This window comes from Microcaecilia unicolor, chromosome 3 (assembly GCF_901765095.1).
Source record: "Microcaecilia unicolor chromosome 3, aMicUni1.1, whole genome shotgun sequence".
Lineage (NCBI taxonomy): Eukaryota > Metazoa > Chordata > Amphibia > Gymnophiona > Siphonopidae > Microcaecilia > Microcaecilia unicolor.
In genome coordinates, this window is record NC_044033.1 from 198260400 (window position 1) to 198403423 (window position 143024).

The following is a 143024-nucleotide window of genomic DNA, read 5'->3' on the forward strand; positions in this document are numbered from 1 at the left end:
ACTTTTAAAATGTAAATGCCATCAGTAAACACAGCACTATACAGCCTCATAAAGGCCTGTCTCTGAACATACAGAGCATAGTAACAGTGAGAATATTAACAGGAAACAGCTTTCAACTTTGCGAGCACAGACCATAACCTCAAGAAAACAAAACTGTTATGTCTTTTGCACTGGAGATCATGGGTCATGCAGCCTGCCTCTGCTGTGCACCAATCTCTTTCTAAAGTATGAAAAATAAGTCACGTACAAACACATTAACACCCCTCAACCTGCTGTGAGATATTATGGAGTAGCTAATATTAAAGGGGGTGACACAACTGAAATTTCACCCTCTTGAATCTCTCTTCCCCACATCATTCACCCCCCATAGACTTCAATGGCATCACCCTCTTCATCCCATCATTGACCCCCATAGACTTTGATGATCCTCTTAAATATATTTTCCCTGCATCATTCACCCCCATAGACTTCAATGGCATCACCCTCTTAAATATCCCTTTCCTACACCATTCACCCCATAGACTTCAATTCTAATTCCATAATCTCTTCACCATGAAAAACTGAATGTGGTGTCCCACAGGGCTCACCACTTTCACCCATTTTATTCAACCTTATGATGATCCCACTAGCCAAGTCGCTAACCAAACATGATCTCAATCCTTTCATATATGATGACGATATTATAATCTTTGTCCCCTTAAAAAATAACCTATCTAAAATCACAAACAGCATGAATACCGTGGAATCCTGGGCATCAGCCTTCAAACTGAAACTAAACAGGGAAAAAAACAGGGCTTTTTTTGAGGGGGTACTGAGTACCGGCACCTTTTCCATTGTATGCTAAAATTGACCCATGGTCCCCAAATTATAATGAAAGAGCTCAAGCTCTACACAACAATTCTGCCTTGTCATAGATTCTGTGACTGGTTGCAGGGGGCCTGGCTATTGTGGGGTGGGTCCTTCAGTGATCACCCCACCCCTGAAGGGTGGCCTGGCATTTGAGTACCAGCACCTTTTTTGATAGAAAAGAACGCACTGGAAAAAAAAAACACCACCTCATACTTTCATCCCAGCACAACACAAAAAATTCACAACCATTAATGTCTTAGGTTCATCTCTCCCAATCTCAGACAACCTGAAAATCCTATAAATCATCAGACCAGTCAGCTCCTTGTGACTCTGGGCAAGTCACTTAACCCTTCATTGCCCCATGTAAGCCGCATTGAGTCTGCCATGAGTGGGAAAGCGTGGGGTATAAATAAAAAAAAAAACAAGCCAAGGCCATTACAAAGAAAAAGTTCCACTCACTGTGGAAACTCAAACGTATAAAACAATACTTCCCAGGAGAAATATTCCGTAACGTGATTCAAACCATGGTTATGGCCCAGGTGGACTATTGCAACGAACTCTACATAGGATGCAAAGACCAAATCTTAAAGAAACTACAAACAGCACAAAACACAGCTGCCAGACTCATCTTCAGAAAAACATGAGTCGAAAGCACCAAACCCCTTCTACAAAAATTGCACTGGCTACCAATCAAAGCACGCATATCGTTCAAGATCTGCTCTGTGGTCCATAGAATAATCTTCAGCCTTTCACCAGGATACATGACCAATTTAATAGACCTACCAATCCGGAATACAAATACCACCACAAGATCTTACCTAACCCTCCACTTCCCTAAATGTAAAGGCCTTAAATACAAATCATCATACGCTTCAAGCTTCTCCCATGTTAGCACCAAGCTCTGGAACACTCTACCAAAAGACCTAAAACTCAAGGATAATTACGTAACCTTCCGAAAACATACTTTTCAGAAAGTACCTTCTAAATAAACCAACTTAACCACCCAAATTACCGAATAACAATACAAGAATATGATAATTGGTCAGAAACTGAATCAAGGCGGCGGCGCCAACCCACCTCAACCAACACTAACTCTAGATACAATGTACTTGCTCTATAAAAACTATACTGTAGTTCAATATAATCTGCTACAATTCTACTTAAGTCTCTCTCTGTGCCTTAAAAACTCTAATAAAAATGTAATGTTTATGATACTGTATTGTAAATCGGATTCTTACAACAAATTACTTTCTTGTGCATTATTCTTTGTTATGTATCCTGTACTGTTTATTGTAAGCAACATTGAACTCAAACTTGTTTGGGAAAATGTGGGATATAAATGTCATAAATAAATAAATTAAATAATTCATTCTGTACTATCTGTAACCAATACACTGCATAATCATCATGTAAGCCACATTGAACCTACCAATAGGTGGGAAAATGTGAGAAACAAATGCATAAATAAATAAATAGATAAAATAAAATGATCTGGTAATGCAAACAATGTGCTTAGAAACAGGTCTCATTGATACATTCTAGGACTTGCATTAAACCGCATTAAGACATATTCCAAAATGACATCAAAAGGGTCAGTGAAACCCGAACCTGCTTTCCAGTCACTGCTCTAACCTCCAGACCACTCCGCCATGCCGCTTGGTGTACCCAATTCATTATTCATTAGGCTAGACATAGGAGCCGATGTGGGTGCTTGAGCACCCCCAATATTGAGAAAATTCCTTGTTTGTGTCCAAGGAAGGGTTATTTTCACTGGGCTTAGCACTCCCAATAATTTTGAAAAGTTGGCTCCTATGAGGCTAGATGTAAGTTAGAAGCTTAGCACTGGTTTTCTTTTTCCCTGCCTTAAATCCACCCCTATGGCCAACTGTTTTTTAGGCTTCTAAATGTTGGTACCATTGAAAAGTCAGTGACCTAATAAGCCTTCAGTCCTAGCTGTAGCTAGTGCTACAGCTGATCTGTAACAGGCAGGGCCAGGCTTAAGAGGCCCCCATTGATTAAGTAGGATGTACACACTAGGTTTTATAGACAATGAATAAAAATAAAACAACCAACAATAGTCAATAATAAAAATAAACACAATCATTTTGTTATATTGTAATATTCATTATTGATGCTTTTTTTTATTTTTTTTTTGCTTGTGCAGCATGAGACACTGCCTGGTCCTGGAGGGACCCCAGCCAGTCAGATTTTCAAGATACCCACAATGAATATTCATGAGAGAGATTTGCATGCACTGGTTCCACTGCATGCACATCTTTCTCATGAATATTCATTGTAGGTATCCTGAAAACCTGACCGGCAGGGTGCCTCCAGGACCAAGTTTGGGAACTGCTGTAGCTTATCTAGCTTTGAGGAGGGGGACAGATGTCACCCATCCCTCCACTCCTTAACCTACAAGCAAACATTAAGAGGCAGTGAGTGTTTATAGATGTGGCCTCATGCAAACTCACACCCAGCTGCTCAGTGGAACAGATGCAACGGATGTGTGTGGGCTGGGGGGGGGAGGTGGGACAAGATATATGCTTTCAAAACAAACACACAGGTTCAGTATTTAACCATTCCCTACATCCTCTTAATTAGAGCTTCCCAAACTGTGGGACAGTAAAACCCACATCTGGGGTCCTGACCTGGGTGGGCTCTCCATAGGTGCATCATTATTGTGCACCTGGGGGGGGGGGGGTGGTCACACAATTTTATTTGGCTACTATCACTAGGTCACAGCCCCAGAAAGAATGACAAGCACTGTCACACACATGCAAATATAAAAGCTTAACTTCAGAGTAGGGGGTCTGATGGTGCAAATGTTGAAAAATGGGTTCATCCCCTCAAAAAAAAAAAAAATGTCCAACACCCATCTTCAGGCCTCTAGGAGGTCAGCAACACCTTTGGGAGAGGATCACTTGCTCCCTGTGACAGCAAGAGCTGCTGTTTGGGGTATTTTCAGAAGAGTGAGGCTTATTTGAATGCAGGGATCGTGGTCTGTTTTGTTTTCATTGTTCAGCATTTGTTTTCATGTGTGTGTTGGACATTCGTCTTGCTCTTAAGCCTATGTTAACGGTACAGCAGACACAAGGGTGGGATTTTCACAAGACTATTTGCACATAAATTGCAGAACAGGACAGATGTCCACACCCTAAGAGGATTCATGTCCTCCAGCTCCACTCTGCCACCTCGACCACGTGCACAGGGCATCTGAAAAGAAATGGGCAAAAGGGGGGCGGAGAGGAGGGTCAAAGCGAGGCTTTCGGCAACCCCCTAGCTCTCTGGTTAGGCAGGGGAGACTGCTCCATCCCACCCTTGAAACTAAGACAACATCTTGCTGTCTTCTAGCCCGGATCTGCCCCCCAAAGCACCAGATCCGACTCCAATGACAATACTATATGGGACTGGTCAGCCATCTTTCAAGGCCACGTTACATCATAATAGAGTCACTGAACGCAGATAAAAACGCCTGTAGTCCATCTAGGCGGGCAGAGTTGTAGCCGAAATAAAAATAGCCCCTTTTTTTCCACTCCCCATCACGTGCCCCGGGCAGTACACAGAAGCAGGGATCCAATGCATGCCAGAGGGGATGGGGTGGGGGGGCAGCAAGGGAAATCTGCCCCAGGAAAGGGGTGTGGGGCAGGGACTCCAGGTCCTTCCACCCCAGCACAGAGATGGGGGGGGGGGGAGGGGGATTTTTGTTTCCAGTTCCAGGAGATGCAGCAGGAAAGCAGCCAGCGTCCTACCGTAGTCCCCCTGCGGGATCTTCTCCCCGTCCCCCTCCATGACTCTCTCGGCTGCGGCTTCCCCCTAATGCAGCTCCATCGGGACACGGAACGCTCTGTCACTCTGCCGCCGGCCAGCGCTGCGGTGCAACTCAACCGGCGCCCCGGGAGGGAGGAGCCTGGGTGGGGCTCTGCGGTCTGCCTGCGGAGGAGGGGCGTGGCTTAGGACCGCGGTGGGGTTAGGCTGCGCCCCTCCCAGACTGTTTTCCTCTACTTGGCAGGAATGCGAGACGCTACTTGCAGGAATTCCTGAGGGCTGGGGGAGGGGAATGTAGATCCCTAAAAGAGGAGGGGACAGAAGGCGATCCAAAAATATGGGGAGGAGCGGAGGAAAGAGTTGCAATAGTGAAGGAGAGGGGGGGGGGGAATGAAATAGTAAGGAGGAGAGAGATCAAATAATTGGTGGGGGGAGGGAGGAAAGAGTTGCAGTAGTGAAGGGGAAGGGAGATACTATTTGTTCTAGGTAGAATTTTCTTTTTGTTTGTACTTTTTGTGTTTCCTTCCATAAAGCTATTGGAGATTCATTTTTTGTTTTTATCCATGCACATTCTTATCTTCTAAATTACTATTACTACTACTACTTAACATTTCTAAAGCGCTACTAGGGTTACACATCTGTACAATTTAACATAGAAGGACAATCCCTGCTCAAAGAGCTTACAATCTAAAGGACACGTGAACAGTCAGACCGATAGGGGCAGACAAATTGGGTTTTCAGTTCCTCGTTGTAGGAGGGGAGGGGGCAAATGAGAGAAGAGAGGAAGAGATTACTTTTATCTTGCTGCAACTTAAGTCTGGAATAGACTTCCTGAGCCCTAGTCACTTGTTCCATTCCCACCTTAAGGAAAATGGGACTTGACATACTGCCTTTCTGAGGTTTTTTGCAACTACATTCAAAGTTGTTTACATACATTCAGGTACTTATTTTGTACCAGGGGCAATGGAGGGTTAAGTGACTTGCCCAGAGTCACAAGGAGCTGCAGTGGGAATCAAACTCAGTTCCCCAGGATCACAGTCCACTGCACTAAACACTAGGCTACTCCTCCCTTATCCCTTATTTGAACTGTTTGTCCTGATTACCTTGTAAGCTCTGTGGAGCAGGGACTGTCTCTTCATGTTCACGTGTACAGCGCTGCCTATAGAAATGATAAGTAGTAATAGTAGTAGCATTAGAGCTGCCATTTTACCAATTTCAGGAGAAAGATTTGACATATGAACAACATAAGACTAGCCATATTGGATCAGAATGTTCCATCTAGCCCAGTATCCTGTTTCCAGCAGTGGCCAATCCAGGTCACAAGTACCTGACAGAAACCCAAATTGTGGCAATATTCCATGCTACCAATCTCAGGGCAATCAGTGGCTTTTTCATATCTGTCTCAATAGTAGACTATGGACTTTTCCTCCAGGAACTTGTCCAAACCTTTATTAAATCTACATACGCTAACCGCTGTTACCACATCCTCCTGCAGCAAGATCCAGAGCTTAACTATTAGTTGAGTGAAAAAATATTTCCTCCTATTTGTTTTAAAAGTATTTCCATGTAATTTAATTAAGTGACCCCCCTAGTCTTTGTACTTTTGGAATGAGTAATTAAATCCCAGAGTATTGTGGGATTTGTAGTGCCTGATCCTGTCCATTGAAATCAGTGTTGCAAGTCCGATAACGTACCAGGATGGACTGGTCAGGAATCCAGGACTGCCCCAAAATCTGCAGCCTGGAACTAGGTTACATCTCTGCGTTTCTGTTTGTATTTCTCTGGTGGTGCATTAGATGCAGAGTCTGGCGTTTTCACTTCAGTTTTGGCTGTCTGTTTCTTACTTCTCATTTGTGGTCACTTCTAAAGGGAAGGACTGTATATCAGGCAGAGGGAGGAGGTGGTGGGAGCCATTGAGGTACCAAGGGGACAAGCAGCAGGAGAGCTACAAGCAGGACTAAAAGTCCATAGGATTGGAGAAATAGGATTTCCAGGTTTCCTAAAGATATGAAACTGCATAAGAAGTATTTTTAAGAATCCAGCATCAGAGCCGCCAAGTTCCCTGTTCCAGGAAGGAGATCTTGGGCTGGCTCTAGATTTCTGACAACCCCACGTGTTAGGGAACCTACAGGACTGATTTCAAGAAGTACCATCAGGAACTACAAGTACTACAATGCTTTGGGCCATGAGTTCAAAACCAGGACTGGTCAAAAAGTCTCCCTTCAGGAAGTTCTGCAACATGTATTTGTAAGCTTCCAAAATGTAGCCCACTCAGCTGGCAACATTTGTGAACTTCATCGTCTACAAGATTTGTTTCCTTTTGCCATTTTTGCCTGAGAACATGTGTTTCTGTTCCAGTACAGGTATGAGATTTTGGGGTGGCAGTGATGCCATGAGAAAGGGCTTCACAGGTTCAAAACAGGAGCACCAGTAATCTACAAATAATTCTTCCCCTCATCAGAAATATCTGTGCATAATTTACTTCATCTTTTCATGCAGACTGAAAGACTCTGGAATTGTGTAATTAAACTCTGAACTTTGTTACCAGAGAATGTGGTAAAGGCGGTTAGCTTAGCGGACTTTTAAAAAGGTTTGGACGGCTTCCTAAAGGAAAATTCCATAGACCATTATTAAAATGGACTTGGGAAAAAGCCACTGCTTATTTCTGGGATAAGCAGCATAAAATGTTTTGTACTTTTTTGGGATCTTACCAGGTATTTGTGACCTGGATTGGCCACTGTTGGAAACAGGATGCTGGACTTGATGTACTTTTGGTCTGTCCCAGTATGGCAATACTTATGTACTTGGGATTCTGAATGGAATCTTGCTACTCTTTGAGGTTCCACATGGAATGTTGCTACACTTTGAAATTCTGCATGGAATCTTGTTATTCTTTAGAATTCTAGAATCTTTGTTACTCTTCAGGATTCCAGAATATTGATATTCTTTGGGGTTCTACATGGAATGTTGCTACTCTTTGGGTTTCTGCCAGGTATTTCTGACCTGGATTGGCCACTGTTGGAAATAGGATGCTGGGCTTGATGGACCTTTGGTCTGTCCCAGTATGGCAACACTTATGTACTTATGTAGGCTGCAATCACTAGTGTGCAGAGCTACCAAGATATCCAGTTCCAGGCTGGAGACTTTTTAGGCCAGTTCTAAATTCGAACTTACATCCCAAAGCAGTATGAGATTTCTGGTACCTGATTCTGCCTGTTGAAATCAGGACCGCAAGTGCCATAATGCCTCAGGATGGGAAGGTCAGAAATCCAGGACTGTACTAGAATCTCCATCCTGAAACTGGGGTTAACTTGGCATCTCTGAGTGTGCCAAACAGGGGCATAGCCAGAACTCACGGTGGGAGGGGGCCAGATACCGAGGTGGGAAGCACATTTTAGGCTGCTGCCCCCCTCCCCACTGCCTCATCGCTCCCCCAACCGCCCTTCCGCACCCCACAGCAGCAAATACCTTGGCTGTAGGGGGTGCCCAACCCCCCCACCAGCTGAAGCCTTGACCAGCGCCGGTCTCCAGTGCCACCGCATTCCCTGCCCTGCTTTCTCTTCCTCCTGATGTCCTGCATGTTCCTTTAAGTGAAACTGCTCAGTTTCACTTAAAGGAGCGTGCAGGACATCAGGAGGAAGAGAGATCAGGGAAGGAAATGTGGTGGCACCCCAGACTGGCACTGGACAAGGCTTCAGCTGGCGGGGGTTGGGACCCCCCCCCCCCCCGCCAGCAAAACCAGGGGCCTGGACAAAATTTGGGGGGGCCCAGGCCCCCGTGGCCCCATATAGGTATGCCACTGGTGCCAAAGTAAGCTCAAAGTAAAACTTGGAATGGATCAAACTGTTATGCAGTAGGAGTCCCAAAATAATCCTTATGGCACTGTATGGGATTACACTGATTGGAGACCTGAGGTGCGGCATCATTAATACCAGTGCATTTTTTCTAGGGAAAAAGGCGCCGGTACTCAAATGCCAGGTCCCCCTTCAGGGGTGGGGTGATCATTGAGGGACCCACCCCACAATAGCCAGGTCCCCTGCAACCAGTCACAGAATCTATGACAAGACAGAATTGATGTGTAGGGCCTGAGCTCTTTCATTCAAACTTGCAGTCCATGGGTCAATTTTAGTAGACAATGGAAAAGGTGCCGGTACTCAGTACCCCCCAAGTACCCCCTTAAAAAAAGCCCTGACTAATACAGAAGAGGACTCTTTCCATGGCAGTTGCTTTTCACTTTAAACACAACTAGGAAAAGGCAGTATAAATGCATAGAACATTAACAAATGGATTTTTGTTTTGTTCTGCCCAAATTTAGCCCAGTATGAAGCCAGAGATGCAGCAAGGTCCATTTTATTCCTATGGGCTCTGCTGAAGATAACTCAACTAATCTTTAGTAAAAGTCCCCCATAGTACTTAGAGGCCAGCACCCCTGCAAGTGAAAATACATTTTTGTTAAGGGTAGATGGTGATAAATTCAGCAGATAGAAGAGATATTAAGAGAAGGAAGTACAGGTAATAAAGTAATTACAAGATTAAATCAAACCAGACAATCAGATTCCAGGGTTTGTTTTATTTATTTATTTATTTCTTTATGTATTTATTTATTTTATTTCACTTGTATCCCACATTTTCCCACCTATTTGCAGGCTCAATGTGGCTTACAATGACCTATTGTGGCATCACCATACAGGGTGAAGTGTACAAGTAACACTATTGAATATTCAAGCATCCTTGAATGCCTAGACCCAATACCCGGGGAATACCCAGCTGATCGATCATGGACCAACTTTGACTTAATTTCAGTAGATGAACTCACACACTGGCTCAAAAAATATGCCAAATCTCAGTGCAAACTTGACATTTGCCCTACCAGCCTACTAAGAGCTGCACCCAAAAAATTTTTAAAAAGACCTCACGAACCAAGTAAACTATAGACTCCTACATGGTCTCTTCCCCACAGAAAATGGAAACATATTACTCACGCCATTGCCAAAAGATGCCAAGAAAAGCTCAATGGACTTAACTAACTACCGACCAGTCGCCTCTATCCCACTCACTACAAAGTTGATGGAAGGCATAGTGACGAAGCAACTCATGGATTACCTGACCAAACACTCAATACTACATGAATCACAGTCAGGATTCCGATCAAATCATAGCACTGAAACCGTACTAGTGTCTGCAATGAACTCCTTCAAAAAAACAATTGCAACCGGCAAGAACATACTCATATTACAATTCGACATGTCTAGTGCCTTCGACATGGTGGATCATGAAATACTATTACACATACTAGAAAACTTCAGAATTGGAGGCCCAGTTCTCAAATGGTTTAAAGGATTCCTCACTACTAGATCTTACCAAGTTATAACGAATACTGCCAGATCACCGCCTTGGACACCGAAATGTGGAGTCCCTCAAGGATCCCCCTTTTCACCTACAATCTTCAACCTAATGATGATACCACTAGCCAAACTCCTTGCCAATCAAAACCTTAACCCCTACATATATGCCGACGATGTCACAATCTACATCCCGTTTAAGAAGGACTTAAACGAAATAACCAACGAGATCAACCAGAGCTTCCAGATCATGCACTCATGTTCCAATCGATGTGGAAACTCAAAAGAATTAAACCTTTTTTCCCAAGAAACATCTTTCGCACCCTAGTACAGTCACTAGTTATAAGCCACCTGGACTACTGCAACGCTCTGTACGCAGGCTGTAAAGAACAGACCATTAAAAAACTACATACAACCCAAAACACGGCAGCTAGACTCATCTTTGGAAAACCTAAATATGAAAGTGCGAAGCCCCTAAGAGAGAAACTACGTTGGCTTCCGCTCAAGGAACGAATTGAGTTCAAAATCTGCACAACCGTGCACAAAATCATTCACGCAGATGCCCCACTTTATATGCTATACCTAGTGGACCTACCACCCAGAAACGCCAAAAGATCGGCCCGCAAATTCCTAAATCTGAATTTCCCCAGTTGCAAAGGAGTGAAATACAAACAGGCCTATGCTACGACCTTCGCATACAAAAGCACACAGTTTTGGAATGCGTTACCCAAGACCCTGAAAACAATGAACAATTTAACCAGCTTCCGCAAAGCTCTGAAAACACACCTCTTTAACAAAGCTTACAAAAGTCACCCTCAATGATACAAATCATCCCCCAAACCACCCAAGCACACCTAAAACACTTCTCACACAACCTACCCAACATCCACCCATCTAAATCCTCTTCTACCTCAGCTTATAATCAACTGTATTTAAATCATGTCTTGACTCTATCATAACCTTACTCTGTAAGCCACATTGAGCCTGCAAAAAGGTGGGATAATGTGGGGTACAAATGCGATAAATATGATGTTACAAAGAAGTCAAGGAAGACAAAAGAATTTGATCAAGTAATTGTAGAGAGATACATTCTGCCTGAAGTTGAAAGGTGCTGTGTTGAGCATGTATTTATTTTTAACTCTGGATGAAAGTGTGCAAAGATGCATGATAGAACTCAAGTTAATCAGCAGGGTCTGTTTTTTTCCAAGGAGCTTGATCTTGGGAGGAAGCCACTGGGGGGGGGGGGGGGGGGGGGGGGGGGCTGGCAACCCAGCACTTTTTCCTGACCCTCCCCTTCCTCTTTCCCAGAAGCTCTGCTTGCCACGCATGCTGCCTGCCAGCTGCCCCCTTTCTCTGTCTCCACTAGCACAACCAATAATTAGATCATAGCTCTGGCTCAGTGATGCACACCCACACCCACCATTCTTCTTGTGTGCAATGTTGCCACCTCCAGGACCTCCTTGCCATAGCACCCTCAATTTCGGAATGTGGAAAAACTTTTTAGGGTGCCATGGTGGCAAAGGAAGGGGCTCCTGAACCACCGGCCTTTGTAAGCTGCCCCTCTTCTGTTTCACTGGGAGTGATGAGCTTGGGGCTCCCGACTGTTAAAAATCTGTCTCTATTTCACAGTACCAGTGACTCAGGCAACCCATAATATGGACAGAGACTGAGCTCCCAGGAGCTTCTAAAATAGAATATGGATAAGCTGGAACTCCTGCTACAAAATAAAGGCAGGGACAGAGCCTCTGGGAGTGTCTCTCAGGGCAATTTCTCCATTAGGTTTGTGCATAGTATTTTCACTGAACTTATAAAGTAACACCTAAAAATATGGAGGAAAAGACTTTGGCCATGTGCCTCATGAATCTTCTAGGCTACTCGTAGCTACCTTCATTAGTCTAAAAAAAACTCTCCACCTTCCATATACTGTTATACATTTTTATTTTTATATTTTTAACCTTTTTCTAGAAATTTTTTACCTTAGCGATCAAACTTGTTTCGGCAGTGCTCTGCGGAGTTTCACCGTTTCACATTTCTGCTCCTTCAAGAGCTGCCATTTATCTCAAGATTGCTAAGTTTCCTCACTCTTATTTGATGTCACTGCCACTCATTCCTGTGACATCAAATAAGAGTGCAGGAACTTAATATTGAGATAAATGGTGGCTCCTAATGAAGCAGAAATGTGAAAGAGGAAACTCCGTAGAGCACTGCCAATGCAAGCTAAGTCACCTCACTGTAGTTTGATCACTAAGGGTTCCTATTTAGGAGGCTGTAATGGCTCCTGTGCTAACCTGACAGTAACCAGATAGTGTGCGGGGCTGCCCGATTACCGCCAGGTAAACCCCTGGCACTAAAATAATGAACACATTTTTTACACGCCTGTATAATAAAGGCAGGGTATAAGACCCCAGCAGCTCCTGCTATATAATAAGGACAGAGAATAATAAGCCCTAAGAGTTTTTGTATAATAAGGACAAGGAATAAGCATGCTTAAGGATAGATATAGGCTGAGCCCCTGGGAATATTTCCTTGTGGTTTGTGTAACCCACTTTTAATCTCAAGTCACGAGAAATGATGTGAAAAAATGTCACCATTAATTTTCCTCAATAATGGGGGTGTGGGGAGGGAGAAAAAATTTCTAATAAAATACTTCCTTGTTGAACCTTGATATGTTAATCACATGAGATAAGGGGTATGAAAGAGGACATTATTGTCATTCCTGCAGATTGTATTCCAAGACTGTCATATGTCACTCCATGGTCAGCTCTTCACTGTAGGTACTGTTGTCCCTTGCAACCCTATACAAATATCCACCCCAACGCTATATGTGCAGACCACTCAAAAAGGGTATTTTCCTTAGTGTCTACCTATATCACCAAGCCCACTATAATATTTTTTTCCTCCAATAACTTGTCCAAATTAGGTTTGAAATAATTTCATGTTGTGTCTATAACTGCAACCATAATTCCACCTGAGTAAAATGTCTCTGCTCTTGGAGATGCTGAAATTGATCACCCCTTAATTTTGGAGGATGTTCCCGTCTTTTAGCTGGGTCAGTAGATTGATCAGGGGTAATGTAATGTCTCCGAATGAGTTAATTTTGCACATACCATGACAGAAATGAACCTTATTTCTATGCCAGGGTATACTGGTGTGATTCCTGTTTCATAATGCAATTCAGTCTCCTCAAGTGGCTTTTTCAAGAGTTTGCAAGGTTTGAGGGGGCTTTTTCATTTCACTGTGGCCACCTGTTACAGGAGCTGTCCAGACCTTGGTGCTGAAAAGCAGTTATAGCCACTCAAATAAATCCCAGACAAGTTGTTGTGTTCCCTTTATTAGCTCAGTGGTCTTTAAACATTTGAAAATCTGTTATGAAGGCAGGTACCCAAAAGTGAAACCCATCCTCCAAGTGTGGTCTGATAAAGTGAAGCTACTGTCCATCTGTGGACAGTAGGATGTCAGTCACATGCTGGTGATGTCATCTGATGGCGCAGTGAATGGGTTAGCTCTCATAAAGTTCAGAAAAATGTTTTTAGGCCTTTCTGAGCATGTTCAGGCCACCCCTTGGTACATCTCTGCCTGCTTTCTTACCCCAGACGGAAAGGTTTGTGTGGCTCACTTATCCTGCTGTCCACAGAGAACCCCTATAACAGGTAAATAACCTCACTTTCTCCATGGACAACAAATAGGATGAGTCGGCCACACACTGGTGACTCCCCAGCTGAGGGCTGTGAATGGGTGTTATGTAGAAGAATGTGTGTGGTCTCCCTTTACAGTCTTATGCCCAGATGCTCAAAACTCTGGTTCTGTTCCAAATAACGTCGTAAAAATACTGCTGGAACAGTGCAGAAAAACAACTCCCTAATGTTCCACGCTAATGAGATGCAAATATAGGCATGCTTATTGAGTTGAGCATTAGGAGTTTGGGGGAGGATTGTGCTTGGCGCATTCACAGTGGAGTACTGAGGTAAGCTCAGCTCCTGTGCGCATGCGCCTGGCAAAACCCAAATGTGAAGCACACATTGGCGTCTGTTTTCTGTGGCCTAAATATAAGCTTGTTTAATATTTTTAGCTTGGACACTTATATTTAAATGCAGGAAACAGACTCCAATGTATGCTTTCACTTTTTGGGTCTGCTGCGGCTTACACATATTCAGTTTCCATTGACCAGCTCTTAAGGGCTTCCTAAAGCAATCAAAACTGGCAGATTTTGCACAAAGAATCATGAAATGTCCTCTCTTGCAACACCCTAATGCCTGCTCCTACTTGGCGCTATTTTTTACAGCGGTAAGACAGTTTTGTTTCTGGCGCTCTTTTCTGAGCATTGGGGAGGAATCCAAAATGACATCATTAACATAAGCTTGACTACGTTAGCATGCTACTTGCGTTGTTCATCTGCATGCTCATTTGTTCCCACGCTCCGAGCCTCTGAACCTTCTGCACAGGTAAATGCAGGCACTAGTCTGACGCTAATGGTGTCTAGTGCCTATGTATACTTTTGAGCATCGGGGCCTGTGTGTGGAGTTGCTCTGGCAGGATAAGGCTGCCGGGTTCCAGATTAAATAGAAGTGGGTCATGCAGCCGACAGCTTGGTCCTGGCCATGTGGACAAGGTGGAGATCCAAAGGTCAAAATCTCCTACAAGAACATTGCAGAACCTGTGTGTGAGGGTCTGACTCAACAGACTCACAGATGAAGCTTTTCTGCACATTCATTTATATACCACCTTATCACCAAGTTCAAGGCGGGTTCTAACAATAAACAGAGGCTGTATAATTCAACAAAAAAAAAAAAACAATGAAAAATCCATGACTTCTATAGGTAACGCTGAAATAACCAGGTCTGCAACTCGGAAGCATTGGACTTTCAAAAATCCATCCATGAAAGCCCTTCAGAATCTCTTTCAGGTGACTAGGAAGAGGGGCAGTTGGCTATGACCCTGAAATTATGAGGTGCCTGGCTTCCTGAGCTTTATGGTCGAGAAGTGTGTAACCACTGAGAAGGGGTGGTAACAAATCGACAGGCCATTTCTGTCTGTCCATCCTATCTTGTTGCTGAAGAAGCAAGATGCATTCCAGAAGCCCTTTAGGGATAGTGTGAGCTGGAATGGCTATGACAGAAACATTCTTCAATCAAGGTACAGAGTACATAGCCCCTGGCCTTGATGGGATGGCAATGTGTCTGAATGTTGTTACTGTGAGATGTCTGAAGGATCAAGAGTGAGTGATTGGTCGCACATGAGTGGGCAAAGGTGGCCAGTGGAAATGAGCTTAGAGAGTTTCTTCAGCGATCTACTCTGATGGAAGTGTGCCTAGAGAAGGGGCTAACTAGTAAAAACAAAAATTTGGATTGATAAGGAGTAAGAGAAAACAGTCAAGGGCTGGAGGTCGATCCAAGATGGCGATTTTGTGACTGACGCCAACAGACGCGTTTTGAGACGGGCTCCAGCGGATTCTGAAAGAGCGTTCTTACCTGCCGGATAGATGGGTAAGAGGCGAGGAAAAGTCAGTGAGATTCCCTCTCTCCCTGGCGGGAAACCTCCGCTCCAGCAGCTGACGCTCGAGCAGTTCGGAATCGCATCTGGCTCGGCGATGTTTTCTACTCCTGTTGCTGGAGTCAGTTCATTGGAGCTGACCGACAGTGCCGACGGGGCTTCTCTGAGCCTTGTTTTTCGTGCAGCGCCCCCCCCCCCCAACCAGGAAGTGAGAGTCTTCAAGGGAGTCCTGGTGCTTCGGCTCCTGGAGGTGTTGGGAGTGTACAGGGAGGGAACCCGCCTGCAGCCGGTTCAACAGCTGAACGCTTGAATATACCAGAGAAAAGTACAGCTCCTGTTGTGGTCTCCTCAGCTGTGAGTATCCTGGAACAAGCGATTAAAGCACCCATCCCGGTTTTTGAGGGGAATTTTGGAAAACCTGCTGTAGTGACTTTAGAGTCACTTTGGGATCTGAACTCCACTACCCTCTCAACTTTGCAATCAGTGATTTAAAAAAATTCTGAAACTATGAAGGTTTTGGCTGAGACTGCACTAAAACAATTGCAAATTAATGATGTCCATGCTGCTGAAGTAAAAAATCTTTCTGTTAAGCTTGAGAAAGTGGAACTGGTGGAACAATCGCTGATTAAAGAAAGAAACTTTGCTTCTAGACGCATGGAATATTTGGAAAATCAGTCCAAGAGACTTAACCTGCGTATTATAAATTTTCCAAAATCACCTTTAATCTCTCCTGTATAAATGGTTAAGAAATATTTGGTGGAGATTTGGGGGATGCCCGACACATCATTGCCACCTATTACAAGAGCATATTAGCTTCAATTCACTGGTAAAATACCAGAAAATTTGAACCCTCAAGATTCAATGAACTTGACGGCATTCCTGGAATCATCATTAGAAGTGGTTACACAGAGAACCACTTTGTTGGTAACATTTGCCTTGGAGCTAGATAGAGATGCAGTACTCAGGTTGTCTTTGAGACACTTTAATTCTTTATTTTTGGGTTCAAAAGTTAGGGTTTTCCCAGACTTGCCTAGGGAAACCCAAAAAAGACGTAAATCATTTCTTGTATTGGAGCAAATTTTTTGTTGAAATTCCCTTGTGTTTGTAGGATATTATTGCAAGCAAAACTATCAGTTTTTTGAACCCAAACAATTGGAGGACTTTCTAAAAAGTAGAGAGGGTATAAATGTGAAAGTTTAGACCTGAATGTAACACTGTATAGCAACTTGGAGTAAACCGCCAGAGCTTGGTGCAGTCTTTGGTTTATTAGGTATGAGGACAAATCTAGCTATGAATGATTTTGTGGTCGATATTTTTTAATTTATTTTCATATATTTTCTTTTTTCCCATTTAATTCATGATGAAGATTTGCATATATTGTGTATTATTATTCAAGATTGAATATTATGTATTATAAAATTCTATAAATAAAAAAAAAAAGAGAGAAAACAGTCTAAAGGCATAAGGTTTCCAGGTTGAAGGTTTCCTTGATGAAATGATAATTCATCGTTGGTGAGATACTCCATTTCAGTGGATGGAAGGGTGAAGGAAGAGAAGCTGGGCGTACAAGCAAAAAAAAAAAAAAACTCCGCAGAAAAGACACAGTCAAACAAAAAACAGTGAAGCGGATGAAGGGTGCAGCCAGACTTTCCATCCAATGACAATCAGATATTAGAAAAGATGCTAAGTCTCACAGGTTCACTTTCAGATGGTACATCTGGGCTGCAAGGTGGAACAGTTGGCAAGGCATATCAAAGAGACTATGTTCCTTCTGCAAGGATAGGCACTGAGAGGCTGCCAGTTGGAGGGGACTACTAGAGGGCATGATGGAAGGAGGGGATTTTTTTTTGGCACAGAGGGTTAGATATGAAGTGAGTCCCTATTGTACTTGTATGTTCACACAGAGCTCAAGATGTTTCCACTGGGACTAGGCGAAAAAGTGGCCCTTCAGAAGCACAGTTGCATGTGTTGATACAAGTATTTAAATCTATGCATAAAACAAGTATTTTAATGGTTTACTATTTCTTTTTATTGTTTTATATATATGTATACGTTTTCACAGACATCGCCACACCTCTGATACAGGCACACGAAATAAACAGAAAGCCATTCTGCTTTATTATTCATATTTTTATGGTGTACTAATGAGTTTTATATAAAATTCTTTAAAAGATTTTTAAATGATCAAGCAACTCAAGATGTAAATATTGAAATAAAATACACTTATCTGTAGCAGATATCCTCCAATGTTAGACAAAAACCTTCAAAAATCAATTCCTCCTACATGGTCCATGTTTCACCCTACAAAAAGAGCTTCCTCAGAGGGAAGATGTAAACATTCTGAAGAAAACAGTTGCAATGTGTTACTCATATCACTACAAAACAATAACAATAAACAGTAATTCAAAAAAGATGTATAACATTTTTATAGCAAAGTAAAACACAGAAATATGTACATAAAACAATGATGCATTGTTTCAAACTGTTCCATAACTACAGGAGTTTTTCCATGGTGCAATGATTAGCCTGGTTTTTCTCCTTTGATAATATTTGTATCTAGCCTGTTGGAAAGATATCTGACTATTTTTCCCGAATAGTTTATTTATAACTTTCTAGTTAGGAGCTTAATTTTGTATATGTGATTTTTTTTTTTTCACTTATTCGCTCCCTCCTCCTACAGGGATCAGATCTGAGCCTCTAATGTGTAAGTCTTCCTGTCTATAAGGGATGCCAGGAAACAACTGAAGTCCATGGACTGGCAGTGGAGGTGTTACCACTGGAACAAGTCTGCCCAAATTCCAATCCCACTGCTGCCACCTGTATAACCGGGTGATTTATTTTAACTTTGCATTTCGTGAAGGCACTTTGGGCCCGCGGTGGTAAGTCTTCGGTCTTGCACACTACCTCCCCCCACCCTCTGCATTATGTGTGGGCGGGGCGAAGAGCCCCGCCCTGCAGCTCACCTGGGCGCTGCCTACCTGGAGCTGTGACGTCAGGTGGGGACAGGTCAGGAAGGAGGAAGCGCAGCACAAGGTGGACGAAACCTGCAAACTTCAGCAAAGCAGCGAGCGATCGGCAGTGTCCCCCGCCTCGGGATACAGGGGTGGGGGGACCATGTCAGCCTCGGCCGTTTTTATTTTAGACCTGAAGGGCAAGGTGAGAGGCAGGGGATGGGGATTTTCGGCCCTGTTGTCCCGATCGATCACTTCCTTCCGGGAGGGGTCAGAGGTGTGGATCTGCCTGAGATCCCTGTACTTTTGTATAAGTTGCGATCTGAGCCTCCCCTTTAATGCAGAGTAATAGGACTTGTCCTTTGGTGTCTAGATTTCTTTGCACTATCTGCAGCATTAAAAACAAAACCTTTTACCCAGCAGCAGTTGCAGGGAGATTGTGATATGGGGTATTGGATGCCTAATCCAGTGCTTCTCCACCCTCTCCTGGAGACACACCTAGCAGAAGGATTGTCACGATCACCACAAGGAGTATGCATGAGACAGATTTTAATATGAGTCTCTGCTTTATGCAAATCCATTTGGTGCATAGGCCTGGCAGCCCGACCTGCTAGGTTGCCTCCAGGAGAGGGTGGAGAAGCTCTGGACTAGGAGGGGTGCAGGCTGAAGTCGGGTTCCTCCAAGGTCCAGTTGTTGGGATGCACTTGGCCAGTCTTGTTGTTCAGGATATATTTGCATAGACATGGGTGAAGTTCCTGGAAACCCAGTTGGTTGTAGGGTCTCCCCACAGGGTTGGGAAGGCCTGGTATGTGCCATCAGGACCCCGCTGCAACTCATTGTATTTTTGCTCTTTGACTCAGGTTAACCCTGCCAGTGTGACAGCTCTGGTTTTGCTCCCATTGCATCTGCGAGAAGCTTGTACTTCTCACTTTTCCTAGAGAAACAGGAACTATGTACTCTGGCAGCATTGGGCAATGGTACAGGAGTGACGGGGACAGTTAGCACATTCTGCTAGTTGTTGCATGGGCCAAGCAGCTCTCATGGCAGAGCTTATCTGTTTCTCATTAATTGCTGTCAGGTTGGGCACCTCCTCTCCTCCCCCCCCCCCCCTTGTCATCTATCTAGTCAGAGAACCTGTAATGCAAGCTTTCCCCTCCCCCATCTCGCAGACCCTGATCTCCAGGAACTACAAGGGTGACGTGAGCATGACAGAGATTGAGCATTTTATGCCGCAGCTGATGCAGAAGGAGGAGGAGGGGATACTGACACCTCTGCTTTCACACGGCAAGATCCACTTCCTCTGGATCAAACACAGCAACCTCTACCGTATCCTTTCAGATCCTAATTTGCAGGTCTAGACCTTTTACAGACTAAAATAATTTAAAAGTAGGAAAAGGAATTACAATAAAAACAGGAATGACTAATCATATGTGTTCCAGATAAATCAGACTCGACCAGAATAGTCCAAGTAGAAAAAGGACCAAGAGAAAAAGGGAGAGTGTGGAAGTAGGTTAGAGGAACAACAATGAGAATGAGTATCACACTGCTTGCCATAGTAGACAGGTTTTTAATAGGTTTTTATAGCAGTTTTGAAATGTTTACAAGAAAGTTCAGCACAGATGCTAAGAGGGAGTGAATTCCAAACAAAGGGAGCAGCGAATTCAAGCTGAGCAACCGTGGGGCTCGGAAGAACCAGTCTGTGGTCATTTATAGAATGAAGAGGATGGATGGGGGAATATGGAATAGTTACATTTGCTAGATAATGTAGGAGTCCGAGTCTATGGGCCTTAAATGTAATTGTGAGTAGTTTAGATAGGAATCATTGCTCAACAGGGAGCCAATGGAATTTTTGAAACAATGGAGAGACATGATCGAACTTACGTGCATGGCAGATAAGTTTAATGGTTGTGTTTTGGCAGAGACAGATGGACAGGATGGAAATGGGGACACACTGCTTTATCCATTAGTTATATTCTGCCCTACTCCAGTGTAGGTTTGGGGTGGATTACAGAAAGATAAGTCCAGAGACAGTTAATTCTGGAATATAAAGGATACAATCAGTTTAAAGTAACATTAATCTGGAAACAAGATATTTTTGAAACAAAATAGTCTGAATCGATTCACGAAAACCAGCATAATTATGCATTGGAACCAGTGGCGTAGCCACAGGTGGGCTTGGGTGGGCCAGGGCCCACCCATTTATGGCTCAGGCCCACCCAACAGTAGCACATGTTCAGTGGTAACTGGTGGGAATCCCAAGCTCTGCCAGCTGAAGATTTCCCCCTAATGGTAACAAAAACGCTACTCTCCACGACACCGACACCTGCACATACTCAGTTTTTAGTGCATTCCTGCTGCCATGGTGGAAAGAAGCATTTTCCCACCAGCTGAGATAATTTTTTTTTTTTGTGGGGGGGGGGGGGGGGGGGGGGGAAGAACACTTGGTGCCCACCCAATTCTTGCCTAGGCCCACCCAAAATCTGTTGTCTGGCTACGCCCCTGATTGGAACTACAGACAGTAAGTTGCATAGCTTAGCTGCATAATAGGAGAATAACAAAGAAAAAGCTCTCAAATTTACTTTTTCCATTCTAAATTCGGAACTCATAACCAATTAAAATGAATGCTTCCATCCTTTAAAGGTATCAAATGTAAGAGAGCAATATACGTAGGGAGGAACCAGTCCTCGAATGACTTTAAATATGAAGCAATATAGTTTGAGCTCAATCTTGGCCTCCACAGGTAACCAATGGAATGGTATGTACCAAGAAGCAGATGAATCAGAGAGCGGTGTTTTGAACAGTGTGTAATTTCCTCAATAAAAGCTTAGAACAGCCCAAATAGGTGATATTACACTAGTCCAGTTTTGACAATATTAGTGCCTGCACTATCAACTTAAATCAATCCTGACTCAAATATTGACAGATTCTTCTGAGAGTGCACGTTAGCAAAAACCAACTCTTTACAAGATGATTTACTAGAATTCCATAGTTCACTTTTGATCTAACGTAATACCCAGAATCTTCAATGAGGATTCTAATTTATAAGGTATACTATTTACCACAAATGTATGTTCCTAGATTCAATCATCTGTAGCCCCAATTAAAAGAAATGTTAGTTTATCACTATTCAGTTTCAAACAGGTGATAGCCATACAAGATGCAATCAAGGATACAGTTCTCAATACTTGACCTAATCTCTAATAGAGTTGGAATTAGCACAGTAATGTCATCGGCATATTTAAGGGTTTGAAATCATGCATGTTTTAATTTAGCACCCAGTGAAGACAGAACATTAAATGAGACAGAGGAAAGAGGAGACCCTTGAGGGACACCAGCCATCGCAGACTATTTATCATTCATCTTAACCATTGCCTACTATATCAATGCCATTTGATATACTTAGCATTCTCCGAGGACAAGCAGGCTGCTTGTTCTCACTGATGGGTGACGTCCACGGCAGCCCCTCCAATCGGAAACTTCACTAGCAAAGTCCTTTGCTAGCCCTCGCGCGCCCGCGCGCACCGCGCATGCGCGGCCGTCTTCCCGCCCGAAACCGGCTCGAGCCGGCCAGTCTTCTTTTGTCCGCACTCGGTACGGTCGTGTTTTCGCCGTGTCGAGCCCCGGAAAGTCGACCTCGCGCGTCCAATTTGTTTGAACGTGGTTTTTTTTCCTTCGGGAAAGCTTTGTCCTAGTCGGGAAGTGCTCCGGAAACCCCCCGCCGGGTTTCGTGTAAATCCTCCCCGTACTTCCAGCTTTTTTGCCCCGGTAAGTTTTCTTTCGTCGTCGGGGTAGGCCTTTTTTCGGCCTCGGTCGAGATTTTTTCTCCCTCTAAATTTGGTGCTTCAAATTTCGCCATTTCGGCTTTTGATTTCGCCGGCGTGATTTTTCCGCCCATGACATCGAAGCCTTCCAGCGGCTTCAAGAAGTGCACCCAGTGCGCCCGGGTTATCTCGCTCACTGATCGACACTCGTCGTGTCTTCAGTGTCTGGGGGCCGAGCACCGCCCTCAGAACTGCAGTCTGTGTTCCCTGCTTCAAAGGCGGACTCAGGTAGCGAGACTAGCCCAGTGGAACGTGTTGTTCTCGGGCTCTTCGTCGGCATCGGCACCGGGATCTTCGAGTGCATCGACGTCGTCAGCGTCCAGACCATCTTCCTCGGCCGCCCCTGCATCGAGTGCATCGAGGCATCGGGCCTCTGCATCGGCGCCGAGACATCGGATAGCTGCATCGACGTCGGTGGTACCAGGACCTCGTCTGCTGATGTCGTCGGACGGTGGTGCATCGGGTGGAGTGCAGGTGAGGGCTGTCCATTCCCCTGCTGGTGGCGGTGAGCCCTCGGGTGGGTCTCCGCCTACCCTGAGGGCTCCTGCGGTACAGCCCCCCCGAGATCGACCTTCTTCAGTCTCGGCCCCGAGGAAGCGACGGGTGGATTCGACGTCCTCCTCGTCGGTGCCGGGGAGCTCCGGTGACATGCTTCGGAAGAAATCGAAGAAGCATCGACACCGGTCTCCTCCCCGTGTCGGCACCGAGAGCTCTGGGTCGCCGAGGGATTCGGCACCCAGCAGGCATCGGCACCGAGAGGACCGCTCACCCTCTGTTCAGGAGGTGTCGATGCGCTCCGCTCTGGACAGCCCGGAACAGCCTCCACGCCCGGAACAGGTACTGACGTCGACGCCTGCATCGACCTCTCAGCCTTTCTCTGCAGCCGCTCTAAACGAGAGCCTCCGGGCCGTTCTCCCAGAGATTCTGGGAGAGCTGTTGCGCCCTACCCCTCCGGTACCGGCGGTGCTTGCGCCACCGGTACCGTCGAGCGTGGCGCCGGCTGGCCCATCGCCCAGGTTGAGGTCCCCGACGTCGGTACCGCGTGCGGTACCGACCGCGGCCACCTCCCAGGAAGGCTCCCCGACTACGTCGGCGGAGGGAGCTTCGCCGATGCGGGCGAGGGGAGTCTACCTCTCGACGCCCCCATCGTGGACGGGGTTCCACGGAGTCGAGCAGGGCGAGGTTGCAGACACAGGTCCGTGAACTTGTGTCTGACACCGAGGGTGAGGCCTCGTGGGAGGAAGAGGAAGATCCCAGATATTTCTCTGACGAGGAGTCTGGGGGTCTTCCGTCTGATCCCACTCCCTCTCCTGAGAGACAGCTTTCTCCTCCCGAGAGTCTGTCTTTTGCCTCCTTTGTCCGGGAGATGTCTACGGCCATCCCCCTTCCCGGTGGTTGTGGAGGACGAGCCCAGGGCTGAAATGTTTGAGCTCCTGGACTATCCTTCTCCACCTAAGGAAGCGTCCACTGTTCCCTTGCACCATGTCCTGAAGAAGACATTGCTTGCGCACTGGACCAAACCATTAACTAACCCCCACATTCCCAAGAAGATCGAGTCCCCAGTACCGGATCCATGGGGACCCAGAGCTGATGCGCACTCAGTTGCCTCATGACTCTGGAGTTGTGGATTTGGCCCTAAAGAAGGCTAAGAGTTCTAGGGAACATGCTTCGGCGCCCCCGGGCAAGGACGCTAGAACCTTAGACTCCTTTGGGAGGAAGGCCTACCATTCCTCTATGCTCGTGTCCAAGATCCAGTCTTACCAGCTCTACACGAGCATACACATGCGGAATAATGTGCGGCAGTTGGCGGGCTTGGTTGATGCTCTTCCCCCTGAGCAAGCCAAGCCTTTTCAGGAGGTGGTCAGGCAGCTGAAGGCGTGCAGAAAATTCCTGGCCAGAGGAGTTTATGACACTTTTGATGTTGCGTCCAGGGCCGCTGCTCAAGGTGTGGTGATGCGCAGGCTCTCATGGCTGCGTGCCGCCGACCTGGAGAATAGAGTCCAGCAGCGGATTACGGACTTGCCTTGCCGTGCGGATAACATTTTTGGCGAAAAAGTCGAGCAGGTGGTAGAGTCTCTCCACCAGCGGGACACCGCATTCGACAAGTTCGCCCGCCGGCAGCCTTCAGCTTCTACCTCTACAGGTAGACGATTTTTTCGGGGGAAGGAAGACTGTTCCCTATACTTCTGGCAAGCGTAGGTACAATCCTCCTTCCCGACAGCCTGCGGCCCAGGCTAAGCCCCAGCGCGCTCGCTCTCGTCAGCAGCGTGCGAATCAGCAAGGCCCCGCGGCTCCCCAGCAAAAGCAAGGGGCGAGCTTTTGACTGGCTCCAGCAGAGCATAGCCGACATCCAAGTGTCAGTGCCGGGCGACCTGCCTGTCGGAGGGAGGTTGAAAGCTTTTCACCAAAGGTGGCCTCTTATAACCTCCGATCAGTGGGTTCTCCAAATAGTCCGGCAAGGATACACCCTCAATTTGGCCTCTCAACCTCCAAATTGTCCACCGGGAGCTCAGTCCTACAGCTTCCAGCACAAGCAGGTACTTGCAGAGGAACTCTCCGCCCTTCTCAGCGCCAATGCGGTCGAGCCCGTGCCATCCGGGCAAGAAGGGCTGGGGTTCTATTCCAGGTACTTCCTTGTGGAAAAGAAAACAGGGGGGATGCGTCCCATCCTAGACCTAAGGGCCATGAACAAATATCTCGTAAAAGAAAAGTTCAGGATGCTTTCCCTGGGCACCCTTCTCCCCATGATTCAGCAAAACGATTGGCTATGCTCTCTGGACTTGAAGGATGCCTACACACACATCCCGATACTGCCAGCTCACAGACAGTATCTGCGATTTCAGCTGGGCGCACGCCACTTCCAGTACTGTGTGCTACCCTTTGGGCTCGCCTCTGCGCCCAGGGTGTTCACAAAGTGCCTAGCTGTGGTAGCAGCGGCGCTTCGCAGGCTGGGGGTGCACGTGTTCCCATATCTCGACGATTGGCTGGTGAAGAACACATCCGAGGCAGGAGCCCTGCAGTCCATGCAGATGACTATTCGCCTCCTGGAGCTACTGGGGTTTGTGATAAATTACCCAAAGTCCCATCTTCTCCCAGTGCAGAAACTCGAATTCATCGGAGCCCTGCTGGATTCTCGGACGGCTCGCGCCTATCTCCCAGAGGCGAGGGCCAACAACTTGTTGTCCCTCGTCTCGCGGGGTGCGAGCGTCCCAGCAGATCACAGCTCGGCAGATGTTGAGATTGCTGGGCCACATGGCTTCCACAGTTCATGTGACTCCCATGGCCCGCCTTCACATGAGATCTGCTCAATGGACCCTAGCCTCCCAGTGGTATCAGGCCGCCGGGGGTCTAGAGGACGTGATCCACCTGTCCACGAGTTTTCTCGAATCCCTGTATTGGTGGACGATTTGCTCCAATTTGACTCTGGGACGTCCCTTCCAAATTCCTCAGCCTCAAAAAGTGCTGACCACGGATGCGTCTCTCCTGGGATGGGGAGCTCATGTCGATGGGCTTCACACCCAAGGAAGGTGGTCCCTCCAAGAAAGCGATCTACAGATCAATCTTCTGGAGTTGCGAGCGATCTGGAACGCTCTGAAGGCTTTCAGAGATCGGCTGTCCCACCAAATTATCCAAATTCAGACAGACAATCAGGTTGCCATGTACTATGTCAACAAGCAGGGGGGCACCGGATCTCGCCCCCTGTGTCAGGAAGCCGTCAGCATGTGGCTCTGGGCTCGCCGTCAAGGCATGGTGCTCCAAGCCACATATCTGGCAGGCGTAAACAACAGTCTGGCCGACAGGTTGAGCAGGATTATGCAACCTCACGAGTGGTCGCTCAATTCCCGTGTGGTGCGACAGATCTTCCGGGCGTGGGGCACCCCCCTGGTGGATCTCCTTCGCATCTCAAGTGAACCACAAGGTCCCTCAGTTCTGTTCCAGGCTTCAGGCCCACGGCAGACTGGCGTCGGATGCCTTCCTCCTGGATTGGGGGGAAGGTCTGCTGTATGCTTATCCTCCCATTCCTCTGGTGGGGAAGACTTTGTTGAAACTCAAGCAAGACCGAGGCACCATGATTCTGATTGCTCCCTTTTGGCCGCGTCAGATCTGGTTCCCCCTTCTTCTGGAGTTATCCTCCGAAGAACCGTGGAGATTGGAGTGTTTTCCGACCCTCATCACGCAGGACGAAGGGGCTCTGCTGCATCCCAACCTCCAGTCCCTGGCTCTCACGGCCTGGATGTTGAGGGCGTAGACTTTGCCTCTTTGGGTCTGCCAGAGGGTGTCTCCCGCATCTTGCTTGCTTCCAGGAAAGACTCCACTAAGAGAAGTTACTTCTTTCATTGGAGGAGGTTTGCCGTCTGGTGTGACAGCAAGGCCCTAGATCCTCGCTCTTGTCCTACACAGACCCTGCTTGAATACCTTCTCCACTTGTCTGAGTCTGGTCTGAAGACCAACTCCGTAAGGGTTCACCTTAGTGCAATCAGTGCATACCATTACCAAGTGGAAGGTAAGCCGATCTCAGGACAGCCTTTAGTTGTTCGCTTCATGAGAGGTTTGCTTTTGTCAAAGCCCCCTGTCAAGCCTCCTACAGTGTCATGGGATCTCAATGTCGTTCTCACCCAGCTGATGAAACCTCCTTTCGAGCCACTGAATTCCTGCCATCCGAAGTACTTGACCTGGAAGGTCATTTTCTTGGTGGCAGTTACCTCGGCTCGTAGAGTCAGTGAGCTTCAGGCCCTGGTAGCCCAGGCCCCTTACACCAAATTTCATCACAACAGAGTAGTCCTCCGCACTCACCCTAAGTTTCTGCCAAAGGTTGTGTCGGAGTTCCATCTGAACCAGTCAATTGTCTTGCCAACATTCTTTCCCCGTCCTCATTCCTGCCCTGCTGAACGTCAGCTGCACACATTGGACTGCAAGAGAGCATTGGCCTTCTATCTGGAGCGGACACAGCCCCACAGACAGTCCGCCCAATTGTTTGTTTCTTTTGATCCCAACAAGAGGGGAGTGGCTGTAGGGAAACGCACCATATCCAATTGGCTAGCAGATTGCATTTCCTTCACTTACGCCCAGGCTGGGCTGGCTCTTGAGGGTCATATCACGGCTCATAATGTTAGAGCCATGGCAGCGTCGGTAGCCCACTTGAAGTCAGCCACCATGGAGGAAATTTGCAAAGCTGCGACGTGGTCATCTGTCCACACATTCACATCTCATTACTGCCTGCAGCAGGATACCCGACGTGACAGTCGGTTCGGGCAGTCAGTTCTTCAGAACCTGTTTGGGCTTTAGGATCCAACTCCACCCCCCGAGGGCCCTGTTTGTTCTGTTCCAGGCTACACTCTCAGTTAGTTGGTAAATTTTTTAGGTCAATCTCAGTTATGTCCTCGCCGTTGCGAGGCCCAATTGACCAATGTTGTTGTTTTGAGTGAGCCTGGGGGCTAGGGATACCCCATCAGTGAGAACAAGCAGCCTGCTTGTCCTCGGAGAAAGCGAATGCTACATACCTGTAGAAGGTATTCTCCGAGGACAGCAGGCTGATTGTTCTCACAAACCCGCCCGCCTCCCCTTTGGAGTTGTGTCTTCCCTTGAAGTGTATTGTCTTGCTACATACTGGACTGGCCGGCTCGAGCCGGTTTCGGGCGGGAAGACGGCCGCGCATGCGCGGTGCGCGCGGGCGCGCGAGGGCTAGCAAAGGACTTTGCTAGTGAAGTTTCCGATTGGAGGGGCTGCCGTGGACGTCACCCATCAGTGAGAACAATCAGCCTGCTGTCCTCGGAGAATACCTTCTACAGGTATGTAGCATTCGCTGTAGACCATACCCTACAACATCAGAGGCACTGGAGAGGTTGAATTGCAAAATATTAACTTTCCTTCCTTCACTCAACAACAGTCTGACCTCAGCCAAAAGAAAATGACCACAGTTTCAGCACTGAAACTGGCACGGAAAGCTGACCGAGAACTATGTAAAATTTCTCTAAGTAAGCAACCAACTGTGAAGTAACAACAGCTTCCATAGGCTTCACCAAAAAGGGAATCGAGACCACCGGCCTGTAATTACTTACCAGGGACTGAGGCTCCTGCATGTGTTCATTGTTTCAATTTATGCAAATAACTTCAGTAGTACTTGGAGTCAGTGCTTCTATCTTTTCCTTGTAATCCCCCTTGTGCTATTTGGTTAAGCGGAACAAAAATCCATAAATTACATGAAAGGAGGAGTACCATGCACTCATGGTCCACTTGGCTGTTGTACTCAGTGATCCACCCCACCTGTTCAGAATCAGCACAAAAAGAACTGGGAGGATCTGGCTTAAATATTTATTTTTCTTACATTTGTACCCCGTGCTTTCCCACTTATAGCAGGTTCAATGCGGCTTACATATTATATACAGGTACTTATTTGTACCTGGGGCAATGGATGGTTAAGTGACTTGCCCAGAGTCACAAGGAGCTGCCTGTACCTGCAGTGGGAATCGAACCCAGTTCCCCAGGACTAAAGTCCACCACTCTAACCACCAGGCCACTCCTCCACTGCGCAGATAATGTTCCATTCTGTGCAATATGAGTTCCTAGTGGATGAACAGTAATGAGGAGGAGCTTAGGGCCCAGGAATACTGTAGATCATAGGAGACAACTTTTCAGAATGATTTGGGGGTGGAGCAAATTCAATAGAAATGACTAATTCCGGAACCCAGTGAAAGAGTTTGCTCGTTGCTAAGGGGGGACTCAAGCACCCACAGACCAGGAAGAGAGAGAGAACTGATGATGGGGAGGGAATAGAAGCGGTTTTAAAGTTAGACATGGAAAGAAAAGTCTCGGGCTAAGACTCGGCTCCCTGGACTTGCCAGCCAGCCGGCACTGGGATGATTCCCAGCCACCTAGTGGCCCGAATCAGGGTGGACATCACCATGGTCAGTGGCTCCAGCTGTAGCGAGTGGGATAAAGAGGAAGAGACTATAAGAATGGCAGTGGAGGTAGATCACCCCCAGGCAGTTATGAATGATGGCTGATAGTACAGTGGCCTGAGTGAGCCAGAAGCCCTAGAGAGGAGCAGGAAACGGTTGGGCCAAAGTTAAAAGGCCATCATTTTCCTGGGATATAAGGTTATCAATAGAAATCAAACAAAATAAAACATGGAAAAGAAAATAAGATGATACCTTTTTTATTGGACATAACTTAATACATTTCTTGATTAGCTTTCGAAGGTTGCCCTTCTTCCTCAGATCGGAAAGAAGCAAATGTGCTAGCTGACAGTGTATATAAGTGAAAACATTCAAGCATTATTATGATAGTCTGACAGGGTGGGAGGATGGGGGTGGGTCGGAGGTATGCATGGGGACATCAAAGCATATTATTTATATTCTAACAGGATGGGTGTGGGTAGGTGAGGGGAGGGTGATCAACAGAGACGTACAGTTTTATGGTTTATAATGGGCTAGGAACCCCAGGTCCTTGTTAAGTCCTTTCTGTTGGGTGTTAAAATATTCAATCATTCTGACTTCAAAGGTCTTACGTTCTTGTATGGTTTTAAAGTTACCTTTCAGTATTCTCACTGTGAAATCACTGATACAGTGTCCTGGTTCTGTGAAGTGCTGTCCCACCGGGGTGGGGGCCCTACTGGCTGTATTGTTCATGTGATGTCTATGTAAATTGAATCTTGTCTTAAGCATCTGGCCTGTTTCTCCAATATAGCATCCTCCCACCCTGTCAGACTATCATAATAATGCTTGAATGTTTTCACTTATATACACTGTCAGCTAGCACATTTGCTTATTTCCGATCTGACGAAGAAGGGCAACCTTCGAAAGCTAATCAAGAAATGTATTAAGTTATGTCCAATAAAAAAGGTATCATCTTATTTTCTTTTCCATGTTTTATTTTGTTTGATTTCTATTGATAACCTTAAGAGTGGACTAACACGGCTACCACACTCCTGGGATATAAGAAATCCCAGAAATTCCTCCTGCTGGTGAAAAAGGAGATTCCAACAGTTTTTCAGGATGTGCTTCAGAGGTCGCTTTCTGTGACAAGCTGGAATCAGTTTGACTGTACAGCTCAAAAAAAAAAATCAAGGCATCCTGTGGACGATCAGAAGCAGACGGGTAATGTGCACAGAGCCTCCAATCACAGGGCTGGGGAGAAAGTTGGGCACTAATGTATTGATTGCTTTTCTTAACTCTACCTTTTTTGTTTTTGATCCACCCCAGTGGTTGCAACCACTAGTAAAAATGCAAATGCCTCTCTGGTGTATTCCTTCCTCTACAAGATCGTAGAGGTGAGTATCTTTCCTCTTCCTCCACTTCCAGGGTCCTGGGAGGTGGCGGCTGTGACAGGAACCGGGCGGGATGTCATCTGTAGCGGGCACCAAGCATTTGTTTGGTCTTTATGTGCCTTGGGTATCCAGCAGGCCAACATGATCGTGCCACAAACAGGAATGTAGAGCAAGCATCTCCAGTGCTGGGAGGGGGGGGGGGGGAAGGCAATATTTACATTTGCACTCGCCACCAACCCACACCACATCATTAAGGTCCTGTGCTTTTGTGTTTTGACTGCCCAGCTCCTCCTCCAGTGCCCTTCACAGACTGGTACACAAAAGTCATCCTCCCCTCCCAGCCCCCCCCCCCCCCCCCCGTCAGTTTGCCACTGGCAACAAAGGACAGAATAGATTAACGCTTTCAAAAACAAACATGGTGGTAAAATTGGATTTTGGTGGGTGATATTGTTGTGGGTTAATAATGGTGACAGAGAGGGCTCGGAAACCGAGTCTTTGTAGGTGATGGATGACCTAGGGAGGTGTAGTTGGGTTTTCAGGTGATCAGTTACCTGCTGAGCTTGGTTTTGTCCCCCCCTCCCTTCCACCTTTGAGTCTGTGCTTTCAATGTTCATTTAAAAAAAAAAAGGAATTTTAGGTTTGTGGGGTGGGGGTGAAACAGGACAGGCCTGTCTAATTCTATGAAAAAGGCCAGTTTTTGATTCCCATTCTCTGAAGATGGAGGTGGAGGGACAGCGGGAGGACACTTGGAGGGAAGGGTAGGTACAGGCACAATGAAGTACACATTTAAGAAATCTTGGATTTTGTCCCCCCCCCCCCCCCCCCCTCCACCAGGTTTTCACAGAGTACTTCAAAGAGCTAGAAGAAGAGAGCATTCGGGATAATTTTGTTGTCGTGTACGAGCTGCTGGATGAACTGATGGACTTTGGCTTTCCTCAGACGACGGATAGTAAGATTTTGCAGGAGTGAGTGTCCTACCATGGAGAGTGAAGGGATTTTATTTCCTTCTGTCCCAAATGGGAAAGAGTCCATTCCTGTGATTCCCCAAGAACGTAGGAATCTGAGCTTGGACTCACAAAATAACTCAAATCTAATAGCGCCTCAGCTATTGCATCAGTTCTTTTACGAATGTGGCTATACCATTTCTTTTCTCTTGTCTCTTTATTTTCTTCTGTATGGTGAAGGTACATCACCCAACAAGGAAACAAACTGGAGATCGCTAAGTCCCGTGTGCCCTCGACGGTCACCAATGCTGTGTCCTGGAGGTCGGAGGGTCTGAAATACAAGAAAAACGAGGTCTTCATTGACGTTATTGAATCGGTCAACCTTCTGGTGAGTCCAGCCGAGGCCCTGTTGGGAATTTGAAGTACAGTTTTTTTCCAAGCACTCAAGGCAGCGCTACAAATCCGAGAATCCTTAGAGGTGGAAGCAGAAAATCAAGGATAAGCCCAAAGTGTGGCTTGTGGTTCTGTTGATGTAGTTGCTGGCACCCATGTTTGAAATATGATAGAGACATTCTGATACTGAGAAGTAATTCACCTTCAGAGGAATGTGGGTGCTGTCTATCTCAACAGGAGAGGGGGAGACATCTTCAAGTTGACTTTAGCAAGTAAAATGTTGGTAATATTGTTGAATTCTTGGTTTAATCACTAATTGATCATGAATGTGGCTTTTGGGCAAATTGGATGGACTGTACATTTCTTTATCTGCTGTCACTTACTGTGTTGCAGTGTTAAGAAACTATCACTTGATGCTCCAAGGGGACAGACATCGGGGAGACAATGAGGCATATTTTCAAAGCACTTAGCCTTCCAAAGTTCCATAGAAACCTATGGAACTTTGGAAGGCTAAGTGCTTTGAAAATATGCCTCAATATTTCTCTATAGAAGGGGTGATTAGGTCTCCCTGGGATATGTTACAGCCAGACAGGAAATAAATTCAAGAAATCCTGGCATAAGGCTAGAAGTGAAGGGAAAGATGTTGAACAGGGGCCTCTGACACTGCTCCCGGAATGAAATGAAATGGATCCAGTGGTCACTCAACATGTAATTAAACTCTGGAATTCGTTGCCAGAGAATGTGGTAAAGGCAGTTAGCTTAGCGTGGTTTTAAAAAGGTTTGGATGGCTTCCTAAAGGACAAGTCCCTAGACCATTATTAAAAAGGACTTGGGGAAAATCCACTGCTTATTTCTGGGATAAGCAGCATAAAATGTATTGAGCTTTTTTGGGATCTTGCCAGGTATTTTTGGCCTGGATTGACCACTGTTGGAAACAGGATGCTGGGCTTGACAGACCTTTGGTCTGTCCCAGTGTGGCAATACTTATGCACTTATGTATGTCTCTCTGATCTACATCTCTATAAGACTGTCTTGTCTATTTCACACACAGGTTAACGCCAATGGAAGTGTCCTCCTGAGTGAGATTGTGGGAAGTATCAAGCTGAAGGTCTTCCTGTCCGGGATGCCCGAGCTACGGCTGGGACTGAATGACAGGGTGCTTTTTGAGCTGACTGGGCGTAAGTACTCCCGGGAGGGGTGGGAGTTTCTAGCTTTCTCCAGTAGAGGAGTGTGGTAGCCGTGTTAGTCCACTCTTAAGGTTATCAATAGAAATCAAACAAAATAAAACATGGAAAAGAAAATAAGATGATACCTTTTTTATTGGACATAACTTAATACATTTCTTGATTAGCTTTCGAAGGTTGCCCTTCTTCCCCTTTTTCCAATCTGAGGAAGAAGGGCAACCTTCGAAAGCTAATCAAGAAATGTATTAAGTTATGTCCAATAAAAAAGTATCATCTTATTTTCTTTTCCATGTTTTATTTTGTTTGATTTCTATTGATAGCTTTCTCCAGGATGCCAGTACAATGTTCCCTGTGCCTCAAGACAATAATACTGCATGAGATTTCAATTAGCAGCACAGAGAAACTAAACTTTTGGCTAGAGCATCCTAATGCAAGACTTTCCTGCATGCTGAGCCCATCTCTAGCGTGGCCATAAATTCCACCTTATTCAATTATTTCATTTTCATGTCCGTGTGTGTGGCAAGAGAGGAATTGATGGAGATATTGCTGATGGGGAGGGGGGATGCCCTTGTGTCTCTTGTGTGTGGCAAGGGGGGAATCGATGAAGATATTGCTGATGGGGAGGGGGATGCCCTTGTGTCCCGTGTGTGTGGCAAGGGGAGAATTGATGGAGATATTGCTGCTAGGGAGGTTAGAATGCCCTTGTGTCCCGTGCAGCTCATTCCCGGTTTCACACCACTGAGCCCCCCGTCTCACCTGTCTTTTTCAGGCAACAAGAACAAGTCTGTGGAGCTGGAAGATGTGAAGTTCCACCAGTGCGTGCGGCTGTCTCGCTTCGAGAATGACCGCACCATCTCCTTTATCCCGCCTGATGGAGACTCGGAGCTCATGTCCTATCGTCTGAACACGCTTGTATGCCAAAATGCCATTCTCAGTCAAATTCCATGTCCACTGGCTGCTAGGCAGGCAGACCCTCTTCTCTCCTGTGCCCTCCATAACCACACCAGTGCCCATGTCTGTTTTGTTTCTTTCCCCTGCCAATGCTGCCAGGCAGGCTGGCATCTACTGTAAATTGTGCTATTTTGGAAGGAAAGCATCAGCCTCTGGAGAAAGTTCTTATTGTCACCCATTGGATGGGGGGTTGAGTAAAATACCCAAACCCAGGACCATTGCAAGGGCTGAGTTGGATTCAGTGTCTGAGAGCTATAGCGCTGAAGCTTCTCCACAACTCACATAGGTTTGATCACGTTATCCCCCTGTTGATTAAAGAGCACTGGCTGCCAGCAGCCAAGTACCTGGCGACGACCTGACTATCTCTCCATGTTGATCATTCCTTACATGCCACTCCGTTCATCGGCTTCTAAATGCACCACCACCCTCTCAGATTTGGTTTGACCAGACTCATGCTACAACCTTTGGCTATCTTGGCCCTCACTTATGGAATTCCCTACCAGACTAACATCTGTATTTCACCATCTCTCAAACAGATCAAAACGCATCTTAAAACTTGGTTCTTTCACCCACTCTGTCCTTGGTTGACTTCTGACCTCTACTTCTGAGTACTCTCTTCCTTTGCTTGACCTACCCTCTACTTTTCACTTCTTATTATTTTTATATTGTAATCCACCTAGTGACACCACATGTATTTAGGAAGTATATCGAGCGCCCTTAAATAAATAAAATAAAGAAGGGTACCCAAGCCAAGGAGTGGCACCAAATCACCCTTTTCATTTAGACTATGAGTAGGCAAACCTGAAAGGAAAGGAGGATGTCAAAACCAGTGCTTGCCAGGTTCATCCAGAAACTTCTCATACGCTCAGGTCCTAAGCTAGAGTGTATCCTGTTCTCTTTCCCCAACTACCCGGAAGAGTCTGCATGTGATCCTGTGGTTGCAAAGTGCCTTTGGGAATGTCTTTTGGATGTCTGGTCTCACTGTCTCTTCTTGCCATCAGGTGAAGCCGCTCATCTGGATTGAGTCCGTCATCGAGAAGTTCTCTCATAGCAGGGTGGAGATTATGGTGAAGGTAAACATGCCATGCCTGCTGGGTTTTCTGTCACTTGTGCCATCACCCGTTGGGACATGGTGTACATTGCACTAACTGGAGAGTCCCAGAGGGTTCTGGGAATTCTAGGGCTCTTCAGCAGAGGATTCTGGGAATTTTAGGAGCACTCAAGGGCCACGGCAGTGACTTGTGAGCTGGCGCTGACCAGTTAGAACACAGTATGCAGGTGTGATGTCACAGGCGATGTGTCCACGAACGTGACTATTTCCCCAGGGGCTTCCAGAACTTCAGACAGAGCAACTTGAAAGTAAAAATGTTACATTCTGACGGAGCTGAATTATAAAATAATTTCAAACTTTTTTTTTTTTTTGAATAAGGCAAAAGGTCAGTTCAAAAAGCAGTCTGTTGCCAACAACGTGGAAATCTCCGTCCCAGTCCCCAGTGACGTGGATTCTCCAAAATTTAAAACCAGTGTTGGAAGTTCAAAGTACCTCCCAGAGAAGAATGTGGTGGTGTGGACCATCAAATCCTTCCCGGTGAGTGAAGCCATTTTCTGGCTGTCCGTTTGTCCCTGCTTCTCTCCTTCTCTGGGCCCTTCCTTCACTGTTACCTGGGGTGGATTTGGGGAGTGGCAGTTAGATCTCAGTACAGTGAGCCTGGAGATTTTTGTTTTGGCCAAAACTGAACCTGTGACTGAATTTCATTGCTCGGTTTGGACTGAAACCGCACTATACCCCCTTCCCCCCCCCCCCAAACAAAAGCAACTCCCCTCCAGTCCCCCACATAAAAAAGTAAAATCAGCCCTCCCTCCTGGATCCTTCCATGGCTGCCACCCCCACCCATAGTGTCCCCCTCCCCGGTACCTACCTTACAAGCATTGATGATCCAGTGGCGCAGGCGGAGCAGGAGTGATTCCCATTCACTCCTGCCTCTGCTGGCTATATTGTCAAAATGGCTACCACAACTTCAGGCAGCAGTCTTGTGAGGCTGCTGCCAGAAGCCGCAGCAACTATTTTGAAATTGGAGCTGGCACGGATAGACAATCCCTCTTACCCATACTGGCTGCAATCTCAAAATGGCTGCCACAGCCTTTGGCAGAAGTCTGATGAAACTGCCGCTTGGAAGTCACAGAAGCCATTTTGACAACAAAGCTGGCAGGAGCGATCAATCCTGCACCGACTGTACCACCAATGCTTGTAATATAGTCCCTGTTGAGGGGGGGTGAGCTGTATGGATGGTAGTGGGTGTGGGGGTCTGCTTTTGTTCTGGGGAGGCATCGGAGGGCAGCTGCTCTTGTTCAGAGGATGGGGAGAGAGGGCAGGAGTGTGGGCTGCACCAAAGATTCGGTTTCTGGTGAAAACACACTTGCCTTTTTAGCGAAACTGAAACAAGACCAAATTAGGATTTCAGGTTGGTTTTGGCACCGAAATTGAAATGTGGTTGGCCTCTGCTCTTGCAGTTTCCAGTTGATTTTGCTGCCCTCCTATGTCTAATTTCTGATAGTCTTACCCCTCCCCCATCCCTAAGACATGGCTCTGTATACCCTGGCTTCTCTCTGTATTGCTTGTAGGGTGGCAAGGAGTACCTGATGAGGGCCCACTTTGGTCTCCCCAGTGTGGAGAAGGAGGAGATGGAGGGGCGGCCTCCTATCTCTGTTAAGTTTGAGATCCCGTATTTCACCGTCTCAGGAATCCAGGTGAGCAGGGAGCGCACAGGCCAGAGGTGGATGAGATGCCTCTGCAATTGTAACTGGCAAAATGTGTTGGTGAGCTCGCAAGGGACAAAAACAAAGCTGTCAAGATGAGATGTGGATTTTGATTCATGTGTGGAACAATTGTGGAGCCAGCTCATAGGTTTTCGAGGGAGAAGAGCACATGGTTCCTTGCAGTAAGAGGATATGCATGAGATAGATTTGCATAGTATGTATATCTATCTCATGCATATTCATTGTGGATAACCTGAAAACCTGATGGGACTAGATGTGCCTCAAGGATTGGGTGGAGAAGCAGCTGTTCTAGACCAAGGATTCTCAATCCAGTCCTTGGATTACATTTATCCAGTCAGGTTTTCAGGATATCCACAATGAATATGCATGAGATAGTAATTTATCGCCATAGTATGCAAATCTATCTCATGCATATTCATTGTGGATACCCTGAAAACCTGATGGGACTAGATGTGCCTCAAGGACTGGGTGGAGAAGCCCTGCTCTAGACCAAGGATTCTCAATCCAGTCCTTGGATTACATTTAGCCAGTCAGGTTTTCAGGATATCCACAATGAATATACACGAGATAGTAATTTATCTCCATAGTATGCAAATCTATTTCATGCATATTCATTATGGGTATCCTGAAAACCTGATTTGCTTGGTGTGATCCGAGGACTAGGTTGAGAACCTCTGCTCTAAATAATATTACAATTATTCAGGGTCGGGCAGGTTGATGGCGAGTGAAGGTATCTGGTTCTCTGTCTCTCTTCTTAGAGTGCAAAGAAAACCCCCCACTTGGTAGGGTCGATAAGTACTCTCATTGCTACTCTGCTCCCCTTGTGCCTGTCTAGGTCCGATATATGAAGATTATAGAAAAGAGCGGGTACCAGGCCCTGCCATGGGTCAGGTACATCACCCAGAGCGGGGGTAAGTTATCCTTGTTTGGTGTGGATTTAGGAGGGGGTGAGGGACTGTCGGGTAATCCCATATCTAACCATGTGACTCCTGGTTGTAAGAGAGCAGCCACTGCAGGACTAACCTGATACACCCCCTCTCGCTTCTTGTGTCATAAATACATAAGTGTTGCCATACTGAGACAGACCAAAGGTCCATCAAGCCCAACATCCTGTTTCCAACAGTGGCCAAGCCAGGTCACAAGAACCTGGCAAGATCCCAAAACAGTACAATACATTTTTTACTACTTGTCCCAGAAATAAGAAGTGGATTTTCCCCAAGTCAATTTAATAATGGTCTATGGACTTTTCCTTTAGGAAGCTGTCCAGATCTTTTATAAAACCCGCTAAGCTAACCGCCTTTGTGGGGCTATGTCTGTGGATGATAGTGCTGTGGGAGGGGAGCATTTGTGCTATAGACTGATTGCAATTGGGGTGGTGGTGACCGGTTAGAGTGTATGTTTGTGTCTCGGTGCTTTGTTTGTTATGTCAGGAGAATCTGTAAAGTCACGTGCTTGATAATATCACCGTCTGAAACTGCCCTGCCTTGGTTTGGGGCTGCAAGTGCCCTTTTCGTTCTGTGCCTCATTGACTTTCACTTTGAAAACTGGTGCACAGTCGGTGGGTAGAAACTACCTGTGGATTTTGTCCTAAAACCACAGTTTGACAATTTCCCCTGGGAATACAATTCCATACAGTTCATATATGGGAGGAGGGAGGGAGAGAAAAGAATACAGCCAGACAGGTGCTATCCTGGACCAAGCCGGTCCTCTTACGTCTGTCCTTTGTGTTTCAGATTATCAGCTGCGTACAAGCTAACGGGGAGGGGGCCTTCCCTCAGCCCACCCAAGGAAAGCGAACCAGCATATCTGCCTCGAGTGAAAGCAATAAACTCCCCTAAAAACAAACAAACAAATATTTATCGCTGTATGTAGGAGTCCTGGATTCCTGTTAACAATCTTGGATTTTTATTTTTACTGAAATGTCTCATTTCCTTTTAGCATGGACTGTCTGAGAACGGATACGGTTGTACTGTGAGTTCCAGTGTAAGGGATCTCTTTATATCAGAAGAATCGGCTGCAGTTTAGTGAGATATACAAATTTACTGTATCAAAGAAATTCCCTTCCCCTTCCCTTTATGTGAGTTAGATGAAGACCTTCCTTTCTCCTCTTCCAGCGCAATGTGGTAGTCTGTTCCCTTTGGCTGCAGGAAGAGGGCAGAAGGATGCAGGTGAAGTTTAAAATACAAATATAAGCAAATATCTCTCATGCATACTAGTTAAGGATATCCTGAAAACCCAACCGACTGGTGTTCCCCCAGGACAGTTTTGAAAACTACTGATGTGGACCAGGGGTGGGCAACCTGCAGCCCCCACCCATTGAATTTTATGCAGCCCGTGAGACATTGGGAAGTATACACAGAAAACAGCATTAACCAGCGTTTTGGCGATTTTAAATACTGCACTTCACAAATATTTTCGGAACAGCCAGTCTAGCAGTTTGTTTCCATTATAGTTATTTATCTATCACAAAAGCTGTACGGATCTCTGTACATTTCCTGTTCTGATATTACATAATGTAGCAGCCCATAAGGGATAGTGCTGACATTCATGCAACTCTCTGTGTATAAAGGTTGCCCACCCCTGGTCTAGACTGAGCTGCCATTGAGTGGGTAGGGGTAGACCTGGCACATTGTGGTCCTCTTCTCGACTGATCTCTTTAGTATTACAGCTCTTCAGCTGGCCATTGCAAGGGGGGGGGGGGTGGATAAGCAATGGGTGACTGGGTGGCCCATGATGACCTCAGGGGTCAGTCTGCAACCACTGCCCTGTTCCCAGTGCCGAGGGTTTACAGATTATACAGAAAAGATGCTTGCTGCAGGGGGGTGAGGTTGCACTAATGTGATTCCCTTTGGGATGGAGGCTTCCGATGCACTCCCCCCCCCCCCCCCCCACCCATGCTTCTCTGTTGGGATGCAGTGAGGAGCTTAGTGCTGGCTTCTGCCAAAGAGATGAAAAACAGACAGAGGTGATTGAACAGATGCTGGTAATTTACCTCCAGCAGCACTGGTGGAGAGAGAGAGAGCAAAAGATGCCTGCAGAAACCACGATCCACTGATTGTTAATTGAATCTCTGTGTTCCTGAAGCGTTGTCTAACCTGGTGAGGGAGAATATTGGAGCAGCGAAAGCACTGACTTCATTCCTTTTAGACCAAAATGTAAGAGATTGATCCGTTATTTTTGCAAAATCTTTTTACTCTATTTAAAAATAAATTTACAATAAAAGTATTCCTGAATAACCCGTATGGTATAATAATATGTTATTATTTTGGGCAGATATTTTATAAGTGCCTGGGGGATACAGTTACATAAGTAATTAAGTGTTGTGGTGGTTGGGAGGCAGGGATAGTGCTGGGCAGACTTATACGGTCTGTGCCAGAGCCGGTGGTGGGAGGCAGGGATAGTGCTGGGCAGACTTATACGGTCTGTGCCAGAGCCGGTGGTGGGAGGCGGGGCTGGTGGTTGGGAGGCAGGGATAGTGCTGGGCAGACTTATACGGTCTGTGCCAGAGCCGGTGGTTGGGAGGCGGGGCTGGTGGTTGGGAGGCGGGGATAGTGCTAGGCAGACTTATACGGTCTGTGCCCTGAAGAACTCAGGTACAAATCAAAGTAGGGTATACACAAAAAGTAGCACATATGAGTTATCTTGTTGGGCAGACTGGATGAACCGTGCAGGTCTTTTTCTGCCGTCATCTACTATGTTACTATGAGGCATATTTTCAAAGCACTTAGCCTTCCAAAGTTCCATAGGTTTCTATGGAACTTTGGAAGGCTAAGTGCTTTGAAAATATGCCTCTATATGTTACTATGGAACAGACCGAAAGTCCATCAAGCCCAGCATCCTGTTTCCAACAGCGGCCAATGCAAGATCCCAAAACAGTACAAAACATTTTATGCTGCTTATCCTAGAAATAAACAGTGGATTTTCCCCAAGTCCATTGTAATAATAATGAACTTTTCTTTTTGGAAGCTATCAAAGCTTTTTGGCCACTTTCAAATATTTCATCAAGTTGAACCAAACTCACAACTCCCTGGCAACTCTTTTACAAAGCTGTGGTAAGTGCTAACAGGTGCGTACCATGGGGCATCCTGTGGTAATTTTGGGATGTGCGCATGCTACCCACACTCTAATGGAAAAATTAGTGCATGGACATTAATTAAAAAATTAGAAAATTCAGACATTTTACCCCTGTGGTAAAAATGGCCTTAGCACGCAGGAAAGACATGCATGAGGGCACAGTAAAATTTGGTTAAAGGGCCCCTTAGTCTCCATTGCCCCTGCCAAATTTCATCCAGATCTGTTCAGCTCCAATGGGCATTTCATGCTATGGACAGAAATACCGGCTCACCATTGACAGTAGGAGCCTCTCACAGTAGTGAACTGTGGTGAAAACTGTGTATTTTTCATGGTGGTCTGTGGGGGAGTGGACACTTGAAAAAAAATCCTTTTACATAGTAACATACATAGTAACATAGTAGATGACGGCAGAAAAAAGACCTGCATGGTCCATCCAGTCTGCCCAACAAGACAACTCATGTGTGCTACTTTTTGTGTATACCCTACTTTGATTTGTACCTATGCTCTTTAGGGCACAGACCATATAAGTCTGCCCAGCACTATCCCCGCCTCTCACCACCGGCTCTGGCACAGACCGTATAAGTCTTTTGTCTTTAAAGACTGGATTAAAAAAAAGAAATTATTAATAATTCTTTCACATGACTGGAAGAAATGGTGATTGCACTAAAAAAAAAAGGAAGAAATAAACAGGGGACCCCCCACCACCACCACACGTGTGCACGCACACTTCTTAAATCTGCCATTAACAAATTGCACTGTTGAAAGAGTTGCATAGGATTAGTCTTGCTACTGTATCCAGCAGCACAGAGAGTTGTAACATTGTTATGTTGTGTTATGTGTGTGTGGTGGTGGTGCAAAATTCCTTCTGTCAAACTGGGACTGTGTGCAAGAAAGAGGCCCCCTCCTTTATAGTCTGCTTTCTGCAAATAATGGAATAAACGGTGAAAATTTGACTCTCGCGCCAGTGAGAAGAGCAAATGTGCCCCCGTAGTACCAGCCAAAGAAGTACAAAAATATGAAAAACAGCTAACTACAAATATCTTCAAAACTCTGTCTGTAACAGGACTAGTGGGGAATACGGGGGCCGTAGGGATAGGTCCAGCCTTGCCCTGTACAACAGGGGCATAGCTACGGGGGCCTGGGCCCCTGTAAATTTCATCCGGGCCCCTGGTTTCGCTGGCGGGGGTCCCCAACCCCCGCCAGCCAAAGCCTTCTTCAGTGCTGGTCTCTGGCGCAGCCGTGTTCACTGCCCTGCTTTTCTTCTTGCTGCTCCTGTGCACGCTGAGGCTCCTTTATGTGAAACAGAGAAGGAGCATCAGCATGCACAGGAGGAGCAAGAAGAAAGAAGAGCAAGGGGCAGGCAGCGAACACGGCTGCGCCAGAGACCGGCGCTGAAGAAGGCTTCGGCTGGCATTGGGGACCACCGCCAGCAAAGGTATTTATTTTTGCGGGGGGAGTGACGAGGCGGTAAGGGGAAGTGGCAAGGAGGTGAGGAGGCGTGGGGGCACTCAAAATATGCCCCCAACCTCGGGCTCTGGCCCCCTTCGACCGTGAGGTCTAGCTACGCCCCTGCTGTACACAGACCTCAGGTAGGGGTCTTGAGGGACAGTGTGTGGGTGGGGGGGGGGGGGGGTAACAGGAGAATATGAGCTGTTTTGGGGGCTAGATTCTTCTTGCTGCGGTAAAACATGGCCCTAGTGCAACCCTTACACGGGTTTTTCCTATGCGTTAAGGCCATTTTTACTGCAGCTTGAAAAATGACTGATTTTCTAGTTTTCCTATTAATGACCATGTGCTAATGTTAACAGAAAAAAAGAGCAGAGCCAAAAACAAACAAACAGGCAAACAATCTGCAAGACCCAGAGCAACAGAAAAAAAAAAAAAGAACAGACCATGTAAAAAATACAATGATATTTATTTCCAAATCATCAAAACAGCAAACAGGCTGCCTTCAAATGTTTTCCAGGTTGTTGTGGCTGCTGTAACTGATGCTTGTAAAAGCAAACCTCTTGCTAGTTTCTAGTGTTGCAATGCAATAACTAGACAGAGAAAACATTGCACTGGTTATTTGTTTAGCTCCAGATGCAGCCCTTGTAGGGCGAAACATGGCCATGTTGGATGATTAAATATACATGAGATCTATTTGCATACAATGGAGGCAGTTCTCAAATGAAGGCTTTTAGAATTTCAACAGTTTTCAATGTATCTGTCATTGTATGGTTGGAATTGAATATATTCATTGCCTTCGGTATTTAATTTATACATGAGATTTGCATGCACTGCCTCCATTTTATGCAAATAGATCTCATGCATATTCAGTGGGCAAATCCTGAAAACCCAACCTGGCCAGGGCTAATGTTGGACACCTAGTCCTTGCTATGGGTGCCATCGTAAATTCTGCCAATTGTCCCTCTTTGAGCTTTTCAAACTTTGGATTTCTTAAATTTGTTTGCTAATCCACTTCAGCTCAATCCCTAAACATGGTTGAAGTGATGGGGATGAAAGCATTTAGAGGCATTTCAAATTGGCCAAGACCACAGCCTGTGTTTCTTCTTTCACACTTGACCACAAACAAAACTGGAAAAGCAATTCTTTGGCTTTTCACAGCCAATCTTAAAAACTTTTATGTTGTTTTTATTATTATCATCTGATTATGCTGGGGCCTGGGCGGGGCACATAAGAAATATTGTAATTTACTACTGGTTTTGATTTTAGGTGCTTAAATATTTTACTTAATTTACTGTATTTTACTATTTATAGTGGCTTGGGGGAACTAAGCTTTAAAAAAAGGGACAAATTTTAATTGGATTAGACAATTAGGAAGTGTCAGAGACAAAATGGCGGCGGCGCCTTCCCGCCAAAGGTTTTTAACAAAAGGGTAAAAAAACAAAACTCTTAGCTCCGCCTCCTCTACCCCGGACTCTGCTCCATTGGTCGATGGGGGCACCAATAACCATTCGCGGCTTGTCTGCTCCTCTTCCCCCACCCATTTTTTTTTTTTTTTTTTTAAAGCCCTTAGAGATTCCGGCGATTGGTTGAAAGGGGTATATCGCACGCGAAGCTTCAGCCAATCACCTATCAGCCAGACGGCGACGATACTAAGTATCGCCTTCGTAAAATAACAAAAACAAGCAGTGGGGGCGGAGTCCAGGCGGGCTTGGGGGGGGGGGGGGGGGGGGCGTTCCGTTGGGTTGAGCTGCGCCCGGCTGTCAGTTGGAGAGAGAGCCGGCTGCCACTGAGAATTGGAGGCGCGCGCACCGGACTAGCTCGCGAGTCGCCACTGCGCACAGGTAGGTAGGAAGGGAGGGAAGCGAAAGCCTGGGAGGGGGGAACCGGGAGCGCGCGCGGCTGTTCAGGAGAGGGGGGAGAGTACGGGCGCAACCCCCCCAACAACACATATTATCGAAATACCCCCGCCCTATACACACAGGGATATCCCCGTCCCCACCCCATACACACCAAGGATAACCCCCTCCCAAAATACCCCTCCCCACCCTATGCACATAATAGGGATATCCCCCTCCCAAAATACACACAGAGATACCCCCCAAATATCCCTGCTCCCCCACCCAATACACACTCCAGGGATAACCCCCCACCCTTTACACACAGGCATAACTCCCTCCCCATCCCAACGTCCGTATCTCGCACAGTATACACACACGGACACCTTATTCACACTCCCCCCCCTTAAACCACTTCCCTTATACAAACAGACCCCCCCCCCCCACACTCACACATATACTAGAACTCTCTAGTCTGCTCATACCATCTTCACCCCCCCCACACACCCTTCACACTTTCAAATATCCCAGTTCCCATTTATACATCCGCTGAAACCCCCAATCCTACACACACTCTAATGAAACACCCTTTCCACACATTCCCCCCCCCCCCCCCCCATCCTACACATCCTAGGGCACCATCATCACCTCCCTCCCCACTGAACACATGCTCATAGTAACAGAAACTAAGAGCAGGTAAGGTCTGTCCAGTCTTGTCCAGCAGTGATTTGTTCAGTTTAGGTCAATGCAGATGCAAATTCCCATATCGATTGCAACTCAATATCCCTCGCCTAACATTGGGTCATAGCTGCCTCTACATACAGGTGGCTGCATTCCCAAATGTTCTTGTACGTCTAACTGGTTTTAGGATTACACACCCACTGAGGCACCCTCTGCTCCCCTGCACACACCTCCCTCTATCAAATTGTATTCCCTCAGATCGCTTGGCAGGAGGTGCAACTGTGGCTCATTTGGAGTCTTGGGTTAATTCTGACACTTTGGGTTTCATCTCTCTTTGAATTCAGTGACTTCCCAGACCAGTGACCAATGCTCCTGGAAGAGATCAGTGAGGGGGACCGGCTGACCCGAGCCGCTGCCAGGGGGGACCTCTTTGAAGTCCAGCGGCTCTTACAGGAGGAACTGGTGCACCCAGACTCCCACAATCGCTTTGGGAAGACTGCCCTGCAGGTGACTAGCTGACACTGAAGGTTACTGCTTACATACAAGTTTCTTTATGTGCTTGCTGCTGTCCTTGGTCAGATTGGAAACAGAAGTGTTACCCATACTGGGACAGACTGAAGGTCCATCAAGACCAGTATCCTGTTTCCAACAGTGGTCAGTCCAGGTCACAAATACCTGGCAAGATCCCAGAACAGTAAAACTTAGAAATAAAGCAGTGGATTTTCCAAAGTCCATCTTAATAATGGCTTATGGGCTTTTCTTTTAGGAAATGAGCCAAACCTTTTTTTTAAACCCTGCTGAGTTAACTGCTTTTACCACATTCTCTAGCAACAAATTCCAGGCACACCTGCCTTGGAAAAAAATGCATAAGAATGGGGAGGGGGGAAATGGGACTTGATATACTGCCTTTCTGTGGTTTTTGCAACTACATTCAAAGCAGTTTACATAGTATATAAAGGTACTTGGGGCAATGGAGGATTAAATTATGCCTTTTACAGCCAAAGGCAGAAGGTGGCTAAGATTTCTCTTCCTGAACATAGGTGTGCTGAGCCTCATGTTTCATTCTGGATCCTGGAAAAAGAAGTCAGGAAAACAAAATTAAGTGAATTTTATCAGTACAATTTGGCTCCTGTTTGAGAGCCCTCCTTTGTCTTTACCATTGCAAAGAGAGCTTTGAAGTTTTCCATTTAATTTGTTAAACTTGTAGGCCATAATTAATATGTGCTGTACATCATACAAAAATATTGTACATAATTTAAAATATAAAGAATCAAAACAAAAAGGTCTAAGCTTTACTGAATAAATATTGCAATTAAAAAAAATTCTGGCCACGCTCTTGAAATATTTTTCTGTATATTTTGCACCATTGCCTGTAGAAATGGCATTGCTGAGTATGTACAGTGGGCAATATGTGACCACTATCCCTTTAGGGCTTTTGGGTTGGGTCTTCCTGGCTATCTCTTGATTCATACCATTCCTTACTCTCCTGCACATATCCTGCATTCAATAAACAACCATCAGCTGGTTCTACCCGCTCCAAAAAAGGCCAGCTATGGCATCCACACTCCTTGTGCCTTCTTTTTTGCAGCCCCTTCTAGCTGGAAATTTACTCCCGAACGAGATTCGGGGTGAGCTATCCTTTGACAGATTTAAAGCAACTTTAAAAACTTGGCTGTTCACGTTAGCTTTTAGTACCCTGATAATGGGTGTCTTTTGGACCTTCCACAATATCCCACCCCCGCTCCTTGTTTCTTTTCCTCCTCTACCCCTTTCCCCATGCCGTTGTTCACGTTTGAATATTGTAGTTCTTTTCCATTTTTTTTCTAGTTGTAATCTTAAGTAAACCGCTTTGATCTGCTAGCCAATAAACTAAATTAACTAAACTATAAAATTAGGACAGCCTTAGTCTATGGAGTGCTGCCGATATTCAGCCACTCTCTGAGAGTGCGGGGGCATTACGAACGTTCACTGGAACCCTCCATATAGGGGTTAATCTTCAAAAGGTCATGTAAAGTTAATTGTTGATACAGAATATTAGCATACTAATCCAACCAAGCCCATTTCGTCAAAAATGAAACGGGCCCTAGGAAGGCTCTCATCTAAGCGATTTCTCCTCCCCTCCATGTCCCACGATTCTTCCCTCCCCTCCATGTGCAGTGATTCTCCTCTGCCCTGCCATCCCCTCCGTGTGCCGTGATTTTCCCTTCGCCTCCCATTCATCCATGTCCAGCGATTCTCCTCTGCTCTGGCCTCCCCTCCGTTGGGCTCGCGTCCCCTGCAGCGTTCCATTGCCTTCACTTGCGTTCGTAACATCCTGACGTCAGCTCACCTCCAGCATTCCTTCCCTCTGACTGTTCTGCCCTCCTCTGACGTCATTTTGTTTTTTGCGAGGGCAGAACAGTGAGGGGGAAGGAAACGCTGGAGGCTTGCTGACGTCAGGATGTTATGAACCCAGCCAGCCATAGAACATTGAGGTACAAATTATTATATTAGATGTCCTTAATTGTGCATAACTTTAGATGCGGGTACTTACACTAGCTGTTTTCAATGCTCGCACCTAACTGTAATCAGGCCAGGTACTATTCTATAAATCCACATGGTAGGTGCTAGGCATGCCTCTGATCCGCCCATGTTCCCCCCCCCCCCCCCCCCCCCAGGTCAAGTCCCCCTTGTATTTGCGTGTTATAGATTTTGGGCGCATGAATATGCCGATAAGCACCAATAATTGGTCATTAATGTCACTTAACAGCTAATTGTCATATTACAGCACCTGCAACTTCACGCACTAGGTCATAAAATTACGCCCACAGAATCCTGGAATATCTCCACCATGAAGGGTTTGATTTCATTTGTTCTAGACTCTAGTAACCTCTGTCATTCATTTACACCTTCCTTTATCTTTCAGCTCTTCTCAGACATTTGAAACATGCTTTTAATTTTGATGTGTGCATCCCTCACACGAGCTGTCCAGGCTGTGGTGCTGAACACCAGTGAAACAACTACTATTACTACTACTACTTATCATTTCTATAGCGCTACTAGACGTGTGCAGCGCTGTACACTGGACATAAAGAGACAGTCCCTTCGCAACAGAGCTTACAATGTAATTAGGACAGACAAAGAAGGGATAAGGGAATATTAAAGTGAGGATGATAAAATAAGGGTTCTGAACAAGTGAATAAGGGTTAGGAGTTAAAAGCAGCATCAAAAAGGTGGGCTTTTAGCTTAGATTTGAAGACGGCCAGAGATGGAGCTTCACGTACTGGCTCAGGGAGTGTTTTCCAGGCATATGGTGCAGCAAGATAAAAGGAACGGAGTCTGGAGTTAGCGGTAGAGGAGAAGGGTGCAGATAAGAGATATTTACCCAGTGAACTAAGTTCCCGGGGAGGAATGTAGGGAGAGTGGAGAGGTACAAGCTTTAATACCTCCCCCCCCCCCCCCCCCACTGAAGTCTATCGGTCATTGCTGTTGCGGTAAACTGTCAGTCTAAGCTTGTTCCATCTGTTACCTTCGCCCTTTTCCCTCCTAGGTCATGATGTTTGGAAACACGCCCATTGCGCAAGAACTGCTGAAACAGGGTGCTTGTGCCAACGTCCAGGACGCTTATGGCACCACTCCCGCCCACGATGCGGCACGGACGGGCTTTCTGGAAACTCTGCAGCTTCTGGTGGAGCACGGCGCGGATGTCAACGTGCCAGACAGCAGCGGCTCTCTGCCCATCCATGTGGCTATTCGAGAAGGTCATGCCGACGCAGTGAACTTCCTGGTGGCAGAATCCAACCTGCAGCACCAAGATGCCCAAGGCCTGACAGCACTGGACCTTGCAAGGCTAGGGGGACAGTCACAAGTTGTGTCTCTTCTGGAACAGTATCAGATGGAACAGCCTTGATTTCGGAGGGGGGGTGTGTGTGTGTGAATACCCCGGCCTCATGAACACAAGTAGTTAAGTGTGGATTGCATGTCTGGATGTATAAAGTACTGTAACAATTCCTTTTGCTATGTATTTATCCAGAAATGGAAACGTGATAAAGATAATTAAATTGTTAAATTAATTGATCTGTATTAAAAGTTAAGGTACTTAGGGAGAAGCGTTTGTAAAACGTTTGGTTGCACTATGTAGTCTTATAGGGTTTTTTAAAAGCTAACTTTTCCACTTGGTTATAAAGAAAAACAGCGTAAAGCTTTCCTTACATACATTTTCCCCAACCTCTGATGCTTCTTAATAATATATTCACTCTTAAATATCATTGGTACCTTTTCTCTAGCCTGCTTTGGTCGGGGGGGCCTGGTTTGGGTTGTTCCTGAAAGTATGTGACACCAGTAGAAATTTCTTGTTTTTCATGCGCTTTAGTAATTAGCAGCAAGGTCAAAAGGCATCCGATAAAATCTAGTATCCCAGAGTCTTATTATGTGTTTTAAATGCCCTGTAGATTCTACAGTCTGGGCTGTGTTTTCTCTTTGCTGTTGTCCTTGAAGCGTTACCCCTTAGACGTTAGAGTTTTGGTAATGCTCAGCATTTTAAATGTTTTTTGCATTGTAGCGGCAGAGTTCTGCAGCATTTTGATTCTCAGCAATGTCTGATCAGCACTTTTTTTTGTATAGGTTATTCAGGTCACATTGAATAACTCCAATAGTTTATTGCTCTTTCTACACAAAGGACAAAAAACATGCTGTCTGTACAGAACACAAAGTATGAATCCGTTGCACAGTGGTTTATTGATTTTAAATACCTCACACTTGTTTCTGTTTTAATAATATTCAGGGAAATGGTTTGTAGTGGCTTTAGAGAGAAATGAGTGTGTTTTTTTTTCCTCTTTAGAGAAAGTACAACTGCCCGTTTGTCTTAGATTTCAAACTGAGCAGTAAAATCAAACTCTTCAAAGCATAGAGGAAGACAGTCATCGGTGTCCACCTTTTCCATTCAGAGAAGTTGAACAGAGCTGAATGTTTTCCCTTTGATCACCTCTATGTTGTTTACCATAAGCTTACAATCAGAATACCTCATCTCACATAAGGCATCAGAATTTGTCTGTCTTGACGCTGCCTTCATTTGTAACAGAAAAAGCAGAGGTTTCTTTTGAGGGGAAGGGTCTTAATTACACCACTAAATCTTTGTCTTCCCCAGCGTGCTTACTGTAAATGAATTGCACCATTGTTGATTTCAGCTGTGTAGGTAGAATTGGTTTTAAAAACGTATTTATTATACTTTTGAAGGACATGTGTATAATTTAATGTTATTTTTCTTAACCATTAAATTGTTTGGTGATGCTAAAGTTTTCAGCTTTGATTCTTGAATCATTTATTGCAGCAATGCTTGAGAAATCGCAATAGAACATTTATGGTGTCTTTACACGATGAAAGCAGTGGCTTGGGAAGTGCTCGTCTTTTCATGGGCTTTGGCCTTAAGGTGATCAAACAATTTGAGGGGGTGAGGCCAAGACCTCAGCTTGAAGTACTGTGCAGTTCAAGAGGTCAAAACTTCAGAAGAGCTGACAAAATAGTGCAGAGTCTGCACTAGGAGATTAAGACTTCAAGATCCTGATTCTGTATTCCCGAAGGAGGTGGAGAAGATAATACAAGAGAAAAATCAAATGTACAAAAAGATAAGCATTCACTGCTGAACGTGCTCTACAAGGGGTGAGTGAAGAGTTAGGGCTGGAATAATAACATCAGGAGGTATTCCATAGAAAGGAAGACTGGTACATTGAACAACCTCTAGCAACCTCACAATGCAATTTATGAAAAAGTCTGGGGTAAGCAGAGAGGAGCTTAGTAGTTAAGAAATAGTGGTATATGGGCAGGGACAAGGAGTTATGCAAGAGGGTTTTACGGAGAAAAACAGCATATTAAAAAAAAAAAAAAAGCAGGTAGACTTAGGTGAGCCTTGCTGTCTTTATTTGCCATCCTGTACTGTTTCTACAGTTTAGGATTTTATGCACGTGTGTAATCAGGGTGAATTTCTAGGTCTGGTTTCATCTAAATAGCTGCAGCACTCACATTAGAAAGAAAACATCTTTTGATAACAGGGCAAGTTGTGTCTACTCAAGCCAATGCCATACATTAAACAGGAGGGAACATCAACTCTCAGGAATCCTTATCCATTCACCAAAACAGTGACTTAGCTTTGAATCCTTGTACAGGAGCAGGCATCAATGCTTGGTTACAAAGCATCACAAGAGAAGCCCAGGTTTTCAGGGGAGTATCAAGTGCCACCTGAACCAACGCCCATTTTTACACTAAGGCTTGCCGAGTTGCTTGACTGGTACAACAGGACAAGCACTAGCGTGATGCACCTCTTTGCCTGCTGAGTAATGAAACTGATGCTGCCATTATTTCGTTCTCTCCGACACCCTTTATTAAAAAAAAAAACAACAACTAAACAGATGGATTTAGTTCACCTTCAAATTCCCTTACCCCAGAGTATGATGGACTGGTTTTTGGATGAGCTCAAAAGAATCGAGTTGCAGACACTCCCCAGGGCAGCATCTCAGCTACATATAAATGTGCTTCTTTACCAGTTCTCATTCTCTGTGATCTCATCCCTTTACAAATCTGCCCATGTATTGATGGGGTAAGTCTCTAAAACTTTGTAGTTTGTACTACGCATTGGCATTGACCTGAAGAAGGTGACTCTGGCCTTCCAAAGTTTGTCAGAAAATGTATTAAATTAGTCCAATAAAAAAAAAAAGGTATCACCTTATTTTCCTTCCCTTTGTTTTATTTCTAGTTACAGCTGTTTGGAATCGAGCACAGGTAAGTGACGTTTAAAGAGGACTGAATTTTGAGGCCTGTTCATAAGTTCCAAATGTGGGACCGAATGAGAGAAACCTCTAAGGCAGGGCAGGGTATCCAACCTCGGCCAGGTTGGGTTTTCTGTATTTTCACAATGAATATTCATTAGATTTATTTGCATACAATGGAGGTAGTGCCTGCAAATAGATCTCATGCATATTCATTGGGAAAATCCTGCAAAACCCAACTGCATTGTGGCCCTTGAGGACCGAGGATGGACAACCCTGCTCTAGGGACTGGCCCCTAAAACTCAGGGGCCCTTTTTACTAAGCTGTGGTAAAAAGTGGCCTGCGGCAGTGCAAGTATGTGCTTTGGGCATGCACCGGGCCCTTTTTAAGGGGCCAGAAAGTGGATGTGCAGTAAAATAAAAACCAGCACGTGTCCATTTTCTGCCTGAGACTTTACCCACCACCCATTGCCTTAGCGGTAAGGTCTCACATGCTACGCAGGTGATAGGCATGCAGCATGTGCACACTGCCATTTACTGTTGGGTAAGGGCCCACTTAACATCTCTCTCCTCTTCAATCTGTTCAAAATTCTGCTGCACGACTAATATTCTGCCAGTGTCGTTATGCTCATATTAGCCCTCTCCTCAAGTCACTTCACTGGCTTCCTATCTGTTTCCGCATACAGTTCAAACTCCTCTTATTGACCTATAGGTGCATTCACTCTGCAGCTCCTCAGTACCTCTCCACTCTCATCTCTCCCTACATTCCTCCCCGGGAACTCCGTTCACTGGGTAAATCATTTTTATCTGCACCCTTCTCTTCCACTGCTAACTCCAGACTCCATTCCTTTTATCTTGCTGCACCATATGCCTGGAATAGACTTCCTGAGCCGGTAGTCAAGCTCCATCTCTGGCCGTCTTCAAATCTAAGCTACAAGCCCACCTTTTTGATGCTCCTTTTAACTCCTAACCCTTATTCACTTGTTCAGAACCCTTATTTTATCATCCTCACTTTAGTGTTCCCTTTACTCTAGTTTGTCCTAATTAGATTTAAGCTCTGTGGAGCAGTAAGCGCTGTGTACGTCTAGTAGCGCTATAGAAATGATAAGTAGTAGTAGTGATTACATTTGGGGAAAGGGGGGAGTATAGGCCATCTAGTTTCTTATCACCTCCAAAAAACAAGAAAGCAGGTAAAAATAAATGAAGTCCATCGGTCTAGACTCCAGAGCAGACAAAAAGACCCTTTAAACAGCTACGTTAGGAGGCGGGGCGGGGCGTCGCCCGCCATTGGCTGACAGCTTCTGTGACCTTTGCCCTTTCCGCCCCTGAGATGCTGACACGTGTTTCCTGGTTCGGACGCTGAGCCTAGGGGTGGTGGAGAAGCAGAATAAATTAAAAAATAAAATACTAATAGTAATCATATTATAATTATAGTAATGCCCGGGGCCTGCGAGCTGAAGATCAACCCTAAGTTCGCGGCTCGTTACGAGCAGTACCGGCGGAAGGAGGAGCTGCAGCGCTGTGAGTGTTAGCTGGTCGACACCGACTCTGCCTCTCCAGGAGTGGGCGGCTTTCTCACGCTGGTCCCCGGCTTTGCAGGCCGCGCTGTATGGAAGCGGCCTCTTCCTGCTGATCGGCTGCACTCTGGGGCTTGTGGGACTTGAGAGGGTTTGACTTTTGGAAGGACTACAGGTCCCAGGATGAGGAGGATCTGCGGTTTGCTTAGAGACATATCTGCGACTACCAGTTCCAGGAGGGAGATTTCTGACAGCTCAGTCCTGGGATCAGGAACAATGATTTCAGTGCATAGAACCAGAACTCCTCCTTGAACTGGGTCACTTGGCATGTACCTGTAGATATAATTTCTGTAATGCTGTTAGACATGTATACAGGGCCACTGCCCCCCCTCCCCGATTGCCACTACCACCCCTTCCCCAAGATTTCCACTGCTACCGCCACCACCACTACAATGCAAATACCTTGGCTGGCGGGAATCCCGAGGTCCTGTCAGCAGAAGAGGTCTTCCTCCAGCTCTGTTCTTCACTCTGCCCATTGCCTGCCCATTCGTAGCCTGAGAGGAAAAGCAGCCGCTTGGCAAGCAGTGGGCAGAGTGAAGAGCAGCACTGGGGAAGACCTGCAGTGTCTGCTCCTCCGGGTCTTGCCCAGCCTCCAAGGGGGGGCCCGATATCGGAGTTTTCTGTCTCCTCCTCCTGTCAGGACACGATCACCCATCCCCTGCTGGGGAATCTTGCCCCCCCCCCCCTCCTTCTCGGTGGCCATGCATGTATAAGGTTGTATAGATAATGTTTCAGTTAGGCTTGCTTGATTTTCTTTTTAACTGCTAAGCTAATTCAGACCTGGTACAACACCAGAGCTACTCAGTGACCCTGTTCCAGATGTTCTGGATACTCTTGGTTTTAAACTCACATCTCAAAGCAATGTGATATTGGTAGTCCCTGATTCTACCCATTGAAATCAGCATTGCAGGTGCCATAATACATCAGAGTGGAGTTGTCAGAAAACCAGGATTGCCCCAAAGTCTCCTTCATGACAGCTGGCTAATAATGCTCCCCCCCCCCAAATGCAAAAGCTATATTCCCATTCATGCACCAGAGTAAAACCAGGACTGGTTTAACCTGCTGACGGAGGATGCACTTAACTGACAGCACCTTCTCATTGCTTTATGCAGATCACAAAGCTTTCATGACCAGGGCAGGTCCATTTATAGCGTTAGCTATGGATAACTCTTCTTTTAGTACAATACAAGGTTATGCTGTTTCCTTCAGATCCTGATATGGCTTCCAAACCCCCTTACACACCTTAAAAATAGAAACGTGGAAACCAGTGGAATATCAGGACCATGAGACTCCTGTGGTCTCTGCCCCATTTCCTTTCTGGTGCTGTGCCACAGTCCCCAGTTGAGATCACTTCTTTGCAGTCAGAGACATTTGGGGCATATGGAAAGAAAGCAGGAGGTGAAAAAGACAGTGGGCAGGGGGAACGAGGAGGAGAATGATTCAAAGGAGAACATGTCAGTTCCTTCAGTATCAGGTTGAAGCTGTCCTCTCGTTTTCCAGTGAAGGATCGCTATGGGGACAGTCGGGAGCAAGAAGACCTCACGAGCTCTGAATCAGAGGATGAAGATGACGGAGCGGTAAGTAACATGATCACCTCACATGCATGATGATGGGCGTGACTTAGAGTGATTAGACTGTGATTCTTGTGCCAGCACTGCCCTTATCGTTGAAGCTCAGTATGTGATCCAATATTCGTTTATAGTGAGGTGTAAAAATTGAGCACTGTCTTCTGTGATCACCTGGGGTTCTGATATTCTTTCTGTCTTTCCTGAAAGGCATTTCATCCAGAGAAGGAGAAGGAGTTTTATTGCACCCTGTCTTTGCTGAAGAAGAAAGACCCCAGAATCTATCAGAAAGATGTCACATTTTACACCAGCGAAGGTGAGTCAGTCTCTTCTCCATGTTGTTTCCGAGTTTTCAAGGTGACCTGCGAGCCGCTCTACCGTGTTTTCGTGAGGGTAGACATGGGAGATGGCATCGGTTTGGGTTTTGAAACCAAGATTGTTCTGATTTTACTTAAGAACAAATTTAAAATAAGGATAACTTTTGATCAGGGACTGTTATAGGAAAGAAATGGAGCAACTTCATGGTTTCTCATGGTGACTGTTATCCGCTGGGTGTTGTCGTACTAACGTATCATATCAGTGTCACATTACACAGGGCTGTGGATTCTTTCTGCGCTTTGTAAAAAATTAAGATTTCTTGAAGGCTTCAGAAAGGAAATTGAGTTTATCTTAGGAATCCGGGCAGCAGTGTCTTCTGCCTATTGGTGTTTATTTGTAGCACATCTGAATCTTTTTAGTGAAATGCTGATTTATTTTAATTTATTTATTTATGACGTTTGTATCCCACATTTTCTTGAGACAAGTTCAATGTGGGTCTTGCGGTGATAGTATCTGAGGATCTGAAGGTGACGAAACAGTGTGACAAGGCGGTGACCCTAGCTAGAAGGTTGCTAGGCTGTATAGAGAGAGGTGTGACCAGCAGAAGAAAGGAGGTGTTGATGCCCCTGTATAAGTCGTCGGTGAGGCCCCACCTGGAGTATTATGTTCAGTTTTGGAGGCCATATCTTGCTAAGGATGTAAAAAGAATTGAAGCGGTGCAAAGAAAAGCTACGAGAATGGTATGGGATTTGCGTTCCAAGACGTATGAGGAGAGACTTGCTGACCTGAACATGTATACCCTGGAGGAAAGGAGAAACGGGTGATATGATACAGACGTTCAAATATTTGAAAGGTATTAATCCGCAAACGAACCTTTTCTGTAGATGGGAAGGCGGTAGAACTAGAGGACATGAAATGAGATTGAAGGGGGGCAGACTCAAGAAAAATGTCAGGAAGTATTTTTTAATGGAGAGAGTAGTGGATACTTGGAATGCCCTCCTGAGGGAGGAGGTGGAGATGAAAATGGTAACGGAATTCAAACATGCGTGGGATAAACATAAAGGAATCCTGTTCAGAAGGAATGGATCCTCAGAAGCTTAGATGAGATTGGGTGGCAGAGCCAGTGGTGGGAGGCAGGGCTAGTGCCGGGCAGACTTATATGGTCTTGTCCCTGAAAATGGCAAATACAAATCAAGATTAGGTATACACAAAAAGTAGCACATATGAGTTTATCTTGTTGGGCAGACTGGGTGGACCGTGCAGGTCTTTTTCTGCCGTCATCTACTACGTTACTATTGTAACAGAACAAATTGAAATTACATAGAACATTTTGTGACAAACTTAGCATCAGGTATGCAATCAAAATACATGGAAAATACTGTGTTGGCCAGAGTATAATGCGAGTGACCATGGATATTATGATCCATAGATTAGATATTGGATTGGTTGTCTCTGTCATTGGTGATTGATCTTATCAGTTGGGTTTTTAGCTGTTTGCGAAATGCAAGGTAATCACCAATGTAAAGTAATGTTCTCATGATCGGGCATAGAATATTGGACGTGTTTATCCACTCCTACCCTAGCTGAAATAATATTTAACCATCTCTCTGACCTCATGAGCTCCTTTCTTTAAATTAGTCACCTTATTTTCTAACTCCTCTTACTCTCTTACCTATCTATATGTTCCACCCTTGCATATACCCTACACTGTCAATTAAAATGTTATATTACGTGTTGTGTTGACTTTGTATACTATGTCATACTTGTTATTTGAATGTTTTTACTGTTATAATTGTCTGTTGCTCATGTTTGATTTATTCTTATTGTACACTGCCTTGAGTGAATTCCTTCAAAAAGGCGTAAATAAATCCTAATAAGTAAATAAATTTAGCAAATATTTGTTACGTTGGAAAAGGGGGATTCTGAAGGGCATCTATGTTCTTTCAGGGTGGAGAAAAAGAATCAAATGGGGAATGGCTTAGAGTTATGTGAAATCTTGGCTTCTGAGGATAAGACGACTAATCCAGGCCTTTTTATAAACATGCTTTTTTTAATAGGTCCATCCTGCTTGGGCCGGGAGTCTGAGAAACGGAAGAAGCAGAAACCCCTGTTCTTGAAAGACTATGAGCGGAATGTGATCCTGGAGAGAGAGGGGTAGGGAGGCTTCCATTGCTTTTGCCGGAAGAGGATTGCTGATTGTTTGTTGGTGCTTTAAAATGTACTTTATCTATAAAATATTGAGTGGAGTGGAATGGGTAGACATGAGTTGCTTGTTTATTCTTTCCTAAAAATACTAGGTCTGGGGTGCACACAATGAAGCTACAAAGTAGTAAATATAAAACAAACAGAGAAAATATTTCTTCAATCAACGTGTAATTTAAACTCTGGAATTTGTTGCCAGAGAATGTGGTAAAAATAGTTAGCTTAGCAAGGTTTAAAAAAAAGGTTTAGATAACTTCCTAGAAGAAAAGGCCATAAGCCATTATTAAGATGGACTTGGGAAAATCCACTGCTTATTTCTAGGATAAGCAGCATAAAATCTGTTTCACTGTTTTGGGATCTTGTCAGGTACTTGTAACCTGGATTGGCCACTGTTGGAAATGGGATACTGAGATTGACGGACCTTCAGTCTATCCCATTATGGCAACGCTTATGTCCTAACCAGCTCCTTCTGGCTTATTCTGATGAAGTTCTGAGCTTGTTTCCTGGCTAAATCGTTTTTAGGTGGGGCGGGAGATCTGGGGCTGATAAAAATGCAGAAGTTTGTTTATTTTAAACTTTTCCAGGAAGTACGAAGATGAAGAAGATGAGACAGAGGACGATGAGAAAGTTCAGGAACGACAGCAGGTGAGGTGCTGGAAAGCATTGCTTTCATCTTGAGAAAAGTGTTAGCGCATGCAACATTCCTAAACTAATGTGGAACATTTCAGCGCATGCTCTGTTAGGATTTTTGCTGTGTTAGATGCAGATTAACACCTTACATAACTTAGTAAAATGACCCTGAGTGTGGAAGACTGGGAGCGGAGAGCCAGGCGGCCTCTTGATTTTAAAAAAAATATTCTTCTGTTTTCTTCCCCCCTACCCCACCCCCATCCTGCAGAGAGCTGCCTCACCTAGTTACATCGAAGAACAAAAGCAGATCAAGGAGGGGTGAGTAGAGGTTGAAAGGGAATGGTTTGGGAGGGGCAGATTATTGAAAATCTAGTTGTTAAAAATAATCACTGTATAAACTCTTTAGTTTGATGGGATTAACGTGTTCAGTTCTGGTTGCTGTATCTCAAAAAAAGATATAGTGTAATTAGAAAAGGTTCAAAGAAGAGCGATCAAAATGATAAAGGGAGTGGAACTCCTCTCGTATGAGGAAAGGCTAAAGAGGTTAGGGCTCTTCAGCTTGGAAAAGAGATGGATGAGGGGGGATATGATTGAGGTCTACAAAATTCTGAGTAGTATAGAACAAGTAGAAGTGAATTGATTGTTTTTTTTACTCGTTCCAAAAGTTCAAAGACAAGGGGACACTCAAGGAAGTTACATGGAAATACATTTAAAACAAATAGGAGGAAATATTTTTTCACTCAACAAATAGTTACGCTCTGGAACTCTTTGCCGGAGGATGTGGTAACAGCGGTTAGCGTATCTGGTTTTAAAAAAGGTTTGGACACGTTCCTGGAGGAAAAGTCCATAGTCTGCTATTGAGACAGACATGGGGGAAGTAACTGCTTGCCCCAGGATTGGTAACATAGAAACTCTTTAGGGATCTACATGGAATCGTGCTGTTCTTGTGGATTCTGGAATCTTGTTACTCTTTGGAGTCCTGGAATGTTGCTACTCTTTGGGGTCCCAGAATGTTGCTACTCTTTAGGGTTCCAGAATCTTGCTACTCTTTGAGATTCTTTATGGAATTTTGCTATTCTTTGGGGTTCTACATGGAATGTTGCCACGATTTGGGTTTCTGCCAGGAACTTGTGACCTGGCTTGGCCACTGTTTGGAAAACAGGATACTGGGCTATATGAACCATTGGTCTGACCCAGTATGGCTACTCTTATGTTCTTATGATTTCTAATAGTCTTTATTTACAAAACACCCTGCTAGATAAAAACACAGAATTGTAATATATAAATGGTGTTTGGTAAAGCTTCTATCCAAAAATATGTGTAATCAAAATTGGAATGGTATTCTGAAGTGATGCGTTTGCTGATGGAGGAGGGAGATACTTTAACTCTGCTGTCACTGTCCGCAGCTTCCGGCAATTCGTGGAGAACAGCGATGAAGGCGAGAGTGGGGAGGAAGGGACCTCGGGGACGCCATTTCTTACGAAACGCAGGAAGACTTGCGAAGAGGAGGTGAGTGAGCTGATGAGGGCCAGAGGATGGGTGAGAAGATACGGTAGGATGTCTTCCTGATGAGAGCCAGAGGAAGGGTGAAATGCTGTGATAGGATGTCTGCCTGACAAGTGATGGGTGGAAGAGGAAAGTGGTCTGGGCTGTATCTGGATAAGCCTGGTGTTGACAGCTCCTTTTCAGTAAGGAGGATTTTGAGGTCTGGGGTGAGGCGAGACATGCCGGTCCCCCCCATCCCATATGTTTCGCATTGCTTCTGTTTCAGGACAAGGAGGAGGAGGATTACGTTGCCTGGTTGAAGGGGCAGAAGGAGGTGCAAGAAGAGGAAAAGCTGAAGGAACTGGTAATGTATCACTGTTTGTGCCTGCGGTGGGATCCCTGGGCTCTCTACAGCTGAACTAGTGGCTAGGGAGGGACCTTGTTCCATTTTGTCCAGAGCATGAAGTGCCGATTCTAGACCGAGACTTAACCCTAGTCCCTGAGCCTGTACAGGCCCCTCATACTTGCATGCATTTATTTATGTATTGAAAATTTACAGACTACAGTGTAATTCATGATAAAGTCATGTGCCTCGCAATAAAGTTAGTTATTTCTGTAGATCAGGGGTGGACTGATAGTGATCTGGGCCCACGGGCTTTAAGGGTCACGGGCCCTTCACCACCTATCACAAATGAGTAAACTAGAAAGAATGGGGCCTCTTACTGTTGTCCCAGTGGTCAGGCCACCTATAGATCAACGCATGTAAACTGGCGTCTGTAGGATGTTTAGCTTCCGGCCTGGACACCCGCCTTAGGGATATTTTGAGCAAAAAATGGTTTTCACTTGGCGTTCCATTCAACCATAGAATTGTTGCCCGAGGATGCGGTGAAGGCAGTTTAGCATAGCTGGGTTTAAATAGTTCCTGGAGGAAAAGTACGTAAAAACCAGTATTTGGCAGGTGGACTTGTGAAAGCCCTGCTTTATTTCTGGGTGTGAGCAACAAGGATTGAGTCTTGGCCACTGTCAGAGATAAGAGTGCTGGACTTGATGGACCCTTGGTCTGACCCAGTATGGTGCATCTTAACGGTCCGTGAGATGTTAGAATGGTCTGTTTTGTACTAAGTCCAGAAAAGAGAGAAGTTCTCATATCCAGCGATGGTCAAAGCCAGAAGGATGCTCGGTTGCATAAAAAGAGGGCTGACCAGCAGGAAAAAAGGTGATAGTGCCCTTGTGTAAATCTCTGGTGAGGCCCCATTTAGAGTACTATGTGCAATTCTGGAGACCCCACCTACGAAAAGATATAAACAGGATGGACAGGCTTATGAACCTCAACATGTATACGCTGGAAGAGAGGGGACATGATAGAGACGTTTAAATAGCTCAAGGGCATTAATGTACAGGAAGCGAGTCTTTTTCAACTGAAGGAGAGCTCTGGAATGAGGGGGCATATGATGAAGTTAAGAGGGAATAGGTTTAGGAGTAATCTAAGAAAGTATTATTTCATGGAAAAGGTGGTGGAGGCGTGGAATGGCCTCCTGGTGGAGGTTGTGGAGTCGAGGACTGTGTCAGAATTGAAAAAGGCATGGCATAAGCATGTGGGATCGATTAGGAAAAGGAAGCGTTGGGGGTTACAGAGGATGGGCAGACTGGATGGGCCATTTGGTCTTTATCTGCTGTCATGTTTCTGTCTCGGAGAAGCTTAAAATCCAGCAGACTTTAAGATCTGCCTTTAGTACCTCTTTCTCTCTATTGGCTGACAGATGGGAAGATTCTTGTATGTAAAGAGTGACAGGGGACGTTCTAACATCCCTCTCTCCCACCAGGCCTATCTAAAGGAGTACTGGAATAACCCACAGCTGGAAGAAGGCGAACGCTTTCTGCGGGATTACATCCTCAACCAGGGCTACTGGGATGAGGAGGAGGAAGAGGAGGGAGAACAGTAAGTATTGTACTGTGGTTATGCATGTAATGAGGTCTGAGACTGCAGGCGGTGTCCATGCAATTCCTTGAGCATATCCACATGTATGTTATATAATCTAAGTACATAAGGTATATAAACACACACACAGACGCACACATGTGAAATACGTGGACATACTTCATTTTATTTGGATTGTTAGATAATTTGCCTTTTTCAGATCCAGGTTGCAAGCAAGTTGCATTCATGTGCGGCTGGAAGGTCCCTTCCCCAGAGAGCTTACAATCTTAAGTTTGTGCCTGAGGCAGTGGGGAGGTCACAAGTGTTTCAGTGGGAGAAGCAGGATTTGAAGGCCGACTTCCCTGGGTCTAGACCTCTACTCCAGACAATATGCTGGAATAAATTTGCATATATTGGGAACTTAGCTCATGCAATGTTGTTGTGGGTATTTTGAAAACCCGCCTGGCTGGTCAGGGCAGTGTGGGATCTCTTCCACTTATCCCTGGTAGTGAGCTGCAGGGAACGGATCTGCTTTTTGGGATCCTGCCGGGTACTTCCTGGTGATCTGACTGGAGATGGGCTCAGTGGGCTCTGGATTTGGTACCTCCTATGCGAGAATAAGTGGCCTAGGGATTAGAGCAATGGGCTGAGAACCAGGGGACGCCCGAGTTCATATCCTGCCTCTGTCACGGACACTGCTCGTGACTTTGGGAAGTCTCTTCATGTCCCATTCCCTGAACTAAGCTCTTCTGTGTACAAACATTTTGTACCTCAACACTTATCACCTCTGTACAGTGCTGTGTACGTTGATATGCCCAGGTTCTGATCCGGCCTGGCACTTCTTGATTCTGACCCAGCTTGACCCGTCTTATTATAAGGATATTAGACTGTGGTTCTGATCCTTCTTTTGTGAGGTTATTGAGGTCTGGTTTTGACCCCTTGTTTTCCACCATACAAGATCGTTTCTGATCCCGTTGATGATGTCTCCTTCCAGCAGGGGGCGCAGTGCTGCTTTTTATTTTATAGACAGTATTATCTGAACCAGAGAATTCAAAACTGTTGCTGAGTCCAACCCCCCTCCCCCCCCCCCTCCAAAATGCTGCTCTCCACCCCCTTTTCCCACATCACCACCCAAAGGGAGGGACACAGGCCATGTTTTCTTTCAAAACAAAACCCTTTTTTGAAGGGTTTTCTAATTCAAAACTCCCCCTTTGCAGCCCTGACCCCGCCCCCTGCCCTCTCTGTGCCCTCGGCAGAAAGGTTACTTTGTAATGGGACTGCCACATTGTATCCCTTTGCCACCCCCTGAACCCCAGCCCTCCCCAATGCCAGCCACAGGTCGCGTCCTTTCCTCCCATAGGCTGCCCTGGCTCCATCTCCCAAGATCAGCTTCAGGCAGCAGAGGCAGAAAATAAATACAAACAAAATTTCAATATTATAGATCTATCATTCTGTAATTAGCTAACGACAATGCTCTTCTCTCTTCCTCCCACCTTGGCTGGTAGATTTGGCTTAAAAAAAAAATGTTTTCTTTGCTTTTCCGCCTCCTTCCGGAGGGCTATGTCAGACCCTGGGTTTATCTTTAACAAAATGTTTTTACAGGAAGAATTTCAAACGCTTTGGTTCCCCGTTGGATGGGGGTTTATACTTTTGATTTGTGGCTGTGGGGTTAAGACTGCTTCTAGGATTTATTTATAACAGAAATTATTATTATTATTATTATTTTTAAAATCATGACTAAACCTGGGTTCTTGGGGTTTTACATCAATTACTTTTATTCCTAAAAAAAAAAGTAAAATTAATCTTGGGATAAGATAAGGGAGATGGGGCCCGTGTGTCCTGAGACCACATCTGGATTCGTGTTGAGGACCACGAGACCTGGGTTCAAATTCTGCTTCTGCCATAGACTGCCCAAAGTATTTTTATTAATGGCTAGACATAAAAACATACAGCTTAAAGCAGTACTTGTCAGTCTTTTCATGGCTGTAACCCCATAATCATGGCCAAATAAAATTGTGTGACCCCCCCCGGAGGTGCAGAATAATGATATACCTATGGGGAGGCCATCCAGGTTGTGACCCCATTTTGGGGTCCTGATCCATAGTTTGGGAAATCTGGCTTAAAGTCTGTTAACATGGTTTTATGATTCAGCTTCTAACATATTCATCAGATCTATTGCAGATCTTTCATGATTGTGAAATAACATTACTTTTCTCCATTTCTTCACTTTTGTGTGTCTTCATAACAAAGTAAATTACACCTTACATTTCAAGTCTGGCATTACAAGAGTCTTCTAATGACTGATAAACACTTTGGTGCTCAGGATATCATAAAATCGAGCTTGTAAACATCCTCTGTACTTATAACCTCGGGGAGTCCTCGTGATTTCCAAATCGCAGCTTTAAAGATAAGGGGACCTCGATTCCAGGAACTAAGCAGATTCGTTGCCAGACACTTCCCCAAAATTGCTGTAGCAGAGACCATTTTTTTTCTTTTTTTTTTTAATAATTTTACGTGGTTATAATCATTATTTATCATCCTATTTACAACTTACAAGAAGATCGTATCCATCTTGCTTCACTTAAGTTAACCAAATTCAACATCTTTCTGCTTCAGTTGCTGCAGGATTGTGGCGTTCCTTAACCTCCAGATTTAACATCAGAGGTTGATTATTAGAATTTTAGAAATTTTAGAAATATCCAAATTAATAAAAATGATTGAACAAAAAAAAAAAGAATTTTAGAAATTCTTTGAAAACCTGGTTATATGATAAGTTTCTGTTTTTTGTAAACCGCCCAGAGCAATTGGTTGAGGCCGTCTATAAATACTAGTTGTTATTATAATAATTGGTCAACTAATGTAACCACCCCTATTGCATTTGCAGGTGGTGAGATCAGAGCAATCAGATGGGATGCTTCTTTTAAGAGTTGACTCATATCTTCAGCTCTTCAGGTTTAATGGATATTTCCTAGTACACTGTCAAAGTTGATCTTTACTGAAGCAGATAACGATAATCCCACCCCACAAGTACCTGCATGATCCCAAAAGAGTAAAACAGATTTTATGCTGCTTATCGTAGAATATGTAGTGGATTTTCCCAAGTCCATGTTAATCATGGCTTCTGGACTTTTCTTTTAAAAAATTATCCAAACCTTTTTTCAACCCTTCTAACATGAGAATAGCCATACTGGGTCAGACCAGTGGTCCATCTAGCCCAGTATCCTGTTTTTCAAACAGTGGCCAAGCCAGGTCACAAGTACCTGGCAGAAACCCAAATAGTATCCAAGAAAAAAGAAGAAAAATAACATTCACTCCCAAACTATATATAGCAGTAATGTAAACACAGCAAAACTTTACATTTAAAAAGAACCTTGAGAAAGTTCAAAATGGAGAAAAGGACTGTAGGGCATCAGAGATTCATTTAGAGAAGGCAAAAAGACCTCTTATACCTCCAGCTATTACAATTAATCGGCCACACCCAAACCATCCAACCTCCTTAACTTATATTCACACAAAAATAATTATTTTTATTTATGATTTTTCAAAATAATATACAGTATCAGGATACAATAGAAACTCAGAAAAATACAGGGACTTAATCATAATTCAAGAATAAATACCATTCTTCATCCACAATAAGAAGTGGATCCAAGATAAAGGAAATAAAAGAAAAAAATGATTAAATACTTATAGGAGATACGTCTCTCCCACCTGTTTACTTCAGCCACCTACTAACAGTTCCTATGCTCACTGTTAGTAGGTGGCTGAAGTAAAAGAAAAAAACAAAAATAATTTTTATTGAAAACACTTACTCGCACATATAACTTCAAGGGAAGAACTTCAATAATGTATATACAAAAAATAATGAAAAATGGTGACCACTTAGCTATTACACACACAACATTCTTCCGTAGGATTCCCACCTATGATGCGATAGTGGAAGTGGAAGACTCGGAGGACGAGGGGGAGGAATTTCTGAAGAAACAGGAGGACTTCGAGCGAAAGTACAACTTCAGATTTGAGGAGCCTGGTTCAGACCTGGTGAGGGGGGGGTGGGGGGGGGGGGGGAAGGGAAGACGAGGATAGAGCTTGGGAGATGTAGAGATAAGGAGAGGGAGGATTGTGGGACGGAGGGCAAGGGGTGGCTGGAGGACCAACCAGGTTGAATGATTGGGGTGGATAAAGAGTGCTTCTATTGCAGTGATTTGAGTGGGGAGAGAAACGGGTTAATTGCACAAAATTAGAAATCCGTCTTCTATATTTGCCATGAAGCCATTAATGTGACTAGAACGCTTCATATGGGTCCCAGCAAGCATGCAGACAGAATTTTTTCCTTCCTTTCCTGATAGGGTCTTGTTCCAGCCTGGCACTGAAGGGTGGGAGGCTGTCAGCTCTCTTCCCAATGACCAAACCTTATGAGCTGAAAGCAGGGGGTGGGGAAGAGACTGGGTGCCCACACAGGGCTGTGGAGCACTTACTCTGTGTTTCAGGTGCAAATGTTTTACTGTCCCACACAAATCTCCATCCCCATCCATCAGCAAAAGGGAATTAAATACTTGTATTTTTTTCCAGATTAAGACTTTCCCCAGAACCATCTCCCAGACAGTGCGAAGGAAGGATGAGCGGCGAAAACAGAAGCGTGAGGAAATTCGAGAGAGAAAGATGAGGGTAAGGCACAGGGTGTGAAGTTTGAGATGGAAGTTTTCAACAGTCTCCTCTTTCTCCCCAACCCTTCAGCAGGGTACATGAAAGGACCTGGAGGCTGAGGACACCAGTGACTGTGAGGCTGGATGGATGACATATCTTTTCCTGGCAAGTCTCACATGCATCCAGTCTCTGGTTACGCATGAGAAGCTTTCAAATAAAAAAATACCCCACGCGTAGGCAGTCATAAACCTCATGTTTGCTCTTATTTTCAATAGCATCTGCAAACGTTTGGGATCACACAATATGGTGGCAAGCTCCGCCCACTGGCTTCAGCCCACCGAATGGGCTAGATAGGCTCATGCTGTCTCCTGTCCTAAAACCTCCTTGGTCAGACCCCTGGTTACATCACAGAAGGTTTTTATTACATCATAAAGTGTTTGTAAAACGCTGCCCATTCTTTTCCCAGCAGAATGGATTCTAGAATCGTGGTGGGAATTAATGGTTTTATGACTGGATTACCCAAGGCGAGAGGACTTTTATGGACTTTTCCTCCAGGAACGTCCAGATTTTTTAAAAAACTCTGCTACACTAATTGCTTTTACCACATCCTCCAGTAATGAATTCCAGAGTTTAGTCTCTACTGACCCCCACCCCTCCTGCTAATGCCCTATATCTGTGTCCTTCCTGCCCCTCCCCTCCAGATACTCTTTGATGCTTTGTATCCTGTGTCCATCACGCTTCTTATACCCTCCCCCTCCCTCACTCACACACAATGAAGGGAGGCTGCAGTCCTTAGTGAGGGAAACACATCCTTGCTTGGAGTTTGCTGCAGCTCCCGAGTGGGTTTTTCCAGTGGAAACTGGTGCCAGAGTCGCAATCCGTGGAGTGGGGGTAGGTTCTGCAGCTACTCATGTGCTTTCCATCTTCCCTCACTCGAATGTCCCTGTACCCTTAGGAGAAAGAGAAAAAGCAGGAAGAGCTGAAGCAGCTGAAGAACCTGAAAGTCAGGGCCATTGCGGAACGACTGCAGAAACTGCAGGAGCTCACTGGTGGCAGCGACGAGATGCCAGTCTTCGGGGAACAAGATCTGAATGAGGACTTTGATCCTGTCAAACATGATCAACTGATGCAGGTCAGTGTTCCCCCCCCCCCCCCCCTCCCTCTATTTAATTCCATGCATGTTAAGCTTTTACTCCCTGGTTCTGGATGACACGTTGTGAGACCTTCTGGCACCATTACCTCCCCTCTGCCCCCGTGCGATAGCTTTTCCTGTTGTGAGAAGCCCTTGTGTTCTCCTCTCCTCAGGCTGCATTTTATTTGTTGTCTCCCTCGTGCAGAAAGTCTTCGGTGATGAATATTACGGGAAAGATGAGGAGGAGAAGCCTCAGTTTGAAGATGAGGAGGAGATTGAAGGTGAGAATCCTCCATTATTGTGATGCGGGGGGGTAGGGACATTTAAAGTTCAATGCCAAAGACTGGGTCTGTAATTTCAGAATGGGTCCGATCAAGGATCCATCTAGCTCAGTATCCTGCATCCAACAGTGGTTAATTCTGGTCATGAGCCCCTGGCAGGATCCCAAAAATGAGCCAGATTTCCATGATACCTGTACCTTAATAATGATTTTTCTTCCAGGAACTTGTCCAAATCATTTTTTTAAACCCTGATACTCTGATGATACTTACCTCCCAAGTGCACCTAATAGGTTTATGGACTTTTCCTCCAGGAACTTGTCCAGATTTTTTAAAAACCATGCTACACTAATTGCTTTTACCACTTCCTCCAGTATTGAATTCCAGTTTAGTCTCTACTGACCCCCACCTCCCCTGCTAATGCCCTTTATCTGTGTCCTTCCTGCCCTTCCCCTCTGGATGATGCTCTTTATCCTGTGTCCATCATGCTTCTTAATACCCTTGTATCCCCCCACACACATACACACACAATGGGGGGAGACTTGTGCAAGGCTGAAAGGGGGTATATGGGAATCTTTCAGGCGATGCCATCCCTGATGACGACACCTTCCACCAGGGCTTTATACCTTGATTCATTGCTACTTTATCTAATGAAATACCCTTCTGCAAATCTTTTTTCTTTTGAAAGCAGATGAGTGGAATTGGGATAACTGGACAGGAAATGAGGTGGAGGACCCCAACGCAGCTTACGAACCACATTGTGAGGATCCAGACTTTGTGGTACGTTCTGGCAGGGTCGTGTGTGTAGATACAGATCATCAGCAGAGTCTGAGGCTGGATCCAGAGCTGCCTTTAGAGACTGGAGAAGATAACTTCAGGGTTTTGTTGCTTCCGTTGTCACTTCATACTGTTCCTTCCTATAATGGTGTCAGCATCATTGGTTTTCTCATCTCCGGAGTCTCTACAGCTACTTAATTGGTAGAGGTTAAGTGCTGTGAGACGCAGTTTTTAGAAGGAGCTGCATGCCCCCTGTACAGTGTTTGAATTTCAGCCTTCTGCCAGTTCAACCCCCGCTCACCCCAGTTTCTCTTGTGGACAGATGGATGCAGACTATGACCCCAGCCAGGAGCCACAGCTCTCGAGGAAGAAGCAACGGAAGAAGCTGCAGCGGGAGGTCATGGCCACAGGAAAGAAGCCACGGAAGTCCAAGTTTGCAGAGGTGGTCAAGAAACAGAAACCGGTCTTTGACCCCAGTAAGATACTGCCCCTTCAGCCCCTTCCTCCCTTCTATGTGAGATCAGAAATGCCTTTGACAGGTCCTTTATATGTAGAGATTAGAGTTTAAACCGACATCCTGCTTTTCTGTAGATTAAGTGTGACTCGTACGTTGACTCACCTCTCCTTCCCAGCTACCGGCGAGAGGTCCAGCCCACACTGAATCTGTCTGGATTCTGGGCAGACAATGTAAATTAACCGATGCCCCAGTTAACGAGCAGCCCAGGCGTTTAGTTGATGAGAGGTGTTCTGTTGTTATATTGAAGTGTTGGGTATCCATGAGACGTTCCTGAATTAGGACTAATCTTGTAGGATGTACAGTTTGGCTTTTGTGTTCTGGACTTGCTCCTTCAGGGATTTGACCCTTTGTACGCAGATATGCATGAGGAATATTAATGGTGCATATCCTGAAAACCCGACTGGCTGGGTGGTCTGTGAAGGCTGGTTTGAGAATTACTACTCTAGATTGTTTTAGAGCAGGTCTTCTCGACCCAGTCCTCGGACACCACCAGCCAGTCAGGTTTTCAGGATATCCACAATGAAGATGCATGAGCGAGATTTCTATACCAAAACACCAGTGCTTGCAAATCGGCCTCATGCATATTCGTTGTTTTAGAGCAGGGCTTTCCCAAACCTGTCCTGGGAACCACACGGTCAGTTGAGGTTTTCAGGATATTCACAATTAATATGTATTGTTTTACTACTCGTAACCACTTTTATTTTAGTACAAATATGCTATATTTTATTTTTATATTATGTTATTCAAAAGCACAAAATTTCACCCTATGTGCTACCTCTTATTTAATCCTACTCCATTCATTCTTCCCACACATTCTACCAAATAATAAACATAAACCTAAACATAAAATCCTAACATAAATTCTTCTGCCTCGAGTTTATACAGGAAATGATTATCTCTCACTCTTCAAACAATGTTTCCATCCTATGAGTAACCTTCATTCCTTTACTCAAGAATTTCATAGTCCAAACGCTGTTATCCTCAGTTCTTAAATGTATGTCCCGTTTTCCTCTATATCAAATTGTCTGTTACTCAATTGTTCGTCACTCTCCTTCCACTTTATCCTGTATGTTGCTCGCTTGGCTAGCAAAAATCTCCTTCAAGTCTATGATCTATAGACTCTGCTGATTCAAACGGCTATCTCCATTGCTCTGTCTCTCCAACTCCTCAATGGCGGTCTCAATGTTTCCGCTAATGATGTGGCTTAAACCCAACGCTATCAAAGCGTTTCACCGCTTGGCGTCATCAGGGGTTTTACTAAAAGGACAATTAGCCATAGATATTGTCCCTTCATACATCCTAATTTAATACACTTTAAATCATAATTTTCAAATATTCAAATACCTTCATAGTTTACAAATTTGTCTATGGCCTGCTTCCACAAGTTTGGTTCCACCTCGGGATCCCAGAACTATGGCGCCGCTGCTAAAAACGCCAACGCATGCACTCTGTTTATATTTCTCCCTAGATATTAAACTCCTCCTACTAAGGAAACTAAGGAAAATTTGGACTATGAAACTCTTGAGTAAAGGAATGAAGGTTACTCATAGGATGGAAACATTGTTTGAAGAGTGAGAGATAATCATTTCCTGTATAAACTCGAGGCAGAAGAATTTATGTTAGGATTTTATGTTTAGGTTTATGTTTATTATTTGGTAGAATGTGTGGGAAGAATGAATGGAGTAGGATTAAATAAGAGGTAGCACATAGGGTGAAATTTTGTGCTTTTGAATAACATAATATTTATTATAAAAATAAAATATAGCATATTTGTACTAAAATAAAAGTGGTTACGAGTAGTAATGCAATATAATAATAAGGGTAACCAGATCAAGTTATTTGAGCCTAGTGATACAGACAATTAATATGTATGAGATAAATTGCATATGCAGCTGCCTCTCCCGATTATTTATTACGAGTGCCCTGAGAACCTGACGTGTTTGGGAAAGTCTGCTCTAAATCTTCCCTTCCCCTCAACCCGCTGACGATGCCAAAAGGGTTCAGGAGAGAGCGGCCAGTTCCCATCCCTGTGATGTCTGCAGGCAGGGAGGGGGGAGGACTGTGCATGGCCCTTTGCCCCCTGTGGTGTGTGGTGGCTGCTAGTCCCATGTCTGCTAATGTTCTCCGATCACTCACCTACCCCTTTCCTTTTTCTTTATTTGTTTGTCTTGTTAGAGGATAAAACATTTGACGCATATTTGGATGAATATTACCGCCTGGATTACGAAGACATCATTGACGACCTTCCCTGTCGATTCAAGTACCGTCAGGTGCTCCCCTGTGACTTTGGACTCTCCACGGAGGAGGTACAGCTTTTCAATCCAACCCCCCACCTCCACTGTATCAGACTGATTGATCCTGGCAGTGAATTTCTTTTCTGAGGCTGGACCCCATAATTCTACCTGTGCACCCCATTAAGAAAAATTACTGACACATAGGTATCTGCATTCCCCCCCCCCCACCCAGGATGGAATAGACCTGATATTCCATTTTGTCAAAGACAAGCAGGGAACATGCAGGTAGACTTGTGGTGACAGTAGATCTGTCATGGATGATGTCATGTGTGCCACATTTCCTTGCTGTTTACAGAGAACTGGGTTTAAAAGGTTTGGACAGATTCCTGGAGGAAAAGTCCGTTGTCTGCAATTGAGACAGACATGGGAAGCAACTCCTTGCCCTGGGATTTGTAGTATAGAATGTTGCTACTCTGAGCTTCTGCAGAATCTTGCTATTCTTTGGGGTTCTACATGGAATGTTGCCACGATTTGGGTTTCTGCCAGGTACTTGTGACCTGGCTTGGCCACTGTTTGGAAAACAGGATACTGGGCTAGATGGACCACTGGTCTGACCCAGTTTGGCTACTCTTATGTAACTAAGGAACTCTGCTTCCTCCGCAGATAAGTAGGGGAGATGTGGTCACACTAGTTCATGTCATCAGGGATGGAGCCGATGTGCCAGAGCTCTCCCTTAGCTAAAATAAGGTTTTGGCATGTTGCAGACACGCATGGGAGTTCTGTACTACTACTACTATTTAGCATTTCTATAGTGCTACAAGGCATACGCAGCGCTGCACAAACATAGAAGAAAGACAGTCCCTGCTGAAAGAGCTTCTGTACTGGAGGATGTGTCAGTTTACTTCATCCACGTTCATATGCAGTTCTCCCCACCCCACCCCCCTCCTCTTCCATCCATGTACTCTATCTCTCTCCTTTGGAAATGTGTTTATGGGTGGGGGGGTAGGAGGGTTGGCAGTGCTGCTGTTCCTTGTGGCTTCTCTCGCTGGTTATCAGTCTTTTGCCTTCTTTCGATCCTCCCTCTCAGAATTGTTTTCAGTACTGTACCACAAATTTCTCTCTCATTAAGATCCTGACGGCAGATGACAAAGAGCTGAACAGGTGGTGTTCCTTGAAGAAAACCTGCATGTACAAGTGAGTGCGGAGAGGGAGGAAGGGAGAAACAGGTCTTTTAACTCTGAAATGCACAGGGTTGTCCCCTCTGTGCCAAAAACCTTGTCACCACCTTATGTCCGTCTACCAGGCCACAATCTCAGGGCTTTCTCGTTTCTTTTCATCTTAGGTCAGAGCAGGAGGAAAGGAACGACCAGCGAACCTATAAGCAAAAAGCTCAAAACACCTGGAAGAAAAAACAGATCCTGCGATCACTCTGCACAAGGTACTTATCGGGTGATTGCAGAGTTTCATAGCCACACGTGTTCTCAGGTCTTTACAAAAAAAAGTTTACTGTACTCTTTATAGACCGCTCTGGGGGTTCTTAACCCAGTCCTCGGAACATACCAAACCAGTCTGGTTTTTGAGATATCCCCAATGAATACGCGTGAGATACAGTGGCTTACAACAGAGGCAGTTAGCTTAGCAGAGTTTAAAAAAGGTTTGGACAGCTTCCTAAAGGAAAAGTCCATAGACCATTATTAAAATGGACTTGGGGATAAGTAGCATAAAATGTATTGAACTTTTTCGGGACCTTGCCAGGTACTTGTGACCTGGATTGGCCACTGTTGGAAACAGGATGCTGGGCTTGATGGACCTTCGGTCTGTCCCAGTATGGCAATACTTATGTAGAGGCATTATGGATTTATCTCATGCATATTCATTGTGGGTATTCTGAAAACCTGAGTGGCTCGGGGTGTCCCGAGGACTGGATCTGAACCCCCGATCTACAGGTACAAGATGTGCCTCATTTAAATTCTAGAGAATCTCAGCACTGTGGAGGTCTCGCAGCACACAACAGCTGAAGAGATGTATTCACAGTGTACGGGGCATATGCCATAGTGAGTTGGGGTGGGGGAAAGAGTCTAAATCTCCCACATCTTCTAATTCTGTGCAGATGTGATATTTCTTCTCGTGGGCTTCCGTGGCCGGTGTCGGGATTGTTGCGACCAAGTAACCGGAACCGACGTTTCAGCCACTGTGCTGTGGCTTTCGTCAGGGTGTGGTTTGAAGTGGGCAGATTCCCCAGGAAGATGGGAAAAGTCTGGTGGTTACAAATTTGAACTTCAAATCCCAAACCAATCTGATGTATAAAGACAAGCTGCAGACCTCGCAGCATAGCACGACGGCTGAAACCTCGGTTCCACTTACTTGGACATGATAATCGCAACGATCATAAGTACATAAGTATGGCCACACTGGGACAGACCGAAGGTCCATCAAGCACAGCATCCTGTTTCCAACAGTGGCCAATCCAGGTCACAAATACCTGGCAAGATCCCCAAAAAGTACAAAACATTTTATACTGCTTATCCCAGAAATAGTGGATTTTCCCCAAGTCCATTTAATAATGGTCTATGGACTTTTCCTTTAGGAAGCCATCCAAACCTTTTTTAAACTCCGCTAAGCTAACTGCCTCTACCACATTCTCTGGCAACGAATTCCAGAGTTTAATTACACATGCGATATTGTTTGTTGATGTTTTTTTACGGAACTGTGTTGTAGCACAGTTGTCTTTTCTTTGTTTGAATCATCTCTTCCCTGTTCACCCTTTTTTTTTTCTTTTTTCATTCGCAGTCAAGAGGAGGCCACAGAGGGACAACAGCACAGCAAACCCAAGCCTGGGAAAAAGAAACGCGAGAAAATGAAGGAACAGCAGGGGTCGGAGGTAGGAGAGGAGCCTTCCCTGCAGAAAGGGAACAGAGTTAAGCAGGAGACTGAGGAGGAGAAGAAAGATATTGCAGTACTGAAGTCGCCCAGGAGCTTGGTGGCGGCAGAAGTACTGACCTCTGAGGAGGGAGGACTCTCAAAAGAGCCGAAACGATGGCAGCCTGAGATGGAGCAGCGAGGACTTGGGGTCTCCGGGGTAGGCGCCTCCACCAGTGCTCTGGGCCAGGGTCTGCAGCCAGCGAAGAATAGGAAGCGGCGAAAGGGGCTGTGTTTGGCCACCAAGGTCAAAGTGGGAGGCTGGAACTTCAGCGGGCAGAGGCTGCGGGCCTACGGGCTGAACCCCAAGAGGTTCCGCTTCCAGCAGCTACTGAACGAGAAGAGAAAGAAGCAGAAACTGAAAGACCGATTGCAGTCCGGGAAGAAGGACTGAAGGCGCCAGAGGCCCGTTTACAGCTGGAACGTGACCTGGTAAGCCGTCAAACGTACGAAGACTGGGAAGGGCGAGGAGGGGGTCCTTGTAGTGTTGAGTTCTGTTCTCAGGTTTCTGTACTGTGTTCACCCTTCTTTGTCCAAACTGAGAGTCTTGCCCATCAAATGGGTGTTAGAAAACCATTTTTCAGTCATACCTGTGAGGCAGGGAGACTTATCCCTCCTCCACCTCCTGCCACTTCCTGTGGCTCAAGCACTCTCCCGTTGTTCCCCCCTCTCTACCCACAGCTGAAGTGACATCATCTGCCATTAACAGCCCCGATTGAGCATGTTTAATATTAAATAGACCTGTTTAAAAAAAAACATTTGCAATGTTTATAAAACAAAGCAACAATGGTTGGATTCTCAGCTTCCTTTGCTGCCTTTGTCTTGTGTGCAATTCTGGTCACCGTAGAAAAGGTCCAGAGAAGGGCGACAAAACTCCTGTCTTATGAGAAAAGGCTGAAGGGGTTAGAGCTGAGGTATGATACAGGTCTGCAAAATACTGAGTGGGGTGCAAGAGGTAAATGGAAAAGTTATTTACCCTTTCAGATTATACTAAGACCAGGAACACATAGAAATTGGAGGAAGACTTTTTCCACTTGATGCAGTTTGGCTGTGGAATTTCTCACTGGAGCATGTGGTCAAGACAGTTTGGGTTTAAAAAGTTTGGAACAGTTCGTAAAGCTTTCTTGGCCAGGTAGACCCGAGAGCCACGGCTTAACCTTGGGCGTCGGTAACATGGAATCTTATCTTTTTGGGTTTCTGCCAGGTGACCGGGTTTGGCCACTGTTGGGTACTAGGTCAGAGTCTACTATATTTTAAATAAATATTCCTGAGCTGAGAGAATGGGCGACACTTTCAGAAAATAGGAAGGGTAGTTTGCAGTTGATTTTTTGTATCGTCACAGACCCGAGAGACAGGTGGAGTTTTACTCAGCAAGATGCTTTCTCCCATCCTCTCCTCATGTGGGAGGTCACTTCATCCTTTCTACAGTGTAAAATATTTCATTTCTATGTATTCCCCTACCCCCATACCACAAAGCTGTTAATTGCTTTTATGGGAGAGGCCACCTTGGATCCTGTCCATGGGGGGATTTGAGATTTAATTTGCATTTCCAGCAACCAGCAGTTATTTTCATCTGTTGCACACCTGCTCAGAGATCTGCCTTTCCTGCAGCCTCAGGACTCTTAATTTTTCATGGGAGGGCTTGGTTTCTTTTCAGAAAAGACTCTAGCACACTATGAGCCACCTTACCCTCCCACTAACCACGTACTGGTCCTCCGAGGCCATGGGTATGGGAAGAAGCAGTGAGACTGAGGGTTTAAAAACTAAATTCTCTGTTAAGAAATTATGCAGGCACTGGCTCGGTCATAATCTCTAGGCAGGGGCAAGACTGATGTTTCTCTAAATTAGGGATTCTAAACCTCTTTTCTTGGGACACACCAAGCCAGCCCTGTTTTCTTTCTCATGCATATTCATTGTGGATATCTTAAAAAGCAGACTGAGTTGAGTTCTCAAGCTAATCTAGTTGTCCCATCTTAGTAGCCTAATGGTTAGTGCAGCAGAGTTTGATCCTGGGGAACTGGGTTCAATTCCCACTGCAGCTCCTTGTGACTCTGGGCAAGTCGCTTAACCCTCCATTGCCCCAGGTACAAATAAGGACCTGTATATACTATGGAAACCGCTTTGAATGTAGTTGTAAAACCACAGAAAAGGAGGTATTTCAAGTCCCATTTCCTTAACCAGATGGTTAGAGGTCTGGTAATACAGCTTTTGGTCGTGTTGCTTGAATTGAGTCATAAAGCTTCACACAGAAAATGTAAAAGTTTGCCTTAAACAATCCTTTAGATTACATGTTGGGCCTGGTGTTTTTTTTTGTTTGTTTTTTTGTAAAATCAATGCTTGTGTGTCTCTGACTTCAGTTAATTTGGAAATTATTGTTCTGCTATTCACTAACCCTTCCTTATGTGTTCCTTGGTTTTACAGTTGTATTGTAAACTGCCACAATTTTATATTTAAAAGGCAGTATAACAAGTAGAAGTAAATAATGTTGCACACTGTAGTGATGTTCAATTAAAACTTTTATCGACCCACATCTGTATTTTAATAAAAGTATATGGTGCTATCCATAGCAGCATGAGATGCACAGGCAGAGCTTACAAGAGTGCTACAGGGTAGGAATGAGGTATATTAGCAGAAAAAAATAAAACAACCAACCGTAAACCATGGTACCAGACTTTATTATTTACAGAGCCAAAGGAAATACAGGAGAAATTGCACTGTTCAGGCAAGAAACGTTAACAGAATTGACCAAATCGCAAATTAAAACAGCAAGCAGATAAACAGTTTCACGAGGGCAGTGAGGAATATGCGGAAAAGCAGGGCTCGGCTGTTCTGTGATCACTGACTTCTGCTCCTTGTCGAGAGCGATTTTGGTATTTGTATCGTGCAAAAACAGAAAGACACGTCCATTCACACTCCCCGGCCTGCCTAAGATGGTGATAGGAGCTGTTAAACAGAACTAAAACTAGTCAACCAAACCTTTTTCTTAGCTGGGCATGGCAGATGATTTATTAACCTTCTTCCCAGGAAAGTAGGCCTACAGCCAGCTTTAAGGCCATCTCCCCGTAGACCCCAGCAACTAGCTGAGATGGAGCCCCCTGAACAGACAATACAATTCAGTACTGCTTTACCTTATCAGCAGGGCTGGGATACTGTGTTAATTGGTAGGGGGCTGAGAGAGGGAACGGCCATGCATTAAGGAAATGGAATGCAAATGAGCTGCTTGTTGTAGCTCACTTGCATTCTCTATTTCCTCGGAAAAACAGGCGGCCGGTCGAGCATGCGCAGAGCAGCCAAGCGTTATGCTGGCTGCTCTGCACATGCGGTAGACGTCCAAAAAAGACGTCCCTGGCGAGCACTTGTTAGAGCTGCGGGGGGAGAGAGTTGCACCAATTACCACCGCCGGCATTGGGACGTGCGAGGACGCCTAACATGGACGTCCTTTACTGCAACATACAAAAAAAGGACGGCCCTGATGAGCAATTGGACGTTATTCCCCAGATTTTTTTGTGATGGGTGTTCTTCTGCGAGGACGTCCAAATAAAAAACTATTTAGACGTCCCTTTCGATTATGCCCCCCTCCAGGTCTCTCTCCGCCAATCACAGCGCGTTTAGCTGACACCGGTGACAATTGCTCGTCAGGGCTGTCCTTTTTTGTATGTTTCGGTGAAGGACGTCCATATTAGGAGTACTCGCACGTCCCGATGCGGTGGTAATTTGGTGCAACAGTCACCCCCCCCCCCCCCCCATCGCCCCCAGAGCCATGCGTTCCCGGGGAGGAGGGTCTGCACAGTCAGCCGCAATCCACCCCCTTCTTCCTAGAGTGGGGCGGCATGGATCACCGGCTGTACCGGCAGCTGCAGCTTGCGCTCCGGCCCCAAAGTACTTGCCAGGGCCGTCCTTTTTTTTTTTTTTTTTTTATTTCAGTGAAGGACGTCTATGTTAGGTGCTTTAGAAGGACGGCCCTGATGAGCAATTGGACGTTTTTTTCCCCATTTTTTTTTTTGTTACATTTATAGAAATTGTGAGGTACAGACCTCCTGTTAGATTTTCCACAGTTAGGCAATCGGAAAATGGTAGTGCATCTCATTACAATACGATTTATACACATTGGGGTACTAATTTGCTCATCTGCATTCCGTTTTTGTTAGCTGCTACCGTGATCGGAAAATGGCTCGGAGAAGCATTTAGTGCATGCCACGGTTTACTACTTGCTCGTTAATGGCTCGTTAAGTTTAGTGCATCTGGCCCAAAGTCCTGGGGAGATTTTATAGGGAACCAACTGACTGAAGACTAGCTCTCACTGTTATTTAATTTTTAAAACAGTTCCTTGTGTGTTTTTTTTTTGTTTAGCAGTTTTGTGTGCATTTTAGAAAGCTGGAGATTTGAGTTTCGTTCCTCCTCTTCTGCTTCTCACCAGCAACTCTGCTTATAACCCTCCAACCCAAGTGCATTGCCCACGCAGAAAAGCTGCCATATTTCATGTTTTAGACACAGAGAAACTGCAAGGCCAAACACAGGCTTTTCCCCTCCTCTAAGGTCCAAACCTCTAATTTCAAAAGAACACCTGCCCAACCCAGTCTCCAGAGCCATGATACTGCTGGATCTTATCGGAGACATTTCTCAGGAAGTACTAGCTTCCTCTAACTCCCCCACATGAAGGTCTTCAGAAAAAGAAGTACAGTAGGAAAACGTTTCGGTGCTTTCCTGATTTCAGCTTCTGCTCTGTGACCAACAATCCTTTAAAAAAAAAAAAAAAATAGTGTCCTAGGAAAAATATAAACCCTATCTTGTTCTTTATAAAAAATAAAGCCCTCCAGAAAGTCTCTGAACCCTATCCAGCAAGCCGATATTTGCATATAAACTCAGAAATATAAACTGTGTTTGTTGTTAAGACAGTACAGTGAAAAGACATGATCTTCTGTCTAGTGTAAATGACCAGACATATGTAGTGCAAGCAAATGGCAGCTACTAATCCCTGCTAACCTGCCCATGGCAAGGCCTGCTGCGCTAGACCAGTGTTTCCTAAGCCGTCCTGGTTGCTGTGCTCTCCGGATTTGTCTGGTTTTCGAATACAAGCAAGCCAAAATGTATGTAGAATAGAGATCCACGGTATGCAAATCTGTTTTGACGTCTCTATTCATTCTGGAGCCCCTGCAAAGCAGACCTGTTGGAAGCCACTGGTCTCCATCAGACATCCTCTGTGCATCTCTAAATATACAAGACACCTATCTCTCCCCCCCCCCCCCCCCCCCCCCAGCTCTTGGATTACACTTCTGCTCCAGATCTGGCACTGCTCAGAGAGAGATGTATTTCTGTCAAATGTCTGTAATCCGATGGCGCCAAGCTTGGAGGTTTGCTCTGCTCTTGACGATTGGGCGGAACAGGAAGATGGGAGGTCTCATGCATGCGCAGAAAAATTTGCTAGACTTTTCGGGTATTTAGGACAGCAAACGTTCCAAGTTTGACAGCAGTGAAGGATGTTGCTGTGTACTGCTGACTTATCCTGCTGTCCACGGCGGATTCCCGTTAAAGGTAAGTAACTTTGCTAACAATAACTGAGCCATTGATCCTTGATAAACAAAGGTCTAATTTTAATAATAATTTTGAAAAAATAGATTCGTTTTTTGTTTGTTAAAACAGAGGCCAATAATTGCCAGCTCTATGCCTGTCTCGTGCACTGTCTGGCTAATTTCACAGCACCTGTTCTGAAATTTATCTTTAACAATTTGTGATTTACTTGGGAGAGAGGCAGGGGAATGCGCACCGTACTACTGCCCTTTACACAGACTTGGGAGATGGGAATCGGCGTCTCGCCTCCCAGCTGGGCCAGCACCAGGATTATTTTGGGCCTACATGGTACAATGTTCTAGCCCAACGGCCGGTCTACATCCACCATGTACAGTTTGCACTAGTCCAGCTCCTGTAAAAATGTTCTGATCCCACATTTGGTTTATAGAAAGACAAACTCATCGGTGCTGGGCCGCTTGACCTTTCCCCGTGCCCCTGCCTCTGGGGTGGGCACGGCTCGTTCTGAGGGGGTGCAGACGTCATCCAGACTGTACTCCTGAGCGTGTCCGTCTGCAAATGTGAACATGGGATACCTCTCCTTCACGGAAGATGAATTCAGGGTCTGGAAGGGAGGAAGACAGAAAAAGATGTGTTTTTTTATCTTTCTGTATTGGGGGTGGTTTATCCCTTACCAGCAGCTAGCTCATGCACAGCACAGAGGCAGTGGTAAAGCTAGGATTAGAACCCAAATCCAAATGCTGTAATATTTTCCTTTCTTCTCTCCCATCCCACTGAAAATGTTGTGGAGAGCAACGTATGAGAGAAAGAGAAAGGTCCAAGACAGAAGCGAGAGACGTGTTCATAAGCCAAGCACATAAAGAAGTGTCCAGCACTGCTCTTACCCTCGTGAGCTGCTCACAGAGCACATCGAACTCTTGCCTGCTGCGGGCATACAAGCCAATGGTACAGCTGGGGTCCATCTTGCTGAAGGAGATCTTCTGCGGAGAGCTGCAGTGGAAGGACTTAGGGAAGGAGAGAGGAAGAGTGACTCATTTCACACACCTCGCCATTGCCCCTGTAACTGAATGAGGTGCATCAGATATGCTTTTACTTGTGTCTCATTGTTCCGGACTCACCTCCAGGGAGATGCTGTCTTTGGCAGGGTCCACAAAAGGCTGGCAGTAATGCGGGTCCAGGTACAAGAGAAATTCATCTAAAGGCAGATAAAGAAAAGATTAAAAGGCCTTTGCGGGAAGGATACAAGGAAAGGGATCTGCTAACGTTCGATACGTCTCATTTCCACTTAACACACAGGTACAGTCTAAAGACTAAAAGCATGACAGCTTAAGCACACTAGCAGGGGGCACAGGCCTTTCATGGGGTGGGGGGTTCTTACCCTGGTAGCCGATGAAATAAAGCGAGTGTTTGGGTTTCCCTCCGATGATCCCGATGCAGGATTCTAGCCTCAGAATCTCCTGTTAAAAGAGCAGGAGAACCTTTCAGACAGAGAAAAGCTTCTCCCCCGCACCCTAGAGAATAATAATTCTAGCACGGTACTGGCTCAGGCTGGGGAAGGATATATCAGAGCGGGCAGGGAGAAGGACTGGTGTGACTCCACCAGGATGTGACATTATGTCACACTGAGTGCGTCAGACGTTAGACTCTGGAATTCGTTGCCAGAGAATGTGGTAAAGGTGGTTAGCTTAGCGGGGTTTTAAAAAGGTTTGGATGGCTTCCTAAAGGAAAAGTCCATAGACCATTATTAAAATGACTTGAGGAAAATCCACTATTGCTGGGATAAGCATCATAAAATGTATTGCACTTTTCTGGGATCTTGCCAGGTATTTGTGACCTGGATTGGTCACTGTTGGAAACAAGATGCTGGGCTTGATGGACCTTCAGTCTGTCCCAGTATGGCAATACTTATGTTCTGTATGATGCAGCAGTGCTTGGGGAAGGCACCCCTTTTGGGATGACAAACCTCAGCTTTATTATTATTTTGAAAACGAATTCCCAGAGAAAGAATACAAAAGAGTACTGACCTTCACACAGTCTGTGTAGACGGGATTCAGCGTCTCCCCTCCCAGACGGACCGGCACCAGAATTATTACAGCCTTTCTAGGCCCACGTGGTCCAATGTCCCAGCCCAACAGCTGTTCTACATCCGCTTTGTACACTGAGAGGGGGATCAGCAGACAGTCAGAATGAGGGAAAACCAGAGAGGCAAAGATCCTTGCACTATAAGAGGGTTACGTACCGGTACAGTCCTGAGATACATAGACAGAGAGGTCCGAGACTTCTGAAGCCCCTTCCACCGCTTTCCTGTAGCACAAGGAAAATAAGAAATCACATGACACAATGAGAACGCTGATTGGTTCAGGACACATACAAACGGTCCTTCACAACCGTGTCTGCAGCCTCTTCCATTTTTTTGTCTTAGAGACCTACCAACGTGATCATTCAGTACCCTACATGCACAATGCAAACCTAAGTGTTTACACTAGCTATGAGTCCTGATAATCCAGGGGTGGGAAACCTGCCACTGAATTTTACGCAGACCGTGGGAAGTATGCACAGAAAACAGCCCAGACGAGGGTCATTCACCAGAGTTTTATCGTCGGTGGAATCGTTGAAGGATACAACGGGACAAGACTTGTTCGACAGTGTTGGTGAGTGTTTGGAAAGATTGACGTACACAGTAACAGTTCATTCTGGTAATAATTCATGCTCATTCTGTCACTGCATTGAGTTTTGTTGGCAGTATATGGCACATTTGTTAATTTTCTGAATAGTACTGACATTTAGGGTGGGAAGTGATAAAAGCAGATCAGTGATAGATATTTAAACTTTTATTCGTGTAAATAGCAATCTCCTTGCATCGCCCACCACTGGCCGTGTTTCACCCACAAAGGGCTGCCTCAGGGGGCTACAAAACAGTAAATTAAATTATAACAAAATTAAAAACAACAAATTAATTAAAAGACAAATAGAAACAAACACAATATAAAGTCAATAAACAATTGAAACGGGTTCAATATACAAAATAATAATAATAAAAACAATGATAAATATGTAAATAACCATGACATGACATAATAAAATACATAATTCGATTTTGCATCAAAATCCAACTAAAAATAATAGCCACAACCGATAAAATCACTGGCAATAACTAAAAATAACAGTGGCAATAAATATGGCAAATAAAGAACATAGATATATATATATATATATATATATGTATGTAGATAAATATACAAATTAAAAGTAAAGTCTCAGCAGTTACAACGTATCTAAATAACTTAAAGACCAATGCGTCAAATAAGTATGAATGTGACACATACCTATCCTGTGGTACTGACATTTATGCAGCTCTTTGAGGCTCATTTTCAAAGCACTTAGCCTCCCAAAGTTCCATAGAAACCTATGGAACTTAGCCTCCCAAAGTGCTTTGAAAATATGCCTCTTTGTGTCCAACCGCTGCCTACCCTGTGATAGCCCAATAAAAGCAGAAAAAACCTAGAAGTTTTTTCACAGTCACAGCAACTGGATTTGAAAGAGACATGGACACAGCTGAAACCAAACACCATGGCATCCAGTTGAGAACCATGTCCCAATGTTCCCATATGGGCACTTATTATGGGACAACAAAACAAAACAGCGAAGATGACTAAAAAATAAAAAGGACGACGCTTCAAATAAAAATCCAGTTAAAAATACAATTTTAATGGTCAATAAACAAGATAAAATTATATAAATCTACATTTTCAAAGATAAAAAATACAATTTGAATGGTCGATGAGCAAGACTCGACACAGCTGTGTTTTGGCCTACCGGGCCTGCATCAGGAGTCTTTCACCATCAGATATGTCAATTCTTATATCTTTCACCATCAGATATGACAAATCTTGTTTTCGTTTTACAATAGTAGATCTTGTAATGGGGCTGCAGCGTCTCTTGGATCGGACTCAAATAATGCTCATCGTGTGACGAAAACAAGATTTGTCATATTGGATGGTGAAAGATATAAGAATTGACATATCTGATGGTGAAAGACTCCTGATGCAGGCCCGGTAGGCCGAAACACAGCTGTGTCGAGTCTTGCTCATCGACCATCCAAATTGTATTTTTTATCTTTTAAATTGTAGATTTATATCATTTTTATCTTATCGACCATTAAAATTGTATTTTTAACTGGATTTTTATTTGAAGCGTCGTCTTTTTTATCTTTTAGTTATCTTCTCTGTTTTGTTTTGTTGTATTTTTAGCGAAGACTTGTTTCTTCTGTTTTTGTATTATCACTTATTATGGGAACATTGGGCACTAATGGGTTAACGTGTGTGACCAAGAGCTCATACACCTTACCTGATTATGTGAGCAACGATGGAGGGGCCGTACCAGTCTCCTGCCCTCTTCCCTGAGCTTTTCCCCAGGTCGACCAACTGGTGCACCCCGAACGGGGCCCTGGGGTGATCTGAGAACCATGAGATGATTTTGCGGTGGAGGCCTTCTTTCACCAGGTCTGCCGGACTGTGGGACTGGATGGAAATGTCCCTAACAGGCCTGCTCCTCTCCAGAGTCCTGAGGCCTGGGCTGGCGGATTTCGAGGGAGAGAGACTTTTCTGAGGTTCCCGTTCCATCAGGCTGGTAAACAAGGCATCTGAGCAGGTCCAGGCTAAATAATCGTCAACCATCAGTGTCCCCCAAGCCATTGAATAAAGGAAAATACATTTCAGTTTACAACTCCAGTATCATAACGACATACAAATTTACAAAAAATATTTCTGGCATACATGCTTCTCAATATAAAGGTATCTCAAAACAGAAATCAACACTTCATACCATGCAGTGTGAAACAAGGCACCAGGTTCCAGCCATGGCCCATAGTGCAGAACATGCAAAAGTGACACATTATCCTTGTGATTTTACTTGAGCTCAAGGGCAAAGCTCAGATCAGCAGCTCAACACAAACTTCAAGTCCTAACTGCTTCTGCTGCTAAGTGAGATAGGGGACATGATGTGATAACTGAGTTCCCTTCCTAGACTATAATGTAACCTTCTCTCAGGTCTAACCTCTGGATAGGTGATGCAACAGGAGACCCTGGCCCAGCAGCATCTGCCCACTGCGTAGCATGCAACCCCAGCCGCAGTCCGTTGTCCACAGTGTACCCTCCAGCGGCTGGAACTCTCGCCGGTATGTGAACCAGAGCCGGGACACAAAATCCTTCTGGAACCTCTCGGAGTCCTCTGGGCCACAGAAGAGACAAGAGCAAGGATTAACCTCAGTAAACAGCAGTATGGAAAGCAATATGGGAATGTGGAAGGGCCCAGGGACTGAGTAAACACCAGCTAGGCAGAATGAGTCCCCTTAGCCGACGAGCTGACCTGTTCAGACAAGTCAGTGGAAACAGAGAGGGAAGTGTTCAAAAAGCTCCCGCATCACGTTAATATCAGCTTCATCATGCAACAGGAAACTACAAAACTATTCTAGTCAACATCCTCAAGTCCCTGTTCAAACAACTCCACAGTCCAGAATGCTTCACTCTTTTTTTTTTTTTTTTTTTTAAAGCAGGACTGGATGCCAGGTGGGACTGAGAACCAGTGCTTGCAACTGGGCAAGCACGAGACTCACCTTTGTTGTCTAGGAGGTAATGATGGCCCAGCAGGTAGAGGGGTGAGGTTTTACTGAAATTGGGCTTTGTTTTCACGGTCCAGCCTTGCAGGGAAAGAAAAAACATTTTGCTCTGAGATTACGCCAGGCATGCGGAATCAGTTAAGAATTAAGAAGGGCGTTAATGAGATTTCTGACAGAGTTAGGTCACTGTCACATCTGATGTTGTGTATTTTCTAGTACTACATCCCAAAGAATTATACACAACAGAGGAGAGGCAGAGAATGTAAGAAAAGGCAGAAAGAATGGGCAGCTGCTGGCAGTGGTGGGATTAGAATCTGGATCCACAAGCATCAAAGCTTTGTCCTCAGGGTCCTGGCTCACACATAGTAAAGACTGGCGGTAGCAGCAGGCTGGGAATGTGGGTTCACAGGTGTCATACGGCACTGTGCTCTGCTGCTCAGCCTACGCTAAACCGGTATTTAAAAACTATGAAATGAAACAAATAGCCTTACTCTCCCAGCTGGCAGACAAAAGTGCTATTTTTAAATTTGAAAGGCATAGGAAGATGGAAGAAGTGTATTCAGGCTGATTCAGTGCAAATTGCATTTCTAAATTATCAAAAGAAATCACTGTGGCCAAATGTATTTACAGAGACTTGAAAATACATATTATTTCAGCCATAGTATGCTCTGGCATCAGCAGGAATAAAGTCACCTTCTCAGCCACTGAGCTGTTGTAGTAGCCACAAACCCTAACTGGGCTGTGCTATTACAACTCTGAAGGTGGCTTTGTCCCTGCTGATGCCAGAGCAGACTATGAGTGAAAAACACACGGATGCCCTCTTCTCATGCATGCATAGGTGCGACTCCCTCCCCAAACAATTTCCCCTTTGCCCCGTTGACAAACTCTTGACCAGCTGTCTAATGAAAGAGTGACTTTTGTCCCCTGTTCATCACCACAGAATCGCAGCTGCAAGTGTAAGACCAGCGGTGCCGAGACACCAGCCTCCACCATCACAGTATGAGGCTGCTTGACTCACTATATTTCATGTTGTTCCATGCTGACATGAATTTGCTCTTCAGCTTGTCCACCTCGTCCAGGTCATTCTGCAGGGTGCTCCCTTCCCCAACGAATGTGTTGTCGCAGTCCTTCTCGGAAGCGGCAGGCTGCAACTTACACAGGCCTCGGGGCTGGCATGATTCTCCCTGGCTTGTGGGGGCCAGATGGGCTGGGCCAGGCAAGACAGAATTCATTTAACCTCTGGTGGTGAGGGAAACGAGAGAACATCCAGAGCCGCCACCGCTGTCCCGGGGGTAAGTTCATCGCCAGGAAGCACTGGATAGGGTAAAACACATTGAAAAAAAAAAAAAGATTAAGATGGCAGCCAACAGGTCCTGGTTTCCCAGGGAGTTAACATGTACCCCAACAACAAGTGGCAAGGTGCAGAGAACGCGAGAGACATCACAGATCCTCACCTACGTGCTGCGATTCTCTCTCACATACTTCCCAGGCCACTACATGCCTGACACACGCTTAGTCACACCCTCCAACATCAAGCCTTTCCCCTGCAGCTGTTACAACCACAGCCCAGCCAAAGCCTAGCACACATGACCCTCTTCCAATCAGAACTGTGGATCTTCACACAGCAGCAACTCGGAGCCGGCACAAATAGGACTGTCCTCCAGATGTTGCCAAACAGGTTGCCCCAGGTACACTGACCTGCATGGAGCCTGCTGCACAAGGCTGTGTTTTGTGATTTTCTCAAGGCACTGACAACGGGTAATTAAGCTAAGCTTCCTAGTCACACCACTTCCAGGGTAGAAGCACTGATTTCATATCCACACAAGGAGGAGGGATACACTACACACAACAGGAGAATCAGACAATGCATTTCCACAAGCAGAAACGAGCCACCGTGTATCCAAAGAGAGTAATACCTATCCACAGGGGGAAGACTGTGCCACGTATATTTTCTTCGATGCTGTGGCTCAGGAAAGAAGCAGCTTTGAGCTAATGATAGCTCAGACTGGTTTCATTGATGATAATAAAGAGTACACATAGATACATACGGATAAAGATAGGTTAAAGTGACATTTACAAGCACTGAGGGAGGAGGGATGCACGGTATGTTATATATACAGGAGCTTAGCCGAGATTGGATAACAGAGCCGGTAGTGGGAGGCGGGGATAGTGCTGGGCAGACTTGTACGTCTGTGCCCTGAAAAAGACAGGTACAAATCAAGGAAAGGTATACACAAAAAAGTGGCACAGTGGGAGGCGGGGCTGGTGGTTGGGAGGCGGGGATAGTGCTGGAAAGACTTATACGGTCTGTGCCAGAGCCGATGGTGGGAGGCGGGGATAGTGCAGACTTGTACGGTCTGTGCCCTGAAAAAGACAGGTACAAATCAAGGTAAGGTATACACAAAAAAGTGGCATATTTCTTGGGCAGACTGGATGGACCGTGGTCTTTTTCTGCCGTCATCTATGTTACTATGTTAAATGTATGTATATGCATAGATACATATTTAGTGATAGGTGTAAGTGACATTTACATGTGCTGAGGGGGGAAAGGTGCATTGTTATACAAACAGGAAGCAATATGAATATACAGTTATATATGGATGGGAGGGTAGCTGTGTCTATGTTACACATACAGGAAGCACAGTGTATATATACATATGGATAGAGACTGGTGTAACTGATACTTACATGTGCTGGGGGGAAGGGTGCACTGTGTATATTACACATACAGGAAGCGCAGGATAGATAGAGAACTATAGAGACCTAGGGAAGCAGTGTCTGTGTTACACATACGGGAAGCGTACTATATGATATATAGAGACATATGGGAAGGGAGCAGTGTCTGTTACACATACAGAAAGTGCAGTATATGATCTATAGAGACATGGGAGGGGAGCAGTGTCTGTTATATAGGAAGTGCAGTATTGAAAGAGATTATAGAAGACATAGGGAGGGGAGGAGTTTCTGTATTACACATACAGAAAGTGCAGTATAGAAAGTGATTATAGAAGTCATAGGGAGGGGAGCAGTGTCTGTGGTACACATACAGGATGCACAGTATAGCTAGACATAGGTATGGGGGGAGGGTCATCTCTGCCGGACACAAGACGTGGCCGAGCCGCATTTAACAGATCTTTATCACTGTCCCAGCTCCCTCCTCTTCTTGGCCCCAGCTGGCCTGTTCCCCTGCAGCTCAGCTCCTCTTCTGCCCCCGGCTCGCTCTAGACACCCTTCTCCTCCTCCTCTGTTCCTGTCTGCTTTGGTGCCCGGCCCCAGTCCTCACCAGTTCTCTCTCTTCATCCGGGGCTCGTCAGTGGCTCCTTCTTTTCTAGCCAGCAGCTCACTCCTGCTTGGACTTGATCTTTGTCTCCTGCAGCTGCCTCTTCTTGCCCTTCTCTGCCCCTGCTTGCAGCACACTCCTCCCCCAGCCTGCTCTTCTCTTTTCTCCTTTCAGAGCATGCTTGAAGCCCCCTCTCTTTGCCCTGCTTGCATTTCTCCTTCCCAGGTTGCCTCTGGGCTGCTTCCTGTTCTTTTCCTGCTGCTCCACCCCCTCCTGTCCTCTGGATTGGCTAGAAATTCGCACCAATCTATGGGTTGGGCTGCTTCCTGCCACCTCATTGGTCCAAATTGATGTCCTTTACTAAATCCTGGCTCCTATTGGCTGCCTTCCACACTGCCCCTCAGGCTTGCCTCATATGTCCCTCAAGCTCCCAGCTTTCCCTGGGGCCTCAGACAGCCAATCAGGAGCCTTGTAACAGACCTCACTGCTGCAGGTCCTCCCCATTACAAACTCCTAAAATTTTAGTAGTTAAAGGCAAAGCTCTTAAACCTCTCACAATATCTTACTGCTTCAGAGTGTCTGTGAAAACCAGAACATTTAAAATCACTTTTAAACCCCAACCTGGAAAGTCACAATTTGTAAGACTTTATAGTTAAAACTTCAACAAAGAAAGTGAGCACAACTCTGTCATCTATGGGAACCTGAGTTCTCAGTTTTATAACAGGGCTGGAGCATTTTAAACATTTTAACCCTAACTTTAACTAAAAGGTGCCCGTGCCAGTCTCCATTTGGATCACTGTTCCTGGGCTGCCCTGAGCCCTCTCAACCTCCCTGTCTGTTGCAAGATGCCCCCCTCTCTGGGAAAGAGGTGGGGGCCAAGGCAAAGGCTTCTTTTCCTATATTTACACTAATCAGTGTGTCATTTCCAGGGGCTGCTTATAGGGACACCATGCCCCCCCCCCCCCCAGGGTGGCTTCCTAATATTTATTTATTTATTTGTTGCATTTGTATCCCACGTTTTCCCCACCTATTTGCAGGCTCAATGTAGCTTACAATACATCATGAATGGTGGAAATATATTAGAAAATAGACATTTAGAGTAACAGAAGAATATTGATGTGATAACAGCATTTGCTCAGTAAATGACCTAAATCCTACCCCAGTTACAGTGTTAATTATAGCACCCTGTCTGCCTCTGATGGTTATTACCATTGGTACAGTATCAGTTCACAATTTAGAAATTGTTACATGTTGTTTGCTTTGGTTTTCATCAGACCCTGTTCTTCGACAGCGATGGATTGCTGCAGTGGGGCGTGAGAATTTTGTGCTCAAAGCACTTCAGGGAAGAGGATATTGACAGAACCAGCTTGTCAGTTGTTCGTTTGCGAGAAGGGGCTGCGCCCAGCATATTTGATGCTTTTCCATCTCATTTTCGTCATGTCAAAAAGACCCCAAAACCTCCAAAGTGCCGATCTTCTAATACGCCGCCCATACCAAACCCAGATAACGAAATACACTTGCCAGTTCCTGAAGCTACCATTACAGAGACAGACCTGTTAACTAATCCAGATACATCCCGATCATCTAATACACCGCCCATACCGAATCCTGATAATGAAATACACTTGCCAGCTCCTGAAGCTACCACTACAGAGACGGGTCTGTTAAATAATCCAGATACACCAGAAAAGCAAGCTCTGAAACGGGAACTTGAACATGCACAAACACAACTTATTTCGGCACGTAAGAAAATTAAAATACTGCTACAAGCCAAACGGCGGTTGCAGAAGAGAGCAACTCACTTGAATGAAATAATGTCTGGCTTTAACAATTTTATTACTATACAAGGTCTCATTGAATCTGATGAAACTGTAATACCAAACCATGATTACACCTTATATCCCAAGACCTGACCATGTGTTCAGAAAAAAATTGTTGTACTGCTTTATATTGCTGATGAAACAGAAAAGTAAAGCTGACTTTAGTTTTTCCCTCAACAGATGTTATTGAAGTTTGTATTATGTGTGAAAAATTTTGTAGAAGCTGGGTTTCAAATCCAGATAGTCCAGAAGCTTCCTTTTCTTGGGTTTCTTCTTTCAAAATAGTGCAGACTGTGTTAAGAAGCTTCTCAGACAGGTCACATGTATGAATGCGATCGAGTAAGAAATGATGTGCTTTTGTTAAAGCTGTGAAAGAAAAATATTTGCATGTGCGATTTTATTATACAGGTCAACAATAATAGCAAGCAGCATGATATTAGCTGCCAAATTCATACAAGGTTAATTATTTTCAGTGCAAAATAAATCCATTGTCTGCCTGCTATGTGAATATTCCATTAATGTTTCATTATTGCTACCAAGTATTACATATTTAGGCATCTGCTGTCTAGAATTTTGGAAGGTGGAAATACAATATCTAATAAGTGTTTGCTGTTGTTTTGGGTGACTCAGTATGGCAGCAAGCTCTGCCTACTGGCTTTAGGCCAGATAATGGGCCGGGCATGCTCTCGCCATCTCCTGTCAATTAAACCTCCTTGATGTTAACGTTCTGGCCTCTTGGGCTGTGAATCTAGCAAATGTGGAGGAGCGATGTCTGAGCATCACCCCTTCGAATCGCAGTGGAGAAATTGTTGAGGCAGTCAGAGATTCGTGTCTGATGGAGGCGTGGAAGAAATGTTTTAAGCTCCAGTCCTGCTCTGCGAGGCTTTGCCTCCGAGGGTGGGGCAAAGCTCTGCATAGCTTTGCTGTAAGCAGAGTGTCCTGGGCTGGGTGCTGCTGCTAATCTGTGGTTTCTGATGCTTAATTCAAGCTGTCAGGGGTAGATTTATTAAAATATGTTATCACTTAGGTGGTGCATTTATTTATTTTTGTTACATTTGTACCCCGTGCTTTCCCACTCATGGCAGGCTCAATGCAGCTTACATGGGGTAACGGAGGGTTAAGTGACTTGCCCAAAGTCACAAGGAGCTACCTGTGCCTGAAGTGAGAATTGAACTCAGTTCCTCCGGACCAAAGTCCACCACCCTAACTACTAGGCCACTCCTCCATGCATCATTTTATAAAGCAGTTTGGCTGCCTAAATTTAGTTTTACACACACACCCCTAAACTCAATAAAAGTGGAGGTTAAAGTATGTGTTTGATGGTTCTTAGTGTGGATATCAGGATCTACTGTCTTGCTTTCATTGCAGCTGCTCTTTGCTGCCCTAGGCAACTGCCTAGCTGACAGGCATGATGTGTGTAGGTATTCCCAGGGCTTTTTCTATGTACAGAGGATCTCTGAGGGAGAGGAAGGGATTGTACAGATCAGTAGTTGGTGTGGATGGACAGACTGGATAGGCCGTATGGTATTTATCTGAAACAGAAGAAAGAAGCCGACCTTATGAAGAAAAACAGTTCATTTAATGATTGGGCATTATTTTGTGAATCCCGGGAACTTTGAACAATCATGATTTTGGTGCTTCCTGACTATAACTTAGCTTTTGAACGTTGTAGATCATTGACTATCAAAAAGTGTGTACGTAAATTCAAACCTGGTCCTAACTTCCTCCCCAGGACACATCTGCGCACCACAGCTAGACATATGTGCAAAATGCCTTATCAAATATCTGTATAAAATGTGGAGAATTGTATAAGGAGGCATTTCCACTCAAATCACTGTTTTATGCCTGGGATTGGTTCTGCAAATGATGCCCTTAGTTACTGTCTGTCTCCCTCTAGAAAATGTCGGAATGGTTTGCCTGTAACTAGTCACAAATCTGGCTGCAGCTATTCAGAGCTGTAGAAATGGTAAAGCATTGCATTGGCTCAGAACCTATAAAGATTATAAAACCTATAAAGTTTATAAAAAAAATAAAAGAATATAGCAGGCTTGGTTGTTTTTTCATGGCCCCTCCTGATTTTGACTTTTCATTGGTGAGTGAGAAATTGCCAGATCAGCTCTTTTTATTATTTTTTGTTTTATCTTTTAAAACCTCAAGAGGAAGGGACTTGAATATTTTTGCCTGAAAATAAAACAGCTTTGCTGGGACGGAGGAGGGATTAAGGCAGAAGAGCGCTCTCGGCAAGCCTGTAATTTAGCTTTTAAGTCAAATAGTTATATTGGAAAATAAAATATATATATATTTTTAAAGCAAAACCCCCAAACAAACCAGGAGCTTCTCATCTTCTTTATAAAATAAAAATTAAGCACACATGCCAGCTGAAAGCCTATAATTATAGCTCAGATTCTGAGTTGGAAGGAAAGAGGATGACGTAGGGGGGCAGAAACAAACACTGCTTCAGAAGAGCCCTATCCCAGAAAAGCCTAAACAAAACAATCCTTGCTGAGAAAATCCCAGATATAAAACTAAAGGCTTTTAGGGGGGTGGAGGGGGAAAGGGGAAGGAATGGTGACTGCACTGCAGCCTCCAAGACAGGTTTTCTCAGGTCCTTGGCAGAAAAAAAAGAGGGCTGCTTTTATAGCCAGTAACTGCACAGTGGCAATTTCCTGCAAAGCTCAGGATGTGTTTTTTCTCAGTTTCTCTAAAGCCCTTAAATTTCCCTCATACACACAAAGAGTAGCATCCTGTGGGTTGCCCTATGCAATTATCTGAAGCAACAGCAAATTGTGACCTTTGAAGCTCCTTTCCTCTGTGCAGTAGCTGGAGTAGGGGGTGCAGCAGTGGGAGGGAAATAAAAACAATGATTTAAACAGATGCATTCAATTGAACACCCTGACTTCCATCTCATGACAGATAACTTTAAAAGTCTTATAGCCTCTATATTAAGTAAAGTCATCTGTAGATTGTCTGTTTAGATCACTCGCATTTCTGCAGGGGGCTGTGACAGATGTAGACACCATGCCCCTTCATCCAATATCCCAGATCCTTAGCATTCCTCTGACTCTTTGAAGGTAGCCTCAGCTGTGCAGGACTCTCATCCCCCCCCCCCCCCCCCAAAAGAACCTGAGACCCTGTCCCTATATGATTAATCTTGCTCCTACCTGATCTGTTCAGGGCCGTCACATGGTGCTGTGTATGTGACATCCTAGGAAGTATTTTAACCGACACCACCAAAGAGAAGGGAGGATTAGACAGGACATCAGATACTTTTTACTTGCTCAATGGTCTGCTTTATATGTCCTGATACTGTATCCTGTCATTGCTCTTACTGGCATTTGATATGCCTGTCTCCAGGTTTACCTCCTCAATTGTATTTTATGCTTAAGTTTGGTCATGTTAATTCTGTTATGCTGATAACACAATTGGGTGAATCTCTTCATAAAGGCAGTTAATTCCAATTGATCAATAAGTACAAAAACAAATCTTCAGTAATTAGTAAGAGACCCAGGGATACAGAATCTGTCACCTCTAGGAGGGTTCAGGGGATGGGTACAGGGATACAGAGCTGTCACCTCTAGGACTGGAGGGTTCAGGGGATGGACACAGGGATATAGAGCCTTTGACCTCTAGGACTGGAGGGTTCAGGAGATAGACACAGGGACACAGAGCCTGTCACCTCTAGGACTGGAGGGTTCAGGATATGGACATAGGGATACAGAGCCTGTCACCTCTAGGACTGGAGGGCTCAGGGGATGGACACAGGGATACAGAACCCGTCACCTCAAGGACTGGAAGGCTCGAGGGATGAACACAAAGATACTGAGCCTGCCACCTCTAGGACTGGAGGGCTCGAGGGTCAGGCACAGGAATACAGATGAAGATGAGTTCAGATAATAGTGTATTTTCAGTTGTAGCCTATATGGGGCAACAGTGAGCATGAACGTTCAGTCTCTGCAGATGCAGTGACCATGCTGGTAATCCCCTGGTGCCAGTTATGGGGGAGGAGGGAGAGTGTGCTGGGAGTGATGTCTGGAACCATTTTTTAAGAATTCTTGTTTAGGTTTCAAAACCCAAGCAAAGCAGGAACTGCCAGAGACATACAGCGGTAGCAACCACCACCAAATTAATGGCAATTAACCGAAGTTACCCTAGAAACAGAATGAAAGCAAATGCCGAGTGCTGTCCACAAATTGCTCCTACCTGATGCCAATGGTAATGGTTAATAGGTATTGGCATTGCTTTGAGATGGGACAATGCCTTATCCATCAGTCTTGAATGTCTCTTCTAATGTCCCCTATGGGCTGAAACCGCTTATAAAGAGACAGTTTGCAGATGTGAATGAAGTGAAGCCGTTTCCTTTTCATATGTAGATGTGTTGCTGATGTTATTAGAGACCTATTGAAATTTCTGAAAACCTTGTGTCATTGATATGTAGATGTCTTGCTGATGTTACTGGAGATCTCTTGAAATTTCTGGAGGCCTCTTGTCATTGATATTTAGATGTCCTGCTGATGTTATTGGATATCTCTTGAAATTTCTGAAAAACTCTTGACATTTATGTGTAGATGTCTTGAGAATGCTACTGGAGGCCTCATGATGTTATGTAAATCCTTTGGTGCTAATGGAAATCTCTTGTCTTTCTTACTGGAGGTCTTTTGGTGTTGCTTTTTTGATCACCTGGTGCTATTCTTTGAGATCTCCCAGGACAATGTCTCCAAATGGGTTAGTTACCTGACTCCTAAACTAGGTATGTTGAGTATGATCTCACTTTCTCAAATTCACTGCTAGTGCTCACCATAGTACTGTACTTGCATTGTGCCAAAGAACTTCCTTCTGGAGTTTATAAGATATAACCTGGCTGCCTAGCAGCCTGCCAAAATGTGCTTGAAAATTCCTTTTAATCAATCCTGTGGCACCCACCCAATACAATGGGAAATATTTCTGTATCTTTCTGCCACATTTTCTTGGTTTTTGACTGTATTTCTTGATACTTGAGGATCTTCTCCTTCACAATTCACAGAATAATCACTTGACACTAACACCTCTCTTATCAGTACCGTTCTAATGTTTTCCTCCTTCATCGACGTGTACAGTTTTCTTGCATACGTCATTTTATTAGTTAGAATGGGAATGTCCCAAGTGATCATAACTTCTTCATTTTCCGTAATTCTCTTAGGGTCATCATCCCAGTGCTAAGGAGACCTTTTGGTTGGTTGCACAAATCTGTTGATACTGATAGAAGTCTCTTGTTGCTATTTTGATGGTGATGAAGATCTCTTAATATCTGGATATTTCTTAATATTGCTGTGCAAATCTGTATTGTAAACTGCATAGATATTTGTTTGATGTGCAGGATAGCAAGCCTGTAATAAACTTGGAAACTTAGGTAAATGTCTTGGCATTGTTTCTGGAGATCTCTTGATGCTGTGTAAAAACATTTGTTGTTTGTGCTAATGTTCGGAGGTCAAAAGGGAGTGGGATCAATGCTTTGTTGGAGATGTTTGGATGCTGTGTTGATGCTGATGGAGATCTTTTGATATTGTTGTTGGAGTTCTTTTGGTGTTGATCTTGAGATGACATTTTTTAGATGTCTTGATATTGTAGTATTATGTTTCAACATTTTATTGATGACAAGATAAATATAATATACAAATGCTGAAAAATACAAAACTGCTGTTGTACAGTGATGCTTCACAGATAATTGTTAAACAAGCCATCATCAGAAATTTTTATTTCCCCCCCCCCACTTCTCTTCCACCCTCCCTCCCCCCTTATTTCTTTGGATTCCAACCAATATTGGGGATAATGGGTTTAACCCTTCAGACCATGTGTACTTCCTCGACAGTTACAATAGATTAAGGAGCAAGCTTCGCCCCCGTGGACTAAGTCCTTGTATATATCGTCCCCATATTGACATGAACTGCTTTTTCCGTTTTGGGACTCCCTTTGCCTCTCTGGCTTCCCAGGTGGCCAACTCATGAATCTGATTCCTCCAGTGCCAGTACACTGGTGGGTCTGGTTCTATCCACTTCTGAAGAATAGTCTTGCGTGCCACTAGGCATACCTTGCGACACCAAACTCTCTCGTTTTTTGTCTGATTCGCAAAAGCTGCCTGTGTGTCTAAGACATAATGGTCCCAAGTTCCACCCACTGGGATCTGCGTTATGTTAGTCAGATAGCTCTTTATTTGTCCCCAAAATGCATGTATCCTTGGGCAGCCCCAAAAAGCATGGTACAGGCTGTGAGGTGTATGATTGCATTTTACACATTTACTGTCCATTTGTGGCCCTCATGTGTCTCCATTGTTGCCCTGACATGTATGCTCGCATGACCACCCTGTACCCACATTCTCTCAACCTCTCGTCTATAGTAAGTGACGGAATGCGTCTCAGTGTTGCCCCGACGTCCATCCTCCCAAAGAATTCCCGGAATCTCTTTCCCATTTTTGTATAATATATCCTAGGTTTGTTTTGGGTGGCGCATGACACTAGCGCTCTGCATAGGGTTGAGACTGACATTTCCCGTGATCTCTAGATTTTGAAAAAAATGTTTACCTCGTGTCCAAGTTTCTGTCTTAGGGCTTGCTGGTTCAGATGGAGAATATAATGCTTAACTTGAGCATAGGCAAATTGGTCTCCCCATGTATTCCCTATCTTATCTCGCAGTCTTCAAATGATAGTATGTTCCCTTCTGGTCCCATCAGGTCCTCCACCCTTGTGATTCCTTTGTTTCCCCATCTTATAAATGTAGTGTTACTCTGCCTGGCTTGAAATTCGGGTTTCCTCTGAGTGCTAACAGTTCAGATGTTGTTGGTGTGCCCCCCATGTTGATGGCCAGCCCTCTCCAAGCCATGCGCATAGGTTGTAACAATCGACAATGCTTAAACTGGATTGGAACCTGTCTTTGATCAAGATGTAGGAGGGTGAGAACATCAAAGGGGGCGAAATATTCCCCCTCCTCTTCCATAGGCGTAAATATATTGGATTGTCCTATCCAGTCTCCCACATGTCTCAGTAGGCAGGCCTGGTTATATAAGGCTATATCAGGCATTCCCATCCCCCCCGGTGCCAACCTGATATTGTAGTATTAATGCTGATGGAGATCTCTTGATGTTGCTGGAGGTCTTTTGATGTTGCTGTGTAAATCTACTCATATTAATGCTGATGGAGATTTCTTAGTGTTGCTTTGTCGATCGCTTGATGTTGCTGGAGGTCTTTTGATGTTGCTATGTAGATCTACTTATATTAATGCTGATGGAGATCTGTTGATGTTGCTGTGTAGATCTATTCATATTAATGCTGATGGGGATCTCTTGATGTTGCTTTGTCGATCTCTAGGTTTCATGATGTTGCTTTGGTGATCTTTTGAGATTGCTGGGTAGTTTTATTAATGTTGGTAGAGATCTCAATGTTGCCATGGGAGAACTCTTGGTGTGGTTCTGAAGGTCTCTACCTGCTGTTGAGAATTTAATTGGGTAATTGAAATCTCACATGTGTTGCTTCAGTTCCAATGGGACTGGAACCCATTAGCCCAGTTCCTAAATGCAAAAGAAAGGGGTCCTGATGGTGCCAGCACAGACAAATGTGGTTATTCTCTTGGGCAAACTGCCTGGAAATATCATGATGAAAGTCCACTTGAGAAACAGTGTAGAGAGAATTAGAATGGAGGGTATAAAATCGTGTGGTTCCCTCTGGTCATTCCATCCCTTTGGTACACAGCTCTGTGCTTCAGTAATGCTAGCCTATATCACTCACTTTCAGTAACTGTCATTTGAAAATGTCAGAACATAAGAATAGCCATGCTGAGTCAGACCAAAGTCCATGGAGCCCTGCACTATGTCTCCAACAGTGGTCACATCGGGTCACAAGTACCCAGCAGATCCCAAAACATAGATCTATTTACCATATTTAATTTTTAAGGTTGTGTACAGTTCTCCTAACTCTACCCAATTACTTTAGAATGGACTTTTCCCCCAGGAACTTCTCCATTCCTCGTTTTGATTCCCTGCCATGTTAGTTACCTCGACCATATCTTCTGGTAACAGATTCCACAGCTTAATGGAGCAGACATTAATAACCTATTGACTGAACTTTAGGGGTCACGTTGTCTCTCCAGCCCCAGGAAACAACCCCAGCATAAGCTAAGCCATCTGTTGGCCATGGCAACCTGAAGGACAAGCTGGAATAAGAGACCCAGAATGAGACTAGCAACTGCTATAGGTACACATCTGGAAAATAGACTGTAGTACCTGTTGTAAGAACATCATTACCAAGAAACCCCTCCTCATGTTATAAGAATCCCCCCTTATAAGAGCTTTCCACAACACTTGGTATGTTGCTTCCTTTAGCACTAATTCGAGAACCCTGTTGATAGGAAAATGCATTATTGCCCCCCCCCCCCCCGGGTTTCTGTTTCTGATGATGATTCAACTAGACAGTGGCCAGCCTTGATGATGATGTCATGACACGGCAGAACACATTCTGGACTTCATAAAGCACTTCCACTTGACATTACACGCAACAGCAAGAGTTAAAAACAAGGGCAGAAGATAAAAACTACAAGTTCTGTCTCCAGATCTGACCTGGGAGCCTTACACCGAGGTCACGTGTGGTATGGCAAGAGACATTTCAAGGATGCATGGCTTTGAACTTGGGCGGCAGGGAGATAGACACTGGCACCAATCTGTCACAATAAACACCCCCATAAACGTCATTGCTTAGAACAATCAAGTACAGTCCCTGGTATGCATCGGGTGGGGCGGGGGAATAGGCAGCCCCGAGACAGCTGGAGGCTGGCAGCTGAGACATATGGTTAAAGGGTTGGGATTCCACTGTGGTCTCTGCTATCCTTTCTGGGCAGGGGCTACTATGCTGTTTCCATCCTGTGCACAGCAGGGCTGGGGAATGTTTAGGGGAAAGAGGGTTGGCTCCCCTGTATGAGTGTCATCGCCCACAAGGTCTGAACAGACAGCAAGGGAGTGAGAGTAGGGATGCAGGTTTCTGGGGTTCCTGTCAGGTCTTCGGCCTCCTAATCCCAATATATGAACATTGATGGGCCAATGCGCAGAACTCCAGCGCTAAAGTGAAATTCCAGGAACAGTGCAGAAAAATAGCTCCCCAATGCTTAACACTATGTGCATGCAAATAATAACACAGCTGCTAGGCTTATTTATGGTAAATCTGAGGTTTGAAAGCTCAAGACCACTGCGTGAGAAACTGCATTGGCTCCCTGTCAAGGACCGAATAACATTTAAATTTGCACTCTGTGCATAAAATTCTCTTATGGTGAAGCCCCTGCGTATATGGACACCCTTGTCAGCTTACCACCACGAAACTCTCACAGATCAGCTCGCTTGTAGTTAAATCTGCATTACCCAATCTACAGAGGCCTCAGTATAAAACCACCTACGCCTCCACCTTTTCCTATAGTAGCGCACAACTATGGAATGGTCTACCTAAAAGTTTGTGAAAATTACCCCTGATCATCCGACCTTCAAAAAATACCTTAAGACCGTCTTATTCAGAAAAGCTTACGCTCCTGACCCGCCCCGCACCGCTGTCTATTGAATTCAGTTTCTCTTTCCACATTTCCCCACCTCTGCTATTACTTACTAGCCTCTTTCAACTACAATGCCGTTGACTGTTGTTGTAGAATTGATGTATGATTTTGTAAATTTCTGTAAGCCACATTGGGCCTGCCCTTGGGTGGGAAAATGTGGGATATAAATGCTATAATAAATAAATACACGCACTGACACCCTGCAAGTAAGGAGGAGGAACGTACCTGGTACATGCGCGAAGAGTTTCACAGTAAACCGCGGATCTTGTGCACATGCAGCAGGTAAATCCGGAAGTGACGCTTACAGTGGTGCTGATTCTCTGTGCCTTTAATATAAGGTTTTCAACGTCTCCTTTCACCGAGGCTTATATTTAAGTCCAGAAAACAGGCGCCAACATGCACTTTCGTTTTCCGGCTTTGCTGGGACTCGCACACGGGTGTTTCTCAGTCCCAGCGCTTAGAGGCTTCCAGGGGCTTCCTTCCGCCTCCAAATTCAATCAAAACCAGCAGATTTTAAGGAGAAAATCATGGGAATTCCTCTCTTCAAAACAGCCTGACATCAGCTTCGAGCTGGCGTTGGATTTCTAGCATTAAGGGCGGAGGGAATAGGAGATGAGCTCATTAACATCCTTTGACTACTTTTAAATAGTGTTTTGCACTAAACCTTTGGTGCACATATTGTTTCTCGTGCTAGAGGTCCTGTGAACGTTCTGCGCAGATTAATGTCGGCTCCAGTCCAGCGCTAAATCCGCTCTAGTGCCAGCGTTAGATTCTCAGCATCAGCCCATGAAAAAGGAAAAGGGGGTTCAGTTTATGTCCCCCATATCAGGGAGATGTGATATACGAGGAGTACTAATCCCTGCTATGTGGTGTATTGGGCAAATCTTCCCATGCCTCAGTTCTAATCCCCCGTTCTGTCACTGAATTTAATTTAATTGAACACATTTATTATTCCTCTCAGCCCTTCAGTTCAGAACGGATTACAACATAAGAATCGTACTTAGTAGTAGAATTGTGCAGATTTTAACAAAGAAAAATACAATGTCAAATATTTTGATTTAAATACATCCTAAAAATCCCAATTTCCAAATTACAATAAAAAGAGCAGTTCTTACATAATAAGCAAAAACGATGATACCAGCAACATCAGACATTTCCAATCAAATATTTTCCGAACAGACAAGTTTTCAAATTATGATGGAATAACATATAATTCTTAATATTTCTAATGAAAATGGGGAGATGATTCCATAATTCATAAGTACATAAGTATTGCCATCTGGGACAGACCAAAGGTCCATCAGCCTAGCATCCTGTTTCCAACAGTGGTCAATCCAGGGTCACAAATACCTGGCAAGATCCCGAAAAAGTTCAAGACATTTTATGCTGCTTATCCCAGAAATAGTGGATTTCCCCCAAGTCCAATTTAATAATGGGCCTATGGACTTTTCCTTTAGGAAGCCGGCCAAATATTTTTTAAAACCCCGCTAAGCTAACCGCCATTACCACATTCTCTGGCAACAAATTCCAGAGTTTATTACACATTCAGTGAAGAAAAACTTTTCTTTGATTCGTTTAAATTTACTACTTTGTAGCTTCAATGGCAGCACCCTCTTAAATCTCTCTTCCCCACATCATTCACCCTACTGATTTCAGTGGCGTCACCCTCTTAAATATCTGTTCCCTGCATCATTCACCCCCATAGATTTCAATGGCATCACCCTATTAAATCTCTCTTCCCTGCATCATTCCTCTTTAAGAGTATTCTAATTACTGAGTTGTTAACCTCACTTGTTCATGATTCAGCAGATCCAGCCATTTCTTACATAAACTTTCCAACCTATTTTTCCTCTCTCCTACAGTCCTGGCCTGTTACTCCATCCATGGAAAGCTCTTGAATTGAGACCTTAACTTTTCTTCCTGTCTGCCTCTCACCTTTTCCCTTCTGCCCTTCCTCTGCGCCTTCCAGCTTTCACACCTCCTCCATGAAAGCCTGGAATGGACCTCTGGTCAGGGTATACTCAGGCGTCTTAGATGTCCAGATGAGGGGTCAGGGCAGGGCAGGGCAGAGGGAATTGGTGCTGTGGGGTGTTACCAGAGTCATCACTTTTCCCATGACTCGATTCTCAGAGGAGATTTCTGGGTCGGTCCCTGTGTTTGCTGTTGTGTCCCACTGCATTGAGGGTTTTGTGGTTCCTGAATCTACCATTTGACCTCAATGGTGTGGGTGACAAGTTGTCAGAAACACCAAATTGTCCTAAAATTGCTTTCCTTGACCATATTTAAGAGAGGCAGAGCTGTTAGACACACAGAGACACACACAGGGTGTTTTGCCCTGGCAAGGAATGAATGGAATACTGTCCCCTACATGTTCCTCACAGCCTGCTAGGTGAGATGCTCAGGGCATGCCATGTCCAGGACAGGTCTTTTAGAAAGGGTGAGGCCAGTCACCGATTCCACCTGGAACCAGCAGGGCTATGGGTGTGGCAACAACCAGGGAATAGCTCTGGCACAAAGACATCCAACCAGCCCTGTCTAAAATGCATCAACATTCTTGTCCTGGCATCACAAGCCACATTTGGCTAATCCCTTGTCCACTGATGAGTCAGGTTTGGCCTGTGGACTCATGCAGCCCTTGCCTGGATTTCACAGTGGTGGTGGCCACAAGAGCCAGTTCTTTGGTTATCAGTGGTCCTGAGCACCCAAATATTGAGAAAGCTCATTCACTGTGTCCAAGGAAGGGTAATTTTAGATTAGTGATACATGCAGGACCTCCTCACTTCATGACAGTAATTTAATCTTCTAAGCCATGCCTGTCAGCAATTTGTGTTCTGGAGCATCTAGGTGAGATCCGCTAATTTTACTGGTTAAACAAAAAAATTTGATTTATTTTTGAAGTGTGCTGCAGAGGGAATCTGGATTGGGAAGCTCAAGGTGTGTTCTGTCTAGAGCTGATGTCTTTCACACAAAAATACTACAGAGTGAAATTTTGTAGTTCTTCTATGTTCTTATGCCTGTTTCAGTTTACCATTACCCTGGTATGAAATACATTAAGACTCCCACGGTGGAGCAGTACCATCGTTTTCTCTCACCCACCCATCATATCTAGTACTGCCGGAGCACGATACGAGTGCTACGTGCAGCTCGCACACGATCCTGCAAAAGCCACACTTCTCTGAATTCGTCATCCTCCCATCCCTTCCCCCATGAGCTGATCTTGAAGGCCAACAGCTGTAAGTAAGATCTGTATCAGCTATAAGATCTGTATCACACTGGATCCTCTAGGGGATGGGAAAGGAATGAATCTTTGCTCCTTTATTATTATTCTTGGCCTCCTGTTCTCACCAGTGTTCCTCTGGGGAATAGAGAAAGAAAAAAGCTGAAAATCCTTCTAGACGTCCTGAAGCACGTAGCATCCAAACCCAGCCGAGGACATGGAAGTGTCCTGTATTGCACATGAGAGAGAGAGAGAGAGAGAGAGAGAGAGATAACACTTCTGTGAACCGGATGCTGGTGAGTCCTCAGCTGGAGGACCAGGTCCGGTTCTGCAGGTCGAACCTCTGAAGGGAGAGAGACTGGCTGCAAGGGATCCACAGAAAGGAGACCAAATCAGAACTTCCACATTACCCAGCTCCGGGAGGAAGATTTGGTGCCAGTTCTGAATTTTCACAACCTTAATCGTGGTTCATTAAGGGACCTGCTGCGCTGACTTCAGTGGGTAGAATCAGGAACTACAAAGCCCACAGTGCTTTGGCCTGTAAGTTTAAAACCAGGACTGGCCAAATGTCCTCCCTCCTGGAACTGGGTAATCTTGGCAGCTATGAGAAAATTCCCAAGATAAGCCCAGAGGACTTTACCTGAGAAGTGAGGGAAAACCTCGGAGTTAAGGTGAGGTCCCTAGTGCTGCACCAGGACTGAAACTGGACTGAGATGGGCTGGACCGTCAGGGTGTGCCAGTGTCATGGCCCATGTTCCTCCTCATGGTAGGTGTTGGGACCTGCTGATCTCTTCCCAGTCAAGTATTTCAGAGCTCTTTCATTGGGCTCCCCCTCCCTTTCCTAGGCTCATGGGGACAGGAGTTACAGCCCCTGCAGCAGGGCATCTTGCGAGCTTTTGCCCCCTGCATTGTCACTTTCATCCACTGGCTGGCACATCTGCCTCCTCTAGGCAAGCAACTACCCAAAAGCAGGTCTCCAGTTACTGAAGGTGTATTATCAATTTAGACAGTCTTTGGAAACTTTACTGTTTGAAAAATATTTCTGAATATGCTGGTCTAATATTGGTATTTGAATCTTAGTGTAACCCCACTTTAATTCATAAGAACATAGGCCATACTGGGGACAGGCCGAAGGTCCATCAAGACCAGCATCCTGTTCCAACAGTGGCCAATCCAGGTCACAAATCCCAAACCGTACAACACATTTTATGCTGCTTATCCTAGAAATAAACAGTGGATTTTTCCCTAAGTCCATCTTAATAATGGCTTATGGACTTTTCTTTTAGGAAGTTAGCCAAACCTTTTTAAACCCCGCTAGCTAACTGCTTTTACCACATTCTCTGGCAATGAATTCCAGAGTTCAATTACACGTTGGGTGAAAAAAATATTTTCTCCAATTTGTTTTTATTACTTCATTGCGTGCTCCCTAGTCCTAGTATTTTGGAGAGAGTAAACAACGATTCACATCTACCTGAATTTGCTGCGGGGAATTTGGAAGCACCCTCTGACAAATGAAAGCTTTCATTCTGTTGCCTGAAATTGCGGAATCCTTTCTGTACAAAATTAATCATCTCATCCTCATGCCAACCTAGAACCTGTTGGCATATTGGACACACCCTAGCCAGTCAGGTTTCAGGACACTCACAATTAATATGCATGAAAGAGATATACATACAGTGGAGACAGTGCATGCAAATTTATCTCATGCATATTCATTGTGGATATCTTGAAAACCTGAGTTGGCTGTATGTGTCCTCAAGGACTGGGTGAGAACCTCTTATCTAAATCATTCATCATCATCTGGGCAGTGAGAGGAACTGTTTGTTTTATTTTTTGAACTTGTTCACGCCTGGGGGAATTTCATTTAAGTGGGTGAAAGGTCCTTGGAAAAACAGGAATGAACTAAGCGACTGTCACCCTTCCCCCCCCCCCCCCCCCAGACCCATGGCGAGCAGTGACCCAATGAATGCCCCTCCTCTGCTACCAGCCTGGTTGATTATTTAGAGAGTATTAAACAAAAGTCACCCAATTAAATATAAACAAGTTAATATCTGTGGGTGGGGGGAGGGGGCAATTACATTCCCTGAATGGCCTGACCCAAGTCGCCTCCACCAGCACCGTGCCAGTCCTTTAAAGAGGGCAGCTTGGCGCTAAGACAAGTTCATCCTCATTTCTCATCCTTCCCATGAAAAACAGAAAGTTCTCGGAAATCACCTGGTTCCTTTTTATGGAACTGCACCCCTCACCCCATCCCCTCTAAAACGGTTAGCAAGACTGGTCCTCTACCAAGTGCCAGAGTGGACACAGCAGGCATCTCCCCCTACCCCATTAAACCCCAGTCCCACTGGATTCTGCCTGACCAGAGAAGAGGCTTCCCCATTATAGGAGCCAAAAATTCTCCCCACCTTTCTCCCCTTCCCCCACCAGGTTCAAACCCAGACCATCCAGCCTTGCACCAACAGAGGAGAGAGAAGAGACAGACTTAAGGTTCCATTGAGGGCCCCCCCTCCATCACTCCCTTTCTGAAAGGCTTCCAGCTCCTCCTTCTGCCCCAACCCTTCAGAGCTGCCAAGTTGTCCAGGTCCAGGAGGGAGACTTTTGGGCCAGTCCTGGTTTGAATTAATTTCCCAAAGCAATGTGGGATTTGTAGTTCCTGACTGCTTCCTAGAGTGAGTAAGTTTGAGGATATCACTCCACATTTAAAAAAAATTGCATTGGTTGGCCATTTCATGGCGGATTCAATTGAAACTGCTGGTACTGATTTTAAGGCATTGCATGATGAGTCTCCGTATGATGTGGCTCAAGGTTGCAGAAATATCATCTGAAAAGATCCTTGCAATCGCAGGATGAAGAATTGTTGGCTGTTCCTTCTGTCTGCAGTATTTGACTGTTTATGTTCTGTTTATGTGCATTGAGTTTGTTGATGGTGTTTTATTGGATTTGATTATATGTTTGTTTATTGTATTCTGCCCAGATAATTTTTGTAAACAAATAGTAAATTCTAATCATTGACATCAGGCGTTGCTGGTTCCGTCATGCATTAGGCATGTCAGAACTAAACGAAAACTAAAGAATACGAGACCAGGCATATCTACAAAGTTGCAATCAAATCAATCGAAGAAAGTTAAAAACTACTAAAACACATATCATACATTTAAAATCTCACACAAGAACTTCTCGAGTAGCCAAGTTTAAAAAAATGTCCCTGAATCGCTAGAGACTATCAAGGGATCTGAGAATTACAGGGCGATCATTTCAAACTTTAACCACCCGTAAAAGAAACAAGAACTGGAATACCCTCTTGTATCTAATAGGTCTAAAAGATGGAAGACGTAAAAAACAGACGAGGATGCTGGGCTGGATGACCTTTGTTCTGTTCCAGTCTAGCAATACTTAAAAATTAACAATGACGTCATGTTGCCAGAGAATGTGGTAAAGGCAGTTAGCTTAGCGGAGTTTTAAAAAGGTTTGGATGGCTTCCTAAAGGAAAAGCCCATAGACCATTATTAAATGGACTTGGAGAAAATCCAGTATTTCTGTGATAAGCAGTATAAATGTTATGTACTTTTTGGGGGAATCTTGCCAGGTATTTGTGACCTGGATTGCCCACTGTTGGAAACAGGATGCTGGGCTTGATGGACCTTTGGTCTGTCCCAGTATTGCAATACTTATGTACTTATGAGCAAGACCGTATAATATTTTGAAAACAATTGTGCAAGTCTTAAAGTAAACCCCAGCCTGGAAGCCAGTGGGCTCTAACCAACAGTGGACACAAAATAACTTTGCTACTTTCTGTGGCCTCTTCAGAATTAGTTGTGTACTAGAGAATGACACCAGGACAAAGCTTGTCCCAATCCCCGCAGGCTCTGTCCCTGTCCTCATCCCCTTGTGACTCTCTATTGTGTACAGCCCACAAAAAGCACATTACAATAGTCTTAACTGACTTAAAATTAAGGCCTGGACTATTATTCTAATTTGCAGGGATTTGAACAATGTCTAATCCTTCTTTTAAGTAACAAAAAAAAAAAAAAAAAAAAGACTTTTCTGGTCAACTGAGCCACATGATTCTCAAAAGGGAAATGGGACTTGATATACCACCTTTCTGAGGTTCTTGCAACTACATTCAAAGTAGTTTACATATATTCAGGTACTTATTTTGTACCAGAGGCAATGGAGAGTTAAGTGACTTGCCCAGAGTCACAAGGAGCTGCAGTGGGAATTGAACTTAGTTCCCCAGGATCAGAGTCCACTGCACTAACCACTAGGCTACTCCTCCACTACTAAGAGAACTTAGTAGCTAGAACTGGTCTAAAATCTCTCTCCTGGAACCAGGTACCTTCTCAGCCCTGCATCACAGGCAAATTGGACAGGATTGTATTTTAGGAGTGGGTGTTAGAGGTTGTGTCTGGCAGGAGGCTTGTGGTCCCGCAGGCACTAGATGGCAGGGGATGGGTGTAGCAGGGAAGTCCAATGTGGCTACCCTTGACTGACAGAGAGTGGAGCTGAAGGTGTTAGTCTGGGGGGGGGGAATAGCCCTTCTAGCCCTGGACCAGGAAGAAGGTCTGTGAACACCACCTGCACCCTTCTTAGGTAGATAATATGGCAGAAATTTAAAGAAAAATCAGATGATACCTTTTTTATTGGACATAACTTAATACATTTCTTGATTAGCTTTTGAAGGTTGCCCTTCTTCGTCATATCGGAAATAAGCAAATGTTGGTAGATGACAGTATATATAAGTGAAACATCAAAGCTTTTCAGTGACAGTCCAACAGGATGGGGGTGGATAGGTGAGATATGTATGGAGACAGGATGGTGACAAAGCAGTATGATTTTCAAAGCAGTACAATTTTATGGTTTATAATGGGCAAGAAAACCCAGATCTTTGTTAAGTCCTGTCTGGTGGGTGTCAAAATATTTAATCATTCTGACTTCAAAGGTCTTACGTTCCTGTAAAGGTGGCGGAGTAGCTCTGTATGTGAGAAATGATATCACAGCGACTGAAATGACAGGGAACTGGGGAAAGGAAGAAGCGATATGGATAACCTTAAAAAGAGAGGATAGAACCTCTGTCCCTGTGGGTGTTGTCTACAGACCTCCCCCCCCCCCCCCACCCCGACACAATTGGAGGACCTAGATAAAGATCTGATCGCTGATATTCAAAAGTTGGGGAAGAAAAGAGAGGTGCTGTGTTGGGAGATTTCAATCTGCCGGATGTAGATTGGAAGGTTCCGTCTGCGGAATCGGAAAGAAGTAGAGAGATCGTGGATGCTTTTCAAAGTGCTTTGCTCAGACAAATGGTGTCAGAACCCACGAGGGAGGGAGCGACGCTAGATCTGGTACTCACAAATGGGGATAATGTGTCAAATGTCCGAGTGGGTGCCCACCTGGGCAGCAGTGACCATCAAACGGTTTGGTTTGATATGACGGCTGAAGAGGAGGGTGGCCACTCAAAACTCAAAGTCCTGGATTTCAAACATGCTGACTTTAGTAAAATGGGGAATACCTGAGGAAGGAGCTGATGGGATGGGAGGAAATACAAGAAGTGGAAGGACAGTGGTCCAGGCTGAAAGAAGCTATAAATAGGGCCACGAACCTTTATGTAAGGAAAGTAAATAAAAGCAAGAGAAAAAGGAAACCGATATGGTTCTCCAAGCAAGTGGCTGAGAAAATAAAGGCTAAAGAGTTGGCGTTCCAGAAATACAAAAAAACGCAAGAAAAGGGGCACGAGGAGGAATACCGGATGAAACTGAAAGAAGCCAAGAGAGAGATACGACTGGCAAAAGTGCAAACGGAAGAACAAATGGCTAGAAATGTAAGGAGGGGTGGCAAAATTTTCTTCAGGTATATTAGTGAAAGGAGAATGACTAAAAAGGGAATTGTGAGACTAAAAGATACTGCGAACCGCTATGTGGATAATGATGAAGAAAAAAGCAAATTTGCTAAATAGATACTTCTGTTCTGTTTTCACAGAAGAAAATCCTGGAGAAGGACCGCGATGGACTGCAAAAAGTACAAATGAGATTGAAGTGGATAGAGCACCGTTCACGGAAGAGAGTGTGTATGAACAACTTGAAAAGCTATAGGTGGACAAAGCCATGGGAACGGATGGGATCCACCGTAGGATATTGAGGGAGCTCAGAGAGGTTCTGGCGGATCCTCTTAAAGATTTGTTTAATAAATCCTTGGAGATGGGAGAGGTTCCGAGGGATTGGAGAACGGCGGATGTGGTCCCTCTTCACAAAAGTGGTGATAGGGAAGAAGCTGGAAACTACAGGCTGGTAAGCCTCACTTCGGTAATTGGAAAAGTAATGGAAGCAATGCTGAAGGAAAGGATAGTGAATTTCCTGGAAGCCAATAAGTTGCAAGATCCGAGACAACATGGTTTTACCAAAGGGAAATCATGCCAAACGAACCTCATTGAATTCTTTGATTGGGTGACAGGAGAATTGAATCAAGGACGAGCTATGGACGTAATCTACTTAGATTTCAGCAAAGCTTTTGACACGGTTCCCCACAGGAGGCTCTTAAATAAACTGGATGGGCTGAAGATAGGACCTGAAGTGGTGAACTGGATTAGGAACTGGTTGACAGACAGACGCCAGAGGGTGGTGGTGAATGGAATTCGCTCGGAGGAGCGAAAGGTGAGTAGTGGAGTGCCTCAAGGATCAGTGCTGGGGCCGATTCTATTCAATATATTTGTGAGTGACATTGCCGAAGAGTTAGAAGGTAAAGTTTGCCTATTTGCGGATGATACTAAGATCTGTAACAGAGTGGACACCCCGGAGGGAATGGAAAACATGAAAAAGGACCTACGGAAGCTAGAAGAATGGTCTAAGGTTTGGCAATTAAAATTCAATGCGAAGAAATGCAAAGTGATGCACTTAGGGAGTAGAAATCCACGGGAGACGTATGTGTTAGGCGGGGAGTGTCTGATAGGTACGGATGGGGAGAGGGATCTTGGGGTGATAGTATCTGAGGATTTGAAGGCGACGAAACAGTGTGACAAGGCGGTGGCCCTAGCTAGAAGGTTGTTAGGCTGTATAGAGAGAGGTGTGACCAGCAGAAGAAAGGGGGTGTTGATGCCCCTGTATAAGTCCTTGGTGAGGCCCCACCTGGAGTATTGTGTTCAGTTTTGGAGGCCATATCTTGTTAAGGATGTAAAAAGAATTGAAGCGATGCAAAGAAAAGCTACGAGAATGGTATGGGATTTGCGTTACAAGACGTATGAGGAGAGACTTGCGGACCTGAACATGTATACTCTGGAGGAAAGGAGAAACAGGGGTGATATGATACAGACGTTCAAATATTTGAAAGGTATTAATCTGCAAACGAACCTTTTCCGGAGATGCGAAGGCAGTAGAACGAGAGGACATGAAATGAGATTGAAGGGGGGCAGACTCAAGAAAAATGTCAGGAAGTATTTTTTCACGGAGAGAGTAGTGGATGCTTGGAATGCCCTCCCGCGGGAGGTGGTGGAAACGAAAACGGTAACGGAATTCAAACGTGTGGGATAAACATAAAGGAATCCTGCTCAGAAGGAATGGATCCTCAGGAGCTTAGACGAGATTGGGTGGCAAAGCTGGTGGCGGGAGACGGAGATGGTGCTGGGCAGACTTATACGGTCTGTGCCAGAGCCGATAGTGGGAGGCGGGGCTGGTGGTTGGGAGGTGGGGATAGTGCTGGGCAGACTTATACGGTCTGTGCCCAGAAAAGGACAAATCAAGGTAAGGTATACACAAAAAGTAGCACATGTGAGTTTATCTTGTTGGGCAGACTGGATGGACCGCGCAGGTCTTTTTCTGCCGTCATCTACTATGTTACTATGTATTGTTTTAAAGTTCCCTTTCACAATTCTTACCATGAAATCACTGGTGCAGTGTTCTGGTTTTGTAAAGTGCTGCCCCACAGGCGTGACATCTTTTATTGGTACTAGCATTTTTCATAAAAAAGGTATCATCTTATTTTTTTCCATGTTTTATTTTGTTTTATTTCTATTGATTACCTTTAAAAGTGGTCTAACATGGCTACCACACCTCTCTACTCAAGAAAAATCAGAAAATCTGAGGCTGCCGAAGGTCTCCAGCACCGCTTGTGTCCTAATGCTAACATGAGAATGTTTCGTTGGTGTACACATCTCTGTAGGAGACCAAAAGTACCTTTAAAGAATTCCTTTCAGGTCCTCCACCTCTGGTTCTTGTATGGTGTTTACTGGTGTGATGTCTCCTGCATGGGACTGACAGTAGAGATGGAGGGGGGCATTGCAGTTTTCTCCTTTGTGGGGTGCTGTGACCCCCTCACTTCTCCCAGCTCCAGCCAGCCCAAGGAACGGAACATGCTACTAGGGTTCCGTCTCAGCCTGGTCCTTCTAGCAAAAAAAAACATTCACGCACCCACATGCCCAGTCTTCCTTACCCTAGCCTAGCTGCATTGAAACCCTGGTTTGAGTTGATCCAACATTTTTAAACTGAGTAGTATTTAACCTGCGAACGCTAAGCGATTCATTGAATAAATGCACTGCAGATTTCAGTCTGAGAGAAATCTCCAGAGACTCAGATCCTAAGGAATGGAGCCCCCTCCCCCCAGCACATCAGCCAGTGTCAGGGGGCTTTCCAGAACAGCTACACCCATCCTGAGGGTTAAAAACAACTTCTATCCCCAAAAGAATTTCCCTCAGCCTCTGAAGACCTTTGGCCCCTCTCTCCTTGTGACAACTTTCTGCTTGGAAAAATTGCCTTTCAAAATCACTTGTTCCTCTCTTACTGCTGCTGAGGTCATGCGTCCCCTGTGACAATAGTAGGATATGAGAGCTGGATCCGCTCAGAAGATAACCAGCCTGGGGAGGTGCCAGGCAAGGCTGAGAGAGCAGCCCTGAGTGCTGAATGATGTAAACCACACTACAGAGATAGTGGATGGCAGAGCTTGCCAATACGGGTGGGCCATATGCTTACGGTTGAGCAAATCAAGGTCCAGCATCCTCCGCCTCCCCCCTTGCTCGCCTGATTACTGTGAATAAACCACAGTTTCAGTTTCAGTTCCCAAGTCCCTTTTGGTACGTTGGACTAGGACTGCACCATCAGATCCTTTTGCAAACAGGGATGCAGCCATTTCTAGGGCATGAGGGTCTGCCTGGCAGTTTCAATGCCCTAGTCTGGTACCAGAAGAAGAAGGGAGAAGGATGAGCGATACGCTCTGTGTAATTTTTTGTAATAACCCTCTGTTAATCCTATCTGATTATAATCTTGTAACCTGAGGCACAGACAGGACAGATTACACAAACGCAGTACATTACTATGTCGATGTAATACACCGTTGATGAACTCTGTATACAGAGATGCATGCCACTGGTGGCAGAGATGAAAATGGTAACGGAATTCAAACATGTGTGGGATAAACACAAAGGAATCCTGTTTAGAAGGAATAGATCTACGGAATCTTAGCAGAGATTGAGTGGGGACGCCGGTAATGGAGAAGCGAAACTGGTGCTGGGCAGACTTCTACGGTCTACACCATCATCGTGACTGAATAGATAGGGATGGGCTGGAGTGTAAATTTTAAGGGGCTTCGACGTTAACTTCAGAACTTTTAGTATAAGAAGAGTGCTGGGCAGATTTCTACGGTCTGTGCCCTGAGAATGACAAGGACAAATCAAACTCGGGTATAAAGTATCGCATACCATGTAAAATGAGTTTATCTTGACGGCAGACTAGATGGACCTTCTGCATCATTTACTACATTACTATGTTACTGATTAATCGTGAACTGGTTGACCTCAGTATTTTGAGGTAATACACCATTGATTGACTCCGTATACAGAGATGCATTCCACTGATTAATCGTGAACTGGTTGACTTCATATGTCGAGGTAATACACCATTGATTGACTCTGTACACAGAGATATACCCCACCAATTAACTATGCATCCAGGAAGTGTACAGTATATGTAGATAGGGTACATTATTGATTGACCTTATGTGCTGAAGTAATAAACTATTGATTGACTTTGTCTAGAAAGATGCACACCACCAATCAACTGTATACCCGGAACACTATCTATTCTGAAGATGGATATGTACATCGCTGGTCAATGTATACTCTGGAAGGGTATTCCATTGAATAACGGTTTACGTAAATAGGATACCTCACTGGTTGACGTATGTGTGGGGAATACACTATTTATTGACTCTGAAGACAGAGATGCAGAGCACTGGTCAACTGTATAATGGGGAAGGGTACATCATTGAATTACATAGATAGGGTATCTCACTGGTTGACCTTGTACAATGAGATAATACACCACTGATTTACTCTGTATACAGAGATGTACACCATCGATCATTTGTATATCCAGAAATGAAGAAACAACATATGCATTGAAGGATATGTACAATGTTAATTGACAGTACACATACACCATGAATTGGAAAGATACTGAAATATGTTACAGTATTCATCGACAGTATTTCCAAGGAGGTCACACCCTGGACTGATGTGGTCTTTGTACATGGCTGATTTGTAATATCTATTTATCTGGATTTAGCTCAGTAGTAGCTCAAGGTGAGTTACATTGGGTATTTTCCTGTCCCTGGAAAGCTCACAGCCTAAGTTTTTAAACCTGAGGCAATGGAGGGTTAAGTGACATGCCAAAGATCATAAGGAGCGGCAGTGGGATTTGAACTGGGCTGCCCTGGTTGCTAGACTATTCCTCCACCTAGACCCAGTACATTGAGTTGAGGTTTTACTGAGCGGAGCAGGCCGATCTGTGTATAGTCGCTGAGGTTAACACTTCTCTACACTGGAGCAGCCCAGGCGAATGTAGTGTGAACTCACACCCACCTACTTACTAAGCAGCCTCCACCCTTGCTCTCTGTTAAACCACTTGTAAATTCTGGGATCCCTTTACCTATGAAAAAGCCACCCCATCTCCACCCCCACCCCCTGCCCCTATCTCTGTCTTCTGCTCAAGGCCTCTGTTTCCCTCCATCCCCTTCCCTCCCCACCCATCTACCCCATAAGAATATTTAAGGGTGGCAAGGACATGTTTGCTCAGTCTCCGACTAGAGAAATGTTACCAAAATAACCGCAGGGGACCCGGGCTGTGTAGCGCAAGGAAAAACAGCTCTGTGAAGGAATCTTGTCCAGTGGAATGAATGCATCCCCTGTGCCATCAGCCAAGCGTCTGGGGCCTGAGAATGTGACCCCAAGGGCCAGGGTGGAGAGAGGATAGGGGACATGGGATGCAGCTTTGGAGGAGCAGCCCAGAAATCTGCACAAATGAGTCATAGATGCGAGATGTAAGCCACAGGCTCTTAAAAGAGAGGAGGAGTCTGGCCACTGCTGCAGCCACCAAGTCCCTCTGATAGCCAGGATCTCCCACTGTGGGTTCATTACTCAAGTGGCAGCTCTGGAGGAGACAGACTACATGGGAAGCATCGTACTGCTCACATACACCCAGCCCATTATTTATGAGGGGGGGGGGGGGAGCTTTGCCAGGGATGCAAGATTCCATTCATTGGTTTCTGTGACTGGTTATTTGTGGTTCTTGCAGTGCTTAAAATTCACTTTCAATGTGGAACGTCTGCTTCCAGACAGCGGCACTGCACTTCCCCCCTTCCCCTTCTCTTTCCTTCCCTCCCCTTTCCCTCTCTCCCTCCCTCCCCTTTCCCTCTCTCCCTTTGGCCTCTTTCTCTCTCCCTCACTTTTCTTTCTAACTTTTCTTATTTTTATTTATTTTTTTTGCTTCAATCCTCTGCTTTTTCCTTTTCCCCGTCCTCTACCACCTCTTACTCTTCTCCTCCATCTCTTTCCCTTGCTCCCTTCTTTAAGCTTCTTTCTGTGCTTCCTTCTTCATTTCCTTCCCTCTGCCCTCCACTTCCCTCTCTCCCATTGCTCTTTCTCTTTCCTCCCTCACCTCTCGTTCACTTTCTACCTCCCCTCTGAGATCTTCCTCCCTCTCACTCCCTCTTTCTCTGTCTATAACATTTGTTACTCACTCTTTCCCCTTCACTTTCCCTCTTCCTCTCCTATCCCCTCTTTTTGCCTCCCCTTATATTTCTCTGCTTCTCTACTACTCTCTCTCCTTCCCCTCTCCCCTTTTCCCTCTCTTTCTCTCCTTTCCTGTTGCTCTACCTTCTCCACTCTCTCTCCCTCCTTCTCTTTCTCTCCTTCCTCCTCTCTTCTCCGCCTTTCCAGTCTCTCTACCTTCATTTTCTCTCCATCCTCCTTCCCCCCTCTGCTTTTTTCCTGTCTACCTTCTCCACTCTCTTCCTCCAATTTTCTGTCCCTCTCCATCATTCTCTCCCCACCATTTTCCTTTTTCTTCCCTCTATCTTTCTTTTCCTTCATTAAAAATATCCATAAGGTGTCTCGAGTCTGCATGGACAGAGTTTCCTTGAGCCACCCTCATTGCCCCCTGCTTCCTATTCAGGACATGATTAGTAAGCAGGTCCCAATTTGTCTCTTTCTATTTGTCAGGGGCATGTGCTATCTGAGGGAATTTCGCCGAGGTGAGATAGGCAATTTCCCTAAGAGCAAGACGACCCGATAACACCTACAAAGCCTAGATCATAATCACTTTGTCCTGCTGCGGAACCGCAAATCTTATGTCCATCATTCCTACAGTTTTGTCCACTTCCATCACCACCTAAAGGTAACAGGAACGCATCAGTCCCTCTGAGATGAGGCAGAGCTGGGGATTAGAACTAAGGAACAGAGAGATAAAAAGACTCAACCTGAGGTCACACCCACGGAGTCACTGACAGAACCGGGGATTAGAACTGAGGGAGATAAAGTGACTCACCCTGAGGTCACACACAGAGTCAGTGACAGTACTACTACTACTACTATTTAGCATTTCTATAGCGCTACAAGGCGTACGCAGCGCTGCACAAACATAGAAGAAAGACAGTCCCTGCTCAAAGAGCTTACAATCTAATAGGGAGCTTACAATCTGGGGATTAGAAATAAGGCACAGGGAGATAAAATGACCCTGAGGTCACACAGAGAGTCAGTGACAGAGCTGGGGATTAGAACTGAGGCACAGGGAGATAAAGTGCCTCAGCCTTGAGGTCACACACAGAGTCAGTATCAGAGCTGGGGATTAGAACTGAGGCACAGGGTTAAGGTGACTCACCCTGAGGTCACACACAGAGAGTCAGTGACAGAGCCGGGGATTAGAACTAAGGCACAGGGAGATAAAATGGCCCTGAGGTCACACAGAGAGTCATTGACAGAGCTGGGGATTAGGGAGATAAAGTGACTTGTCTGGTACAGTCGAGCACTGCTATATAAGGACTGCTTCCCGACCTCCGTGGCTCGGATGCCTGGAATGTTTGTCGTTTCTGCACTTTGCTGCTCTGTGTGCGCTGACCCAGCTAAGAGGCAGAGAAAAAGCCGGAGGCTAAGTCGCTTCACGGCCCATGGCTAGGGAAGGAATAACACATTCCTGGTACAACAGGGAGAGCTGAACCTTTACCCCTGCCAGGATCTCTCTTACACTTTTGAAAGAAATATGTATTGCTGGAGGCTGCAGTGAATTGCTGAAATCAGGGCTGGATTTATGTATGTTGGGGATAACTCTCAATAGATCACCTAATTATAGGCGCTGGGATGACGCGTGCTAAGCGTGTATTCAACGGCAGTTGCGCGTGCAACCGCTAATACAGCGTATGTCTGCATTTATGCATCTAACTTTAGATGCGAGCACATGCGCTAGCTCGATGGCTAATGTAAATGCTCACGCCTGACTGTAGGTGGTTTAGTGGTGTAATAGCAAGTATTACCCAGATTACACCCTCCCTATCTTAGACAGCCTGAAAATTCTCAGCGTTACAATCGACTGTAACCTTACGCTAGAGAGTCAAGTAAAATGTACAACAAAAAAAATGTTCCACTCAATGTGGAAACTCAAATGCGTGAAACCATTCTCCCCGAGGGAAATATTCTGCAGCTTGATACAATCAATGGTACTAAGTCATGTAGACTACTGCAATGGAATCTATGCGAGTTGGAAAGAAGAACTCATAAAGAAACTTCAAACAGCTCAAAACACGGCAGCCAGGCTTATATTTGGAAAAACGCAATTCGAAAGCACCAAACCCCTCTGAGAAAAACTGCACTGGCTCCCAATCAAAGAACGTATTGCGTTCAAAATCTGCACCCTGGTTCATAAAATCATCTACGGTGAAGCCCCGGGATACATGACAAACCTCATAAACCTACCAACCAGAAACACAACAAGATCAACACAAACATACCTAAACCTCCACTACCCAAGCTGCAAAGGACTCAAATACAAATCAACTTATGCATCCAACTTTTCCTACATAAGCACACAACTATGGAATGCGTTACCAAACACTGTGAAAACAACGGATGACCACCTAAACTTCTGGAAATCACTAAAAACTTACCTGTTCAAAAAGGCATACGCTACTGATCCAACGTAAATGCATGAACCCTGCAACACAATGAAACTTAAGCTCATACTGGACATAACCTAACTCTTCCTAACTATGATTCCCTAATGGGACTGTTACACATGAACTTCATTCTTCCACAACATCACTTTGTATCTGTTCAATCCGGAATTGGCGATCGCCTTTACGGTACTATGTAAGCCACATTGAGCCTGCAAATAGGTGGGGAAATGGGGGATACAAATGTAACAAATAAATAAATAAATAAAATAAAGTATTATTTAACCAGCGTGCGTAACTGCCTGACACCCCCGATCCGACCATGTGTCACTTATACTCCGCAGGTAACTGGGTTTGTGAGCCCTTGGGCCACTGCCGAGGAGCAGCAGTGGCAGGAGAATCACCCAGACACCGGACAAGGCAGACCGGAACTGGAACACAGTGGATCGGGGCAAGGCTTCACCTACACTTAGCCACCCTTCACCCAGAGTTAAGCTCCGGGCTGCAGGTGGCCGGCAGGACTTACCGGACAGGACAGGAAGGCTGGACTGCAGGACACAGCAGCAGGCAGACAGACATCAGGAAACACTAGATACACACTGGGTTCCAGGGAAACAGCAGGCAAATGAATAGTCCAGAAACAATCCGGGTCTAGGCAGGCGGCAGGCAGAAGAAAAGTCCAGTAGCCAAACAGAGTCAAAGTCACAAAAGAGTAAAAGCACAAGGGCACTGCAACAACTCATACCAAAAGGAACACCTCTGAAGAACACTGTTGCAAGGCAACTAGGAACCTTCCCAGGTGGTTAATAAAGGCAGCCCATAAGGGAGTTCACCAGGTACGGGTACTGCTTAGTTCCAAAAAACTCCCAAAACAATCTGGCGGGCTGGAAGATCCGGACCGGACCAGCATATCTTCTGGCACATGGGAAACGGTAAACCATCAATTCACCGCATTCCCCAGGTCTAACCACCGGGGACCGCGGTAACTGTGAGTCAGGAACCTGGGCAAAACCGTGACACCATGCCCCCCCCCCCCCCAGGTCTACACCCTCCCCGAACTTGCAGGCTCTGGAGTTTGAGCGCACAACTTACAGAATAGCGGCTAAGAGCAGTTACATGCGTAACTTCCAACTCTTGCCAGTTAACCCCAATTATAGCTAGTTATTTAGCATCTAATTAATCTATTAAGTTACACATGCAACAGACTTTATTCTATAAGTTATGTGGACAAATTTGCACACGAGATGGAAGTTGGGGTGCTTAACTTACTAGAATTAGGGGTACTGTGGCCCCTAAGCTGTAACATTTAAGAGTTCTCCCACCCTGCAATTAAGTAGGAAGTAAATTTTAGGTTCCATAGTTTTTTCTCTCTTGCTTTTCGCTATTGTGTGTAGTGATACTATTTACAATAAATAAAAAAATATATAAAACAACCAACAGTCAATAATAAAAACAATAATTATGACGTTTTTTATATTGTAATTTTCATTAGTTACAAATGCATGTAATTTTTTTTTTTTTGTAGTGAAGTGTGAAAACCTTTGTAATGCGAGGCCCCAAGCTGTAGTTTCTCTAGCCTTGGTTGAATTCCTGTGTTAAGATGCTAGACCTCTCTAGAAACCACAAGTTCATTTGTGCGAGAAGGGAGGCAGGTCTCCTTTAAAATGCACTGTGAACCTGTGGCTTCTATGCTGGTTTGAGAGCACATGCAGGGCTGTAGCCCTGGCTTTACAACCTTCCTGTGGCAGCAGCCAGGGAGCCTGGAGGTGGCAGCAGTACTTCTTCCTGTGTGACCTGTACCAGCGACTGCCCTGAGGGCGTGAGAATGAGAGACATGCTGCTGTTCCTCAATTGCCTTAAGCTACAATCGGAAAAAAGTGTGAGGCAAATCGAAATTAAAAATAAAAAGTCTCTCACACATCACATCATGCATTCCCTCCCTCCCTTCTCCTCCCTCTCTTTCTCTGGTCAGAGGAGACCTTCAGCTGACGTTGTACCCTTCCTCTCCCACTTCAAGCTTCCCACTTTTCTGACATAACATGGCTTATGCAGAGCGTCCCTTCTTGGAAAACGTTCCCATTTCTAACACCTTGATGAGCCATTGGCTTGCCCACAAGAGTAAAGCAACTCTTATTTATTTATTTATTTATTTATTTATTTGTTACATTTGTACCCTACATTTTCCCACCTGTTTTTTAGGCTCGATGTGGCTTACATGGTACCAGAGAGGTGTAGACAGACTCCAGAGTAAAACAAATACAAATAATGGTTAAGTTGAGGTAGGACGGGTAGGGACCACATGAAGGAACATGTGGTGGGACCATAAAGAGGATAGCAAGAACAGATGAGATTGTTTGGTGATCAGTACGGACTGTGGTGTTATAGTGTCATGGAGTTCAGGTATTTAAGTTGGGTCAGTGGGGTAAGGCTTTTTTTTATAACAGGTGGGTTTTTAGTTTTTTCCTGAATTGGAGGTGGTTGTACGTGGTTTTCATGGTATTTGGTAGTGCGTTCCATAGTTGTGTGCTGATGTAGGAAAAACTGGATGCGTAGATTGATTTGTATTTTAGTCCTTTGCAGCTTGGGTAGTTGAGGTTTAGGTATTGTCGTGCTGATGCGGATGTGTTTCTGGTTGGTAGGTCGATCAAGTTCATTATATATCCCGGTGCTTCACCATAGATGATCTTGTGAACCAAGTGGAGAGGAGTGGCCTAGTGGTTAGGGTGGTGGACTTTGGTCCTGGGGAACTGAGGAACTGAGTTTGATTCCCACTTCAGGCACAGGCAGCTCCTTGTGACTCTAGGCAAGTCACTTAACCCTCCATTGCCCTGTGTAAGCCACATAGAGCCTGCCATGAGTGGGAAAGTGCGGGGTACAAATGTAACAAAAACAAACAAACCATAGTGCAGAGTTTGAAGGCAATGTGTTCTTTGATTGGTAGCCAATGTAGTTTTCCTCGAAGGGGTGTTGCGCTTTCAAATCGTGTTTTTCCGAAGATGAAATAAGAGTGAGTCCATGGTGGAAAATAGCTGCCTGACACCGTCCTGGAAATTTGAGAAGGTGGGAATTTTCAAGAACATTTTTCGAATTAGATGAGAGGGGAGAACATGGAGGTGGGGAGAGGGCACACAGGGCAAGGAGATGACATTCTGCCACATGCTGCCCATTGGTTCATGTGAGAAATCTCACGTATGACATCACAGACTAAGGCGGACCAAGCAGACACCACTTCCTGTGATGTCATTGTGGATCTGCTGTTCTAAACATGGCCGCCTCTGGAGTGGGATTGCAGGGGTTTGCCAGATGGACAGGGTGATGGAGAGGAGAGAAGGGGAATGGTGGATTATTTCTAGCCTGGGCTTGGCTTTATCCTGGTCTGGGGTATTTTTGCATCTATGTAGAAGAATTTGTCTTTAAATATAGGTATGACATCATTGCCTGGCACCCTGCCAACAGTCTGGGGATTTAGTGGTCAGGAAAAGAGCTGGGTGTGGAAGTGAAAGGGATAAATATCCATGAATGGAGAAAAAAGGAGAAAGAGAAAGTGTAATAAAAAAATTAAGCTTATCCAAACGTACAGTAGTATATAAGCAATCTGAGACACAGAAGAACAGGACTGGGAGGGACATCTAGAATGAGAGAGAGAGACAGCACTGGTAGGAACCCCAGAAGTCATGTAGAGAAAGAGAGAGAGCTAGGGGTAGAAGAGACCCCATGAGGTCATCTAGAGTCATATAGGCCTTGAAGATATCCCAGGAGATCTTCAGGAGTGTTGGGGGGGGGGGGGGGGGGCTGGAAGAGACTTCAGGAGGATATCTAGAGTCAGAAGAGAGAGAGAGAGATCTTGATGACACCCCAGGAGATCATCAGGATGGGCAAGGTCTTCATTCTGCAAAAAAATATCATTCACCCAGCCATTTCTGTTCGTCAAAATGAAAAGTTTAAAGTGAAGACATAAACCAGATCCACTCTACCGTTGCTTATTCCAAGATGTCATGAAGCCTTTCCCAGTAGGTGAAGGAGAAAGGGTTCCATCTTATGGGAAGGGTGGAAACTACAGGCGTGGAGCTCTTTTTATGACTCAACCAGCTACTACATCACCACCACTTCAAGAAGGACAGTTCTGGATGAGCAGGTACAGGAAAGGGATTCTTCATGTAAACAGAGAAACATATAGGCAGATATGGCCCATCCAGTTTTCCCATCCATGACATCTACTTTCCCTATCACTCCCTTAGAGATCCTATGTTCTTGTCCCAAGCTCTCTTGAATTCAGATACTGTTTTCATCTCTACCACTTCCACCGGGAGGCTGCTCCTTGAATGCACCAACCTTTCTGTGAAGAAGTAGTTCCTCAAGTTACTCCTGAATCCATCCTCTTTCATCGTCATCCTATGCCCCCTCGTTCTAGAACTTTTTTTGTTGTAAACTTGATTTGTCGTCATTGTGGCGTGATCCCCTCCTGCGAGACTGGAGGAGGGCAGGGAATAGTTAGAGCACAACCCTGCTTAGCTTATCACCACGGGGGGGGGGGGGGGGGGGGGGGGATGGGGACTGGAGTCCCAGTTGGCTTTTCAAGATTTCCACAATAAATATGCGTGAGATCTATTTACATACAAGGGTAGTACGTGCAAATCAGTCTCATTCATATTCATTGTGGAAATTTTGGAAACTCAACTCAGTTTTGGCCCTCAAGGACCCTGTTTGCCCACCCCTGGCCTATCAGCTAAAAATGCTTCCTTTGAATCTAAAGGTCCCCTTTTGGGGCCTGACTGGAAAACGTTTCCTGATGAGCTGAATTTTAGTGGAGAAGGAAGATTATCGTATATTAACTGTGGTATCCCCTAAATGGTTGTTTAATAGCTTTCAGATATACCTCCAGGACTGATTTGAGTGTTAAAAGCAATTAGCTTCCCAGAGGGTTTTGAGCTCCATCCAAACCCTTGTAGACATGCAGAATGCCCTCAATGAATGACATTTTGTACCTTCTGCCATCTCTGGTCTTTCTGTTGAGGAGCCATTCAAAATATTTTCGTTCATGGGATAGAGCAATAGTGATTTGGCCTGTACTGGACCAGCAGAACCCAAAAAAGCTTGACTGGGCTGGGAATGAGGGATGAACTCAAACAAAACCATCCCATGACCTGACCACAGGGAATCTCTGAGGTCACTTCTGCAAAAGCTAATCTATTTTAATTCCCTCCTATTAAATAAAAAAAAAAAACCGCTGGCCTAAAGCCCAGTCTACACAGACTAATCATAAGTGGAAAATATTTACGATACCCTAGAATGAGTGACTTAATTTCTATTCTGTTATCTCTCCCACAATAATACTGCAATGTGAAGACCTCAGCCCGCCTGGGATGCAGTTTTGAACTGTAAACAGACCTTCAGCTCTGTTCCAGCTAATACACTACTCCTCATTTTAAGGCATTTCGGGTAGGTTTACCTGAATACTTATCTTCTTTTGCAATCCCCTATCCTCCATCTCGTGTTATTCAATCCCTAAATGATAATTGCCTGTTTCTCCCAGGCCTAAAACGGGCTACTCTTGAACCCACCAGGCACAAAGCTTTCTTTTTCACTTCACCATTTCTTTGGAACACAATGCTTGTAGCTCTACATGCAGAATTATCCCTGAAAGAATTTAAGATTGCTTTGACAACGTGACTTTTTACCCTCACTTTTGGTTCTGCATTGAGAGGTGCCGTCCATCTTTTCCCCCTTGTTCCCCTCCTTTTCCTGCCCCTCTCTAACCATGATGACCCACCTCCCTCCCTCCTTTCTAATTTTCCTTCTAACCTGACTTTGTCTGAGTGTATGAGTTTTCTTTCCTATCTAAAATTGTAGTTCCTTTCCTACTAAATATTTATAATTTCTTTAGTCGGTACACCGCCCTGGTCTACCAGTTAGTAAGGGCGGTATAGAAAATGAAATGAATGAATGAATTTAAGTTTAGAGGGAGAGGGTTGGGGGCCACTGTGACCGATGGAGAACTCTACCGTGGATCAGGTTGGGGGAGGGATTGGGTGCCACTAATCACTTGTTTCTCTCAACCAATCCTTCTATGCTGCCCCTGAACTTGCAAAAATACTTTTTGTATAGTGTATGCATAAAAATCCTTTTTTTTTTGGACTGTGGAATAGGTAATGACCTCATTTGCATTCATGAGTACGTAAGTACATAAGTATTGCCATACTGGGACAGACCAAAGGTCCATTAAGCCCAGCATCCTGTTTCCAACAGTAGCCAATCCAGGTTACAAATACCTGGCAAGATCCCCTCAAAAAGTTCAATACATTATGCTGCTTATCCCAGAAATAAGCAGTGGATTTTTCCCAAGTCATTCTAATAATGGTCCATGGATTTTTCCTTTAGGAAGCCGTCCAAGCCTTTTTTAAACCCCACTAAGCTAACCGCCTTTACCACATTCCCTGCCAACAACTTCCAGAGGCTAACTACACGTTGAGTGAAGAAAACTTTTCTCCGATTCGTTTTAAAGTTACTACTTTATAGCTTCATCACATGCCCCCTAGTCCTAGTATTTTTGGAAAGAGTAAACAAACGATTCATGTCAACCTGTTCCACTCCACTCATTATTTTATAGACCTCTATCATATCTCACCTCAGCCGTCTTTTCTCCAAACATAAGAGCCCTAACTGTTTCAGCCTTTCCTCATAAGGAAGTCATCCCATCCCCTTTATCATTTTCCTTGCCCTTCTCTGTACCTTTTCTAATTCCACATTTTAACACAGCGTGTGGTCATGTTTACAGTGTGAGTTAACACCTGCGTCCAACCCCTTTTTGCATTGCTTGACAATGAACTTTCATGTAAACCTTGCAGTATCTTTCTGCATCAGCCCCTGATGCCTGAGGCACAGGTCACCAGGAGTGTCAGCAGTGGGATTTGAACCCGGGCTTCCCTGGTTCTCAGCCCATTGCTGTCCTGAGCTCTCCATCTTCTTCCTTTTGGCTCAGACCTGCCTTGGTACCAGCCCCCTCTCCTCATGTGTCCAGCTTTTTCCAAAGGATCTGCAGCACTTTCTCCTCAGTGGGACCTCATTACAGCAATTTCCTTTTCCTCTGTACTAATAACATTACAATAATCATCAGCCTCTGAAGTTTCAGCCAAGATGTCATTTGAAATCTGGATCTGTGAAGTGAAATACTGCCTGCGTGGGGTCTTTGATTCCTGCTCTGTTATTTACTGAAAGTGGTAGGATGGTTAATTATAAATCTGGGACTTCCTGCAGTCTGATGGGGTCTGGAGGCTGCCACCCTGTACACTGCCTTGATGGGATAAAGGGGGAGAGAGATGGGGTGAAGGCAGGGAGAAAGAGAGGATTATGTGTGGGGGTACGGAAGGGGGGGGGATCTAGTTGATAGCACAGGTGCTTTCTGACCACCCCTATCCTGGTCCATTATTTATTTATTCATTAGGATTTATTTACTGCCTTTTTAAAGGAATTCACTCAAGGCGGTGTACAGTAAGAATAAATCAAATTATGGGAGCTGTAAGTAGAATCATGGACTACAAGTCCCACAATGTTTTCGGACTGAAGTTCAAAACCAGGAGTGGGCAAAAAATCTCCACATCATTTATTTAGGGCTAGCAAATCCCTCGGTGAAAGGGACAAATATCGATGAATGGGTCACTGGTGTGAGCTGGTTTCTAAGATACAGAGTCACTGGTGCGAGCTGGTTTCAGGGCTCAGAAATACTGGCATAAACACACCCCCCCCCCCACCAGATCAATCCCGTACAAATGTACAGTTGGACGGATTATCAAACATTGAACTTTAGTTCTTCTATTTGTCCATAAATTAGGAAAATCTCGAGTCGAGTGGTAAATAGACTTTCTGAAAAGTCTCCTCCTTCCTGGCAGCTATAAAGTACCTGTTAATGTTCTCTGACTTTGTCCCACTGTTGACGGGATCGAATTAATGTTTTCCCGTTACTGCAGCTTCTCTTTGCTTCCCCCTTGAAGGTGCTTGCCTAGGTTACTGCCTAGTCATGTTGCTCCTGGCCACAGTATCCAGGTCCTAACAAAGTTAATAAATTGCAAAAGGAATGTGAAAAATTGCAAGAGAACTTTACGAGACTGGGAGACTGGGCATCCAAATGGCAGAAGACGTTTAATGTGAGCAAATGCAAAGTGATGCATGTTTGAAAGAGGAACCCGAATTATAGCTACGTCATGTAAAGTTCCACATTAGAAATCACCGACCAGGAAAGGGATCTAGGTGTCATCGTTGATGATACGTGTTGAGACCCTTTGCTCCGTGGTCAGCGGTGGCAAAGAAAACAATTAGAATGTTAGGTATTATTAGGAAAGGAATGGAAAACAAAAATGAGGATGTTATAATGCTTTTGTATCGCTCCATGGTGCACATCACCTGCAATGCTATGTGCAATTCTGGTCACCGCATCTCAAAAAAGATGTAGAGGGACATTTTCGATATGACGTCTAAGTCTGATTTTGGATGTTTTACGCAAAATGTCCAAAGCCCCAATACAAAAGAAGGTCATTTTTCGAAAAAGAAAAATGTCTATCTTTTTTTTTTAAATACTGTATCGAACAAGGTTTTGTGATGTGGACTTTTTTTTTATCCATTTTTGAACCCTCCCCCCCCCCCCAAATAAGTGCAAAACACAGATATTCATGCCATTGAGATGTAGGAAGAGCCAGTATTTTTAGTAGACTGGTCCCCCAGACATCCCAGGAGAGCAATGGGGCACCCTAAAAGGCACTTCTGTGCACTTCATGAAAATGCTCCCAGGTACACATCTCATCTTTGCTCCCTTATCTTGTCCCCTGAGCCCTCCAAAACATACTGTCCCCCATTCTACACCACTACAGTACCTCTTATGGGTGATGGGGGCACCTATACGTGGATACAGTAAGGTTTTGGTGAGTCTGGGAGGGGTCACAGTTTCCACCACAAGTGTGACAGGTAGAGGGAGATAGGGACCTGAGCCCCCTGCTCCATAGTGCACTGTACTGACCACTACACTACTCCATTGACCTGGATGCTGCTCTAATAGGACTGACTTTTATTTTTTTTGTTTGTTTGTTACATTTGTACCCCGCGCTTTCCCACTCATGGCAGGCTCAATGCGGCTTACATGGGGCAATGGAGGGTTAAGTGACTTGCCCAGAGTCACAAGGAGTTGCCTGTGCCTGAAGTGGGAATTGAACTCAGTTCCTCAGTTCCCCAGGACCAAAGTCCACCACCCTACCCACTAGGCCACTCCTCCACCTTAACATTTAACACTTTAACATCTGAGGCTGTCATAGAGGCTGGTAAGTCATATTTTTATTCACATTTTGGGGATGGTGGGGGTGGGGTGGGGGGGGTTGGGAGGGGGGTAAGAGACCACTGGGGGGGATAGTGAGGGGACACACCTGGTTCCCTCCAGTGGTCATCCAAGTCATTTAAAGCACCTTTTTGTGCCTTATTCATTCTGAAAACAGGTCTAGATCAAAACGTCTTAGTTTTAGTCCTAGATGTTTTGGTTTTGTTCCATTATGGCTGTAAAACATCCAAGTGTTATGCATGCCTTAATCCCGCCTTTGAAACACCTCTGACATGCCCCCTTGTGATTTGAACGTACTTTTGATGAATTTCTGTCACATTTTCCAAAAGCAGGAACTAGGATTATGAGCCCACACAGGGATAAGGCAGAACTCTGACAGGGCCAGCTAGACTTCACCTGCACTTGACCACCGTTCCTCAGGAGTTGAGCCCCTGGGTGCAGGTGGCCGGCAGGACTTGCCGGACAGGGCCAGAACTGGATACCAGCAGGATACACTCAGGGACTAGAGCACACAGGGAGGCTAGGCAGAATACTAGACTAGGACTCTCAGACAGACAAGGGACAGAACTGAAAGCTGCAAGCAGCCACTGAAACAGGGAAAAACACTGGTAGATAAGAGACAGAACTGAAAGCTGCCAGGCAGCCACTGAATAAGAAACACAGACAACCTAGAACTAGACAAAGACATACAAACAAGAAACAAGACTGGGAAACAAGCAATACAGTACAAGAAGCTACACAAAGACTAAACTAGAATCAGGCAAGAATACAGACTATAAACTGGACTAGGCAGAAGTGCAGCAAGCACCAACAAACCAGGGCCTTATGTGATGCAAAGGCAAAGCAGAGAGTTTCCAAATGGCTAATAAGCCCAGCAGCAGCTGAGATTCAGCTGCAGCAATCACCAGGCAGCTACGGATGCTGTGCAGGCTCAAGCAAGACAAGCAAGTCTGGCAGGCCGGAAGATCCGGACTGGACTGGGCTGAAGTCTGGAACGGGAAACAGCACACAGACAATCCAATGCAGCCAGCACACAGAGACAGAGAAAGAACTAACTCAGGAAGAACAGACAAGAGCCAGCTCAGAAGCTGACCACCGGAAATGAGGTGAGTCTGAGAGGGGTCACGGCCACAGACGTGACAATTTCATAGAAAAACATCTAAAATATGGGTTGGAAAACACCAATTTGGAAGTTTTTGTGAGAAAAACTTCTAAATGCTTCTTTATGCCACTTTTTGGACGTTTTTCTCTTTTGAAAATGAGCCCCATAGCGGAATTAGAAAAGGTACAGAGATGGGCGACAAAAATGATAAAGGGGATGGGACGACTTCCCTATGAGGGAAAGGGGAAAGCGGCTAGGGCTCTTCAGCTTGGAGAAAAGACAGCTGAGGGGAGATATGATAGAGGTCTATAAAATAATGAGTGGAATGGAATGGGTAGACGTGAATCGATTGTTTACTCTTTCCAAAAATACTAGGACTAGGGGGCACACAATGAAGCTACAAAGTAGTAAATTTAAAACAAATCGGAGAAAATATTTCTCCACTGAACATACTCAACAGAAACAGAATAAAATAAAACATAGAATAGAAAATAAGATGATACCTTTTTTTATTGGACTAACTTAATAAATTTTTTGATTAGCTTTCAAAGGTAGCCTTTCTTCGTCAGATCAGAAATAAGCAAATTTTGATAAGTAACAGCATATATAAGTGAAACATCAAAGTATTTCAGTGACAGTCTGAAAGGATGAGGGAGGGGTGGGTTAGGTGAGAAACAGAGGGCTGAAAGGATGAGGGACAGGGAGATATGCATGGAGAACAGAGGGTGACAGAGCAGTAGAATTTCATGGTTTATAATGGGCTAGAAAACCCAGGTCTTTGTTAAGTCCTGTCTGGTGGGTGTCAAAATATTTAATCATTTTGACTTCAAAGGTCTTGCGTTCCTGTATTGTTTTAAAGTTTCCTTTTAGTATTCTCACCATAAAATCATTGGTACAATGTTCTGATTTTGTAAAGTGCTGAACCTGTCACGATTGTGGTCGTGACCCCTCTCAGACTCAACTTATTTCCGGCGGTCAGCTTCTGAGCTGGCTTCTGTCTGTTCTTCCTCAGTTAGTTCTGTCTCTGTCTCTGTGTGCTGGCTGCTTCCAGCATGGCTCTGATTACTCCACTATACTGCACCTGTGTGTGTTAAGCCTCTCTGTGCTTCAGTATGCTTTCTGCCTGTGTCTTGGTTTGTGTTCCTCTTGCCCCCTGGTGGCCAGAACCGGTGGCTGCCATAGACTTTCTAGACTTTCTTTCTGGTCCGGTCCAGATATTCCAGCCCTCCAGACTTGGTTTGAAGTTTGGCAGCTAGCCTCACCCGTAGCTGCCTCATGATTCCTGCAGCTGAGTTTTAGCTCCGGATGGGTTTATTACCACCTGGAACCTTCTGAGTTTGCCTTTGCATCGTCTAAGGTCCCTGGTTTGTTGGTGCTTTGTTGCACTTCTGCCTAGTCTGGTTTCTTGTTTACTTCCTTGTCTGTTTCTAGTTATCTGTGTGTAGTTTAGCTTAGGTTTATTTGCTTTCTTCCCTAGTCTTGTTTCTGGTCTATATTCCTTCTCTAGTTTCTGTTTGTCTGTGTCTCTTGCTTAGTGGCTGCTCTGCAGCTTTCAGTCCTGTCTCTTGTCTGTCAGTATTTGTACCCTGTTTTAGTGGCTGCTCTGCAGCTTTCAGTCCTGTCTCTTGTCTGTCAGTATTTGTACCCTCTTTCAGTGGCTGCGTGGCAGCTTTCAGTTTCTGTCCTTTAGCTTGTCTTTTTCCTGCTTTGTGTAGTACTGTCTGTCTGTGAGTCCTAGCCCAATTTCCTGCCTTGCTGCCCATGTATATTCCTTTCCCCTCTGACCCTCAGTCCCTGTTCAGCCTAGTTGGTATCCAGTGCCTGCCCTGTCCGGTAAGTCCTGCCGGCCGCCTGCACCCAGGGGCTCAACTCCTGGGGAAGGGCGGTCAAGCGCAGGTGAAGTCTAGCTGTTTCTGTCAGAGTTCTGCCTTGTCTGTGGTGTGGGGTGGTTTTGCCTGCCACTGCTGCTCCACGGCAGTGGCCCAAGGGCTCACGAACCTAGTTTCTGCCTTGAAAGCCTGACAGAACCACAGAGGTAACATCCTGTTTTGCACTGGCATTTTTCATATGATGTCTATGTAAATTAAATATCTTCTTCAGCATCTGGCTTGTTTCTCCAATATAACACCCTTCGTCACATTTTTTTTACACTGGATGACATATACTACATTGGAAGATGAGCATGTGAAGGATTCCTTTATGTTGAATATTTTTCCTTTGTTAATGACTGTGGGGTCTTGTGAAATGTTTTGGCATAGTTTGCAGCTGGATATATTGCAAGGACATTGGGTCTCTGTTGAGAGCTTGCTTCTCACTAGCTTGTGTTTTAAATTGGGTGGCTGTTGGAAGGCCAGCACTGGTGGGGATGGGAATATCTCTTTCAGTAATTCATCCCCCTGGAGTAGTGGCTGCAGATCTCTTATGATTTTCCTCAGTTTTTCAAGCTCTGGGTTGTATGTCACTATAAGGGGGGGTTCTGTCTGTGGCTTTCTTTTTCTTGTAGCAGATTTTCTCTGGGTGTTTTGAGGGAGGAAGCCACCTTCGAAAGCTAATCAAAAATGTATTAAGTTAGTCCAATAAAAAAGGTATCATCTTATTTTCTTTTCTATGTTTTATTTTATTCTATTTCTATTGAGTACCTTTAAAAGTGAACTAACACAGCTACTGCATCTCTCTACTCAACGTGTAATTGGTTAAGTTGCTTGATGAGGTATTGACACGTAGCGAGAGTCGTAGAGATGTAATGATGATTCAGTTGGACTTGACGGCAACTTTTGATGTGATCAATCATTTGTTTCTTTTAGCTAGATTGGCTGAAACTGGGCTGACAGGAGTTGCGTAAAACTGGTTTTGATCTTATTTTTTGCTTTGTTCATTTAGGTAGCAATTAATGATCATTTGTCATGAAATTTTCCTTTTGCATTTTTACTTTATCAAGGAACAGTTTGAGTCCCAGTTTTATTGAATGTGTTTCTTGCCCCTTTAGCTTTTTTTGGCTCAAGATTTGGGGTTTGAGTGCTTATTTTTATGCCAACGGTATTCAGCAGGTGATTGTTAGTGATTCGTTCAATTCTCAGTGTCAAGTAGAACTTGAGTCGAAACTAGGTGAGACATCTAATTCGCTTATCGTTCATAAACCCTTTTTGAATCCAAAGAAACGTGAGGCTTTATGGATTTCCAAAGGCCAAACTTGTCCACAAATTCAATTTTAGTTAAAGATAATTATTTTGTAAATTTTTGAAAGCTTTTCTTTTTAAATCGTTTTTAGGATGTTGATTTATATTTATATGTTCTGATTTCTTAAACTTGGCATCCGCATTGAACCATGAGGTAACTGCTGAATATAGCAATACTTTGTATTGGTAAGTTGGGATTCAAAGTTATCTTCTGAATCTCGTATTTCAAAGATTGTGAAAACCTCTTTTTTTTTTCTATTTAAGGCAAATGAGATTACTGTTTTGTTTGTTTGGATAGGAGGCCAAAGAATATCCTTTCGCATGCCTTGATTTTGTCACAAATTGATTATTGAATTCTTTGTTGGTTGAGTGTTTTCCAGGCTCAACTGAATCGTTTGCAGTTAGCAGGGCCACCAAGAGACAGAGCTGGGCCAGGGGCAGGGCCGCCACAGCTGCCGCCCCCCTCCCCACCCAATATCTTCCTGCATCTGCTCCTCTCTTGGTATGTTACCCTCCTGCTCCTGTGTGCCAGGACCCGAATTATTGTGTTAACGCAATCACCCGGGTCCCAACACACAGGAGCAGGCCAGAGACAGACTGAGGGAGCAGAACCTTCTGGAATGTTGCCACAATTTGGGTTTCTTGTCAGGATACTGGGCTAGATGGACCATTGGTCTGATCCAGTATGGCTACTCTTATGTCCTCTCTTCTTCTTGCTCACCCTCCACTTTCTGCGTTTCACCTCTTCCTCTCTCCGACCACCACCTTATCACATTCACACTTCAGCACCCTCCCCCTCACTCTCGCCCAACACTAACTACTACGTCCAGAAATCTCCAGGCTGTTGACCCCTCCACCTTATCCTCTACTATCTCTGATCTCCCTTCCATCTTGTCCTCCACATCCGTTGACAAAGCTGTCTCCACTTACAATGCCACTCTTTCCTCTGCTCTAGACACCCTTGCACCGTCCACCTCCCAGCCCACAAGACGTACCAATCCCCAGCCCTGGCTGACCCCTTGCACCCGATACCTTCGCTCCTGTGCCCGTTCGGCTGAACGCCTCTGGAGGAAATCTCGCACCCTTACTGACTTCATTCACTTCAAATTCATGCTATCCTCCTTCCAATCCTCCCTATTCCTCGCTAAGCAGGACTATTATATCCAATTGACCAATTCCCTTAGCTCTAACCCTCGTCATCTATTCGCCACCCTCAACTCCCTCCTCAAAGTGCCCTCTGCTCCCACCCCCCTTCACTCTCTCCTCAATCTCTGGCCCACTACTTCCTTGACAAGGTCCAGAAGATCAACCTCGAATTCACCACCACTCCCTCTCCTCCTCTTCAGCCTATATCTCACTCTCTCATCCAACCTACCCAGCCCTCCTTCTCCTCCTTTCCTGCTATCACCGAAGAGGAAATCGCCCATTTCCTCTCCTCCTCGAAAGCCACCACCTGTTCCTCTGACCCCATCCCCACCAACCTACTTAACACCATCACACCTACCATCACCCCCACCATCTGTCATATACTTAACCTCTCTCTCTCCACTGCATCTGTCCCGGACACCTTCAAACATGCTGTGGTCACTCCACTCCTCAAAAAACCATCACTTGACCCTACCTGTCCCTCCAACTACCGCCCCATTTCCCTCCTACCCTTCCTCTCCAAGATACTTGAACGCGCCGTTCACAGCCGCTGTATTGATTTTCTCTCCTCTCATGCCATCCTCAATCCGCTCCAATCCGGCTTTCGCCCCCTACACTCAACAGAAACGGCACTATCTAAAGTCTGCAATGACCTATTCCTCGCCAAATCCAAAGGTCACTACTCCATCCTCATCCTCCTCAACCTCTCCGCCGCTTTTGACACTGTCAATCACAACCTACTTCTTGACACACTGTCCTCCCTTGGGTTCCGGGGCTCTGTCCTCTCCTGGTTCTCATCATATCTCTCCCATCGTACCTTCAGAGTATACTCTCATGGTTCGTCCTCCTCCCCTATCCCGCTCTCTGTTGTAGTTCCTCAGGGATCTGTCCTTGGGCCCCTTCTTTTTTCAATCTACACCTCTTCCTTAGGCTCCCTGATTTCTTCTCATGGTTTCCACTATCATCTTTATGCCGACGACACCCAGCTTTATCTCTCCACACCAGAAATCACTGCGGATACCCAGGCCAAAGACTCGGCCTGCTTATCCGACATTGCTGCCTGGATGTCCAACCGCCACCTGAAACTGAATATGTCTAAGACTGAACTTATTGTCTTCCCACCCAAACCCACTTCCCCTCTCCCTTCACTCTCTATCTCAGTTGAGAACACCCTTATCGTCCCCGTCTCATCTGCCCTCAACCTCGGTGTTATCTTCGACTCCTCCCTCTCCTTTTCTGCGCACATCCAGCAGATAGCCAAGACCTGTCGCTTCTTCCTCTATAACATCAGCAAAATTTGCCCCTTCCTCTCCGAGCACACCACCCGAACTCTCATCCACTCTCTCATTACCTCTCGCCTTGACTACTGCAACCTACTCCTGACCGGCCTCCCACGTAGCCATCTACTCCCCTTCAGTCCATCCAGAACTCTGCCGCACGTCTTATCTTCCGCCTTAACCGATATACTCATATCACCCCTCTCCTCAAGTCACTTCACTGGCTCCCAATCCGATACCGCATACAGTTCAAGCTTCTCTTACTCACCTACAAATGCACTCGATCTGCGGCCCCTCCGTACCTCTCTACCCTCATCTCCCCTTACGTCCCTACCCGTAACCTCCGCTCTCAAGACAAATCCCTCCTTTCAGTACCCTTCTCCACCATCTCCAACTCCAGGCTCCGTCCCTTCTGTCTCGCCTCACCCCATGCCTGGAACAAACTCCCTAAGCCCATACGCCGTGCCCCCTCCCTACCCATCTTCAAATCAATGCTCAAAGCCCACCTCTTCAATGTCGCCTTCGGCACCTAATCACTACACCTCCTCTCAGAAAACTTATCTACCCCAACTTGACATTTCGTCCTTTAGATTGTAAGCTCTTCCGAGCAGGGACCGTCCTTATTGTTGGTTTGTACAGCGCTGCGTAACCCCAGTAGCGCTCTAGAAATGTTAAGTAGTAGTAGTAGTAGTAGTACTCTTATGTTCTTTTGCTTCCGCAAGTGTGAAAACTGAGCTTGTGTGGAGGGGCTGCTGTCAGCCATTTGGAAGAGCACTGGCTGCCTGAGGAGGAGGAAATTTCAGCTGGCAGAGTTTAGGGCATGAGTGCTCTAATTTTGGGTGGACCCTAGTCCAAATTGGGTGAGCCCTGGCCTACCCATGGCTATGCCACTGATTTAAATGGCCAGGAGCCTCTACCTGCTGTTTAAATTGCTTTGAGTATCGAGTGGAACAAAATTTAGAACTACATGTCCCAGAATGCACTGAAAATTCAAACCCAGGACTGGATGAGGCTGCCATGGGAAAACACACTGAGCACAGAGCCAGCTGGCAAACTTAGTTCAGCATCTCAGGAAGGGCTGACCTTTATTTGATGGCCTTATGATAAGAAGGAAATGTGTCCTCCCCCCCCTCACCAAAACCAAAACCACAACACCCACCCCTTCCCTACACCCTCTCTTTGACCTTCAGCCAGCGCTGCCTGATTGATTGAGGTGGTTGGGTGAACTTGGCATTTACTCAAGTCTCCGGCCTCCACCATCCTGAGAACTGGGGGGGGGGGGGGGGGGGCTGGGGTAATTTCTTACAGCCATGACATTTCTACTCAAAAAATATATATGTATAGTCAGATATTTGCCTGTAACACTGTCATCTCCTGTCAGAATTTTGGAGAATTTTTTATCCTTACGGAGATACTGGAACAGATGGAAATGGGATTTTCTTACAATAAATACACTTTCGGTTCCTAGACTCCTGTCACAAACAGCCCCCCCCCCCCCCCCCCCAAATCATAGGCAAGCTCGCTAGTTAAAATAAACTTTCCAGCTATTTGCAACCTGCTTGAGAACTTTCAATACACTTTCTTCCGGGATGTGCATTTCAAATAAGAAAAACATTCCAATAAAATCTATTTTTAGTCTTTATTAAGACACTGGCAGTAGGTATACGTTTGCAGTTAGCTCTGTAACTTCTCATCTGTACTTTTACTGTAGGTACACATTTTGGAATTATTTTTTTGTTCACATACTCCATTATTGCAGAGTGGAACCAGACCACAAAGTTCAGACTGTGTTTGTTTTTCTTTTATTTATTATTATTTTTATTTTGATGGGGAAGGTTTCTTGTTGATGTTTTTATGCTCAGTTGCTGATATCATTAGAAAATTAATAATCCGCTGATGTAGTCACTGGGTAATTATAACTGAGCAACTAGAAACCCCTGTGGTTTCTCAGGCATTAAACTAAAGCCACAGGTAACACCTGAGAACTGCATTTTTTGCTCAGTTCCTCTTAAAAAATCAGGCCCTGGTTTTAAGCACTTAGAAGCATCACCTCATTGCAGAGCCCTGGTTTGTGTTTGAAAACATGACATTTTCTACAGTCTCAGCAATGCTCCTATCCTCTCAACCCCCTCCCCCCCTTCAGTCCCATCCTGTTTTGACATTTGTAAGCCCCTCGGAGACTGCTTCTATTTAAAAGAATTCACATTCCCAGCCCTGGACATGTTTGCTGGGCTGCCACCTACTCAGGGGTGGTTTATATCCCAGTGGGTGCCTTTTACGGTTATGAAAATAATAAGCTTATATTTCAATTTGGTATAAATATAATGACCTCACAGGGTAATGGATGTAGTGACTTATAGTGTAAGATGTTTTGGGAGTATGTGTAATGGAACAAAGGGGAATGTAGTGCTGGTAGACCAGAGCCAGTAAACCAGCAGATGCATGTTTGATTCCAGCGCTGCCACAAGTAAACCAGCAGATCCATGTTTGATCCCAGCGCTGCCACAAGTATTATTATTATTATTATTTGTAGCATTTGTATCCCACATTTTCCCACCTATTTGCAGGCTCTCAATGTGGCTTACATTTGCCGTAGTGGCGATTGCCATTTCCGGACTACAGAGTTGCACATGGTTTTACATTCAAGTGCGTACATACATATTAGAAGAATACGTTGTGATCTTGTGTAGGTGTCAGCATTATGTTGTTGCTCAGGTATCGACATTAGGGTGTGACTGATAGTGTTTGGCAGTGAGGTTAGTCAGCGTTATGTGGTTATATAGTAATCGATTTTAGGTTAGAAGTGGTATTGTTTGTTCATTAAGAGCATTGAGGTTACTCGGTCGCGTGGTTAAGGTCAATCCAGTCTTATTCTTCATTCTTATTGTTTAGTAATTAGGAAGGTTGTTTATTGTATGCCTTCTTGAATAAGTCAATTTTCAGTAGTCTTCGGAAGATAGTTAGGTCTTGCGTTGTTTTTATGGTCTTCGGAAGTGCGTTCCATAGTTGCGAGCAAATGTAGGAAAAACTGGTTGCGTATATGGACTTGTATTTTAATCCTTTGCAATTGGGGTAGTGGAAGTTGAGGAATGTGCGTGCTGATCTTTTTGCGTTCCTAGCAGGTAGGTCTATAAGGTCTGTCATATAGGCTGGAGCTTCCCCTTGTATAATTTTGTGGACCATGGTGCAGACTTTGAACGCAATGCGTTCTTTTAATGGTAGCCAGTGTAGTTTTTCTCTTAAGGGTTTGCCGCTTTCGTATTTTGCTTTCCCGAATATGAGTCTGGCTGCTGTATTTTGGGCTGTTTGAAGCTTCTTAATGACTTGTTCTTTGCACCCTGCATAAATTGCATTACAGTAGTCTAGGTGGCTTAGCACCATTGATTGTACTAGGCTGCAGAATGTTTCCCTTGGGAAGTAAGGTTTGATTCTTTTAAGTTTCCACATGGCGTAAAACAGTTTCCTTGTTGTATTTTTCGCATGGTCTTCTAGTGTGAGATTTCGGTCAATCGTAACTCCCCAAATTTTCAGGCTATCAGAGACTGGGAGAGTATAGGTTGGAGTGTTTATAGTATTGTTTTTATTTGGGTTGTATTGGGAAGATAAGATGAGACATTGAGGCATATTTTCAAAGCACTTTGGGAGGCTAAGTTCCATAGGTTTCTATGGAACTTTGGGAGGCTAAGTGCTTTGAAAATAAGCCTCATTGTGTCTTTTCTGCGTTTAGTTTAATTGGAATGCGTCCGCCAATGAATTCATTATTTGGAGGCTGTGTTGGATGCATGTTTGATCCCACCGCTACCACAAGTAAACCAGCAGATCCATGTTGATCCCAGTGCTGCCACAAGTAAACCAGCGGATGCACGTTTGATCCCAGCGCTGCCTCAAGTAAACCAGCAGATGTGTGTTTGATCCCAGCGCTGCCACAAGTAAACCAACGGATGCATGTTTGATCCCACCGCTACCACAAGTAAACCAGCAGATCCATGTTGATCCCAGTGCTGCCACAAGTAAACCAGCGGATGCACGTTTGATCCCAGCGCTGCCTCAAGTAAACCAGCAGATCCATGTTGATCCCAGTGCTGCCACAAGTAAACCAGCGGATGCACGTTTGATCCCAGCGCTGCCTCAAGTAAACCAGCAGATCCATGTTGATCCCAGTGCTGCCACAAGTAAACCAGCGGATGCACGTTTGATCCCAGCGCTGCCTCAAGTAAACCAGCAGATGCGTGTTTGATCCCAGCGCTGCCACAGATAGAGGAGGAGTAGTCGAATGGTTAGATAAGCTGTTCCTTGTGATTGGTGGTGGGAGGCGGGGCTGGTGGTTGGGAGGTGGGAGGTGGGGCTAGTGCTGGGCAGACTTCTACGGTCTGTGACCTGAAAATGGCAGATACAAATCAAGGTCGGGTATACACAGAAAGTAGCACATATGAGTTTATCTTGTTGGGCAGACTGGATGGACCATGCAGGTCTTTCTCTGTTGTTATCTACTATATTACTTTGTTAAGGAAGTCACTTAGGGGCCATTTTACTAAGGTGCGCCTAAAGGTGGCCTGCGCTGGTGTAGGTGTGTGTTTTGGACATGCGCTGGTGCATTTCCCCAGTGCCTGGAAAAAAAGGCTTTTTTGTTGTTGTTGTTCCAGAAAATGGACGTGCAGCAAAATTAAAACCAGCGCCAGTCCATTTTCGGCCTGAGACCTTACCGCCACCCGTTGACTTAGCGGTAAGGTCTCATTTGCTAACCGGGTGGTAACCGTTCAATACGCATCAACTGCCAATTAGTGCATAAATACATAAGCACTGCCACGCTGGGAAAAGACCAAAGGTCCATCAAGCCCAGCACTCCGTCTCTGACAGCGGCCAATCCAGGCCCCAAGAACCTGGCAAAACCCCCAAAATTTAATAACGATCAATGGACTTTTCCTTCAGGAATCTGTCCAGACCCCCTTTAAACTCAGCAAGGCCAGCTGCCATCACTACCTTCTCCGGCAATGAGTTCCAGAGTCTAACCACACGCTGAGTAAAGAAAAACTTTCTCCAATTTGTTTTAAACCTACCACATTCTAATTTCATCTTGTGTCCCCTGGTTCTATTATTGTTAGAAAGTGTAAACAAACGCTTCACATCTGTCCGCTCTACCCCAGTCATTATTTTGTACACCTCTATCATATCACCCCTCAGCCACCTTTTCTCCAGGCTAAAGAGTCCTAGCCGTCTTAACCTCTCCTCATAGGGTAGTCGTCCCATCCCTTTTATCATTTTTGTCTCCCTTCTCTGCACCTTCTCCAATTCCTTTATATCTTTTTTGAGATGAGGCGACCAGAACTGAATACAATACTCCAGGTGCGGTCGGGTCAGCGGGTAATCGCCGGGTAAGCGTGTTTTTGGGCATGTGCCAAAAATGCAATTACTGCCCTGGGCTCGAAGGTAGTGCCAATTTGACGCGCATAGGTGCCTACGCACCTTTGTAAAAGGACCCCCTCTTAATCCTCCATTGCCCTCAGGTCCAAACGTAGATTGTAAACCCTCCAGGGGCGGAGAAGTACCTGAGGGTAACTCGCCTCAAGCTACTCCTGAAAAAGGTGTGAAGTAAATCTAATATCTCTGTGTGATATTAATAAATCCATTATAGTCACATTATACTGATTATGTCAGAGGGTCATAAAATCATTTATACACCGTAAAAGACCTCCCTGCTCCCCAGTAACAGTTAACTTCTGCAAGAGACATCCCCACCCAGCTATATTAAATTCTGTTCCAGGGCATAAGGAGGTATCTTTACAGCTACTGGACGGAGGTAGCACGAGACAAGCTCTCTGTGGATTGAGTGCTAATCTCCCTCGCGAATAGACCCTCTGGGGAAGAAAGGCCCTGGCACTGCGCCAGTTCAGCTAAGCATTTTACAGCAGAAAGTTACTACTACGACTTATCATGTCTGTAGCGTTGCTAGACGTACACAGCACTGTACACTTAGAAACATGGATGGTAGATCAGGGCCAAGTGACCCATCCAGTCTGCCCTTCCTCAATAACCACTAACTCTACCTTTTCCTAAGGGATCCGACATGCTTGTCCCACGCTTTCTTAAATTCTGACACAGTCCTTGTCTCCACTACCTCTACCGGGAGGCCATTCCACACATCCACCACCCGTTCCGTGAAATAGTATTTTCTTAGATTCCTCCTAAGCCTGTTTCCCCTTAACTTCATCCTAAGCCCTCTCGTTCCAAGTTTTCCTTCATTTGAAAAAGGCTCACCTCCTGTACATTAACGCCATTGAGGTGTCTCTGTCATATCCCCTCTTTCCCGCCTGTCTTCCAGCATATACATGTTGAGGTTCTTAAGCCTGCCCCTATATGTTTTATGACCGAGACCACTTACCAGTTCTGTATCCGCCCTCTGGAACCTACTCCATCCTGTTTATATCCTTCTGTAGGTGCGATCTCTAAATGGGGTCTCACCAGAGACTTATACACTTGAACATGAAGAGACAGTCCCTACTGGAAAGAGCTTGCAGTCTAATATATCATGGCTCTTAAGTGCACAATTACCTCGGGAGGAACATGGGTTATATGCAGAGAGGGATCAGGCACAGGTGTTAACTTACAGAATACATGGCTGCACTTTGCATTCAAATGGATGTTAACTTGAGTATTCCACAGTAAGGCACAGAGGTAAACAGGTCCTTTTGCTGTGCAATTATTGTGAGAATTGGGCCTGGTCTCTGGCTGGTGTTAATGTGAGCAGCTAAACGTTCAAGTTTCAAGTTTATTAGAAACATTTACCAACCTGCCCGTTAAACGTGTGCCTGAGCGGCTTATAATCTAAAAAAAAAAAAAAAAGCACACGGATGACAGGGCTATACTGGAGTTTAGGTGTCCTGATGCCTCACCACGCAGCCTCGGAGCACTTAAAGGGAGGTGCCTGGTTACAGAACTGCCCCCAGGAGGGGCCCTTCAGAAAGCATATTCCTTATGTAGAACACGCATCACACAGAACACGGCGGTTATAAAGTTGTGTGGGTATATCACAAGTGCAGTAAGGGCACGGACGGGGCATGTGCGCGTTTTTGTTGATGGTGAGACGGAGTTGCTGAGGTATAGCCTGGGCAGAAGAGGGTTGACGTTACAAGGTACGCGATTAATTTATCAGATACGCGTGTGCAGGCTTCGAGTACATGTACAGCATGGAGAAAAGGCGGCTGAGGGGAGATATGATAGAGGTCTATAAAATAATGAGTGGAGTTGAACGGGCAGATGTGAAGCGTCTGTTTACACTTTCCAAAAATACTAGGACTAGGGGGCATGCGATGAAGCTACAAAGTAGTAAATTTAAAACGGATCGGAGAAACTTTTTCTTCACTCAACGTGTAATTCAACTTTGGAATTCGTTGCCAGAGAATGTGGTAAAGGCGGTTAGCTTAGTGGGGTTTAACAAAAGGTTTAGACGGCTTCCTAACGGAAAAATCCATAGACCATTATTAAAATGGACTTGAGGAAATCCACTACTTATTTCTGGGATAAGCAGCATAAAATGTATTGAGCTTTTATGGGATCTTGCCAGGTATTTGTGACCTTGGTTGGCCACTGTTGGAAACAGGATGGTGGGCTTGATGGGCCTTTGGTCTGTCCTGGTATGGCAACACTTGTGTACTTATGAGTTGCATCTGCCTTTTGAAACCCTGTCGGTGCTGCTCTCTCTTTCTCCCCCACTTAGTTCCCCCTCCCCTCCCCCCCCCCCCCCCCCCCCCCCCCCCGTAGTTTCCAATTTATCCAGTTCCTGTAGAGACAGTTTAGACCATAGCAGTGTGGCATTTCTAGTCCTGAATTTTGCCCTTTGAAATCAGTGGTTCAGGATGGGGCTATCAGAAATCCCAGACTTGCTGAAAATGTCCCTGGAACTGGAAGTCAACAGGGCTGGGCAACCTCAGTCCTCGAGAACCATAACCCAGTCAGGCATTCAGAATTTCCCCAACGAATATGCATGAGATCTAGTTGCATGCCCCGCCTTCATTGTATGCAAATATTTCTCATGCATATTCATTGGGGAAATCCTGAAAACCTGACTAGGGTTGCAAGGTTGCCCACCCTTGTGTTTGGAGACCCACTTGATCAGGAAGGGAACTGTTTAAAAGCCAGCCTCTTTGATTTCCTTTCAAGATGGGGGGGGGGGGGGTGGATCAGAGGAGGGAAAGATGAGGAAATAATAGGAAGGTGAAGTCATAGCATGTTTAAAGGAGCCACACCCCAGACTCTGCAGCCTCCACCCCCAGGAACCTTTCTCATGCTTTTGTAAGAATTAATGGGTCAGCAAAGTCTATTAATTCCCCATTGAATGCGGCACTGTTACTGTGTGGTTTGTACAATGAAAGAACAATTAAGAAAAGACACACATGGACACACCTTCTGCTGACTCTAAGTCTCACTTTGCACACCTGCAGAGAGCCAGTACTGATGTCAGTGCACCTCATTCCTGCCCTACAACACCCCCTGCTATTCCAGTAGAGACCCTCGCACACCACACACACATCTGCCAATGTACCTCACTCCTGACCTGCAGCACCTCCTGCTAGTCTAGTACCAAAACCCTCACACACACACATGCACACGCAGTTCTGCCGATGCACCTCAATCCTACCCCGCTACACCTCCTTCTATTCCAGTAATGAGACCCTCTCACACTCAGCTCTGCCAGTGCACCTCACTCCTCATAGCACTGACCTGCTATTGCAAAACTGCACCTCACTCCTGGGTCTGCTTACCATCCACCTGTCGCTTGCAAGAGATAAAAGTGACAGGCATGAGAAATGGAAAGTCTGGAGATGGATCATTTGTGTAGATATTGGTGGGGTGGGATGGAATCAGGTCATATCATGTCCCAGCACTATGCAGAACTTGGGTGACATTAGATGCTTTGTATAGGCACTTTTACAAGCTCCCTTCCCCCACCCCATCCAGGAAGAAGGTGCCATGTGGAATGGGGGTCCAGATCCAATGGAAAGGTCCAATGGGACCTGGGGCTTTTCTGGGGACACAAGACAACTTGGTGGGTGGCTGAAGTCACCAAATCTTTTGCTTTTCCAGAACACCTGAGGTGTGTAATGCAAGCCCTGTCATGTCTGTGTGCTCGCTGCCTACAGACAACGATTACTGGAATGGAGCTATATTTACCTAAGCAGAGAACAAAAAGAAAGAATTGTTACCAAATCCAGCAAAAATCACACTCAGAACCTATGGACTAAATTCACCACACAATAACAGCACTAACTGCTGTGATTCACACAGCATCAAACCTACCTATGAAAAGGCAGCACCACAAACATATGAAGAAAAGCTGAGGAGGTTAGGGCTCTTCAGCTTGGAAAAGAGATGGCTGGGGGGGGGGGGGGGGAATGATTGAGGTCCACAAAATCCTGAGTGGAGTAGAATGAGTAGAAGTTACATGGAAATACTTTTAAAGGAAATAGGAGGAAAATTTTATTTCAGTCAACGAATAGTTAAGTTCTGGAACTCTTTGCTGGAGGAGGTGGTAATGGCGGTTAGTGTATCTGGGTTTAAAAAAGGTTTGGACAAGTTCCTGGAGGAAAAGTCCATAGTCTGCTATTGAGACAGACATGGGAAGCAACTGCTTGCCCTGGGATTGGTAGCATGGAATGTTGCTACTCTTTAGAGTTCCAGAATCTTGCTATTGGTTATGATTCCGGAATCTTGTTACTCTTTGGGGTTCTGATATGTTGCCACAACTTGGGTTTCTGCCAGTAACTTGTGACCTGGCTTGGCCACTCTTTGGAAAACAGGATACTGGGCTAGATGGACCATTGGTCTGACCCAGTATGGCTATTCTTATGTTATGTTATGTT

At 45.1% G+C, this 143024-nt stretch overlaps 5 protein-coding genes and 1 long non-coding RNA gene across 11 annotated transcripts in view; 3 read left to right on the plus strand and 3 right to left on the minus strand.

Moving 5' to 3' along the window:
- Positions 1-4745, minus strand: part of SLC44A2 (solute carrier family 44 member 2) — a 46721-nt gene extending 41976 nt beyond the window's left edge. For 2 of the 3 annotated variants that reach the window (XM_030197047.1, XM_030197046.1), the window contains exon 1: positions 4599-4744. In XM_030197047.1, the coding sequence (XP_030052907.1) occupies positions 4599-4638 (40 nt within the window). In that variant the 5' untranslated portion in view covers positions 4639-4744. Of the gene's footprint in view, positions 1-4598 lie in introns of all 3 variants that reach the window. The other variant, XM_030197044.1, reaches the window with a different exon arrangement.
- Positions 4746-18438: 13693 nt separating this feature from the next.
- On the plus strand, positions 18439-39968 carry AP1M2 (adaptor related protein complex 1 subunit mu 2). The gene is made up of 12 exons (XM_030197049.1): positions 18439-18602; positions 19567-19723; positions 30420-30487; positions 31319-31449; positions 31669-31816; positions 32873-32999; positions 33775-33917; positions 34958-35029; positions 35386-35544; positions 36579-36704; positions 37570-37645; positions 38468-39968. The coding sequence occupies exons 1-12, from the start codon at positions 18561-18563 to the stop codon at positions 38488-38490; spliced, it is 1272 nt and encodes a 423-aa protein (XP_030052909.1). The 5' UTR covers positions 18439-18560; the 3' UTR covers positions 38491-39968.
- A 4042-nt stretch (positions 39969-44010) lies between these two features.
- Positions 44011-50036, plus strand: CDKN2D (cyclin dependent kinase inhibitor 2D). The gene is made up of 3 exons (XM_030197051.1): positions 44011-44098; positions 45118-45280; positions 48303-50036. The coding sequence occupies exons 2-3, from the start codon at positions 45140-45142 to the stop codon at positions 48660-48662; spliced, it is 501 nt and encodes a 166-aa protein (XP_030052911.1). The 5' UTR covers positions 44011-44098; positions 45118-45139; the 3' UTR covers positions 48663-50036.
- A 2829-nt stretch (positions 50037-52865) lies between these two features.
- Positions 52866-89494, plus strand: KRI1 (KRI1 homolog). Of its 3 annotated transcripts, XM_030197053.1 has the most exons (20): positions 52866-53033; positions 54590-54666; positions 54865-54970; positions 57030-57126; positions 57759-57819; positions 58073-58122; positions 59211-59313; positions 59576-59653; positions 61113-61228; positions 65122-65248; positions 65780-65875; positions 66810-66986; positions 67192-67267; positions 67953-68044; positions 68364-68517; positions 70734-70864; positions 71922-71986; positions 72135-72230; positions 73583-74143; positions 89409-89494. In XM_030197053.1, the coding sequence occupies exons 1-19, from the start codon at positions 52949-52951 to the stop codon at positions 74103-74105; spliced, it is 2310 nt and encodes a 769-aa protein (XP_030052913.1). In that variant the 5' UTR covers positions 52866-52948; the 3' UTR covers positions 74106-74143; positions 89409-89494. The 3 variants fall into 3 exon arrangements, with proteins under 3 accessions (XP_030052913.1, XP_030052912.1, XP_030052914.1); XM_030197052.1 differs by lacking the exon at positions 89409-89494 and having other exon boundaries at positions 73583-75398; XM_030197054.1 differs by lacking the exon at positions 89409-89494 and having other exon boundaries at positions 67956-68044; positions 73583-75398.
- LOC115466061 lies at positions 75041-75755 on the minus strand. Its single transcript, XR_003941498.1, has 2 exons — positions 75396-75755; positions 75041-75216 (listed from the first exon to the last, which is right to left on the minus strand). It is a non-coding gene; the product is annotated as an uncharacterized LOC115466061 (long non-coding RNA).
- On the minus strand, positions 78951-88365 carry ATG4D (autophagy related 4D cysteine peptidase). 2 transcript variants are annotated; one of them, XM_030197055.1, is made up of 11 exons: positions 88138-88365; positions 85873-86168; positions 84852-84935; positions 84293-84466; positions 83585-83894; positions 81477-81541; positions 81262-81395; positions 80616-80694; positions 80356-80432; positions 80122-80241; positions 78951-79841 (listed from the first exon to the last, which is right to left on the minus strand). In XM_030197055.1, the coding sequence occupies exons 2-11, from the start codon at positions 86084-86086 to the stop codon at positions 79662-79664; spliced, it is 1437 nt and encodes a 478-aa protein (XP_030052915.1). In that variant the 5' UTR covers positions 86087-86168; positions 88138-88365; the 3' UTR covers positions 78951-79661. The 2 variants fall into 2 exon arrangements, with proteins under 2 accessions (XP_030052915.1, XP_030052916.1); XM_030197056.1 differs by lacking the exon at positions 88138-88365 and adding an exon at positions 86309-86354.
- Positions 89495-143024: the final 53530 nt, after the last annotated feature.

Coding starts and splice junctions, on each gene's coding strand:
- AP1M2 (XM_030197049.1), top strand. CDS start 18,561: ATGTCAGCCTCGGCCGTTTTTATTTTAGACCTGAAGGGCAAG. Junction 18,603..19,566: donor TTTTAGACCTGAAGGGCAAG/GTGAGAGGCAGG, acceptor CCCATCTCGCAG/ACCCTGATCTCCAGGAACTA. Junction 35,545..36,578: donor GGACCATCAAATCCTTCCCG/GTGAGTGAAGCC, acceptor TATTGCTTGTAG/GGTGGCAAGGAGTACCTGAT.
- CDKN2D (XM_030197051.1), top strand. CDS start 45,140: ATGCTCCTGGAAGAGATCAGTGAGGGGGACCGGCTGACCCGAGCCGCT. Junction 45,281..48,302: donor TTGGGAAGACTGCCCTGCAG/GTGACTAGCTGA, acceptor TTTCCCTCCTAG/GTCATGATGTTTGGAAACAC.
- KRI1 (XM_030197053.1), top strand. CDS start 52,949: ATGCCCGGGGCCTGCGAGCTGAAGATCAACCCTAAGTTCGCGGCTCGT. Junction 66,987..67,191: donor AACATGATCAACTGATGCAG/GTCAGTGTTCCC, acceptor TCCCTCGTGCAG/AAAGTCTTCGGTGATGAATA. Junction 70,865..71,921: donor TTGGACTCTCCACGGAGGAG/GTACAGCTTTTC, acceptor TCTCTCATTAAG/ATCCTGACGGCAGATGACAA.
- ATG4D (XM_030197055.1), bottom strand. CDS start 86,086: ATGAATTCTGTCTTGCCTGGCCCAGCCCATCTGGCCCCCACAAGCCAG. Junction 80,433..80,615: donor TTATTTCATCGGCTACCAGG/GTAAGAACCCCC, acceptor ATCTGCCTTTAG/ATGAATTTCTCTTGTACCTG. Junction 79,842..80,121: donor TCTGTGAGCAGCTCACGAGG/GTAAGAGCAGTG, acceptor CCTCCCTTCCAG/ACCCTGAATTCATCTTCCGT.